The sequence below is a fragment of the Carica papaya genome, chromosome 2, assembly GCF_054855325.1.
Source record: "Carica papaya isolate Zhongbai chromosome 2, ASM5485532v1, whole genome shotgun sequence".
NCBI classification, from domain to species: Eukaryota; Viridiplantae; Streptophyta; class Magnoliopsida; order Brassicales; family Caricaceae; genus Carica; species Carica papaya.
The window spans coordinates 637,779-746,808 of record NC_142310.1 but is presented as its reverse complement, the minus strand read 5'-3'; the positions used below and the strand labels follow the sequence as shown (position 1 = coordinate 746,808).

Below are 109,030 nucleotides of genomic sequence, written 5' to 3'. Positions count from 1 at the left end.
GCACCAAAAGAAAAACATTATTTCTATTCATTTCTAAATTTTCACTTAGTATCATAAGTAAATTCTAAAATAATTTCTCATTCACCTTTATCTCTAACCAATCTATTCATGTCTTACATCTCCTCTACTCCATTACCCTTTTGATCTATCTCTTACTACTCATTGTCTGTAGCGCCCGGACCGAAAAAAAAAAAAAAAGCCACGTCAGCAGGCCTGGTCAGCAGTCCCGGCCAACCGGGACCTGCCACGTGGCAAAACCACGTCGTTCCAAAAAGGGCCACGTTGGCGATCCGCGTGGGCACGATCGGACGGTCCAGATCAAGCGTGCGATCGGACGACCCAGATTTAAACGCACGGACGGCCCAGATTCAATCAAAAATGGACGGCCCAGATTAAAACAAAATGGACGGCTGAGATCAAAAGGCAAGGGGTTATAAATAGAACCCCCACACCAGACCACAAACCCTAGCCGCCTGCCGCTCGCCGGAGAAGACGAACCAGAAGCCGGCCGCCGCCACCCGCCGCCGCACCGGAGGAACTTTCGACCGCCGATCGAGGTAAATTTCGTACCCCCGACTCGTTTTTCCACGCTGATTCCTCCTGTGGCCAAATCGGAGCCAAAATCCCGGCCAAACGGCCGGAATGCACGGCCGAAGCCCAGCGGCGCCGCCGCGCCCTTCTCGATTTTTGCCTCCGATGAGGCCCTTCCCGGCCTCCGTTTGATGCAATTTTTATATCACTGTGATCACCACTCTTTTCTCTACAGGTTGACCGGAGCCGAATCACGAAAACATGAACCTCGCCGGAGAGCCGCCGCACCCGAGAGCGCCGCCGCCGGTAAGCTCCATTTTTCCGTGATTTTTTGGCCCCCCGAGGGCCCTAGGGTTGTTTTCTCGCAGGGACCGATGCGAGTGTGGCCGAATTCGGCCGGAAACGGCCGAAAACAGCCAACCCGAGGCGAATCGCCGCTGCCAGCGGCGGCGCCGTCGCCGGAGCACGGCGGAGCCGCTGTGCCGGAGTTGCGATTAGGGCCGAAAGGGGCCCTGGGCCTAATTTGGGATTTTTTTTTGGAATACGTGCAGGTACCAGTAGTGCGTTTCAGTTCCCCGAGGAAAATTCAGGGAAAATTAGGGACAGCCTGCAAGCGCACTGTGAAGCCGTGTTCGGACCCCAAAACGAGTAAGGACCCCTCACCTTATTTCCTATCACGGTTTTAAAGTTCAATAAATGATAAAACGGTATTTCATGAATCAATGAATGTGTGAAATTGCTTAAGATCGCTAATGGAGCCCAAGTCTAGTGTATTTGTCGGTTAACTGTTATTTGGCCTGTTTTACAGTTTTAAATGTAGCATGAGGTTCGATGTTTTTATTTTATAGTTTTGTGTGCATGTTTTACTCTTTTATTGATTATGGATTAAATGACCGGGATATTGATGCTGTATGTTGTCTGTTTAGCATAAATTACTGTTTGCTTGCTTGTATGTGGATTAATGATGCTGACTGAGGAAAAAGAGAATGAACAATTATGTAAATGGATAATGGTATAATGTGGTCAGCCTGACTAGATATCCTGGGAGATGGTGGACGGACCGGGTCCGTAGGGAACCCTACCGGGATTGTGGTCTTCCATACCGGACGGGGTATGGGGACGGCCCGTTTCACCCTCATACCGGACAGGGTAATGAGGTCTATGGTTTGGCGCCCATACCGGACGGGGTATGGGGACGACCCTAGAATTTGATTTCAAGTGTTAAGGATTAACGGGTAGCGGGACCCCTATGGATCCCCATGGATACTAGTGGGCTGGTGAATTAGGAAAATATGTTGTGTAACGATTGAATTACGAAAAGTGTGATAGGTATTATGTTATACAGTTCATATATATGTTTCCATGATGATGATGATGTTATTGCTTTCGTATATTGTTTTATGAATTTCACCGAGGTAAGTAAATGGTAAATGTTTATTTATCGATAAAAGGATTTGTTGTAAATTATGCTCCATTGGTCTTTTTGTGTTTTCTACCCACCTTTACCTCCGTGACGGTGAGATATCGTGATGTCTTTACTGGGCTAGTGTAGCTCATTCCTTATTTAATCATTTCAGATCAAGAGGACATCGTTCCCGAGCCGATTCCGCAGGAGGACGACGAAGGGGACGCCTAAAGACTCCATAGTCACATTCGTAGTTTTTACTTTCAAGTTTCTCCTTTAGGTAGTTTAATCTTTTATATTTTGTGAACACGTTTCGGTTTCAGTGTAAGGGATGTTATTCAAATTTTTACTTCGCTTCTACATTTGATATTTATAATATAAATTCCATTTTGAATTTCCGGGGCTGCTACATTGTCTATCAATTTTATCACACCAATCATTTTTTATATAAAATAAACTTTTTATATCACCATATTTTTAAAAGTAAATGACAACTTATTAATTAAAAAATAAATAAATACAAAACCATAAGAGAAAGTCTGAAATCCAAAATAATGTGACATAATAAGCTAAAGTACAAGCTAATGAGTAAGCTAAGAATATGAAGAACAAACAACATGAAAGCTAAAATACAAACATCTTAAGATTTAGCAAAAATAAACAAACAAAATGCACACACACACACACACATTCTATGCCCTTTATTAAGGGAAACCCCATGAAAGGTATCCCCAACAATCCCAGGTATAAACATAGAATAGTATCAACATCGTCAAATACTAAAACAAACCTTCTATCATTTCTTGTGGTATGATATAACGGCCACAACTATAGAGTCATGAACAATGAATTTAAAGAGTAAAGCTTAAGTAGTCTAGAAAATAGCACAGATCTTCAACAGATATCACTCATGAAAATGAATCTAAAAGGAGATCCAAAGAGATTAAGGTTCACAAACAAAAACTAGAACTAGTACAAGTATCTTTTAAAAGAGCATAATAATTATGACAATGACACATCGAACAACTACAAAAATATTTATCCACTTATTATAACTAAGAGAGATCCAAACAATATGTAATTTGAATTGACAAGCACCAATTAGAAAAAAGAAAAAAAAGATGTCTAAGTTATATTGATCATCATCCTCCCTTTCTAAAAGGATAATTAATCCTTGTGGTTCCTCCATTAGTAATCTTAAATATATAATTGGTTTTCAAAAGATCAAATGTTCATGGATTGATTACTACCCTCCATATCATAGAAGTATTCTCATGAATACATCATTGGTCTTGAAACCTCCCCAAAAGTATGAGATACTCTCTATAAGAACTTTAGGTCTATCTCTTAAACTCTTCATCTTCAACTTTACATAACTTCAAAAGAATTATAACATAAAGATAAATTTGTTTTTTAATGCTTCAAGAAGTTAAATTCATTACAAATGAACTTGTTATTACTGGCAAACTTCTTTTTATTACAAAATATAATAAAGTCAAATTTTGTAATCGTAGATCATACTATCATTATCTCATTATTGCTATCAATTTGAGACCAAATCTTATGCCTTTTATGAGTTGCATGGTTCTTGTATTGCTATTCAAATATTTATAAAATCTATGGATGAACTAATCATTTTCGATTTTGTTAAATTTAGTAATGGTCATTTTTAAACCTCAAAACTCAATTCTCTTAGTTATTTATGAGTTTAAATTTCAATCACATTAACAAAAAGAGGTTATGTAAAAAATAAAATATAAAAAATCACACTGCAAATAAATATCATAAACGATATTAATGCATCAATATTCGGCAATAACAACAGTCTTAAACCAATCTCACACATGTTGCACACTATCTCCAAGAATCATATTCTAAAACCTCTTAGGTCTCCCAATACCCAAATATTGGAGCATCTCCTCATATTACTCTAAATATTTCAAATCTTAGTCTTCTAATAAAGTATAAATGTAATGATCAATACTAGTTGGTAATGATTAATGTTTGAATTTTCTTCACACTAGTTTTTCCTTATACTATTTATCACTCACCATCTTTCTCTTAAAAACCTGTTACATGTTCTTGCACAAGCAAAAAAAATATTATTTTTATCAAATACTTCATCCAAGATAATAATACGCTTTGAGAATTTCATTCTAACTATTTTCTTTTTACATGATCAAGCTCTTAGGAATATTCAACTCTAGATATCAACTTAAGATCTCTTTAGTAAATGGTCACGAATAATAAAACTAAGGGCTTTTTTTGTTGAAAGCTAAAAAAACACAAGAAAATGTCTCATAAGTAAAATTACTAAATATTTATATAAGTGTTTAATTTATTTATAATTTTTATTCTACATCATTTATGCATAATATATGAAATTTAAAAGCAGAAGTGAGAAACATAATAGAGTAGCATCAAATACGACAAGTCACTTCTAAACTTTGTTGATGATAGTGATTTTTTTTTTTGTCGTGAGTAAACAAAATAGTCGACAATATATAATAAGTAAACAAACTTTATATTATGTCTTAAAAATGTTTACATTCTTATCAATAGCAATTACGAAATTTTCAGTGTATAAATTACGGAAAAGATGTCACATTGTCCAAATTTAGCTACTTCTATGGAGAAGGACACACTCCAATTTATCCAAACTTAACTACTTTTATAATCTCTATCTACATAAATTTTTTTTTACTTTATAAGAAAATCAAAAACACTAATTTATAACTATAGGTAATAAAAATAAATATATGCATATGCAACACACACAAAAAAAGTATATGTAAATTAATAAGAGAAATTGTATATATTTAGAGGTGGCATGATTTTGTTTTTAGGTTTAGGTTTAAGCCGTAGGTTTATTTAGAGAGTTGGAGAAATGCCAATTAATTCATTATAATTTCCAAAACCCTTTTAAGGTTGTCCATGTTTTCCTCCAAACCACGCGAACTATCTATAAAATTAACAAAACAACAACAGTATCAATAAAAAGGAACAAAAACCAAAAGCTGTAAATTAAAGAACACCCACACATACATCAATATAGTCATCAGTCATGGCTGCAAACAAATCGTTAAGCATGTTCGTGTTCGCCACGGTTGTAACAATGGCATTAACGACTAATATGTGTGCAGGAGCAATTCCAGCTGATTGTATGGAAGAATGCATACCGACATGCTTGCAAGTGGAAGGCGCCACTCAGTCCGATTGTATGCCACCTTGCGAGCAAGTTTGCAAGCAAGTTCAAGCATCATATAATGATTAACCCTTCCAATTTTAATAGATTTGCAAATCAAATTCTCTTAATTTTTCTTCGTTTTCTATCAAAATTATGTTGTTGTAATTTATTCTTAGAGACTAAAGTATTTCTAATTCGTGCTTAGCTCAATTTGGCTCCTTTAAAAACGAGATTTCATTAATTCAAATTAGAATGTATTATCTTTATAAGACCTTTCTTACCTGAACTCTTCAACCTAGATTCTGCAATATTAGTAGATTGTTTTATAGAATCAAACTTGAAATAAATATAATTTTGCGGGTTTGATTTAAATATGCAGTTTTCGTCATGATTATTAATATATAAATAGTAAATCGAATAATTTCTTATCAACTTAAATTTTTGAAATAAGTGATCAAAATAACTAATCGGTACTAAATTGATTATGTATTTGATCTACGATAGGAGTCAAGCAGACTTGCTCCTTACGATTTCCGTTTTATGTGTTTTTATTTTTATTTTACTTGTAAATACGATTTGTGTTTTCATATATTTTTCTTTTTTCGTACGGAGTTTTGGTTTTTGTTCTCTTATCTTAGATGGAAGCTCGAATATGCTTCGGTTAGCTTTGTATATCTCATGGCACTTTGTGTTAAATAGTTGTATTTCTTAGGAAGATATATTTAATTATAATTTTATATCTATAGCAATTAATATAATTAGGTAAATTGATTTAAATTTAATCATTAAACTTTATGGCTATTTAATTTAAAATTCAAATAAAACTAAAACACTTGACAAAAAGTCAACTAATTATAATTAAAAATTATACTAAATTTAAAATTAATTAAAGATTTCTATTAACTGCTAATAAAAATAATATTAAAGATAAAAATTTTACAAAAATTTTAATTAAAATTTTTATCTAAGTTGTAATCAGTACTTAACAGAGAATAAAAATCTAGTGTTAATATATATAAATTTTAAATGTTCCTAAACTAATCTTACACAGATTAGTATAGCTTCAGTTGTGGCTAAGAGAATAAACCAAGTTTTAATAGGCGGTCACTAGATGAGCATTGTCATTGTTCAAAAACTTATATATTACAGAACTGAAACTTAACCATAACTGTGTTTGAACACTTTGATTGATCCCCAGCGTTTTGTTCTAAGTCGTAGGAAACATGGAGTTCCTCCTATAGATATCCAAAACCCTAGTTATCTCCATCAATGACAGCATTCACATCCATTGAAAGAAGACCAAAAAAACAAAAAAACAAAACATATTTTATAAGACAAGACTTCTATGGCTACCCACAAATCCATAGCCGTATTCATGCTTTTGATGATTACAGTGGCATATACAATCGACCTGTGTGCAGCTGCGTCTAAAGAATGTTTGCAGTCATGCATGCCTACGTGCATGAAAGTAAAAAGTGCAACTCGCAGAAAGTGTGAGCATCCTTGCAAACAAGTTTGCGATCAAATTGAACGATCCAAGAGAGGACGGGATGATTGGACGGATAGACCTAAACGATTGTATTCTTAATTATTGAGAAGGTGCATGCTGGTGATAGATTGGTACCTTTGACAGTCTTGTTTAAAGTGTTCTCGTATCTTAAAAATATTATTTAATCCAATTAAAAACCTTCTTAATATATAGTTTGCTATTATTATAACATTAACAATTTTAAAATTTAAAATTTAACCCATAAATAGACACAAGTTTAATAGTCCTGAATTCTTCTTCATTCTGAAAGAAATCCAAATGATTAAACCTCGAGTCTTATAAAATTAGCTATAATCGTCCCAAACTCTTTGATGGTTGTCCATGTTTTCCTCCAAATGACATAAAATGTTGTATATAAATTAGACGAACCTTGATTCTACCAAACCAACAACAAATCATATTACCTCGGAAAGAGAAAACCGAAAACATCAAGTAGCATTTTTCAATACATAATTCTCCATGGCTGCCAACAAATCTGTAGTCATCTTCATGCTTGTGATGGTTTTCATGGCATCCAACATCAACATTTGCACTGCTGCAACCGCCGACTGCGTGGATAAATGCATGCCAACATGCATGGAGGTCGAAGGTGCAACTCGTGAGAACTGTATTCCGGCTTGCGAGCAAGCCTGCGACGAATTTGAAAATCAATAGAGTTCGTTGATACTTAATACTAACAATTAAAGCCACTAAAATTTGAGGACCCGCTATGTTGGAGTCCTTGGCCTTCTTGTTTTTATAGTTTTGCTAAGATGAAATTGTAATCCTTCCAACCATGTATGTCCTTTTGGCGTGCATGAAAAATATTAATTAATTAATTTTCCAAACAATCTGGAAGCCATGAAAACCGAACATTTACCTCTATTCTTTACGACATATTCTTCTTATATTTTTTTCTAGTCTTTTCTTTTATACGTTAAGTCTAAAGAGAAGATATTATAGTTAATACGAAGGAGTTTCGAATTACCAATTTAAAATATTGTTTCTTCTAACATATTTCATCAATAAGAATTGATTTGCGGGTAATGTTCATAAATTGAATTTGTAATATCAATGGAAACATGTATATCTTTTGGGAGAAATATTATACCGAGGGAGATAAATATATATTAAAAAGAGAATATTGGATATCGATTATCAGTTATGGACAACTGTACCAACCAAAAGTTTAGGTAAATTTTAAGAGAAATCGAATTTGTCTTCGACTCCTTTAGGTTTGATAGAATTGATTAAGGAAAATAGAGAATCAACCATGGCAATGGAACAATTTTAAGCAGGAGAAAGAAATTATAGTTAGATACATATGGTGATTCTCTAATTGTTAAGGGTATTTTTGTAATTTTATATCTAAATTTCTATTAGACACATTATATATACTTGTCAAATTAAATAATAAAATAATTTATAAAAATAAAAAATAAACAAGATAATAATAGTAATTTAAAAAGAATTATGAAATACAGCTCACAGGGTAGCTTAGGCAAGTCCAATGAGCCTAAGAAAACATATATATATATATAGAGAAAGAAACAAAGAGAAAAGGAAACCCTCTTGAAAATAATAATATGCCAAAGATATCTAAATTCTTTGTATTAATATAAAGTTAAGTTAAATGTAGATTATAAATATAATAATTAAATTCTTTTAATTTTTTTTATATGGTTGTATATTAAATTTAATTATTTTTTATAAATTTAGAATTTTAAAAATTATATTAACATTTATGTATACTGATGTAATTCAAAATTTATAGTAATAATTATAAATTTAAAGAATTGAATCTTTCTATTAATCTCTCTTTTTTTTATTATCTTATTTTCAATAAAATATTACTTAAAATCACACTATTTTCAACATCATACATGTATTTACATGGGAAGATAAATATGTATATATGATTTTTTTTTACTAAAACATATTTAAAAAATATTTTACTCAATTTCTGTCTAATTTGATTCGAACTAGAATTTTTTGAATACAAACTGGATCAAGCCGAATGAAAATATTCTGATTTTAGGTATTGATTTCTTCCGTAATCGATTTAGATCTAATTTAACTTAGTTACAATCTGATGAATATCTCTATATATAGAAGTTTATCATGGTAAACAATTAATATCACTAATAGAATCATTACATGAATAAATACTTCCAAGGAATACTAGTTTTATTTTTTTATTTTTGGTTATATATATATATTGAGAGATACACATATTTATAGAGTGATAACAAAATAACTTTATAAATTTTTTGTTGAAATTTAAAATAAAACTATTTTTTTTTATTTTGACTGGAAATTTACAGAAAAGATGAAATATGAAATGGTGAACTTCTCCACGTAGTCGGGAGAGAATTATTGGATTTTGGGTTTTGGGTTTTCTCCTATGTGGAAAATTTTCAAATATTTTTTTAGCCTACTTATTTTTTGCTCATTAGGATTATTAGAGTGTTTTTTTAGTATACCACTTTAACCTTAAGAATTAATATAAAATAAAGTTTTCAGCCATCAAAATAAAGTAAACAAAAAAAAGTAAATTTTTGTTGAAAAAATTACATCCAACTTGTTTGGCTTCTTTTCACGATCAGACGGTGTTCTTTATTCGGGTCAAATTAAAATTTGGTGGGTATTTAGAAAACTCATTGTTCTTCATTTTGAATGGTGGATATCGATTTTCGTCGGTTGAATTTTTAGTACTTTCAGTTCGAAGTAACTGTTTACTTTTTTCTTCCCTGCACCGATCAGTTTGACTTTCTCCGACGATCGGACGGCCATTTGTGGTCTGATGAGGCTAAAATTTGCCGAGTATGTTTGGGATAATTGTTTTTTAATCTGAACGGTAAAGATCATATTTGAACAATCAGAACGCATCTGTTTCGCATGAACAGTATCTACTTTGATGATATTTCTCCACGCCCTTTTTTTTATTATTTGATAGATTTATTATTGATTATTTGTTTGAGAATTATAGTAGTTGCTTATTATTGTTATATATATTAATTTTTATAGTAGAACTTTTTATACTTATATCAGGAAAGTTCTCGTTATTTTTATCCTTCACATTAAAGGAATTTTATACGATAAATATTTTAGTGTTTTTGTTTGATTATTTTTTAGTATCTTATGACAGATTTCATTATATTTATTTTGGTTGAATATTTACTTAGCCTTCACTTTTCATAAATTCATTCAAATACTTACCAATAACATATATATATATTGTGATAACAAAATAATTTTATAAATTTTTTGTTGAAATTTTAAAATAAAACTAAAATTTTCTTATTTTGACTGGAAATTTAGAAACTATGAAATGAGAATTTTTTCAAACTGTAAATTTCAAAATTTTCAATCCAAAAATAAAAATAAATAAATGAATTCTAGTCGTCCCTGTCCTTGAGACTTATCCTAAAACCAACCTTCATCATCCCCAAATTAACCCTTTGAATATGGTTCTCCATATTTTTCTCAAAACCACACGAACCACGTCCTTCATCCTCTATAAAAACCCACAAACACCATCTTCTCCCAAATCACAACAGCAGAAGATTACAACAAATCAAGAGGAAACTCAACAAGCAAGCCGTACAATTTAATCAAGCTTTCATGGCTGCTAACAAATCCATCTTCTTCTTCATGGTTGCCATGGTTTTCATGGCGCATTATACCATTCATCTTGAAGTAGCAGCACGAGATGTGTGCTTGGATGCTTGCATGCCTGAATGCATGAAAATAGAAGGTGCAACTACAGAAGCTTGTATTGTTGCTTGCTCCGATGCTTGTGATCGGATCGAAGGAGATCCTACTGGAAATTCTTCATTGAATTGATGATTTATATATCTCTGCAACTCGCTGCATTAATCATGGTGTTCTTGTTTGAATCTTGTTTCAATGGTTTTCTCCGTTGATTACGTGCTGTTGTAACTATTAGCACTTTTTATGTTGAATAAAAATATTATATTTCTTTCATCTGATTCAGATCTTTCTTTAACCTGATCTATATCTTTCTGCATTTTCACCAGACTTTGATATATCAACAACGGCTTCCATCAGATTAAAGGTGGAAGATTAAACAAAAAAGGAAGAAGATTAAATTAAAATTTTCTCTTGGACAAGTCCAAGAAATTGTAGATTAAGTCTGAAAAAATAAGGTTTTGAAAGTCTAAATCAATCTTAGTTTCTATTTGATATGAACAATATTTAATATGAACAGATTTTACGACGATTTTTATCATTCGGTATAAAAAAAATATATTTTTTTAATAAATAATTTTAATTACTACAAAAAATTAATAAAAACCTAAATTATAATAAAAATTAGAAACTTCTTATAAAAAAATATTTCCCGAAACAAGATTTATTTTCGTCTTGTCGATGCATTGCAATAAGTGATCTTCCTTCGTTTGTCCTCTATAATTCCGAATAGAAACCCTTGCATATTAAATTTGGCTGATCTAGTAGAATATTAAAATTAATTTTCTTTATGACATGATGAGAAAAAGAATCGAGAATGGCAGTGAGGAGATGAATCGAGAACGACGGTTAAAACAAGGGAAAAAAGAAGAAGAAGAGAGAAAGTCAGAGGTGAAATTTTTTTTTCTTTTTTCTTCTTCAAGTTGGTCAAGCTTGCCTATACATATATGTATAGGTCTTGTATCATTTTGTACAAGCTCTTTGTTTTCTATAAAACCGAAGAATTGATATTTTTTTTGCTTTATTTTTTATAAAATTTCTTTTCATGATATTCATTATAGTTTATGTACTAATTTATTTTTCGACAAAAATAAATTTTACTTACAGATCATAAAAAGAACGAATGTTATTGAAATATAAATTTTAATATAATTAATAAGTCAATTTTTCGATCTAATACTTAATTATTTCAACTGTTTAAGAAAAATATTCGTTTCTCATCCAAAAAATATCATAACATTAATCTCACCAAAAATGAGAAATGCTATAATTATCAAAAGCACAGCAAGATGAGAAAACGAGTAGGCAAACTAATAAGAAGCTTTCGAGTTTCTGATAATTCTTGGACGCAAATGCACCAGCATCCGATTGATTGATTTGCTTGCAACCTTCTTCACAAGCGCCTTTACACCTGGTTTCAGTTGCTTCTTCAATTCCCAAGCACTTAGGCATGCAGTCCTTCATACACTCTGCACTGGCAGCTTGACATAGCTGGATGGTGTTTGCCATGAAAATGGCAGTGAAGATGAGCATGCCTAGGGTTTTCTTGGAAGCTGCCATACTTTTTTTTGTTTCCTGGTCTGCTGGACCTTTGAACAAGGTGGTGTTTGTGTTATAGCTGGAGAGAAAGTAATGACTTTATGTGTGGTTCGGAGAAAAACTTGGAACAGCCATGAAAAACGCTTGGACTCTTGGAGATTGTCTCATTAATTTGATTATACGTGTCTCTGCTCCAATTTTTTTATAAGTTATTTTAAAATAAAATCGGAATGCTCTACAAATTAAATACTACTAATAAGATTATTTACGCTTTCAAAAGTAAACTTTTCAAAGAAAAATTCGAGAAAACTTTTCGTAGGAAACTTTCAAAAGTAAATTTATGTACTAATATTTGGTAATATTAACTCTAAGTATTACTCTTTCATCCTTGTTTTAAATCTTTATCCTATTAATCATCATTTATTTAAATAGTTGATACATTTATTTTTTTACGAAATGTTATAAATTATTAGATTGTGCTCATATTATCTTCGTTTGAACGTTATTTTCTTATGTTATTAATATCTACACATCATCTATTAATGAATATATTGATTTCTATTAAAAAAAATCTTTGATTACTCCAATATTTGCTCATGTACTCTATAGACAAAATTTAGTTCATGAAATTCTACTCGTATTTTTTTATAAACCTATTACTTCAAACGTAACTCAAAAACCCTTAAAGAAGTCGTAGTTTAATTTAATATTAAATTATCATAACATTTAATAATAATAATTCACAATCATATCAAAATATCCGTGAACTCTATAATCGTATTGTGGATCGTTGCAAAAATTAGTATAACCCACGTACCTAACTCATTCACAAGCTTGTATAGTCCACTCGTCCACACCAAACACTACATCATTTAACTCTCAAGACTTTAATTGATGAAGAACATTATGATGTTATTTGTAAGCTTAATAGTTCTCTTTATGACTTGAAACAACCTCCATATATGCTTGGTTTTAGGGATCTTGTAGATTTCAATTTACTATGGCTTTAAGTTGTCAAAATGTAGATACATCATTATCTAAAAATTAGGAAAAAACTTATATCTAGCTGAACTTTGTCGGAGAACAAGTATTAGATTAATTATGTGTAATTAAATTTTAATTTTATTATTGACTCTTAATACCCTTTTGTCGAAAAGAATTTTAAACTTACTATTATGTTATTTTTCGATGAATATCGAAGTTTTTTTTTTATTATTTTCTGATGAATATTTAATATATGATAATAAAAAAAGTTATATGAAAATTAACATCGCAAAAATTATTTTCTTTAATACCCTAATCATATTAAGTTTCATCATGCCCGTATCTCTATATCAAAAAATAATTCTTATATGATTCAAAATTCGTACGTACCTACTAAATTTCATTTTTAATAAAAATACCATATAGAAAATGAATGAATTAAACAATATGTACATGCAAGTGTATATGCAGAAATACGTATAAGATTTACTAAGAATAAAGAATTTAATTGATTAATCGAGTATAAAAAATGACGACAACATCAGTAAAAATATAAGAAAACATTAAAGCACAAAAGGGTAGCAAGGATCAAGCAACACTATAGTTCTTCAACGTTTTTTGCCTTTACCGCCACTTATATTTTCCCAAACAGAGATCCAATCATCCTCAGAATGTAATCCTTTAACTTGATTGCAACCTTGCTCGCAAGCGAGTGAACACTTATCTTGAGTTGTACTTCCTACTTTCAAGCATGCAAGCACGCATTCTCCAATGCACTTTGCGCTTGCTGCCGAACAAAATTCGATGGTGTAAGCCATTACAAACATCCCAATTATTAACACGCCTACGGAGTTCTTGGTGGCCATTTGGGTGATGTTGCTTTAATTTTTTCTTTTGTTGGATGTTGTCTGTGATGATAAAGTTGGTTTTGGATATCTTTATAGAGGAAAAATCCTTAATTTTAGACAACGAATGTGTGTGGTTTGGAGTAAAAGATGGAGAAAACATGAACTTAAGAAATTTGGAGAGGTTCCAGATCTTTGATTATCTAAAGAAAGAAAATTCTTTTTTAAGGGTTAGTAGAAAAATTTGAGAGATTTCATATGTAGACGAAGTATCCAAAAGATCTGTAATATACCCTTCAATTAAAAGACATGAACAAAAGATTGATGGAGTTCTTTGCCAACTTTGTCAGCTAAAAGGGGTAAGTTACTGATTTACGCACATAAAAGAAGTTCACACCCACAAAATATTCATAACCTTTTCTTTTTCTCGATCGTACTATACATATCTATATGTATAGACAAGGTATATCTATTCACAGGACTGTTTAGTTATTTAATCAGCCCTTAATTAGTCGATAATAAGGGTGAGTTTTGAGCTTCTTCATAACCATTTTCATATTCTCGTTCAATATATATATATATATATACACACACACTGATGTTTTTGACTACTGTCTATTATATGAACTTGGAGACGCGGCGAGCGAAGAAGATGAGATTTCGGGCCAGGCCCAACATGCAAAGCCCATTAGAGTCCAAAGAAGTTATTCCCATGGCCCATTATTTGAGAGAATTTAATTTAAATATATATATTTCAAATACTTGTATTTAAAAGTATAATTATTTACGTATATTATTACTCATTAGTTATAAAATATTCATACGTATATATAATGTAAAAATGAGTAATGTTTATATGGTATCAATTCTATATATGTATGCATAATAAAATTTCTAATTAATGATTAATTAATTGTTAATGCATATTAAAACCATTAATGAAAATATTAGGTGAATTCAAATTCAACAAGTGTTGCATTATGATTGGCTAAATATCCAACCAATGGTAACATAAAAGGGAACAGGAACTTGTATATCCATATATATATATATATGTATATATGTTTATCTGTATATATCTATATGTATTAATGGAAAGCACTTTTCCCAACCTGTTCAATCTATCCTCTTCCTCGATGAGACCTTATCTCCACCCATTCTCCATGTGGGACTGCGACATTCATTGTGTCTGCAATTTGTTAAGATTAAGAAAACCTACAATTTTCGTACATTGTCGTATGAAATTTCAAATGATAGATACATTGTCTACCTATATGTATAGTTGATCACTGTAAAATGCAATAATACTTAAGAAAAAAGGATATTAAACCAGAAAAAAAAAAAAAAAAGAAGAAACAGCTAGAGCTAGTAATTTATTGCAAGGAAAGAGATGAGACATATATCCACTTGCATGCATGAATCTATACATGTATCAGACACTCACATATATATACAGACACAACTATATAAACCTTGTCTGCCCTTTGACACCTCCACACCCTCTCCCTCAACCTCCATCCCCCTCTCTCTCTCTCTCTCTCTCTCTCAAGTTCAAAAACACACCACAGATGAAGATGAGGATTAAGAGTAGTAGTAATTATCTCAAGATATGTTTGCAGAGGTGCAGAAAATTATACGCAGAAACCCTAAAGATGATTTCTAGTTTGCATCGAGAGAAGAGTATCCCTAAAGATGTGCCGAAAGGTCATCTAGCTGTATATGTAGGTGATGACAGGGAAAGGTTTATAATCAAGGTTACTATATTGCACCATCCTCTCTTTAAAGTTCTTCTTGATCAGGCTGAAGATGTGTACGAATTCGCCATTGGTTCGAAACTTTGGATTCCTTGCGACACAAGCGATTTCTTGAGTATTCTTCGTTGTGCCAACTCTCAACTTCGAAAATTTTCACTGTGTTTTTTATGATTTCATGGTTGTTGAAAAGGGTAAGTTTATGAACTTTTCATTGTACATTATCCATAAGAGAATGTAATTACTTTATTGCTTCAAGTTTTGAGTTAGTTTAAGCATATATGATATTATATAATATATCGAATTGATCATCTGAAAAATTTAAATTAGTAATATTCTAATACATTAACTCACATAAAGATCTATCGAGTTAATAACATAAGTCAAGTATAGATTCATCAAACGTTGTGTAGAGATTTATGATTATAATATTATTAGAATATAAATTGACAAAAAATAATTTAATCAATTATTTATATTATAATATAAGTCAAGAATTTATAAAAAAAATTACATAACTATGAAAATATAGCTAATTATATGAGCTCATTATAAGATTATTTTTTATGATATATATATTTAAATATATATATATGAAGAAATCATTGTATATCAGTTTTGGTTCCCCATTTCAATTAAACTTTGACCGATTACCACTTTTTTTTTATTTAAAAGGTTTGATCTTATGTTTAAAATAGATTAACTATTTTTTTTTTTTAAGAATTTATTCGAAAACGTATACTTAGTCCAACTACGAGAAGATAAAATTTGAAGTTTAAACGATTACTTAAATTTTAAATATATTGTTTCGATTCTGTCGTGAATTCATTTCACTCGAATTTTAATTTTCTTGAAATTGAATTATGTCATAACAAAACTAAGCATTTAATTTTAGATGAATTTCATAAAAATAACTCATTTGTTCTAAACATGTTCTTAAATTTATCTCCCTCAAAGTACTTCGCATTGTTCTTGTAGCCAATTCTCCGAACTTGGAGAAGACTATCGAAGTTAAATTCATCATAGAACAGTAATTTTAAGCGTAGAAAATTAGTTATAATCTTATGATTTCATATAGAACTTTTTAAGTAGAAAACCACACAAATTTCCGTCCAAATAGAACTTTTTAAGATGATCAAAATTCAAACCCAAGAAGCAATTTACTTGCTGATCAGAAAGTGCATCAGAAAATGGAGGAACCCAAATCTTTTACGTCCATGGAGTTTTCAAGTATCAGACGTTCGGGTAAATAAAACACGAGTCTACTGTCATCTCCACCCAATAAAAGCCAAATTGTTATTCACAAAGTTTCCTGGCAACCAAACAGTGAGAAACAGGTACCCATTTACAGTCCGGAAAGCTAGAGATCTGTCACGAAGCTAAACAGAAGATAGGGAAAGAAACAGTTTAGCCAAGAAGGGATTCGCTTTTTCAGGAATTCATGGTCGACAATGGCCATGGTGTCGACAAGTGGGCTCCTGATTCCCAACAGGATCTCCTCGTTCGCCATTTGAGGGGAGTCTGTGAGGGCTTTAGAGGAAGGAAAGCTCTGTGGTTTAGATGGTAAGAGTATATACAGGCAATGGTTGGTACGGTAAGTTGTTATTTTGGTCTAGTTTGTGAAGTTTATTTCAAACCTTTTTTTTTTGTATTTTTTAAAATATTTTTTGTTAATTAGATTTATAATTTTAACGAATTTTTTAATTAATTATACAACTTTCATTTTTTTAGGAAAAATATTTATTTTTTTCATTATATATATTTATATTGTTATTTTGTATAAAATATATGATATATTAAAAACCTAGCTAGTAAAACTACAAGATGAGATTATACATAATTAGATTATGTATTATAAGTTGGATTATGTTTTGGTGTATTTTTATTGGGAGGTTATTTATATTATATTATAATTAATATATTAATATATATGCATTACATGTATATATATATATATATATTTTTTTTTTTAAACTAAAAGAAAATTTTTGGAAACACATATCTACATTATAACTGGAGTACAAGTTGTACTCTTGAGTTCATAATACAAAAGAAATATTTAAAGAAAAAAAATAACAAAATGGAAAAGGAAAAGTTCAACTTAAAAACAAAGACGACATACAGTTTGCTTCATGAGTCTCTTTCCAGGTGCAAAGATCTGTATAGTAAATACAGCAAAGCTATATATATATATATATATAATATTTGTAAGCAATAAGTTTCTTAGGAGATGGGAAGAGGTGCCCCATTCCACTCCTTGAGACAATCCAGCAATGGATCGATCATCTTCCCTGCACACATCGCCGAGAAAACCTTGTCAAACTCTTCTCCCGGGGACCGGACCTTCTCGCCGGTGAGCAAACCAGTTCCCAGCTCCTCCCTCACAAACTTGTAAAGCGGGTATGACCTGCATTCCTTAATCCTGTTTGGAATTGCTGCATTTCCAGCCTCCACTTCTAGCCTGGTACCTTCCACTTCTTTAGGTAAAAGGGTCTTGAGCTCCTCCTCAAAAGCTCCGATCTTGTGGAAGATTGAGCTGCCGGAGTTCTTGTCTCTGTCGGCGTTGATCAGCGCATGATCGACCAGGACTTGTCGGAGCTTTTGCATTAATGGGTAGGTGGCGCTGCATGGATCATCAGCATATGCAAATAGGTACTCCCTGTCCACCACTTTGAGCAAGTCTTTTTCACAGAACCTTGATGGGTGAAGCTCGCCATTGTCCCCCATGAATAAGACTTTTCTAATCACTTGGCTCACTGAATTCTTCACTGTGTTCTTCAAGTTCTCCTCCAAGTGCCTTAAATCAATGGCTTGGCAGAGAGCAACTAAGAACGTTGTAGACATGAGTTTTAATATATCAACAGCTTCGGCTGTCTTCCTGGAGGAGATTAGTCCCAGAGAGTTCACATCTTGATTATGTTGCTCAGCACTCTGTACATGGGTAGTGACAGGGTTTGCAAGATATTGCAGTTCTGAGCAGTAAGAAGCCATGGCAATTTCTGCACCTTTGAATCCATAATCCAAACTGGGATTACGACTTGCAGAAAGATTTGATGGCAACCCATTGTTGTAAAAATCATTTACCAGCTCGGAGAACTGAGCAAACATGAGTTTTCCAATTGAAGCGATGGCCAACCGGGTGTTATCCATGGAAACTCCAATTGGGGTTCCTTGGAAATTTCCTCCATGTAAAGCTTTGTTTCTTGAGACATCAATCAAAGGGTTGTCATTGACAGAATTGATCTCTCTTTCAATCATCTTGGTTGCTGTTCTAATGACTTCAATCTGAGGGCCAAGCCATTGTGGGGAGGTTCTCAGAGCATACCTGTCTTGTTTAGGCTTCTGTAAAGGATCCAATTCGTGTAGCTTCTGAGCTGCTTTGACAAAAGAGCTTCCATCCAAAATATGCTCCATTATAGCAGCAGCTTCAATCTGACCAGGATGGTGTTTGAGTTTATGAGTAAGATGGTCTGTAAACTCAGGTTTCCCTTGCATGACTTCTGCAAAAATGGCTGATAAAACTTCTGAGAGAATCGCCAGAATGTTAGCATCAAAAAGCACGATTGAAGCCAACCCAGATCCAACAGCAGTGCCATTGACAAGAGCCAGTCCTTCCTTAGGCTGCAACTCGAAGAACCCACCATCGATTCCAGCAAGGTGAAAAGCTTCTGATGGGTTAAGAGCTTCTCCATTAGGACCAACGGCTTTGGAGTTTGGTCGGCCGGTCAAAAGTCCGGCGATGTAGGAGAGGGGAACAAGGTCACCGGAGGCAGTGATGGTGCCTCTGAGAGGTAAACAGGGAGTGATACTGTGGTTGAGAAATTTGGTTATGGATTCCAAGATCTCAAATCTGATTCCTGAATAGCCCTGCAACAGAGTGTTGATCCTCACCAGCATTGCTGCTCTTGTTGCTGATTTCGACAGTGTATGGCATGATTCTGTCCCATTCCCAAATATCCCAGCATTCAAAAACCTGCAATTCACCCAAAAAAAAATTTATGAACAATTTATTAATAATCTGTTCAAATATATTGGAATCATACATATATGTCTTGACGATGATGCATTTTCGGGTGGTAGGTACGAACTTTAACGAGACTATATATATATATATATAAATATATATAATAGGCCCATTGTGGAGGACCCAGTAAAGCCAGGAGACTCGCTAAGAAATCATTGTGTATATTGATTAGGTAAACGACAGAAGACTCATTCATCTTCTTTGTAGTTTCTTACCTCGTCAACAATTTCCTAATCATGATTAAGAAGTACATTACTTATAATAATTTCTTTAATTTTTTTTAATTAACCACTATGATTATTATATAATTTTTTTGTCTTTTCATCTTTATGACCCAATTTTTTTTTTTAATTTTTTTCGAAGTAATTTAATTATATTAAAAAAAACTAATTATTTTTTTAGTTAATTTTGTATATTTATTAATGGGTGTTTTTAATTAGTAGGTTTTAATGTTTAACTAATTAATCATTTGAAATTTTCAAACATATTTAGAATAATTGGTTGGTATATTTAGTCACTTGTGGGAAAAAAAAAATGAAATTAAGACTAATTAATTTCTCAATTTGTAATAATCAAAATCATCTATCAATTTCATGGGTGTATCTCATCTATTCAACTATACCTAATCATATTAAATAAAATTTTTACAACATATATGTAGTAGTTGCATATTATATATATATATATATATATATATATATATGGAGGTTGCCAAGTATCTTTTAGTGGTGGACCATGAACCAATCAGAAAATATTGGTGGTGCACTTTTTATTAATTGTTCTTCCCAAATCCACAATGCAAATTTATTATTTAAATTTAAAATTCATTAAAAAAATTACTCTATAATATTTATTTTAATTAATTTATGCTTCAATTTTTTAGAAAAAAAAAATTTGTATAATCTTATTCGAAATATTTGACTTAAATTATTTTATAATTTTTAATAAAAATTAATTACTCAAAATTTTACATATTTCTATCTCAAAAATAATGAATTTATATTTTTTCAAAAATTATTAAAATAAACTAGTTAATTTATTTATATGTAAACAAGAAATATACGTCCCCTTTCATACCTAACCATACATATGATCACTAACAATTCACCTACTTTCCTTTACATGAAATGTTTCATAAATATTTAAAAAAAAAAATACATATCTATAATTATATATATGTTTATATATATCATATACTCTTTTAATTATTACATAATTAATTACTCACTAATTATAAAATTATGATAATTACGTATGTTTATTAAAAATTTAAGTTTATCTAATAAAATTTTTATTTTTATTATTTTGGCATGTTCTTTCTTTGCCTTCAAATTATATTTGTCTCTAGTGTGACTTCATTTGAACGAAGGTTATGTTTTTATTGTGTTACAATTAATATTTGTGTCCTATAGTGTTATAATTTGTATGTATCTACGTGTATATATATGTGTGTGTGTGTATATATATATATATCAATAAATGTTTATAAATTTTACCAAAAATAAAATTTATTTACCTTATGAGTTCCTTTTGGAGGGCAGCTCCATTTTTGGTCCTCCTGTGTGACGTTGCACCAAAACCAGTGGTGACACCGTAGCTGTCAGTTCCATTGTTCATGCTGTTCATGACCCAGTCGCTGCTAGCCTTAACGCCGGCCCTCGACGCCTCCGACAGCTCCACCTTCACACCACCAACTGGATCCACCACCTGGCTTCCTCCGCCGGCTGCAACCGCCACCACCTGCGCGATCGTCAGCGTCTCACCCCCGAGTCTCACCACTGGTTTTCTCGACTCCTCAACCATACGCTTCACCTCGTCCAGGTGGCTCCCTTTCAGTGACTCCGCCGCCATGCCCCAGTTCAATGGGTCATGATGATTTGATGTGCAGAACTCGAACGAACCATTCCCATTGCAGCTCTCCATCGATGGATGATCACTCGAAAGAAACACAGATTAAAAAAGGACTGGTTTTGGTTTTGGTTTTGGTTTTGGTTGGTGACTGTTTGGCAGCCAAGAAAGTGTTTTTATAATATGCGTAGGACAAAAAAAAAAAAATCTTCTATATATAATGGGTGTAGTTATATCTGCTTAAAGGAAATTTTCTGGGTGGAAATTAATGGGAGTGAAAATTTCCTGGTGGTGAAGGGAAAATGAGGAGTTTAAATAGAATAAGGAGGGGGAGGGAGATGATGATTGATGACACTGTTGGGTTGGTGAGCCGATGGGTTAGTTGAGAACGTTAATTAGCCGTTGGATTATGGGGGATTTGAACGATTAGGATTTTGAAACGTGGCAAGCAATCGGCCAATCAGAGTGAAACTTTTCATCACTCAAGAGGGAGAAAGGAGGGGGGTTGGTGCAAGTAGCGGAGCATGCGAAAGAACACGTCATATCATTTTTCTATCTTACATTTGGCAATGAACGCACCCCTCTGCCTTCGTGGAACTTTGTTTTTTTTTTTTTTTTAATTTATAATTTTTTTACATGAATTTAAATGTAAAAATATTTTAATCAATTTTTACTTATTTTTTTCAAAAATTTTATATTTACTAATTAAATAATATATACACATTAATTATAATAAATAAAAATAATTTTAAAATAATAATACGTCATTCTTTTTAATATACATATTAAAAAAAAATCACAAAACACAAATAATATAATGATAGGTTGATACAATAATAAATTTCATTCATTTAACTCTATAAATAAAGTATATTATATAAATTATATATTAGAAATTAACGACTTACCCATTTAAAAATTTTGACCCTAAACATTTTTAAAAATACAAATCGGCTCGATTGCTTGTAAAATAAAAAATATATATATATCGTGTATTTAGTTAAGCAGTTGTTGATAATAATTTTTTCGTTTGAGAAGTTAAAATAAGATTATCACTTTAAATTTTTAAAATTGCCTTAATTAGCATCACGTAAGTATAAATAAGACAATTCTATTTTTATTTTATTTTATTTTTTTACTTTATACATATTGAAATATAAATTTTTGTCAAAAATTAGATGTATATTTAATTAATAAGTTTTGAAAAATCTCAAATCTCTAACTACTTGAATTTTGGAGGTGTAGGAATTCGTGGGGGAGCTAATCACTTTGATCCAAAGAAGATTTGGTTGCTTTCAACGTCAAGGATTTTTTTTCATAGAAAGCAAAGAGAAGGTATACCAAAAAGAGGTAGAGATAATTCCTTAACTTTTCCAAACTTTCGTGTCGGTAGGGTTATCCTAAATAAATTAAGTTACATTTCGGTAAATTTATAAAAAAAAATTTTTCGAAAAAAGATATTATACGCCGTTTTTTATTTTTCTTTAAAAAACTAATACTAAATTTAAAATGCAAGAGTGGGTAAGAGTCTGAAATCGAATCAGACCGAGATTGAAATAAGTAATTTTTCAAATTAAATGTTATATTAGAGAAAATAATGAATTATTGAAATAAAATAAAAATATATAATAATTATTTATTTAAATTTTTAATATACTAAGTATACAATTTATAAATTTTTTTATGTTTTAATTTAATTTTTTTTTTTTCAATTTTATAAAACTTCTATATATATATAATTGTAAAAAAAATATACACACATAATTAACTTATCCTACCAAACCCAACTAACTACTCTTCCACAATGCATATCATTACATGTGAAGAGCTTTAAAAGATAATAATAATTTGTTTAATTTATAATTACCAAAATTAGCATCATAATTATCCTACGTGTGAGTGTTTACATGTAATAAATTATTATTATTTTATTGGTTCTTAATTTTACTAATTATTTAGTGCTGGTTTTAATTAAATAATAATTAATAACTTTCTTCATGTAGTTGGTAAGATTCCGTGTCCAAAAAGTCCGGCCGGCCGGTCGGTCCATCAATTACTTCCAACCTTTTTTATTTTTACTACTTACATTTTAATGAATTCTTATTTTTTTAGTATAATTCTTTTTTTTTTTCGACATGTGTCTAATTCAACTAAATTAATATAACCGTTATAAAATTATATTTTACTTAAAAATATAATAAAATTATTAAAATTTAATTTAATTTGATCACTGTAGTTACATTAACATATTAATCAAATAAAATTTTTTAATTATACTAAATTAAATATTATAAATTAATCACTATTAATTTATAAAAAAATTGTGAAATGATGAGTTTTAAATATTTAGTGAAATTCGAACTTATAATTTCAAGTAGAATACATAAATTTTAATTAATGAATTATTATATTATTATTTTTTTGAGTTTATATATTCGATTGCATATTTTAATTTTTGGACTTATACTAATAAAAAGGTTTATTTTTAACAGTTTTTTAAATAATAATAACCTTATTTGAATGAATTAAAACCAAATTTAATTTAAAAAACATAAAATTAAGCACATTTTTGAATTTGATGAAATGAAATCCCAATATATTTTTTATGGTCATGTTGCTAATGGGTCTTAGTCCATATATATATATATATATATTATATATTTCTCATGTTGAGATTACAAATTATCCAAGAGGAAACTTCCTATATAATTAATATTTTTTAATTAACAAGAATTTGACTTGGTGTCCAATTAAAGTCTTTGAGTGGGTTAATTCACATCATATAATTTGACTCTGAAAATTAATATTATACATACACACACATATATATATATATATACATATATAAGTATTTAAAAATTATCATGTTGGTTTATCATGAGAATTACCATAACTATATAGATTTTTAACCTAACCTTCAAATATTATATATATATATATATATAGAGAGAGAGAGAGAGAGAGTTAGGTAATGTTGCTTAATATTGAGGAATTTTGACCGAGCAAAATTTAATATATATTTTACAGGCATATATACATGTATACATATACATATACATACATATATGTAGGACAAGTATATAAGAAATGAATATTTTGTTGATTTATTCAAATCCTAAATTAAAAATAAAGGGTTTTGTGAAGAGTAGACTAGTCACGCTCACCACCAACCGCATGCACTTCGGCTTTCTCGGGCTGGGTGGGTCGGTGGGTGACGGGTCGGGTAGGTGAAGGAATTAAGAGAATTTCACCTTATTTTCATCTAATTAAATTGATTAATCTACTAATTAATATATTCAATTTAGTTAATTTCGTAAAATAAAATAAAAAAAATAATTAGAATCTGATTTTACCCATTTGAATTAATTAATTAATTAATTATAATATATTAATATTTTATTGTCAACTTTTATTTTTTTAAAAAGAAAAAAAAAATCTTATTAGGTGTCTCACCAACCCCTCCAATAATATACATGCAAAGCAGTCTTCCAACAAAGTGTGTTGTGAAATCAAGCACTAAAAAACAATATGTATATACATACATACATATATATATATATATACATACATATATATATATATATATATATATGTGTGTTCATACATAAAGACAAGCAGCCAATTGAGCACCCATATTTAAATATCTATTTTTTATAATAGTAATTAGTTTTATTCGTAAATGTAGATACACGTAAAATTTTATATTTTTTTAATCTTTTATTTTTATTTTATAAATTATTTTTTTAAAATTAATTACATACACCTATACATATGTCAATATCTATATATATATCTACTTATGAGGAAACGGACTAGGTGGTAGATATAAATCTTATACAGTGCTTATACAGCTCTGGCCTTAAATAATAATAATAATTAATTAAAGTAATAAAATTTAAATGAATGATTTGGGAGTCATTAATATCCATTAATTGGTATTGGTCCGTACAGTCTTGGCTAATTTCCAACCACACTCGCTTGCCTCATGAATCACACAGTCCGTACAAATTAATTTTATTAATAATGACATATAATAATATTTACATTAAAAATACTATAATAAATGACATTAATTTTTTAATATAAAAATATAATAAATTTATTAAAATTAAATTTAATTTAATAATTACAGTTCTATCGATATATCAATCTGATATATTTTTTATATATAATTTTAAAATATTTATTAAAAAAAAAACACTTAATATTACTCTTTCAATTGTACGTTCTAATTTATTCTGATTTTCTAAAGAATATTCATTTATATTGAATTTTCGTATTCTCGATAGGATGAGATTTGATTGTCTCGATATTTATTTATTTTTTTATTTAGTTTGGTAAATTTAACACTATTTCTTAGGAGTACACATTCCCTTCAAATTATTTGGTATTAATTAAAATAAAAATATTTATTTTTAATGATATGTTTATTTAATTACATGTTTTTTTTTTGAAAAATATGATAAACATTTATTTTTGGGAATAAATTGGTTACGGTTCAAAATTTTTGGCCCGGACAATTTTAATGGATGTTTTTTGGGCCACTCATGTAACACCCCGTTTTTTTTTTTTAATATTGTACGATAAAGCACTCATACAACACAATACCGAATCCATATTATTCCAACCATGCACAAGAGAAATTTGTCCACCTTCCATGTTCCAAATCAATTGTACATACATCTTCACCTCTACAACACATAGTAATACAATATCAAACATTCCTAGATATTCAATATCCAGACTAAACCATTCTTTCAAACTACTTTAAATCACAACAAAACTTGTGCCCTATGGCACTACCGACGGGGCTCCGTTACCAGCCGTTCGGATCCCAATTCCGTCCTTACTCCACCTGTGAATGATGAGAAGTGAGTTCACATAACTCAATACGATAAAAATCAAGTTGTAAGTGTAATATGCAGTGACAAGAATTTCCAGAAATGTCTATATGCATTTATCCTACCCAACCCCAACAACTCATAACCCTCTCCCTACACTAATTATCAAGGTCCTATTCCAAGGAAATAGCACGGCCAAACAACCCCACCCACCCAACAATCATCCATTAACTCCCGTCACCAACATCGGCGACTCATACACTCTTCCCCCATCTCCCGACCTCACGAGACCACACACACACACACCTAACCACCTTCATTCCACGTCACCAATATCGGCGACTCATACCCATATCTCCACCTCTCGACCTAATAGGCCACGCACACACCCACACACCATTATTCCGCGTCACCAACATCGGCGACTCACACTCACTCCTCCACCTCTCGACCTAAAGAGGCCACACACACACACAAATACCATCGTCTCGCATCACCAACATCAGCGACTCATACTCACTCCTCCACCTCTCGACCTAAAGAGGCCACACACACACACAAATACCATCGTCTCGCGTCACCAACATCGGCGACTCATACTCACTCCTCCACCTCTCGACCTAAAGAGGCCACACACACACACAAATACCATCGTCTCGCGTCACCAACATCGGCGACTCATACTCACTCCTCCACCTCTCGACCTAAAGAGGCCACACACACACACAAATACCATCGTCTCGCGTCACCAACATCGGCGACTCATACTCACTCCTCCATCTCTCGACCTCGTTGGGCCACGCACACACACAAACATTTCCACCTCCCGTCACCACCATCCGTGACTCATGCACCCTTCTACCCCTCTCGGCCTTGCTAGGCCACACTCACATACATATCCCCTCCCTGCTCCACCAACATCGGCAACTCAACCCGCCCCTACCAACGGCCTCCAAATCTCCCCTCCCAAACCGCATGCTCCCATCTCCCCTTATACCATGCTAGTCCCAAGCGTTCTAACTTGCTAACTCCTACTGACCACATTACTCCCCTTCTCCCATCCAATCCCCCTTAAATCCTGTTTCCTAGTCCCCACTGCCGTACCTTCCAGCTCCCTTCCCTCTCCCACTGCCCCCTACCCGCTACCTCCCCCATCCTCCTGCCTCCTCCCGGTTCCTATACACTTTTGCCTACTTAGGGCGATTAACCTCTCCGCTTGCACCGTTTCACGCCACATACACGCCCTCACCACCGTGCATTTCGGGGAAACACATCACCGCCTATTAGCGGCTCCCTCCACATCCCCACCCACGCACACACCACGCACACACCACGCACACACCTCTTCTGTCCTCTCGAGTTTTTATCCCACCCGCGCCCCCTAGATTGTTCTCTCAGATCCTCCTCACTCTGTTCTACACGCACCACCCCCATCCTTCCCCACGGCTCCCCACACGCCTCCAACACCGCCATACTTTCCCTTCTTTCCCCGATCACCTCCGTGAGCGCGCGGGACAACCCCACGCTTACGGCCTACCTTCACTGCTCCACTCCGTCGCGCCATTGCCGACGCCGCAACCTGCAACAAAATTCTCTACACACACACACCACACCAAACAGCTCAAATTTTCACCGTACCTCCCGTTTCCATCTTCCTTCTTCCTGCCGGTCGCGTCGTCCGTCCACGGCCTCCTTCCCTCTCCCTTCTCGCTCCCCTCTGCCCCGACTCTCTCCTCTCTCCTTCTGGAACTTTCCTCTTCTTCTTCGTCTCCGTTGTCCTCCTTCCCTCCTTTTCTCTTTTTCTCTTTTTCCTTTTCTTTCTCTTTTTTTTTCTTTTCTCCTCTTTTTTCCTTCTCCCTTTCCCGACCTCCTTTTATACTCTGCCAGCCTACCCCAAAACGACGTCGTTTTCCTACATCCCAAAACGACGTCGTTTTCCTTTCTTTCAAAACGACGTCGTTTTTCCCCTCTCTAAAACGACGTCGTTTTTATTATTATTATTTTTTTTTTTCTATTCTTTCTACTTTCTAGTCCTTACAACTCATGCCCAAAACTATATTTTATTATTATTATTATTATTATTTTAAAATATATATTATATTAAATTTTTAGTTAAAAGAATTTAATAATTATAAAATATTTATTTTATTCAAATATTTCATAATTTATTAAAATTAATTTTAATTTAATCATTGTATCTTTACCGATATCTAATAAATTTTTATTATTTTTAAATTAAATATTATAAGCCGATGTCTCATAATACATCTACAAAATGATGAATTTTATATTTTTATTAATATTTAAATTTTTAAATTTTAAATAATGCAAAAATATTAAAAAATTATATTTAAATATTATGTTTTATCACTTATCTTATAGTCACTATTTTAGTCATTATATCGGAAAATTAGTACATATATATATATATATATATATATATATATATTTTTTTTTTTTTCACTCAAGAAAACGAGTTTACATATTTAAATAAAGTTTATATAATTTTTTTTTCTTTTTACGTGTTCTTTTTGGGATTGCAGCTTGTAAATAATGTGTATATGGCTTGAAGCTGCAAAGGAGACTGCTCCCACAATCTCAAATTCTGCAAAGAAGATTTTTCTAATTTCAGAAGATTAACATACTTGTCCTGTCAAATGCTATACAAAAAATTCAGAAGCAGTGACAGTCAAGTTCCAAGTTAACCACCCGTATGAACAACCAAACACAGCCTTACAGTAGTAAGCTAAAACCATGAGAGTGAGCTTGAGAAGTTATCTGGAAGCTGAGAGAATCCATTAGCAGTAACAGTTGTTCCTTTGAGCAAATGGGAATACCAGTATGCAGAGAGTCTAGGGTATCTCTTCAAATCAGGATCCTTGAAATCAACATAGAATAATCCGTAGCTTGCTTGATAACCACTCAACAACTCGTATAAATCCAAGAAGGACCACGAAAAGTACCCTTTTGTGTTTGATCCATTCCTGTTTTAACACATGAAACACAATTACATAATGTAATATAACCCATTATGAATGTAAAGATTCGGGCTTTCATATGTTCAAAGCAAATGTTGAGAAGGGTAACCCACTATGAATGTAAAGATTCAATTTTTTCAATGTTCAAAGCAAATGTTGAGAAGGGTATCGTTTGGAAGTTTGAAAGAAAAGAAAAGAAAAACTTGTTCTGTAAGAGTTTATAGTGAAGAAAAGAAATCCTTCAAAGGCATACCTAACAGCATCAAGCACAGCCCCAATATATGCATGCAAATACTCGACCCTCGTAGTATCTTCCAAAGATGAATTTCGCAATGTTACTTGACCTGCCAAAACTACCAGCCCAAGTGAGCAAATAATCAGAAAGGTAAAAAAAGATCAGATGCAGTGGGAGAGAGATAGAGAGAGAGATCCGACCATTTTCAACAATGTAAATAGTGGGGTTGCCATAAGTTTGCTTAAAGTACTCCAGAAGTGCTTCAAGGCCCCAAGGCATGGAAGGGAACTGATAAGAGAAAGCCATTTGTAAGGAAGAAAACCCAAAAGAGGAAAACCCAAGAGGAATATGTTTTATTATATAGAAGAACCCTATAAGGATATTCAAGTACTTATTTCTCACCTTACCAGATGAAGGATCATTATTTCCTGCCACAAGTTTGTAGGACCAGATTAGTTACACTTTCTTTCTTCAGATTTAATAAGAAATGTAAAAGATTATTTGATTCTGGCATAGACCTATTATCTTAAAATCACTGGAAAGAAAAGAAATCAGTAAGCTTGGCATGCTTCACAAGAGCTGAATCAAGACATGTTATAAAACAAACCTATAAGTTCTGCAGCCATGTCTGCATAGAAATCTCTTTCTTTCAGTTCCAAACTGCTGGATTTGTCTTTGATCTTCATTGTGGTGTAATGTATAACTCCGATGAAATCACAGGAGCCCTTAACATGTTCGGATTCAGTATGGTTGAAAGCCGGCATTCTTGAGCCCACAATTTTCTTCATTATGTCAGGATAATCACCAAAAAACAAGGGATGTAAAATCCTGAAATCAATGGGGGCATACACCTAGCTTAAATTAAATTTTAGTTCTTATTTAATCAAGTAGGAAGTAGAAATCCATCTCCAAAGAATTTATAAGGTTATATAAGAGCAAGATTGATTCAAATATGAAAATTATGATCCAATTCAACATTTTACGACCGCTGTAGTGTAATTAAGTAGGATATGAACTGAATAGGAATTAGACAAAACAGAATCTTAGTTTCAACTTACCAACCAATGGAGAAGTCAAGAACTCTTTCAGCTGCGATTTTGTCCTCTTTTGAATCTGTTAATGGAGAAACTCCATATGTGAATACGCTAATACCTACAAATCCTTGTTGCTTGGCCTGCATGAATAAATAATATTTGTTGATCCTACAATCATGGAAAGCTCCATATTTATTTCCTGAACTTATATAATATGTCTCTTCACTAGTTTGTGAATCAGAACAGCACAAAATTAGGATCGATGAAGTGGAGATAGGCAACCAGGCTTAATCATTTCAAGAGTTTTGGAGATATAACTTCTCTACAAGAACATGGGAGCCAAACCCTTTTGCTAGATTCAAGTATATATATACGTAGATATGTACATAAGGTTTAGAAACTACCTTGTATTGTTTCTCATACAGCCTTGCAGCTGAAGCATGTGCTAACAACATATTATGAGCTACAATGTATGGCTCAGATGAAGAGTTTCCCCCAGAGCAATTGGTCCCGAAGGGGGGTGAGCATCTCCTGGGTGGACAAACTCCTTCATCGTAACCTTCAAGAGCAAAGGCATTAGGTTCACTCAGAGTAGTCCAATACAAAACCCTGTCTCCAAATTCTTGAAAGCAGACATCAGCATAAGCTGTGAAGTCTTTCCTGCATTCTCATATATAGGGGATTTTAGTCACTTTCATTATTTTCTTTTGTGCCCAAGAAAGCATATAGCAAGTATAGAGAGAGGCAAAGTGAATTGACATAAGAGTAACAGTCATACACGATAGTTCGATTAAGCCAACCTCCATATTCATCTTCAAGAACCTGTGGAAGATCATAGTGATACAATGAAACATGTGGTTGAACTCCTGCTTGGGACAAGATAAGTTTTAACGACGAAGAATCAAATAGTATTTTCACCTGACTTTCTGATAAATAAACTCCCAGTCACAAGGGAAATTCAGAATCTTACCATGACTGATCAATTCGTTGATAAGGTTGTTGTAGTACTCCAAACCCTTTGGATTAACATACCCTCTTCCATCTGAAAGAAAGAATAAAGAATATAGTATCAACGAAAGAACATAACCTGCTGAGTTTTTTCACACATGTCAAGTTGACGCAAATCAGAAATTGACAAGCATATATACTTGGTATAAGCCTTGACCAGGAGATTGAAAACCTATATGCATCTAAGCCTATTCCCGCCATGAGTCGTACATCTTCCTGTAAAAACATATAAAGCAAAATAGAGATGAACCAACTCATACGAGATATGATGTAATCACATTTTCAAGATAGTCCCACATGAATTTAGCTTAATAAGCCAATTTTCAAAACTAATCACTGACAATATCACCCTGTGCTTACTTTGTATTTGTGATATTCATCACAGGCTACATCTCCGGTTCCTCCATGTCCATATCCTGAAATTTCGAGCTCAAGAAGATTAGATCAATCATACACCATTATAAGTATGTGTTTGTTTCAGCAAAATCTGAACAAATATACTGGAATACACTGAAGTTTTTTGGCTGAACTGATCAAAATGGCAACCAAAGAGGTTTCTTTGTTTTTCACCGGTCCATAAGAAGCGATCAAGCTTATAAGTTACATATATGGAGAGATAAATCTATTTATCTATCTCTTTCTCTTAATCCTCTTCACCTAGTTGGGACTTTCATTTCAAATCTTGATCGCTGCATGTGATTTTCAGCATACAAGTGACTTTTCACTGTTACATTAACTAAAACCACAAACTGAAGGCCTCAAGAAAAGTTTCAATTGTTATCAGAGATTTACAATTTATATCTACCAAAAAGAAAAAAAAAAGTCAAAGGCAGATGTGAGTAAAGAGGGAACTTACCAGCGTGAGCAAATGTATCCCAAATGCTAGGACTCCTCCCATCTTCATTAGCTGCACCTTCCACCTTCAGTATATCATAAGCACCATAAATAATCATCAATACCTTAGAGATTTCTTCATCTTCTACCTCCTATTCCAAAGTATTCTTTCATCTCTATCTTCTTATTAGGGCAACCCCGATAATCTAACTCCAAATAATGAGTTTTTAACCCAGAAAAATAATACCCTTTCAATCCCCACCTAAAAATCTCATAACTTCAAAAGAAAAATCATAACACATGCACCAGAACCAGAAAGAATCAATATCTGACATCGAGAACAAAGAGAACGTATTCAAGAGAGAGGGAGAGAGAGAGAGAGACATTAAACTGACCTGGTAAGCAGAAGTGCCAGAACCAAAAATGAAGCCAGAAGGGAAGTCATTTCTGCTAAATTTAGTAGCAGCAAGGACGCTGGATTGAAAGTTTAGCAGTGTCGTCACCAAGAAAAGGAGGATCAGCATGCTTGTTTGGGAGCTTAGTTTTGCTTTGTCAACGGAGAAAAGGAGGTGCTTCTCGTTTTTGTATGTGAATCTGCAGATGATGTCGTTGAGATTTGAGAGAGGGAAAAAATAAATAGATAATCTTTAAATATTGCTCTCCTTCTGCAAGTGAAAATCTTAATTGGTTTTCTAAAAATAAACTGTAAATAACAAGATGAAATAAGAATAGAACAGAAAAAGAAAAGATTGCTCTTATTTCTTGTTGTCATTTCCTTCTTCATGGTTGAATCTCCTTGGTACCAATGAATTAATTTTAAATAAATTACATACAAAATTTAAGAACAAAAAATTACAAAATATATTGTCAATATATAATTAATAATAACAGTAATAATTAATTTGTATAGAGGATTAACATAAATTATGTAAAATTTGAAGTGATTTTAGCAAAAATCAAAGTTAAATTTAAATTTAAAAGTTATGATATGTAATTTTTTAAGAAATATTTTGACTTTGATTAAAAATTTAACTCAAAATTTCAAAAGTGGTTTTCATTTAATATACAGTTTATGTTCTTTTTTTCAATGATAGAACTTTTAGGAACTATTTTAAATAAATATTATATGATTTTTGGTTAAAAATATTTTTAGTGAATAATTATTTTAATAATATATTTAAAACTTATAACATAAGTTACAGTCGCTTCAAATGTTTAGTAAAAAATTTGTAATTCTCCTAATCCGTAATATTTGGGTCCGAAATTTGATTCGGGATTAATTTTAACATTTCAAAATGAATAAAAAATTTGTTTTTAAAATTAATAAATTTTAATTTAATGTGAAATTTTGAAAAAAAAAATAAGTTATGGATGAAATTAAAAACAATTTTGAAAAAAAAAATAGTAAAAAATTGGGTTTGGATTGTGTTTTTGAAAGAAAAATCAAAAATTAAAAGTCAGAATAAAAAAAAAAAATTGGCCACGTAGGACTACGCAGTCAGTAGTCTCGATGAATCAGAGCGCGCCGTGTGACAAGACACGCTGACTCGGTGCCACACGGGAGGCCACACTGGCGATTCGCGTGCCCCGAAATCAGACGACCTAAAAGCGATCCTGCACACATGGACGGTCCGGATCTATTTTTTTCTTAGACACGATCGGACGATCGAGATCAAACATGATGAACGGCTCAGATTTATTTCCTCCTTAGGCACGATCAAATGCAATGAACGACTCATATTATATTGAGAGATACAAAAGACTAAACTCATCTACTTTTGCAGGGACATCATTTTTTGAAGATGCTGAATACTGGTTAGCTGAGATAGAGAAGGCTTTCATGACTCTTGGGATGATTCCTGAATAGAGAGTTATACTTGCCACCTACATGTTGGTGGGAGAGACAGGTCGCTTGTAGCAGCTCAAGCAAGCCACCTTGCTCATTCCAGTTACTTGGAAATAGTTCCTGATGGTCTTCAATGCATAGTACTTCCCAAAGTATCTCCGACATTTGAAAGAAATGAAGTTTGCACACCTAATCTAAGGTGATATGACTGTATCAGAATATACCCGAAAGTTCCTAGAGTTGGATTAGTATTCCCCTGAAAGCATGATGGATGAAGGCATAAAGGTAAGAAAGTTCAAGTGGGGTCTTTGTCATGAGATTAAACAATAGTTCAAACTCAGTACTTACTCAGTCGCTCTGGCCAAAGCACAGTTAGTGGAGAAGAATCTTCGCATTTTTTCTCCAGTAGTGAAGAACCTCAGGCTCCCGATTTCACACTGTAGATCAGCCCCCACTGTACCTGTTCAGCAAAACAAGAGACCTAGGTCATTAACTCAGGTTCCTCACCAGATTCCGGTAATAAGACGCGGTAGGACTTGTCAGCACTGTTGTAAGGATCATGGAGACCAATCCTGCTATCACCTCAACAATACCTGTCGTATATGTGGGAGTGTCAAGCACTACACGAGAGAGTACCCGAGAAATTAGAACCAAGCCAGACCTCTTATCTAGGGCAGATTTTACAACCTCACTTAGTAAGATGCAGAAGCCAACACAGACGTGATACAAGGTATATACACTATCTGTAGTCATCTTGTACATATTTTGATTGATACCGATGCCTCACATTCATTTGTCTCATATGCTTTTATACAAAACTTGAATGTATTACGTGAAAGACTTGATTCTGTGTTGTTTATGTCTACTCCCGGGAGTAGGATACTATTAGAAGATGTTATATACAGAGCTTGTATTATAAATATAACAAATAGAAAATTGAGTGTGGACCTAATAGAGATTGATACGGGGGACTTTAATGTACTTCTATTAATGAACTAGCTAGAGGCGTATCACGCCATCGTAAATTATTTTCACAAGAAGCTTGTATTCAACTCTCTTAATGAATAGTCATTTATAAATTAATAAAATTTTTAAACATTATTCCCTTATGATAATTTTTTTATTACAAAGTGTTTTAACTCGGTTGTTTTCTCTAACTAGGCAAACCTAAGAAAGAAATTTACATTCGAGATATTCCGGTAGTTCAAGACTTTTCAAATGTGTTTTTTGATGAACTACTCAGACTGCTAATTGGTAGAGAAGTTGAATTTACTATAGATCTTCATCCAGATACCAAGTCTATCTCGATTTTCCCTTACCACATTAGTCGTGTTGAGATGAAAGAGTTAAGGAAATAGATCAATGAATTGTACGATAGTGGATTCATCTGATATAGTGTGTCTCATTGGGGTGCTGGAGTCACATTTGTAAGGAAAGGGGTTGAGACAGGTTATGCATTGACTACAAGGGATTGAACACGGGCACAATCAAGAATAAGTACCCCCTCTCCAGGATCGATGACATTTTTGATCAATTGTAGGGTGCCCAGGTCTTCTCCAAAATAGATATGCATTCAGGTTACTATCAATTAAAAATCAGGGCAGAAGACATTCCTAAAACAGTTTTTCAAACTAGGTACGAACACTTTAAGTTCCTGATTATATCATTTGGACTAACCAACGCACCAACTATCTTTATGAATTTGATGAACAAGGTTTTCAGACAATTCTTGAATAAATTCGTCTTTATATTTATTGATGATATCCTACTCTATTCAAAAAGTATAAAGGAACACTTTCACCATCTGACTCAAGTTTTACAAGTTCTCAGAGAAAAAAAGTTACATGCAAAGTTGAGTAAGTTTGGGTTCTGCCTCGAATAGACTACCTTCTTATGGCACATCACATTAAGGGATAAAGTGCTAGTGAATCCCGAAAAAGTTGAGCCAGTATTTAGCTGGGAGAAATTGACCTCGGTCAAAGAGATTCGTAACTTTTTGTGAATGACAGGTTATTACCACAGGTTTGTAGAAGGATTTTTTAGTTTAGCTACTCATTTGATTCAGGTTACAAAGAAGAACATCAAGTTTAAGTGGAGTGAGAACTGTGAAATAAGTTTTTTAGAACTAAAGAAACGGTTGACTACTGCAACGGTATTGGCCTTGCCGAGTGGGACATGTGGATATACAGCTTATAGTGATGCCTCCTAATTGGGGCTGAATTGTGTTCCGATGCAGCATGAGAATGTCATAACCTATTAGTCTAGACAATTGAAGAGTCATAAGAAAAACTACCACATCTATAACTTAGAACTTGCCGCGATTATCAATGTCATGAAAACTTGGGATATGGCTGTCTTATTGAATATCCTGAGAAATGGTGGATGGATAAGGTACATATGGAACCTTACCATGAACGTTACCTTATACCGGAATAGGTACCGAGAGATAGTATTTTTGGCATTCATGCCAGACGGAGTATGGTGACAGCCTAATTCACCTTTATACCGGACGGGGTATTGAGGGATGATATTTTTGGCGCTCATACCAGACGAGATATGGAGACGGCTGGTTAGTTAACAAGTTTAGATATTAGGTTCATGTGTAATGGAACACCCCTATAAACCCCCAAGGATACCAGTAAGCAAAATAAAAAATGAAAAGTTATTATTTTTATTCACTTGAATATGATATCATAATGTTATTTGAGTTATTGTCTCTATAGATTGATTTTGAAAATCTCGCAATAGCAAATATGCAATAAATGGCTTTCATTATGACAAATGAATTTACTTAAATTAAGAGCTCTATTGGTTGTTTTTATAATTTTTATCAGCCTTCGATTCCTGTATCGGTGATGTAACAGCCCCGAAAATTTAAAATGAAATGTATATTAAAAATATCAAATGCGGAAGCGAAGTCAAAATTCGATTAACATCCCTTACACTAAAACAAAAAATGTGCTCATAAAATATAAAAGATCAAACTACCTAAAGGAGAAACTTGAAAGTAAAAGCTACGAATATGACTATGGAGTCTTTAGGCGTCCCCTTCGTCGTCCTCCTGCGGAACCGGCTCGGGAACGATGTCCTCTTGATTTGAGATGATTAAATAAGGAATGAGCTACACTAGCCCAGTAAAGACATCACGATATCTCACCGTCACGGAGGTAAAGGTGGGTAGAAAACACAAAAAGACCAATGGAGCATAATTTACAATAAATTCTTTTATCAATAATAAATCATTCATCATCCACTTACCTCGATGGAATCCATAAAATAGTATACGAAAGCAATAACATTATCATCATCATGAAATCATATATGAACTGTATAACATAATACTTATCAAGCCTTTTGTAATTCAATCGTTACACAATATATTTTTCCTCTTTTACCAGCCCACTAGTATCCATGGGGATCCATAGGGGTCCCGCTACCCGTTAACCCTTAACACTTGAAATCATATTCCAGGGCCGTCCCCATACCCCGTCCGGTATGGGCGCCAAAATAATAAACCTCATTACCCCGTCCGGTATGAGGGTGAAATGGGCTGTCCCCATACCCCGTCTGGTATGGGCGCTAAAACACATAAGATCTCCATACCCCGTCCGGTATGGGAGACCACAAACCCGGTAGGGTTCCCTACGGATCCAGTCCGTTCACCATCTCCCAGGATATCTAGTCAGGCTGACCACATTATACAATTACCCATTTACATGATCTATCATTCTCTTTTCCCTCAGTCAGCATTATCAATCCACATACAAATAAGCAAAACGGTAATTTATGCTAAACAGACAACATACAGCATCAATATCCCAGTCATTCAATCCATAATCAGTAAAACAGTAAAATATGCACACGAAACTATAAAATGAAAACATCAAACCTCATACTGCATTTAAAACTGTAAAACAGGCCAAATAACAGTTAACCGACAAACACACTAGACTCGGGCTCCATTAGCGACCTTAAGCAATTTCACACATTCGTTGATTCATGAAATATTGTTTTATCATTTATTGAACCTTAATACCGTGATAGGAAATAGGGTGAGGGGTCCTTACTCGTTTCGGGGTCCGAACACGGCTTCACAGTGCGCCTACAGGCTGTCCCTAATTTTCCCTGAATTTTTTCCGGGGAACTGAAACGCACTACTGGTACCTGCATGTGTTCCAAAAATCCCAAATTAGGCCCAGGGCCCCTTTTTTGGCCAATATCGTAATTCCGGCACGGCGGCGGCGATTCGCCTCGGTTTGGTCGTTTTCAGCCGTTTTCGGCTGAATTCGGCCACACTTGCATCGATTCTTGCGATTAAACAACCCTAGGGCCCTCGGGGGGCCAAAAAATTACGGAAAACCGAAGCTTACTGGCGGCGGTGCTCTCGGGTGCGGCGGCTCTCCGGTGAAGTTCGTGTTTTGGTGATTCAGCTCCGATCAACCTGTAGAGAAAAGAATGGTGATCACGGTGATATAAAAATTGCATTAAACGGAGGCCGGGAAGGGCTTCATCGGAGGCAAAAACAGAGGAGGGGCGCGGCGGCGCTGCTGGGTTTCGACCGTGTTTTCCGGCCGTTTGGCCAGGATTTTGGCTCCGATTTGGCCACAGGGGAAATCAGCATGGAAAAACAAGTCGGGGGTATGAAATTTACCTCGATCGGCGGTCAGAAATCTCCCCGGTGCGGCGACGGGTGGCAGCAGCCGGCTTCTGGTTCGTCTTCTCCGGCGAGGGCAGGCGGCTAGGGTTTTGTGGTCTAGTGTGAGGGTTCTATTTATACCCTTTTGCCTTTTGATCTCAGCCGTCCATTTTGATTTAATCTGGGCCGTCCGTTTTTGATTGAATCTGGGTCGTCCGTGCGATTGCATCTGGGCCGTCCGATCGCGCATACGCGGATCGCCAACGTGGCCCATCCCAGATCGACGTGGTCTTACCACGTGGCAGGTCCCGGTTGGCCAGGACTGCTGACTGGGTCTGCTGACGTGGCCTTTTTTTTTTTTCCTTCTTCAATTTTCCGGGCGCTACAGGTGAGTAGTATGATATTCTTATTAGGGTAATATAGCTCACCCCTCCTATTAACCATTTCATATCAAGATCTAGATTCTAATTAGCATGAGGGATGTGAATAGGTGTTCCTCCGAATCCTATCAAGAGTTAGTGGAGGTTAAATACCGCACAATATTTATTTACTATTTTCATATGTTATTACGTTTTTTATTTTATAAACCGATGTGAAATGAACATTTCTGTAACCCTGTTGGGTATGCTAATATATGTGTAAGGAATGTAAATTCTAACGTTTTTATACACTTTTGCATTTAAATTATAATTTTATTTTATCCAAAGTTCTGAGTCTTCACATAATCTGACCAATATAAATTTTTGTTTTATTTATCTACTTGATCAGAGTTGATATTTGGATGGATAATTAGATATTCTAATTTGACTTTTCTATTGTTATTTCTATTTATTCATGAATATTTTTTATATCTTTTATTTTTAACTATCTCTCGTCGTGTTCGTGAGGTAATTAAAATAGTTTTGAAAACATGTTTTAAAGATAAAGAAATAGAATATTAAATTAAATATTTGTACTATTTTAAAATATTTTAACTAGTCTATTTTAAAATAAAATACTAAATTTTGGCATCTAACATAAAAATTAAAATACAAATTTTTTTAAAAAATGTATACTTCAATCGCAAACAATAACTTCGATAATGGTCATCTCATAAGTTCAGAGTATACACATTAACACCATTAGTGAAACTGTCATAAGTTCAACGTCTATATAATACTTTCATTAATGGTATTAATATGTATTAACAATTAATAATTAAATTAATTTTTTTAAAACATTTATGGATTAAAATTGCAAAAAAAAAAATACAATAACCACTTAAATATTTAAAAATAGTGCAAAAAGGAATTTAATATTCTGACAAACAATGTAACAACCCAGAACTTGAAAAGAAATAAAATCATAAATTGAATGCGAAAATGAAATAATAAAGTTAGAGTTTATATTCCTTACACAATAATTTAGAATACTCAATAGGGATATGAGAATGACCATTCTAAAAGAACAAGCAAAAAATAAAGAAATAAATGAAAAAAAATTAGGTATCCTAGGACGATCTTCACTAGCTTTTGAAGGGAGTTCAGGTGGTGAAATATTCACAATTCCCTTATTGATCGAGATCTGCATCTTAGTCCTCTTGATCTGAAATGATTAATGAAAAGAGTGAGTTACACTAATCTAATAAGAATATCACGCTACTCACCAATACATAAATGAATGTTGGTAAAAATCATAAAAATAACTAATGAGACTCTTAATTTAAGTAAATTCATTTATCATAAATAAAATTATTTATTACATACTTATCGTAGTGAGATTTTTAGAACTGACATCTAGAGATAATAACTCAACAACATCATAATATCATATTCAAGTAAGTAAGAATAACATCTTTCTCTTTTTATCTTTCTATTGATATCCATGGGGGTCCATAGGGATATCTACACTACGCGTGAATCATTATTCAACATTGTCAACTAACCGGTCGTCTCTATAATACCCAAAATTAATTTTAAATATTTAAAATTAATGTATAAATTTTAATTTTTCAATTTATAAATTTCTATTTAATGTAAAAATTAGGAAAAATGGGTGGATGATGAAATTGAAAATAATTTAGGAGAAAGGGGTGAAAATTTAGGTTTTGATGGTATTTTTGAAAAAAAAAAATCAGAAACTAGATGTCAAAATGTAATTTAAGAAAAATGTATCACGTAGGACCACCCAGTCAGCAGCTCCGATAAACCAGAGCGCGTCGCGTGGCAAGGTACACTGACGCGGGAGGCCATGTTGGTGATCCACGTGTACGCGATTGGACGGTCCAAATTTGTTCCCACGCGCGTGGACGGTCCGGATCCGTTTCCTCTTTAGATGATATCGTAGGATCTAGATCAAATCGCGATGAAAGGTCCAGATTCACTTTATATTTAAACACAATCATACGGTCCAGATTAAATCGCGATGAATGGTGCAGATTCACTTCCTACTTAAACGCGATCGGATGGTCGAGATAAAATGCGATGGTCGGTCTAGATTAAAGGGAGATGGATAAAAATACCTTACTTTACACCGAACCCTAACCCTAGCCGCCAGCCCCCCACTGGAGAAGAAGAACCAGTCACCGAGAGAGAGAGAGAGAGATGACCACCGCCTGCCACCGTGCCGGACCACCTCCGACCACCAAAAGAGCTAAAAATTTTCTCATTCACTCGAAATTTAATTTTGAACACCTCTATGGCCAAATCAGAGAAAAAAGACCAGCGGATGAGCCAAAAACTACAGGTAAAGTCTAGCGGTGCTGCCGTGAAAAAAATAAAAAAACTGCCTCCGATGAGGTCCTTTAAGATTCTCATTTTGTGTAATTTTTCCACCATTATAATCACCATTCCTTTTTCTACAGGTTGATCAAAGCAAAACACCCAACCATGAAGGTGAGCTGGCGGAGTTGCCGGACCAGAAAACTCCACCGCTGGTAAGCTTCTATTTTTTGACTTTTTTGGGATAACCGATGCCCCTTAACGTATTTTCTCGCAAGAATGAGTACAAAATCAGTCAAAATCGGCTGAAACTTGCCAAAAACGGCCAGCCCGAGGCATTCCACGTTGTTAGAGTACGACAGTGCTGCCGTGCCAGAATTCTGAAATTGGTCGGAAAGAGTTTCTAACACCGATTTTAGATTTTTTTGGGTATTTTTAGATACTCGAAACGTGTTTTAATCTCCGAAAAAAATACTGGAAACCCGAGGACCGCCAGTAGGTGCAGCTGCAAGTTTAACATTTTAGACACCGATTCGAGTCAGAATCCCTCACCTTATTCCCTGTTATGGAATTGAAGTTTAATTATAAATAATATGGTATTTTGTGTAATTTAGAAATATCGATAATTAAATGTTACTAATAGAATCAGAACTGGTTATTTATTACTATTTGTCATGTTTAACTGATTGACTGATTTTGCAGTTTCGAATATATGATAATACACTGGAATTGGTATGATGATTCGATTGTATTTTTTTTATGCATGTATTGCTTGTTTTACGTTATTTACAGTAAATTGAGAAACTGAAAATTGAAAGTAAACGAAAAATTATTTGATTAAGTGAATGGATGAATAGTAGCTTTACTACATATCCTGAAAAATGGTGGACGGACCGGGTACATAGGGAATCCTACTGTGAACGTTGCCTCATACCGGACGGAGTATCAAGAATTGGTATTTTGGTGCTCATACCGAACGGGTTATGGGGATGACTCGTTTTACCCTTATAACGTACGAGGTATTGAGAGATAATATTTTTTGACGCTCATACCGGACGGAGTATGGGGATGACCCATTAGTTAAAAATATTGAATAAAGATTCACGCATAGTGTGGACATTCTTATGGACCCCATGGATACTAGTAGGCTAATAAAAGAGAAAGTTGTTGTTTCGACTTATTGAAAATGAAATTATAATATTATTTGTGTTATTGTCTTTATGAGTCAGTTTTGAAAATCTCACTACGGTAAGTATGTGGTAAATAATTTTATTTATGATAAATGAATTTACTTAAATTAAGAGTTCCATTAATTATTTATATGATTTCTACCAACCTTCATTTTTGCATCGATGAGTAGTATGACATTCTTACTAGGCTAATGTAGCTCAGTTTTTCATTAACCATGTCAGATCAAGAGAATCAAGATCCAGATTCTGATCCACAAGAGAGTAGCGAATAGGATACCTAATTGTTTACTTTCTATTTATATTCTTAATTTTTCGTAAATTTCTTTTAAAATGGTTATTCCCGTAGTCCTATTAGGTATTCTGAATTATTATGCAAGAAATATAGACCCTAACTTATTATTTCGTTTCTGTATTCAATTTATAATTTATTTCATTTCAAGTTTTCGAGCCATTACAGTCCCCATACTCCATCTGGTATGAGCGCTAAAAATATTATCCGTTAATACCTCGTCCGTTAAGGGTGAAACAGGTCGTCCCCGTACTCCATCCGGTATGAGCGCCAAAATACCAATCCTCGATACCTCGTCTGGTATAAGGTGACATTCACGGTGGGGTTCTCTATGTACCCGATCCGTTCACTATCTCTTATGTTATCCAGTAAGGCTACAATTCATTCATTCACTTAATTAAATAATTTTTCGTTTACATTTACCTTTCAGTTTCATAATTTAACTGTAAATCAACGAAAGACAAATAATACATGTATTAAAGAAACACAACTGAATTATTTTATCAATTTCAGTATATTATCATGCATTTAAAGCTGTAAAGTCAAACAACCGGTTAAACAGGATCAATAATAATAAATAATCGATTCTGACTCCATTAGTAACTTGTAATTAATTCTCGAAGTTTTTCAAATTATGCAAAATACCATATTATTATTAATTAAACTTCAATTCCATAACAGGGAATAAAACGAATGATTTTTATCCGAATCGATATCCAAAACATTGAACTTATTACTGTGTCTACTGGCAGTCCCTGAATTTTCTAAATTTTTCTGAAGAAATTAAAACACGCTTCACGTACCTAGAAATACCCAAAAAAATCGAAAAATCGGTTTTAAAAACCTTTTCTGGCCAATTTTAGAATTCTGGCACGGTGACACCGCCGTGCTCTGACAACAGCACTGCTGCCCGCAACGGTGGTTTGTTTTGGTCTGACCATTTTTTCCCAGTTTCAATCGGTTTTATACCCATCCCTGCGAGAATTTTTCGGTGCGGTGGCTCCACCGGCTCATCTTCACAGCTTGACGATTTTTCTTCGGTTTACCAGTAGAAAATAGAATGGCGAATACAATGGTAGAAAAATCGCATGAATCGGGAATCGAGAAGGGGCTCATCGAATGTGATTTTTTATTTTTTCTGCGGCGGCACCGCCGGGTTTTACCCATAATTTCTAACTCATCCACTGATCTTTTTTCTCTTATTTGGCCATGGGGGTATTCAAAATCAAATTCCGAGCGAATGAGAGAATTTTTACCTTTTTTGGCAATCAGATGTGGCTCTGCTGCAGTGGCGGGCAGAGGTCGGCTCCTTTCTTGTTCTTTTTTTCGGGCGGGGGGTTGGCTGCTAGGGTTTGGGTTTGGTGTGAAGTAAAATATTTATACCCATCTTTCTTAAATCTGAGCTGTTCATCGCCATCTGATTACGTTTAAAGAGGAAATGATTCTAGATCATTCATCATGATTTGATCTGAACCGTACGATCATATTTAAAGATGGAAAAAATCTGAACCGTTCACCACATTTAATCGTGACCGTCTGATTGCATCTGAGGAGGAAACGGATTCGGACCGTCCACGCACCCGAGAACGCATCCAGGTCATCCAATCGTGGGCACGCGGATTGCTAGTGTGGCCTCCCGCGTGGCACTAGTCAACGCGCCTTGTTACGCGACGCGCTCCAGTTTGTCGGGACTGCTAACTGGGCGGTCCTACGTGACATGTTTTTTCTTAATTGCGTTTTGACTTCCAGATTCTGATTTTTCTTTCGAAAATACCCCCTGAATCCAAAAATTCACAACTTTTTTTCAAAATTATTTTCAATTTTATCATCCACCTATTTTTTTTCTTAATTTTACATTAAATAAAAAGTTATAAATTTAAATTTTATATTTTTATATATTTTTTAATTTTAAAATTAATCTCATATCAAATTTCGAGTTCGAGTATTACAAACAACGTGAATGATTAAAAATTTTGGTCACAAATTCATTAATTTTGACCAATAACTTAATGTTCATGGTTAGGACACATGTATAATATTAAAAACCCAATATTTTAATGTTTCACGTGCATGTCACATTTATTTATTTATTTATTATAATAAAATAATTTATTTATAAGGATATTTTTTAAATATAAAACACAATTTATTTTATTCAAATATCTTGTTGTAGTAGGAGAATCAACAAATTTGGTGGATTGATAACACTAAAGTTCATATCACCTAATTATTTTATAAATACGTGTGCGATACAATTTTATTTTTTGTACTTTACGAAATCGAAATATTATTAAAACATTGAAAAATAGAGAAAACATCACTAATAACGACTGCATCTAATTCAAAAATATTCAACATGGTAATTATTATTATTATTTGAATTTTACGCGAGTCAAAGAAAATGGGTAATTATTATTTTTATTTAGAAGTAAATATTGAATATCAAATTTTAAATAAATTAAAAAATTTTATTTTAAAATGTGTGAAGTCAAACCTTATTTTAAAATATTAATTTAATTTTGTAAAAGCCAAGGAATCTTCTGCAAAGATTATTCCATAAATTATTTTAATTTTAATACACTTTACTTAAAATATGAATCATTTTTACTTTTCCAAAGCTGACAAATTTATTATGTCCATAATGTTATCAAAGTACCTTTAATAACTTTAAGCTTCTATTTATATTCTTATAAATATTTTTAATTTATTTAATACTATGTTTAAATATTTTTATATGTATAGTAATACTTACATATATGCACAAACTATAATATATAAATATATATATATATATGTGAAATAAATATGAAAGCAAAAGTTCTACACATAATTATTTTTAGGTGGCCAACTACTATTCTCTCATTGTCATAAATGGCATCTAAAGATTACAATCAAAGCCTTAATATTCTTTTCTTGTTGCCCAAAAGCAAAAATGTTCTTCAATAATTATATTAGAATATTAAGAAAGACAAAAATTTAATTTCTTTAGGTAATTAGTTGTTTGAAAAATAAATAAATAAATAAAACTATGTAATTTTTTTTTTTTCTAAAAATGTTGGATCATTGTAATTCTTACGATATATCAGTAAATTAACTATTGAATCAAATATTATACATCAGTTATTGTCATTTCATACATATAAAATTACAAATGTTATGTTTCTAATTAAATTCTAATTCGTAACTTTTAATTATAACACAAAGTTTTAACTATTTTGTCTCGAATTAGTAATCTTATAAAAATTTCATGAACATTTTGATTTTTAACATATTATAATGTATGATTACTAAATAGTATAATTTTTTTGAAATAATTTCAGTAAAAATTCTAAAACAATTGATTTAAAAGAAATTTAAAAAAAAAAAATCATCAAATTTTTATTACAATTTAACATTATTTTTTGGTTTTCTTGTTTAATAAGCTACATATACGCATATATACATATATGTATGTATATATGTTAATTATGATATAAAATGGATTGTGATCTCACATGATTATAAACAATAGATGCTTGCACATGTAAACATTTTAAACGATGTTTTGGTACTTCCCATTATGATTTCCATATACTACATCAATAGCCTTTTTCATATAATGATAAGGAATATTAAAAGTAAAAATAAGTTACTATATAGAACTTATAACAATCATACCGAATACATTATGTTTGTAATTTTATGAACGTATTATGAGTTCGGTACATAATATTTAATTTAATAAAATTAAAAATTTATTTTAATAATATATTTATAAAATTATTATAATCAATACGAGTTAAATTTTAAAAAATATATTATATTTATTAGTAAAATAATTACTCTGCAGTATATAATTTTTTTTAAAATAATTACAATATATTAACTAATATAACATATTTTTTTTTTATAAAAAAATATTATACATATAAAAATCAAATTAAAATACATTATGGGTCAATTTTTTATTTATATAATTTTTTTAATTTTTAATTAGCTACAAATGTGTGATTGTGCTATTCTTATCTATTTAAATATCTAAATAATTATAAATTTTAAAATTATATGTTATATAAACTTTTGATAGTATGACTATATTGTTAATTTTATTTTTTATTATTAATTTTTTAACAAATATATTTATTTATTACTAATAATGGTATTATAAATTTAATTTAGTAATGAAATTAACTAAAACTTTGACTTTATTTATTTATTTGGAAGTGGGATTTGGTAAACAAACATATATTTAATACCTTTTATAGAAAAAGTATAAAGGCAGGGGTATTTTAGACATTTCGAAAAGAGCAGTAAAGGCTGTGATATAACTGCGTACCTCGGTTTGTGAGAGGAGCACAGTGCGCACTGTTTTTTTGAAGCAAAATAGGAAACCAACGTGTCTTCTTGTTTTGGCGGTTTCTTAAATCACATTCGTTACGTTTCTAACTAGTCTCCTTCCTAGACCTTTTCATCAAAATCTTCTTCTTTAATACATGATTTTCTCTTCAATACATTTTCTTTTCCATTTCACTGTTTCAGATTGCCATTTATTTTCTTTTTCTTATTCTTGGAGCTGAATTCAGAGATGGGATTCTTGGGCAGTTTTCTGGGTATCGTAGGTTTTGCTATCGGAATCCCCATTGGACTCTTTCTTGGTTTCTTGCTATTTGTTTACTCCAAGCCCAACCACGTGAAGGTAACAGTAAATACTCATCATCTGTTCTTATTCTGTTGGCTTTTGATGTTTTCTTTTATAGATTTTGATCAGTGATGTGTTTTACGACATGGGTATGTTTGAAAAAGAAGAAAAATTGCTCATTTACAAGTTTTCTTCTTTTTTGGTTTCAACGTTTAATCAGTAAATCACGTGGTGGTTGCTTGTTTGGTGATTTGAGATTTGGAGAACTGGGTCTCGTAAATTTTTGGGGGAACAATTAATTGTTTGATCTGCAATTTATTGCTCCATGCATGTTGCATCGGGTACTATTTCATTAGAGTTGAAGGTCTGACATTTGATTTTTAGCGTGTTGCTGAGCCATATTTAAGCAGTCTGAGAAATATAAAATGGTGTTTTATTGCTTTTCTAATGGTCAATAATTGTGGTCAATAATGCTTATCCAAATCTATGATTCTATTGTCTCTGTCTACATCTATGATAAAGAATTGTGGAACATGGAGCTTGATCATTCATGGAAAACCTTCTCATATAATGGTGTAAATATAGAAATCAGAGTCATCTTCTTAAATGGTTAGTTAACCTTGATTCTAAATCTTATTTGATCCATTAAAAGCTGCTCTTGGCGAGAAATTGTTTTATTTGTGTTCTACATAAATACAGAATAGATAGTGAAGTGCTGTACAGTCTACATAGATGCAGGCCTTCGAATGATAATTCGATGGTGTCTAGAAATATGAAATCCATGCTCTTGAAACTAAATTTATTGAAAAAAAAAGTTCTTGTTTCAACCTTTTGTTTCTCTACATAACGCAGGATCCAGCTCATAAGTCACTTGATGAGTTTGATGCCGATGCTTTGCTTGATCTTCTACCTGACATTCCACTATGGGTGAAGAACCCAGATTATGAACGGGTAAGGACTGCAGATAGTTACGTTCACTGCGATTTCAAATTTATCGATTAGTTCTTCAGACCTTATATTTCTTTATATAATCTAAGGTCACTTTGTTGATTGTGCCTTTGCATTTTTGCGCAGGTGGATTGGTTGAACAGATTTCTGTCTGATATGTGGCCTTATATTGATAAGGTAATCTCATTGATTTTAATATTTTAGTCTCCATGATGATTAATGAAGCTTGAGTTTTTTCTTTCTAATTTATAGGCAATTAGTTGCACAATCCGAAACATGGCACAACCTATATTCGCAGAGTACATCGGGAAGTTTCAGATAGAATCTATTGATTTCGATGTTGTTAGTCTTGGAACTCTTCCTCCGGTAATTCAAGGTAAGTGCTCAAAGGATTATAAATCTGGATAAAAAAAGCTACATTTAGCCTTTTTGTTTTGCCACTCATTATGTCTGGATCCATTTCTCAAAGCCAGTAATATCAATCTCACTGTCCTTATTGTTTCATCGAAGTTCCAATTTTGCTAATTAAACAATGTATTTTGAAGGTATGAAAATCTATGAGACCAATGAAAAGGAGCTAGTGATGGAACCAGCAATTAGGTGGGCAGGCAATCCCAACATAGTTTTGGTGTTAAAGTTATTGTCTTTACGGATTACAATTCAGGTCAGAAAAAGAAAAAGGATCAAATTTGAGACACAAGAAATTTTAGTTTTTTGTGTTTCTTTGGGAAGACTGATTGTGTTTCTTCCCAGCTAGTGGATTTGCAAATATTTGCTGCACCGAGGATCGCATTAAAACCTCTTGTACCTACATTTCCTTGTTTTGCAAGCATCATAGTATCATTGATGGAGAAGGTAAACAAAGTTCCCTATGGACTAAATGGTATAATTGTTGCTTGCATTTTGTATTTAAGTCGATGAAATTGATTACCTTTGTCCTGATCATTTCTGCTAATTATTTTTATTCAGCCACATGTTGACTTTGGAACAAAAGTACTTGGAGGAGACCTCATGTCCATACCTGGTCTTTATCAATTTGTTCAGGTGCTGAACTGATGATCCTCTTATTATGGGTAGGAGCTGGGTTTTATGTAGATGTTTGAATTTGGATGACAGTTGGATATCGTGTTAACCAATTTCACATGCCAACATGTCCATATTGCTCATGTCTGTACAGAAAACGATAAAAAAGCAAGTCGCAAACCTCTACCTGTGGCCTCAAACTCTTGAAATACCCATCCTTGACTCTTCAGCGTAAGCTATACTAGACTGTTCTATTTATCAAATTTTTAGAACCTGCTAACTTGAGCTGACCGCTCTTCTTATTATTTCTTTAGAGTGGCCATAAAGAAGCCTGTGGGATTACTGCATGTAAAGGTTGTTCGTGCGCTTAAACTGTTAAAGAAGGATTTCCTGGGAACTTCTGATCCTTATGTCAAACTCAGCCTGACTGGAGAGAGGCTGCCAGCGAAGAAAACCACCATAAAAAAGAGGAACCTGAATCCTGAATGGAATGAAAATTTCAAGCTTATTGTGAAGGATCCCCAATCGCAAGTCCTTCAATTACAAGTCTATGACTGGGACAAGGTTTCACTCTTATCCACTTTTTAAGTTTTTGGACCAGAAGAAAGATAGATTTGAAGTTGTATTGCTATTGTTGTTTGTCATATTTTCAGGTTGGTCAACACGACCCTTTGGGAATGCAGTTAGTTCCCCTGAAAAAGCTTACAGCTGGCGAGACAAAGGAGTTTACTCTTGATTTGCTCAAGAATTCAAGTATGAGTGATTCTCAAGAAAAGAAGCAACGAGGGCAGCTTATGGTTGAGCTCGCATATGTCCCCTTCAAAGAAGACAGCATTAAAGCTATTGAACTTATGGATGGATATGGGAGGAGGGAAAGTGGAATTGACAGATCATCTGACGAGGAGGTTTTAAGTGGAGCAGGTCTGTTGTCCGTGATGGTCGTAGGAGCTGAGGATGTGGAGGGGGAAAGTCATAACAATCCCTATGCTCTAGTCCTTTTTAGAGGAGAAAAGAAGAAAACAAAGGTAAAATTCCTACTTGAATAACTAATTATTCTGTTATCTTTCCATTGTATGAACATATGGTACATGTTTATGTACATAAGAGTGTTGTATCTTTGATTCAAATTGTGCTCAGAAAAAGATCTCCGAAAGTAGTCTATGTCGTGCACATGTAGGCTTGTAGCATATCAAATAAGGCCATTGTGGTTGTAAATGCTTTTGCTTGTCTGGTGGTTCATGTTCAATTTGGATTAATCAGATGATCAGGAAAACTCGTGACCCACGTTGGAACGAAGAATTCCAGTTCACACTTGAGAAACCTCCTTTGAACGAGAAGATATGTTTTCAAGTTATTAGCAAGCGGAGAGCCTTTATTTTTCGATCAAAGGTATTATCCTTAGTGTTTTTCTTGTCTTCTGTTCGTATCTTTGTAAGCAACTCTTCAAATTGCTTTCGTTTATATAGGAATCATTGGGACATGTGGAAATAAACCTCAATGATGTTGTGCGCAATGGACGGATCAACCAGAAATACAATCTTATCAACTCAAAAAACGGGATGATACATGTGGAGATGCAGTGGACAATGGTTTGAGGTAGAATGGCTGTGTTGTGTTTGTGAGAATTATACATATATGATACATACAGGATTTTGAGAAACTATTATACAGCAGGAAATTTACTTGAAGATTTACTAGATAGCAAAAGAAGAAAAAAGGGAAGAAAAAGCTGAATGTAAATTTGAAGTGATAATGTATTTTTACCCAGTGTGGTTGAAAAATATTCTTGTTTTTTTTTTACTGTTTGGCTGTAAATGAAATTTGTGAGTGAATAGATTCAAATCATTTTGTTTGATCAATAGAATCTTACTTAATTTGTTCCTCTGCAAATGTTGAGATGTATGTAGATTTGCAATGAGGATAATCAGAAACTAAGAATGTGTTTTGCTGTATGAGAATAATTGAAGAAAAGAAATAGAATGAATACATATATATATGTATATCTGTCAATGATGTGTATTATATTATGGGACAAAATACTAAATTGATCTCCTTATTATTTTAAGATATTTAGATCAGTTCTTTCATTTTCTTTTCACAACTTTAATTTCTGTAGTTTCAAAAGCTTTCTAGTTTAGTCTCCTATGTAATGTATATTGGTATTGATAGTAGAAGTATAAAACTAAACATAATCTAAAAATAAAACTAAACATTTTCTTTTTCATGTTGCCAAAACAAAAGGAAACACAATGCCGCCACCACAAGCTTCCTATGGTCACTGGGTCGCCATCCAGAGGCTGGATGCCTAAAAATTTAACCTTCAAACCTGATAAGCGCGAAAGTGTCGATTTTTCTTACTTTGCTCCTTGCCTAAGACCCTGCTCTGCCTTAAACCTAAAAAAGATGCGCGCTTTCATGGATTTATAGCCCTGCCATAATTTCAGCACCAAAGTTTAGTTCAATCCCCCATATGTTCCTGCTCTTCTTCTTCTAATCTCTTAATTTGTGCTACAGCGGCAACTTCTCTGAAGTTCAGTTATTTGATTATTCCTCGAAGCTAAATTCCTGAATCTACTTTCTTTACTTGCCAAATTCTTGCCGCCAGCCACCCTGGATCATTTAGCTTTGAATAATTCAATTAGAGCTTCCCTCGCCAGTTGGAGTTTCTTCATGCATCATAGAAGCTGATGGTTCACCTTGATAAAGAAAGGTAATCTGTGATAATACAGCCATGCACCACCTGAGTACACGTTCCCACAAGCACCCATCTCTTCCAAGAGGAGAATTTGTTAGGGGGAGGGATGTTAGCTGTTTGATCTGAACTTTATTACTGTGTGTTTGTATTTCATTAGAGTAGAATAGGTCTGACATTTGAGTCTGAACCATATTTAAGGAGTCTGAGAAATGTGAAATGAGGTTTTATTGCCTTAAAATGAAAAGTTTTCATCTTCAATGATGTGTTAGTGTTTTATATTTTGGTAAACGAACATAAAACTCATATTATTCTATGGATTCATGAATTCTATCATATTCTATTTCGTTCGCTTCAAGCTACTTACGTTCATACTGGCTTAAGATTTGAACTATCTAGAATGCTAATCGAACAATTTTCAAAACCACACTCTACAAATATAATTTTTTTTTGCCTAAATTCATATAGAGATGGATATGAAAAGAGGGAGGAGAATCCTAATGGTGAAATGACAGGGTTTTTCATGGCTTAAACTATGAAAGTCATGAGCAGTAGCTCTCTTCAATGTTCCTTAACAATAACAAGCAACATTAGCATTATACTCCATGGAAGTGGACATCTTTGTGTATCAAAAGTCAAGGGTATCCATCAATCTAACTATGACTTCTTCTCACCAAAAGAATCGACATGTAAAGCTTTTGGTGCAATAATTGGTGAGTGTAGTTGTCGTGCAGCCTCTAGAGCAAGATTATATGCTGCGGACGAGTCATCTGAAAATAAACAAGCAAAACTAATGGCCTTTCAACTATATCTACTCTGTATCATAGAAGATGGAAATTCTCTACAATTTTACTCTTTACAATTTGACGGACATTGAGCTTCTATGTAGCAGATAGGAAGCCGATAAAAACAAAAATCTGTAATGGATTGTAACATGCACTTTATCCGGCAATGTCAAGACCACGGTGTGCTAGATTATGCAGGGAACCTCTTCCTGGCCACAAGGTGATAATGATTGTAGGCAACGGTTGGTAGCAGGAAGTGATCTCTTCCTATTCACCAGAAAGAATAGCAAATAAGACAAGGAAAAAGAAACACTAACCATAAGCTCTAATCTGGTCTAACCTTTGGACTTCAACCCTAAAGACAAGCAAACTATATGTAAACTTGAGCGAAGAAGCATGATTAATAATAAAGAAAACAAATAAGAACACCTCAATCAGCATTTCACAAAAGTAATAATCCGACTCGCAAAGCAAAATAATGGAAAAAATAAGTCCAACCACCAAAGATTTTAATTGTGACATCTAATGCACCAAGCATGGTTCATATGGAAAACTGCAGAGGTAACTCGAGTATAACTAAATCCGCTAGACTATCAGTAGTCACCATCACACTCTGATCATTCAAAGTTCATAACAATTACCATGAATAGAGATGTCTACGAGAAGTCTCCTGCATTTGAATTGGAGATCTCTATATTTGGAACATCACTACAGGATTTAGAATACTAGTTGATTCTTCGTACAAAATCCTCATCTTTTCTTGAAACCATATTTCTTACGCTCGTAAAATAGATCAGTCTTTGCACTTCCTAGATTAACAATTTTAGGACAACCATCCCTATCTTTCTCTTGCTGCGTACACTCTTTGCAGTAGTAGGCATCAGAAATTCCCACTCCTCCACAGATAACACACCGGCCCTGGAATGATCCATAGTTGCATTCATCACAAACCCGCACAAGTGTGCAAGGACGCACATAGGAATCACAGATGACACACTTTCCATCACATTTCTCACAAAGTCGTCCTATGGCAATGCCTGGCTGCTTCCGGCACATGATCAAATCGGGATGATGTTTGGCCATTCTTTCTGCAGCAAGCTCCTAGACTCTGTTTACAGTCTGACCAGCAGACATACATCCAAGCAAAGAAAAGTGTCAGACTTCTTTAACATGCCTTCAAATCTTACGGATGAAAAATTCTAGATCAGGGGATAGCAATTAAATACTTTGACAGAAACAAATGCAGAAGTTGTAATGACTAAAATAAGTATTAGGTATATCCGCAACAGGATTTTCATAAGAAACCATCTGCAGGAATTTCATATTCACACATATCCTATTGAATCTAAGTTGTGTTTGAGCTATTTGGCTTCTTCATTGTTGGTCAAAACCTACATGCTCCTGAAAATTTCTGGCCGTAACTGCCTTAGACATGAAACTAAGGGAAGATTGAAGTTCTTAAAAGGTTTAAGCTACATCCCTGACTTTTTAGTTTTTTAAAGAAAAACAAACGTATTTAAAGAATTGGAAAAGGGAAGATTGAAGTTCATTGTTGGTCAAAACTTACATGCTCCTGAAAATTTCTGACCGTAACTGCCTTAGACACGAAACTAAGGGAAGATTGAAGTTCTTAAAATGTTTAAGCTACATCCCTGACTTCTTATTGTTTTAAAGAAAAACAAACGTATTTAAAGAATTGGAAAAGGGGAAAAAATTGAACTCCATATGACCTTCTGATTTCTGAATGATGCGAAAGTAGGCAAAATCAACTGGAAACTTTCAGTCTTTTTCTCTTTTTTGCATATAAAGAAACCTACTCCCGCTTATTTCCATGTTTAGATTATACTACGAAGTTTTTCGAGGCTCTAGGGCTCCAAAATACCAATATTCACAAATGGCATCCTATCTAGATAAACCTTGACCTATTTTCTCACTATTCACAGTAAACAAACAACAATTCAAATGGAAGAAACATTAGATAAATCCTTAACTCAGCTTAACAAGAGAAACCGATAACTCCAACAGAGTATAAAATGCAAAATTAAGAGGACTGGATATATACATACATATATATATATATAACGAGAAAGACGGATGGATTAGTAGTTTTACCAGTGAAAGAAAAGAGCAATAGGACAACAGAAAACGATCCTTTAGAGAAAGGGCACTCTAAATTTCTAGCTTTTACAGAGACCCCCTCGAACCTGTTCTGAAGACGGAGCGACAGAGAAGACGAAAAGTCCAGAGAATTCGAGCACTGCGTACTCACTCCTCTTTAAGGAGGAGATAAAAACAAAAACTAAAACAAAATAAATAAAAATAAAAATAAAAATATTATTTTATTTTAAAAAATATTTTTATGATAAGCAGAACATTTTCAATTTCAACAAGCAGTAAAAAAAAAAAAATTTAAATTTTTAAAGTCATTAATTTCATTTAATCACTAATTAATATTTAAAAACTAAAAATGTGTTTTGTGTTTAAGAGTAATTTTTAAGACTTATTTGGAATAACTAAATTATATTTTAATTAATAAAATATTATAAATTTTTTAAATAAAATTACATTAATTTAGTGGTTATTCTTGAACACCCATAAAGTTATATTCTTGAACGTGCATGACGATTTCTTAATTATTATTTTTTTTAAAATTTTATCTCACTTTATATTTAAAAAAAAAAGATTGTATAAAATTTTATGATGGGTCGGATTAGATTGTATGAAATATATACAAATATTATAATTAGTTGGGCTTGGCCTTTTTATTTGAAAGCCACATCTTTACTTGTACATACTCCCTACTTCTTTAGCCCAACCCACTCCCAAATACTAGCTAAAGAATAATATTATATATATATATATGTATGTATCTCTATATACATTTTGTCTATAGAACAATTTATCTCCTTGAATTGATATTCTTTTTATCACATTATATGTACATGATGAACTTTGTTGGTGGGTATTAACAATTTTAAGGATTTCACAGTTTGAATTAAAATTTTTGAACTTGTAAGATCTTATTCATCACTTAAATTATTCTTTAAATGGTATATATTCACCCATGGTTAATTAATTAATTTAATAATTAAATTAATTTTTTAAAATAAATTGTAAAAAAAATGTTAAATATATTCCTTTTTGTGGGTTAATTTTTGATTTATTTATAATATATATTATATATATGATTATCTTGATCTTACTCCACTAACAGTCAAGAATATTAACATTTTCTTATTAACCCAATTGAGATTCGGTGACTAATTATTAATTAACACCACCTTCTTAATTATTAATTTTTCTTGTTTTAAATTTTAATTTAATTGGAAATTCTCTTGGTTTTGGTTTCCTTGGAATATCACTTTATAATTTGAGAAAAAAATAATAATTTATTCTTTATTAATATTACTTAATTTAAAAACAATTAACCATGCATTAAACTTTGTCAAAAATCAATATATACTTATTAAAATTGCCATGATCTTTATTCGCTAATATGTTATTAGAGGTACAGTAATCAAATTGTGAATATATTATATTTTAGACGGAATAAATATGTGAAGATCCGGAACTTTAAAAAAAATGAATTTATAATTAAAATACGGAAGCGAATAATAGAGTTAGAGTTTACATTCCGTACACAATAGTTTATAATGACAAATATGGTTATGAGAATGTTATTTTTAAAAGTCAAACGGTAATTAAAGAAAATCGAATAAATAAATATCATAGAATAACATTCACTAGTACTTGAAGGGAGTTCGGGTAGTAAATTACTTACAACTCTCTTGTTGATTGAGATCTAAATCTTGATTTTCTTGATTTGAAATAATTAATGAAATGGTATTCTACACTACCCTAGTAAAAATATCACATTAATCACATATACGAAAAATTGAATATTGGTAAAAATAAAAAAAATAAAAAACAAATAGAGCCCTTAATTTGATGTAAATTTATTTAATATAAAGTAAGTCATTTATTCCGTACTTACGTAACAAGTTTTTTCAAAAATAACTTATGAATATCCATATTCACACTACTTTTTACTTTCACGCAAAAGATAACAAGAGACGATAATTTTTCATTCTTACCTGCTTACTAGTATCCCTGAAGGTCCATAGGGATGTCTCCCTATTCATGAATCAAATATCCAATTTAAACAATTAACCGGTCGTCCCTATACCCTGTCCAGTAATGGGTGCCAAACATTCAATCGTCTCGATACCCCGTCCGGTATGAGGGTGAACTATGTCTCTCAAATCTTTCTGTTAAGGAACTTCTCAACCCCGTTGGACTGAGATAACGTTTACAATAAGGTTTCCTATGTACTGGGTCCGTCCGCTCTTTCCCTGGGTACCCAGTAAGTTTTTTACATAGAGATTCCTATCAATAAAACAACCAACCACGTAAATCACTATCTCATATTATATTTACAGATCAATTAAACTACTTTCATGTTGATAGTATATAGTCGAATAAACCAGATAAATTGATAAGGCTATATAAAATATAAATTTAGAACATGCACTATATAATAACAAACAAATAGAGCAGTATAAGAAAATAAATAAGAAATCGGGACAATTATGAACTAACAGTTCCGGTTCCAATAGTGACTTGTAATTATTTTTAGAGTTCTATAATTTTTCATAAAAACACGAAATTATGCAACATTAAGTCTCAATTTACTGTAACGAGGAATAGGGTGAGGAATCTTTACATAAATCGGTGTTTCGAGACGTTGCACTGCCTGTTACACCTCCTAACGAATATTAGATTTCCTGAATTTTTCATGTGAAATCCAAAACATTTGTCACGTACCTAAAAATACCCCAAAACTCTTTACGGTCGATTTTGGGATTCCGGCACCGTCGTACTTCAGTGCTGGCTTTGCCATCCACGATGGTGGTTCGCTTCGGTCTAGCCAGTTTTGGCTGGTTTTACACATACCCCTACAGAAAAACACGTTAGGGGCTTTGGTTGGCTGAAAAATACCAAAAACACAGAACCTACCAGCAAGAGATCACCAGGTGCGACGGCACTGCTAATTCTTCTTCGCAGTTGGAGTTCTTTGTTCGGCTAACCTGTACATAAAAGAACAGTGAGCACAATGATCAAAAAATCACATGAAATAGGAAACGGGAAGGGGCTCATCGGAGAGATTTTTAGATTTTGACCGTGGTGGCTCCGTCGGACTTTGTCTGTAATTTTCGGCTCACCCACTGTCCCTCTTTCTTCGATTTAGTCATTGGGATGCTCGGAATCGAATTCCGAATGGGTAAGGAGAATTTTTACCTTTTTTGGCGGCCAACGGTGGCTCCGTTGCAGCGACGGTTGGCAGTTGGCCTCCTTCTTCAGTGTCTGGTTCTTCTTCTCCGTCGAGGCTGGCGATTAGGGTTTGGGCACCCATGCGACGCGAAAGTATTTATACCTATTCCGCGTTGATCTGAACCGTTCATCGCGATTGATCTCGTCTGTTCGATCGCGCTTGATGAGGAAACGAATCTAGACAGTCCATCACGATTGATCTCAGCAGTTTGATCGTGTCTAAAAGAAAAACGAATCCGAACTGTCCACGCGCACAAGATCGATCTTAGGTTGTCTGATCGCGGGGCATGCGAATTGCTTGCGTGGCACCGATGTCAGCGTGCCTTGCCACACAGCGTGCTCCGATTCTTCAGGACTGCTGACTGGGCAGTTCTACATGACTGAACTTTTTCTATTTGTACTTTGACCTCATGTTTCTAATTTTTTTGTTAAAAACACCCACCAAATCCAAATTTTTACATTTTTTTTTAAATTACTTTCAATTATATTACTATCTATTTTTTAATAATTTAATAAAATTGAATAAAATTAATTTATAAAAAAATTATTTATTTTAAAATTTTAAATAAAATTTTAGGACTGGATATTACAAAATATTAGTGATTAATTTTGTTTATTTAAAATAATTAAAATCTCAAAATTTTAAATTACCTTTTTATTTTAAAAAAAAGTTAAGTATGAGTATATTTTGGGTTACATTGATTAGAGAGAGAAAAAAAAAATAGTAAAGAAGAGGAATGAGTAGTAGTCATGATGAGTTAATAGTATTTTATTGTTGTAGTGGCACTAAGGTTAATCACTACTACCTAAGTAGTGGGTGGCAAACACCTCCATAAGCTCATATTATATATATATATATGTGTGTGTGTGTGTGTATGTATAAAAACAAAAACAAAAGGGTTTTGATCAGCTTTGTGGGTTGACTTCCCCCCATAAAAAGTGTCCCAAATTTTAGAATAATTGAAGAGAATCCTATCCCCAATTTTCTTTCTTTCTTGTGTTTTAGAGAGAGAAAGAGAGAGGGGATTCTTTTTTGGTGGTAATGGATCTTCACTCATTGCAAACCCTAACACCTCTGTACACACACACATATATATATATATATGTGTGTATATATATAACAAGTTGTGTGTGTGTGTGTGTGTGTGGGTGTGGGTGTATGTGCTCTCAAAAGGAGGAATGAGATGAAGAGAGAAAAAAAAAAGAGAGAAAAAAAAAGAGAGAAAAAAAAGGGAATCACTAATGGCTTTGGTTCCTTGTTGATGGTGTTATGTGGGGAGAGAGGAATAAAACTTTTGCATGATCTCTAAAAAGATGGGGGGATTTTTCCCTTCTTTCTTTTAAAAGGTTGTCTTTTTAAGGTGACTTATAAAATTAAAGTGGGAATTTACAACTCCACTCATCTCCTCTTTCTTTCTCTTTCTCATGAATATCATGTTAAGTGTATAGTAATCTTTCATGTGCAATGTTTTTTTTTTTTTTATGGGTGCACGTAGATACATATGCACATATATATAGATGTACGAAATACTATTAAAATAGTTATTTCTATAATTTATTAACATCTTTAAATTCTATTTACATTTACAACAATCATATTATTTAAATATATATAAAAGGTTATAAATTTAAATCATTTTTAATTAGTGAAATATATGATATTATTGTGTGTGCGTATATATATATATATATATATAATTATTAGGATAGTTGAGTGTCTAACTACTATGGGCATCATTTTATTTTATTTTATTATAAATATATGCTTCCTTGAAATGAAGAAAAATTCTCTTAAAATGGCCATACATGGTACATTATAAAATAAAGTTTTTTCATCATGTAAATATGCCAATTTGTACTATGGACACATAATGGGTTTTGGTTGGTCCCAACTACAACAAGTACTAATTTCTATTGGAGCACTTGGAATTATTTTGATCATTATATGAAATATATGCTTAAGAATCCTCTCTTTTTTCTCACACCTCCACTCAATTTAAACCTAATTTTACATGTACAAACAATTTATTTTACTTTAAAAGATAAATTTACTAAAAGTTAAGAACTTGGATATCTTCATAAAGAAACATTAAAACCCATGTAAAGAATATTTAATCATTTCATTTTTAATACATTGAATTAGCTCAATCTCAATGCACGTTGAAGATTTCTATAGGGCACAATTTGTTTTGACTATATATTAAATATATATATATATATATATGTATAGTTAAATGCCAAAAATCTTTTGGGTGGACCAATGCTCTTATTTTATGGCATTAGAAACAAGGTTGAAAAATACACTCGTACCCATGTAGCAATATATATATATATATATATATATATGTGCATGTATGTGTGTGTGTGTGTGTGTATAAGTTGAAACACAATGGTGTAAAGTTGAACAATTTTTTGGAGATGGGTGTGAGAAAGAGGCTATAAAAAGTTCAACATTGCAATAAATAAACACATAGAGCTCGCAAATCAACAATGCCATACGATAATTATACATACGACCACTTCCATGAAATTATTTTTTTTATATAAAAATAATTTATTCTTTTTATTTAATAAATTATATGAATCATATTAATTTTGAGGTTTTATAATTAGATAATATAATATATTTTTTTTATTTCGATACTTGTGTAAACTTTGCATGCTTTCAAACATATAAATATATATATATATACAATTTGTATTATTCAACTTTTTAAATATATAATTAATTAATTAAACTTGAAATTTTGAAATATTTTTTTAATCATTCAAATAATATAATCTAATAATTTTAATCTTTTTCATTAGTAAATCAAAAATTAAATATTTAAAATAAATAAAAAATATTTTAAACCAAATTGTAATAAAAAATTAAAAATTAAATTACAATAAATGTTAAACTTTAAAAAAAAAAAAATTATTTGTGAAAAATATGTTGGTAAAATAAAATATAAAATGGTTGAATTAAAAATTTATATATATTTAAATGGGATATTATAGTGAAGATAGAAAATGGGAAAATACAAATAAGAAGAAAAAAAAAAAAGACATGCGATGAGATGATTTAAATGAAAAGTCAACAGCGTTGACCCACAAACCCAACGGCATGATGAATGATGATGCGTTGCACGTGCGGCATACATCATTCCATGCGTCCGCTAATTATATTTACTATTAATTAAAAGCGTGGTAAAAATACTTTTTAATTATTTTAAATTCAAATTTATATATATTTTTTATATTAAAATCTAAAAAAAATTATTGTGAGACAATATTAAAAGTACATACCTCAAAATTTGAAATTTTATGTTTCTATACCTCACATTTTAAAAAAAATATAATTCGAAATATATAAATAAAAATAATTAAAAAATTTATATATAATTTTTATTATATAATTTAAAAGTTAACATTTTTATATTCTATTTTAAAATTACGAGTTTGAATTTTATTGATAATATAAATTTTTTTATTTTTTGATATATTATAAAATAATATTGAATGGTTTATAATATTTAATTGAATAAAATTAATAATTTAATTTATTATAATATTGCTATAAATGTAATAATTAATTTAATTTTTTAATAAATTATAATATATTTAAATAAAAACAATAATTTGTAAAATAATTATAATAAATTAAAATATATATATATATTTACTATTAAAGAATATAAAAAACCCACTATATATTTTGACTCGTGCCTCCTAATGATTGATGCTCATATGGTGGATGCGCACCCACTCATCATAATTTAATGGAACAAATTTTTTATTTTATTAATAATAAAATTTGAAATAATTATAATAAATTAAAAAATTATTAAAAAAAGTGATTTTTTTTTTAATAAAATGGATTTTTTAATTTAGCTAAAATATTTGTTGTAATTTGCTACTATATTAAATTATGGAAAAATATTATTTTTTAATTAATTTATTATAATTATTTCAAATTTTATTATTAATAAAATAAAAAATGAATAGTACAAATTGCTTAATTAAATTACTATGAACTATTGCTTTATATCTTCTATAAAGTGGCATGATACACTAAACCCAATTTGTTATTACTTTATTTACATTGTCAAAAAAGTAAGTCTTTTTTAAATATATATATATATATATGTAATATATAGATTCACACACACACACACACACACACACACACAAAGGGTAGAATTGTGGGGACAGGAGGCAATGTATTACATACACACACACACACACAATTAATTTTATCTTATTATAGTTAAATTTATGTAATTTTTCTATCATTTCACATAAAAATGTTATTTTTAAATTATTTATATTCAATAAATTTTTTCATAAAGTACATGAAAATTCAAGACTAACAACTTAAATTTTAAAAATTAAAAAAAAAAAATCATACCACATATATAATAGAATCACTAAAATTTATCTTACTTTGATCACTACAATTTTATTAATACATTAATTGAAACAACATGAAACTAGAAGGAAAATAAATTTATAAATTTAATGCATAATTGTATAATAACGTTAGAGTTTACATTCCTTACACATAAATTTAAATGTTCAAAAGAGTTACGGAAATGTTTATTTCATAACGGTACATAAAAAAAATGAAATAAACATACGAAAATAATAAATAAATATTGTGGGGAGGTTAATCTTTACTAACTCTTGATGGGGTCTGAAGGACAACTACTCACAGCCCTCTTGCTGATTAGGATATGAGTTTTGATCTAAAATGGTTAATAGGGGTAAAAAATATATAAAATAACTAATGAAGTTTTTAATTTAAGTAAATTCATTTATCATAAGAAAAATAATTTATTACATACTTACGATTATGAGATTTCTAAAATCAACCTATAAAGATAATAACTTAAATGATATTATGATCTTTTATATAAGTGAGCAAGAATAATAACTTTCTATTTTTTATCTGTTTACTAGTACCACTGGGGGTCTATAGGAATATTCTCCTACGCGTGAACTCAATATATGAACTTATCGATTATCCAGTCATCTTCATACCCCGTCCGGTATGAGTACCAAAATATCATCTCTCGATATTTCGTCTGATATGAGGGTGAACCGAGCTGTTCCCATACCTTGTTCAGTATGAACGCCAAAAATATAATCTCTCAATAACCCGTCTGGTATGAGGTGACGTTCATGATAGAGTTTCTTATATACCCGATCCGTCCACCATCTCCCAGAATATCTAGTAAGACAACCATTTATTAATTCATATCATCAAACAATTTCTCATATGTATATTAATATCATGTTTCACAATCAACCGTAAATTACGCAAAACAAACGATATATGTATTAAGAAAACACAACTGAATCATTTAATTATTTCAATATATTATCATGTATTTAAAGCTGTACGAGCAAGTAATCAGTTAAACATGACAAATAAACAAGTAACCAGTTTCGGTTATATTAGTGACCTGTAATTATTTTTAAATTTCACAGAATACCATATTATTGGTTTTTAAGTTTTAATTCCATAACAAGAAATAGGGTGAGAGATTCTTATCCGAATCGGTATTCGAAACACTGTACTTTCTACTGCGCCTCTTGACAATCCTCGAATTTTTTGAATTTTCTTGCGGAGATTAAACATACTCCACATATCTAAAAAATACTCCAAAAATTTAAAATCGGTGTTAAAACTTCATTCCATCCAATTTTGAAATTCTGGCACAATGGTAGTTTGTCTCGGCCTGACTGTTTTTGGATGGTTTAGGCTAGTTTCGACCGATTTTACACATATTTCTGCGAAAAAAATACGTTAGGGAGTCTTAGTTGGTAAAAAAAAAATCAGAAAACTGAAACGTACCGGTGGTGGGGTTTACGGGTGTAGTAGCTCCGCCGGCTCTCCTTCCCGACTGCGATTCGTTCTTCGATCAACCTACAGAAAACATAATTGTAGAAAAATTGCACAAAACGAAAAATTGAGAAGGGGCTCATCGGAGGAGGTTGCTTCGATATGGGTATAGAGGTGCTTGGAATCAAATTCCGAGTGGGTAGGAGAATTATTACTTTTTTTGGCAGTCGGAGGTGGCTCCAATGCGGCAGCAGTCAATGGTCGGCGACTGGCTTCCTTCTCCGGCATCTGGTTCTTCTTCTCCAGTGGGGGGGCTGGCGACTAGGGTTCAGATTTTGTGTGATGCGAAATATTTTTACCCATCCCGTGTTAGTCTGGACCATTCATCGTGATTGATCTCGTCTGTCTGATTGCACCTAAGGAAGAAACGAATATGGATCATTTATCGCATTTGATCTTGATCGTTTGATCGCGCCTAAAGGAGAAACGAATCTAAACCGTTCAATCGCGTTTAAGGGGTAAATGGATCTGGACCGTCCATGCGCACGAGATCGATCTTGGACCGTCCGATTGCGGGACATGCGGATTACAAGCGTGGCTTCCAGCGTGGTGCCAACGTCAGCGCGCTTGGTCATGCGGTGCGCTTCGGTTCGTCGAGACTACTGACTGGGCGGTCCTACGTGACCAAACTTTCTCTAATTATACTTTGACCTCATTGTTTTAATTTTTCTTTCAAAAACATCCTCCAAACTCAAATTTTAACATTTCTTCCCAAAATTATTTTTAATTTCGTCCCTAATTCGTTTTTTTCTAAAAAAATCAATCAAATTAAAATAAAATAATTTTTTTTAATTATTATATATATATTTATAATCCGTAAATATCATTTTAGACTAATTTTTGAGATCGGGTGTTATATTAATAAAGTAAATCATTAGTTATACTGAATTAAATATTATAAATTACCTACTGTTAAGTTTGTAATATATATATATATATATATATAAATTATTAATTTTATATTCTCAGTGATATTCAAATGAAATATAATAATTTTAACAGTTACAAGACAGTACTATTGATAAAGAATAGTGTTTTCGTTGTACTAATCGTGTGATTCCTGTAAGTAAATTAATTTTGACTTATAAAGTTTCTTATATCTTATCCACAATAAAGAAGAAAATTATGTGTTGGGTTGGATTACGAAACCTTGGCATTAGAATAATATTCCTTACACAATAAATATTTCGCTTTAATGTTTACTTCTATTCAATTCCGACTTTTAACGAATGAAAAAATCTCAACCAAACTATATGCCAAAAATGTAATTTTCATCATATCTAATCCAAATAAAGTAATTATAACACTAAAAAAATAATATTTTATTTTATTTTTCTTCAAATTTAACATTTAAAATTATAAAATTTGATGATTTTAGCTACTCTCAAATAATTAAATAAAAATTTAATATTAATTTTAACGACGCATTAAAAAAATTTTGAGAATTTTTTAAAAATTAATTTACATGAGATGCATAATATTTTTTTATTAAAAAATTGAGTAAAAATTTTAATATATTATAATTATTTCAATTAAAAAAATAATATATTTATTAAAATTTAACATGACTTTTTTTTTTTTTTTTTTGAAAAAGAATAATCAAAACGTGCTTTTAATTATTATTGTATATATTTATTGATCTGTCCCTTTTACTTTTGTTACAACACACTAACACCAGCCAAGGTCAAAATACTCTCTCAATCTCTTCTCTTTCTCTGTGTAATGGCGGCCAAGAAGACAGACGGAGACTTATCTTTATCCTCAGTCGGCTTATACGTGACTCAGTCTCTCCTTCTGACATTTTAAGCTCCATTAAAACTCACCACCTTACTCCTCTCTGTTTTATCATTTTTCTCTTGGTGTTTTTCCCTGCTTTTAGTTCTACTTCTCTGCTATTCCTCCAATCCTCCATTAAATATCTCTCTTTCTCGCTCTTTCCGCCTTGGTTTTCGTGTCTATTTCTGCTTTTTTTAAAGACCCATTACCTCCCTCATTCCAAAGAAAAGAGAAAGGGGTGGTACTAGGGTAGAGAAACCCAGAAGCTCGTTTCAAGAATCAAGATCTGACTTTTTGTTCTTGAGTTTTGTTTGGTTTGTATTAATCTTGTTTTTTGTTTTCATTTTGTTCTTTAAGTGAGAAGAAAAATGGGAAGCAAATGGAGGAAAGCAAAGCTTGCTTTGAGTAAAAATCTTTGTGTTTATGTGCCAAGAACTCGTGAGGATTCCCCACCTCCTGGGGAATCTACAGAGAGATTGTCTGATGTTGCTTTGCTATCTCCTGGCAATTGGGACATGGCTACCTCTCAGCCCATGACACCAACTCCGTCTTCTCATGGTTTAAGGTTGTCTAGAAGCAGCAGCAGATCATCCAAGGTTTGTGTCTCTTGTTCTTTAGTACTTGTTGCTTTGAAAACTTTTGGTGTTAATTTCATTTTTCTTTTACTCAGTTTTGATGGTTTGAGCTGTTATTTGCTTGTTTATTAAAGGGAGAAATGAAGGAAATAAGCTACTAAGATTTGGTTTTCCTCCTCTCTTGTTGAACTTTTTTTCTTTTAGTTTCGTGCTTAGTAGAAAGTTTCTTGTGTTGGGTTGATGAGAAAATGGAATTTTCCATTCTTGTTATTTTACTGGTCATTTATCCTGTAATAATGGGCTCTGAAATCTTTGTTTGGTCGCTGAGAAAATGGGTTGCTTTGTTTGACTGGGGTAAAGATTTCTGTTAGTTGATGGGTTGAGTAGAGATTTGTGTTATTCTTTTTTGTGGGGTTTTTTTTTTTTTGAGCAATTTCATAACTTATAATCTTTCACTTTTCAAGCGCAGAAATTTTCTTGAAGAACATAGAAGTAATTTCCTGTTTCATATACTGCGGACTTGTTATCTGTTTAACATTCTTGCCCAAAAAACTTACTCTGGAGAATTTATAATTTGTAATTTATTTTCTTGAGAAAACTTATAAACTTTCTTGGTGTTCTTTGCTATCATGTTCTCTTATTTCATGAGATTTTTTTTCCTGATTATGACTTTGTTGTTTATTGTTTATGTCGAAAATAGGCCTTTCTGTTTGTTTTTCTTCAGATTTTTTGTATGTATTTTTTGACAAATTCAGTTTTGGATTTAATATATTTTGTTTTTAAGAAAAAAGGATTTTCTAAGTCAATAATTTTTCAAGGCCGTTCTTTGATCCACTTATATTTTATCACTTAGTAAGACATATCATATGCTTTAATGAGTTAAGTAATTGATGTTTTGCCTGTCTTCTTTCTCTTCTTTCTGGTTGTGGGGTTTGATGTACAGTCCCTTTAGTGGCCATTTTCAATTGTCTTACCAGCAAAAGATGGCTACAGGATTTCTCCTTTCCTTTTCCTCCACCTCTTAGAGGAAAGAAAAGTAACTTGTGTGTGATTGGCCTCAACTCTTTACTCTTTAAGTTTTTGCAAACTTTCTAATAAGAAATGCTTAAAGCAAGCTATGATTTTTCCCTTTCTGTGTTAGATGGGTTTTGCATTTGAAAGCAGCCCTTGTTCATCTGTCTCACTGTATATTCCTCTTGATAACCTTTCAAAAGTGATTCTTTGAATTTTTCATTTTCCTTTCCCTTTCGACTTTATTTACTACTGTGCTCTTCTGTTGTTGGATATCTAAGCTTGACTACTTTTCTTAGCCTATTGGACAACTTAGTTTCTCATTGCTTTTCCCCAAGCTATCCAAAACTACACCTGGGTATGCTTTCTATCAAGATAAAACTTCATGGGTCCTAAAATGTTATTTCGCTACATGTGCTGCAAAAAGCAGAAGGTTTACTCGCCTTTAGTAAAAAGGGTGACTTGGGTTTATACATGTTGTAGTACAAATGGAACTTGAATTTGAGATTATGTTCAAGTTAAAGATGTATATTGTATAGGACAATTTTCAAACATGCTTTTTCTATGTTTTTAGAAAGCTAAGCTTGCAAAAACTCCAGATATTCGTCTTCGTTTTTCAATTGTTGCATGTGTATGCCCTTATAGAACTTATGGTTGTTGTTACATATATGGATAAATATTTTCATGCTTAAAGATATATTCGTGGATGAAATTTGGATGTAAATTTCTTGCAATGAAGATCAATTTTCTTAACTGCCAACTTGCATTGATGGAAACTACCTATTTAAATCAAACGCATCATGTTAGGTGAATACTGTACCTGATGTTCGTATTTGTCGTTATAGAGAGTGAGAGAAAAGACCGTTGCATGCTACTTATGAAAAGTTGTGGTTAGTGTTTGAACTTATGTTCGATATTTTTGTTATTTTTGGTTTTTATGTACCGGCAGTGGATCTTCATGGTTGTGTTTGCGTTAGCATATATTTCTTTTGATTAAAAATGCTCCTCATCATTCTCAATCTTTCAGCTAAAATTTTTTATTTTTAATATCAATTGTGTATTTATGCTTCTTTTTTTTTTTGCCTTTTTTCGTTTGTCAGCAAACCTGCTCGATTTGTTTGACCAAAATGAAAGAGGGAGGAGGTCATGCTATTTTCACAGCAGAGTGTTCACATTCCTTTCACTTTCAGTGCATTGCTTCAAATGTGAAACATGGTAACCAAATATGTCCAGTTTGCAGAGCAAAATGGAAAGAAGTTCCTATGCAAGGTCCTATCTTAGATCCTCTCCCTGGGAGGACATCGATCAACCCAGCGGGTTGGCCTCAAAATGATGCATTAATGACTGTGGTCCGTAGGTTACCTCCCCCTCGACGAGATTTTAATCGACGTCACATTGTTCCCCTGCTTCAGACTCCTGAGCCAAGTGTATTCAATGATGATGAATCTTTAGATCACCAAGCTGCAGTAGCCGAGAAGATCTCTTTCAGTGACAATGTTACAGATGACAGTTCTTTTAGAACAATAGAAATCAAGACATATCCAGAAGTTTCAGCAGTGTCGCGAACCAAATCTTATGATAACTTCACAGTTTTGGTCCATCTCAAAGCTGGTGCCATAGTTAGAGGACCCAATCTAACCAGAAGTCATGCTAGTTTGTCACACCCTTCTCAAACTCCTCGTGCCCCTGTCGACCTAGTCACAGTGCTTGACATCAGTGGTAGTATGGCAGGAACTAAGCTTGCATTGCTTAAGCGAGCAATGGGCTTTGTAATTCAGAACCTCGGCTCCAATGATAGGCTTTCTGTTATTGCTTTCTCTTCGACAGCTCGACGTCTTTTTGCCCTGCGCAGAATGTCTGATGTGGGAAGGCAGCAGGCACTCCAAGCTGTCAACTCATTGGTTGCCAGTGGTGGAACCAACATTGCAGAAGGTCTGAAGAAAGGTGCTAAGGTAATGGAAGAGAGAAGAGAAAAGAATCCTGTTGCCAGTATAATTCTTTTGTCTGATGGACAGGACACTTATACCGTTAATGGTATAGGGGGTAACCTGCCTCAACCAAATTACAAGTTGCTCCTCCCTTTGTCCATCCACAATGGTGATAGCACAGGGTTTCAGATTCCAGTCCATGCTTTTGGTTTTGGTGCAGACCATGATTCTTCGTCAATGCATTCGATTTCAGAGATTTCCGGGGGGACGTTCTCCTTCATCGAAACAGAAACTGTGATCCAGGATGCATTTGCACAGTGCATTGGAGGTCTTCTAAGTGTTGTGGTGCAGGAGCTGCAGGTAGGAGTTGAATGCATGCACCCGAGTCTTCTGCTTGGTTCGGTAAAAGCCGGAAGTTATCCAAGCCGGGTCATAGATAATGGACGTGCAGGATTTATTGATGTTGGAGATTTATATGCTGAAGAAGAGAGGGATTTTTTAGTATCAATTAATGTCCCAGTTGAATCTTCCAGAAGTGAGACACCATTGCTGAAGGTGAGATGTGTTTACAAGGATCCCCTAACCAAAGAAATGGAAACTATGGAGAGCGATGTACTTAGGATTGAAAGACCAGAACTGGCTGGCAAAGAAGTAGTGTCAATTGAAGTTGACAGGCAATGTAACAGACTTCAAGCTGCAGAGGCGATGGCACAGGCAAGAGCCACTGCTGAGCAGGGAGATTTAGCTACTGCTGTTTCTATCCTTGAAAATTTTCGACTAGCATTGTCAAGCACTGTGTCAGCTAAATCTCATGACCGGCTCTGCATTGCACTAGATGCCGAACTCAAGGAAATACAAGAGCGAATGGCTAGCAGGCATGTGTATGAGGTATCTGGAAGGGCATATATTCTTTCAGGATTGAGCTCCCATTCCTGGCAGCGAGCAACAGCAAGAGGTGACTCCACTGATGGCTCCAGTCTTGTTCAGTCTTACCAGACCCCATTGATGACTGAGATGCTTCATCAATCTCAGGCTAGCTTACTGAGCTGTCCATCAACTCAGAGGCTTATCCAGCCATTATGGTTACTTAATTCACAACTGAGTCCAAGATAATCATCACGGAAAACTTTTTTCCGGTACATTTTCCAAAGAGAGGGGGAGTAGATTGGATAGGTATAAGAGTGTTTTTTGGGGATGTTGTGAGTTTTGCTCAGGCATAAGGATATGTTGTGAGTTTAACTCTCCTATTTTCCAAAGGGTTTTTTTTTGGGATGTTGTAAATGAAGAATAAAAACTTGGGGAAAGGGCAAAAAGATATATTGGGGTTGGATAAAAGTGAAGGGAAACTGGGTAGGTCTAAAGCATTTTGGTTTCTTTAGTTGTTTTTTGTCGTTGGGGCGATGTACATAAGGAGAAATGGGTTTTTCTTTTCTCTAGGAGACAACAACTGGGTATAAAGTTTGTAATTTGGAAATGGTCGGGGTGGTGATCTCTTCACATAATATAATATTTTATGAGCTACCTCTCAATTATTGTTGCAGTCTCTTCCTCTATCATTAAAGAAACAGAGGATTTGTGAGTTCAGTCAGTGTGTTTCTTCGTGGGAGTCTTAACAACATTGCCATGATCTTACTAAAGGTTCTTCCTGGGGCTCTGTTCTGTTGCAAATTGAAAATGGATCGGCAATCGCAATTCTGAAACTTGTGCTCCCCAGCATGATCAAAGCTGTTCATGGCATTCACAATTTCTTCAAAAATAAGTTTACAAAGATCACAACTTTCTAACAAATACATCATGTTGCATATTGGTATTTAAATTATGGTGTTCGGGTTTTTGAAAAAAGAAAAACAATAGCTATAAAGTTTTTTTAAAAATATTTTAACAATTTTTAATTATTTATGGACAATTTATGTTAAACAACAAGAAATAAACCAAACAACTATTCACTTTTTTTTAGAAAAAAAAAAAAACTCAAAAATTTTATAAACTTCAAGCGTTGAAAGAAAGAGGCCAAACCAAAATGCCCCTTAATTATGCTTTAGAAATTTCCCCAGCTCAGTGATTCTTATCCCATCACATTAATTTAACAGTAAAAGGTTAACAAAAGATTGCTAATAATTGTGGATAATGAAGTGACTTTTTGATAAACAATGGGCAAAATGTAAACATAATTCTCATGAATGTAAGAGAATATCTCTGCATGGTGTGTATTGAATAGTTTCAATAAACCTTTAACACTAAAATAATCATATTAAGCTTCACATCAGAGAAGACGAGCACAGGAGAAAAAAGGGAATCCAAAGAGAATTTGATGTGATATTACCGCGTGGAGTGTAGATAAAAGTGTTAACAAAAGAACATTAGGTGCAGCAAATCATGGAGATGAAGTTTTAAGTTTCAAGAAAATATTTGGTTTCCTTACCATTATAAACCTCATTTCCCTGGAATTGTCTGCAGCAGAATTTTCCAGGTCCCCTTGACTTCATACAACTAGACATGGACGCACCTCCACAGTCAGACGTCTCACTGTCATCAGCACCACCACCACCACCATCTCTCCAATCTGATGTGCCACCGCCATCAGAACCACTGCCCCAGCCACCAGCCCCGTCAGGTGGAGGATCTGGAGGTGTCCTAGAGTCATGGTATGCAGTCTATTTGCACCTTTTTCATGCTATCTGCAATATCATATGATGTAACTAATCTCTTTTTCACCATTTTCAGCTTGTGGTTTATCTGTTGCTGTGGCTTGTTTGCTAGATGCTGTACATCTGCAGTCCCACCTACACCTCCACCCCCAGAGTGATATCTTCTACTATATCTGTGCCCAAGCAAAAGTTGTTACGCTTCTCCTTCCCCATCTCATTTTCTTCCCCCATTCTTCATTTTACTTTTGTTCCTCAATTGTGTGGTTTTTACATCATGTAAAATAGAAGAAGAATGTACTTCGCCTTAAATGTTAATTGCTTCCAAGTTATATACTCCAAGTTTCCAATTAAAGTAACAAATGCAACGTTGTAGAGAAATCACACTCCATAAAAGAATAACTTTATTAGGTTGAGAAGAGAAGAAGCATGTACTAAATATGATGAAGGCCTAACAACGTGATATAGTTACAGAGACTACTTGCAAGAGTTATTCTGCGAGAAAACAAACTCTTGGAATTTCTAGCAAGCTCCTGTAATGTCTGACGGTAGACAAAAAGAGACTTGACAGCAACAGGAGAACTAATCAGACTTGCCTTCATTTGGCCTAGGAATCTTTTTGTACTCATAGTTACTTATATCCACCTTTTGTTGCAAAGCCTACAAACATAGGAATGGATGAATACAAACACAAATGACTTGAATTATTTGAATTTCTGAGACAAAATCTACATACCTTTAGCTCCTCCTCTAGCGAAATCTTTTTTGGCTTATATGCTTCTATAGGTCCTGTTCTTGACAGTGCTTTTCTTGTCTCAATTATCTCCCACTCTTGTTCATCTTTGACCTTTGCAATATCCTTGCTGAACTACAAAATATCATCACAATGCATAGCTTGAGACAAACAATATGAGGAAATTATTATTGAAACAGACGAAGATTATAGTTGTTCAAATAAGTAGCTAAGAATGTTATGAGATTATAGTCAATATGATCATGTTTCTTTTCTACTCTGTTTATTGAACACGTAGACAGAGAAGAATGCTAATAGCACGCAGCACAGTCTAATCACCTAAGATTCTACTATATCAAGTTTATAGGCAAGCAGGTTAAACTGGAAACCACGTTCAGTTCCACTTTGTCCTTTCCACCAATTTTTTGCTCCTTCAGTGGATTGGCAAGCTCACCAATATGCATCTCTTTTTTTTTTTGAAAGAATCACCAATATGCATCTCTTGTAAGATGAAAATAAGAGTTGGTGCTTTTTCTGGTAAGACTAAGACAAAAAGAAGCTGAAGTGTTTGAACAAGTGTTTGAATCAAGAGTGTTGGGTAGCCAAGAGAATGAATAAATGAACCGAACCAATGTGGTGGAGACGTCAGCTCCAAGCTACCTCAGTGGGATGCCTAGCTTTAACTAGGGGCTACTTTCCGAATTCATTGACTAAGAAAAATGATAGATACAAATGACCAAGACAGAGACAGATTGTCACGAAAACTAAAATTTAATTCCAACACCAGCATGAAAAAAGTATTATTTCCTTGATTGTCTGTGCAATTAAATTGTCAAAGATTTGATGTACATTTCACTGTCTAGTGAGAAACAAGAGAAAAGGCAATCTTGACATTGTACAAGATTCAAATTCCCTAGAGGAAACTTGATCAGTTCACCAGTTGATCTTGGACAAAGGTCACTGCTACTATAGAGACATACCTAGTAAAAAATGGAGCATGAGCTCCCTTATTGACAGCTTTGACATTGGAAAATACTAGGAATTTTGTCTGGCAACAGAAAAGAAGAATCTGGATGGTTTAAATTTTTGCCTTTAGATTTATTGACTAAAACTGAATAATATCCACAAGTACTTCCTCTTACAAGCTATAGGTAAAATTTGGCCTTTGATCTAGTCTCTTCCATCAATGATCTTCTCAATATTACACAAACTTCTACCTCCACTAGAAAACAAGAAAAGGTAAAAATTGATTGACTATCTGTCTGCAACAGTACAGGACTCCTGACACCAATAAAACATTTTGTTATAATAAGATGTTGTGCTATATCTCAGTCTCATGCTCAAAGAACATTATTGAATCTCCAATTAATAGATACATGAAGTCAAAGATTTAACTGATGTGTCATCAAGAAAATAAAGATATCAATTTTAGATGCAACAATGAACTGATATAATAACAAATGCAATTATGCAAATAAGATTCTTGAACTAGCCTGCCTTGCAATAGATGGCCAAGACCAAGTGCCCCTAACACAGTGAGTGAAATCATTGGAAGACCATATCTGACAAATGGATGCTTCCTACCCCATCGTTTCAATGACAGAGCAGAACCTCGAGTTTTAGAAGTGGTCTCAGCAAGATTATTAGTTTTCTGAGGCTGAACCATCCCTTCTTTTATGGTTGCCATATCAAGATAACATGTAGGAGAACCTGCAAGATAATAATTATATCCCTGCTAAGTCCATGATAATGCCACCCTTATCAATGCTGCAAGTCAGGATAACTTGATAACAGAATAAGCATGCTGGACAAACTTTAACCTAATGAAAATCAGGATTTATTATATACAAAGGAACCAGAGAGCTACAAAACTGAAGAAGTTGCAAATTAATTAAAATTGTAATGCTGATTACGGTAAGAGTTCAACCAATCTCCCATTTAAAATTTCTATTAATTTTAACAAGATATCATTTTTTTTCTCTTTTATCTTCATTTACTGTGTCTACCTTCTTTCCTCTCTCCCTCTCTTCCTCTCCCTAATCCTGCTTATTCTCTGCCCAGCAAATCCTGCTCTGGTGCAAGTCATTCCCCCAGGCAGAGGGTCATTTGTAACCAAAGAATCGAAATCATTATGAAGAAAATTTACCTAAAATCATCTGAACAAAGGAAATATCTGGGAGACATTTTATCAATTACTTTGTACGCATTGTTATATGCTCCCGTATTTTACATGTAAGGACTTCTTTAACTGTTCAGCTAAAAGCAAACGTACTCAGTGTAAATCAAGAACAAACCATAATTATCATACAATTAGGAAACGAAACAGGAAAAGCGGTAGAAGTTCGGAGTAGGTACTAGTGTCTGTAGAAGTACCCGGTACACAGACGTAAAAGGCGTCGTTTTATCTCAACAAAGAACTCTGTCTTCCCTCTGATACTTCTCTATGTTATCCTCTCTGCAATACTTCAATCTCCTCTGAATTCTCTTTCTACGTTCTAAAATTTTATCCACATATCACATACCCCCAACAAATCTTTATTTAAGGAGTATTTGGCGGACTTTTTACGATCTGGGCGGAGGTGGAAAAGACTAAAAATTACGATTTTAATTGCTACATTGAAAATATACTATAAAATCTGATATACAATCATTTCCAGCTCAATTTATAGCCAAGAGAACCCATGAACGAGAACAATTGAGAGAGAAATAGAATTCATAATCTTCTGAATACACCATACTGTATTACTCAAGTCAAGCCCCATATAGTTTAGAACATAACAAGACCTTAAAAAATTCGCGGATGTATAGACATATATGTATAACATATACATTCGTATTAAAAATTACATACAGTTGTGTACTCCGTCCATGTTAATACGAGTTTGAGTATCATGAGATAGGTGTTCGAAACTTACCTTGATCTCTGCTTGGATTAGGAACCAGAGATTTGTACGCAAAAGGATAAAAAAAATTGAAATTTGATTCAATGGAGAAATACAAGCTTGCTGATTTTCTAGGGTTTGCTGATCAGCGACATGCACATAATAAAATTCTCTATGGAGACGATGATTCTGTAAACCGGGCCGGGTTGGTTTGCGCTCCATGCAACAACCTAACCCGCCAAATTATGGGCTTCGGATGGGCTTGGATTTGGGCTTTTGTCCGAATTCATTTAACGGTTTTTTTAATTATTATTTTACGTAATTAACTTGTAATATAATAATTATTTAATAAAAATAAAATATGATTATGGAAATAATTCATTACAATCTTATTTACTCTGCTTAGTTTAATTGTAAAAGAGGTCAGTATAGATTTATTATTAGCTAAATATAATCAATCAAATATTTTTATTGTATTAAATTGAAAATGTATTTTAATATACTTATACATTACAATAATATAAAATAATTACAATAAATAATATAATTGCACGTTGATAATTAAATTACCACATAAAAATTACTAAATTCATATAAATATTTAAATAATTCTATTAATAAATCTAAAATTTTCATGAATTTTTTTATGAATAATTTATTTTAGACCAAAAAATATTTGATAAACCTACTCTTATAACAATATAGATTGTTACTCCTCAAAAATATTTATAGTAGGTAAGTTGTCTCGTGTTAAAAATTTGTGATAGAAGAAACTATGACGGAGTGATTTTTATAAGTATCTACAGTAGAGAAACTTGCAAGGAATTATACCTTTAGGAAGCATGGCCAAAAATAATTTTTATACTATACTAACTTCAACACTTGAATTAGATGTACGAAGTATGGGTTAAATTAGATAACGAAGAGTGTAATATTCACGTCATTCCTAAACCTTATTGTTGTTGGCATCGATATGTAGATCGGGTTTGTCTTTACCCCAATACGATTCACTAATTTTTCAATATTGTTGATAAAGCGGAGGAACCTCACAAAACTTATGCAACATACCAGATAGCATAAGAGATGGAGATAAAGTCGGAACAAAAACACAAAAAAAATGAGACAAAATATAAGTTAAAATTAAATAACGAAGTGTGGTATTCACATTTTTTTAAAGAGAGACGCAATATCAAAAAAGTGTTATAGTCGAACCCTGAACCTTAGTATTATTTGGGTATTGACGTGTAGAATGGGTCTGTCTTTATTTCCCATCCAATTAACCAATTCTTCCACATTGTTGCTAAGCAGAGGAACCTCACAAAACTGATGCAACAAACCAGATAGATAGCATAAGAGATGAAGATGAAGTTGGAGCAAAAAGGCAAAAAACCGAGACTATTGTATCACAATCTAATATCTAAAAATAATACTTACAACATTAACTAAAACCACCAATAAGTAGAGGCCTAGTAACTAGCTTTCATAATTCAAGATCAAGATTCATTCTTTCGACTCACCACTATGATTTTCACCTTTATTCATGTCTGGTGCTGTTGATTCTGGTAAAGGTGAAGTTGCTTTGGCATCACAGGGCTGGGAGGTTTCGGGATTTGACTTGGACTTCAGCTTAAAACCAAGTTTCTTTGAGAAAATGTTCCAAGACCTTTTGGTCTTCACTAGCTTCTCAAGATCTTGCTTCATGCTCAAGCATTCCTCCTCGAGCTTCGAAACCCGGATCCTCATGTCATCAACTACTACAGCGCGATCATTTGTTGTATCCTCTTGAAGCTGCATTTCATTTCTGGCGAGTGCAAGACTGCCACTTGGGTTTTGGGAGTTGTTGAGGTTGTCAGAAACAAAGAACCAACCAGCAATGGATGTTCGGAGACGAAGCTGCTCGAAGAACAGAACTTGGACAATGACTCTGAGCGGTAGCCTCTCATTTTGTGCTGCATGGGTGCTGGCTTCCAAGGATAGTTTTTGGCAGTTCATGAGCCGGCAGAGTTGCTCCCTCTCAGAGTTTGTTAACCGTGGATGGGCCTGAAATTGAGAAAGGATTAGAATCTTTCAAGAAAGATTTATAAGAAAACTAGGCTGCTTTAGCAACTACCCTTGAAAAAGATGACTTCCAAACCAAATATCAACTAGAACTCATTCAACAATAACGCAAGATGGTCTGTAGAAGTATGGTGAGACTTGAAATTCAATCCTCAAGCATCTGGTTTTTCCATCCAGAATTATTACTATAATAAAGCAAGAAACAGAAAGAACAAATTAAACAGATGGAGCGAGGCTATATTTAACAGGTATTTATTGGCTGCTAAAGCTAATTTCCTTGAAATCATTCCCAGAAGCAAACAAGATTATCAACCAAGGGCAATGAAGATAAAGCTATCTGCAAAGACTGTCAGTGTCTGCTACTTAGAAGAGGAACTTTCAATTACTCAGCATATCGTATGTAACACAGGCGCATTGCCAATTGCCAAAAGAATTATTGACTCCAGATAATTGAGAAACCAAAGCATAGAAAACCAAATTCTTCAACGAATATTTTTATAAGTATAAATGTTACCTTTAGAAATATATCAATTGCGCGGTAAATTCCATCATCTAATGTCCTGGCATAATCAGGAAAAACCTCACCCAGTGACTGAAATTTCGGTAGCTTCAAGTTGACATCAGGCGCTACCTCAGCTAGATATCCATCTATCAAATTAGCCACCATTGTCATTGGAGTAAGTGAATGTGAACCTCGCATCAATTGCCCCTCCTCAACTATATAATTTGAAGTAAAATCCATTGCATCACGGTCCACGAGCATGAAATGATCGAGTATCCGTTGAACACAGTCAACATCATAAAGAGTTTCTGTTGAATATCCCATATTTGGTATTAGAAGATCCTCTAGTGCAGCTTGATCCAGCTGGGCTCCTATCCGTCTCTCTAATTTCTCCCGGCATGCTGAACTAGCATGTAAAATCATGGCTGTTCGTAGAAGTCTAACCAAGAACTTGGTTTGTGTGACACCTTTTTGATCCGGTAGTAACTCTACTATTTCTTCAAGGAGATTTTTTTGATCTCCATCAGATGTGGCAGATATAGTTGATCCAGGGGTAGCAGAGACTCCATTCTGGAAGTTTGATTGCCTGCCCAATAAAGGAAGATGCTTATTTGAATAGTGAATAACAGAGCCAGCAATTTTCTCTGGCTTCATGCCTCCTGATTCAAGAGCCACCATCAACCTCTTAAAGAAAGGTAATCTGAGAAATGAAACATCTTCAAACCACCAATCTTCACTCGCAGGAGATGGCTTGGTAGTTGTGCAAATTCCATTCCACAATACAATACCTTCTGAATTCTTTGCAGGATTGCCTATAGGCCAACTGAACAAATTTGGATCTGCACAAGCTTTCATGGCTAAGGAATTGATGCATCTTGAAACGATATGAAGCTCCTCTGCATGAGGTAGAACCTCTTCACAGGTTTCAAGAGCTTTAATCGAGTCTGTCCAGTTTCCTAAAACATCGTAGAGAAAATTTTCTGTTTGTAGTATGAGATTTCCCTCTCCATATTCTTCAGTCATTTCAAGGTACTCTGCAGCACACCTGAGACTGACTACATTTGCTGCTGTGAGCTCTATTCTTACACCATAACAGAATTTAGCTACAAGTAAGAAAGTTTTAGCTCCACCAGGTATGTCATGAAGTTGCAGGGTGCACTTTTTTCCATCTTCATTAGAAAGCTCTCCAATAAGAGTTTCTAATATCGCACTTCTGGACAGCAGCGGAAACTAATAAACATACCCCGGGGGGTAAGGAGAACCTGGTAAGTAAGGCTTCAAAAACGGGAAAAAGAACAAGAACAAGAAGAAATAACTAAGCAGAACACAAGAAACATCTACAACAATTCTACAACGCAAGAAGAGGAGATAAGTTTATCCGCCAATAAAGCAGGATGAGACAGAGGAAGGCCACATAAATAAAGCACAATTAGAAAATTAAGTACAAAAGCAACATTATTACTTCACTTTGTCAGAAAAGCCAATTCAAAAAGCAGTTTCCCTTTCTTGGAGAAGTGCATTGTTGGAACTGGGTTGGAACACCAAGTGGCTCTAGATTCAGGGGTTCCCGCTATAGCCGAACACAAGGGAAAGATCATTTCTAGGGATACTAACAAGATCATTTTATCAGGCAATGGGGATACTCAACATTCCATTAGTTATGTATCAACGTTCCAACAAAAATACTTATATGCATCAAACCCCCCAAGTTCGGGGGTAAATGCATTAAAAAATGACAAATTTTAGGGGACGGTGCCGCTACAGTTCTTTGTATGATAAATCAGCAAGCAGAAAAAAAAGGATTGGCATAGTAAGATAAAACCTTGTGGAAATGGAAGGTCATTTCTCCGACTTCAACAATGAAATCACTTGGAAGTCCAGTTGAACAAAGCCTGCAGAAGAATACATATCAGCATCTAAGATGATATACAAGCACATAAAGAGAGACAAAATACAATGTCTTAAATGACAGTTGGAAATTGAAGGGCAGAAAGAGAGTTCACTTTAATACGTTTGAACATCATTGTTCAAAACAATAAGTAGAAGAATGCATTCTTAGGACAACACATTAATATATTTCTTGAAATTTCCAGATGTCTTCTCCTTCATTCTTTTAGTTTCTAACGGTTAAGACAAGTTAGAATCACCTCAATGGGTTTATTCAATTGTCCTATGTTATTTGTATTACACCAATAAGATCTTGTGTTCCTAATAAATCTTATATTTAAATTTCAAGGTGGTATTGGAGCATTCACTTATAACCAATAGAAAAGAGGAAAAAATAGGCATAAGAAGCGAAATGTACTGATTAGAAGCCAGTCAGTTCACAATTCTAACTATAAAATCAGGATAAAAGACTGCCATGACTGGTAAAAACAGGACCTTAACATAAGAAGAAACGTAACCAAATACCTTAAAACTCAATTTACCCCATAAATGCCATGACTAAGTACCACAACTAAGGAACTCCTTAAACCACAGTAGTTTACATAAACTTCTATAATTCAAGAAGTGGTCAAGAGGAAATTACACCACATAAAATAAAAAAAGACTCCATATATGGATTCCATCATTCAATTCCACAAAGTGGATCAGAGTAAATTAGTGCATATTGAAAAAAAAAAAGAAGTTTTTTCTTCTTTTTTTCAGGTTTGAGAGTTGGGTATTCTGAAGCTGAAATTCACATGTGTATGTAACCACTTTATATTTTCAAAGTGAAATTATATAGCTTCTTGCCTCTGTAGTTTCTTTAGCAGAAGTATTGCCACCACTTGCATGAATTTCCACTTTAAAAAAAAAATGTTCTCCTCCATATTGTCCATGTCTATCTTATCGAACTTCCTCTGTTTCTTTTCTTCTCCCTAAATCCTTAAACTCATAAGTAACCATCTCTTCTCTTCACTCCATAATCCTCAGTGACAGGTTTCTTAATTTTCATCATACGGTTTTCAACAGTTAGTACCAACCCAGCATCATCATTATGGAAAAACTAAGCTCCCAAACAATACGTACCAGTTGATCAGCTATATATCCTTGCAAACAGAAGCTAAAGAAGTAAATTATTTAGAGCTTACTAGAAAAATATACGCGTTGTTTCTATTAGCGATGATAACAAAGTGAAAACTTCACAGAGAACATAAATACAGACGGATGATCTTATTCGTCCTAATCATATACAAACACTGCCTGATCTTTCTATCAAAATCTTAAACAAACAGAATAATCATAATACAAAACCCGCAAATATAACCCGATGCATTACAATCCACAAAATGAAACAAAAAACAAACCCATTTAACAAATTCCGATATCATCATAAGCCTACATTCTAAAATCAACATGAGAACACATCAAAATCAGGATCAAGGACGTAAGGTAATGAAAAATGAAAAGAAAAATGAAGAACCGGGATGAAACTCACCAGGTATGACCATCGAGGAGAAACACTTCAGATTTGGATCCTAGCTTCATGCACGCCATGTCTCACCCAAGAAAAGTGTATAACTACACTTTCTGGGCAATCATGGAAAAAGATATAAATCAATAGAAATGACGAGGATGAAGAGAAAAAGAAAGAGAGATATAGATAGATATAATATGCAAGGCAATTGGCTTTTCTGTTTTCCCCCTTCGGGTGCAAAACCTTTTCGGCTTTTGGTTACAGAGTGAGACTGAGAGAGAGAGAGAGAGAGAGAAGAGAGAAGAATGGAGGTGGAGATGGTCCCGAGTCTTAAGGGGTAAATCTAGGAACTAATTCAGTTCCTACTGTTACAAGAAAACAAATTAAGGCAGCGTTTGGTTTTCCTTCTGGAATTATTATTATTATTATTATCATGGTTTTAACGTTGGACCTTTTATAGTATTCAACTGTATGTTATAATTATAATATATGCGTATTAAAAGCTTCTGTAAATACATATATATATATATATATAATACATGCATATATGATTCTTGGAATTCCCTTTTTAGTGGATTTAATATTCTTCCATTTCTATTCCATTTCAGTATGTCCATCCTTCATCTTCTGTAGCATGCAAATATTTTAAGATATATACACATTGTTGTTGTGTGTGTGTGTGTGTATATATATATATATATATCTATATGTATGCGTGATATATAAAATTTTATATCATATACTGTAAATCTCGCAATAGATCACTGCAGCCCAACTAACGTCTATTTTGGGCCAACGCTTAACCAAACAATAGGCTCAATTCATTTGTCTCTATAACGTCTGGAACCGGGTCAAGTCCTCTCTCAGTCCTCGCAGCTTTCTGTCAAACTGTGCGAGGAGACGCCGAAGCACGGGCAGCAAAAAATGGAAGCCATGATCAGAGATAGACTAACCCTAGCTCTTTCGATCCTCGCTCTTCTCTCACTCCTCGCTACGTCCTCCTCTTCTAAGGAGCTACAAATCGTAAATGCCGAACGCAGAGTAAGCTCTTAACCTTGGCTCTTTATTCCACATCCTCCCTCATTTCCACAATTTCTCTTCTCATCTTGCATATACACAACAATTTGGAAGGAGGAGATGAAAATATGATTAATCAAGGTCCTAATTGTGTTGCTCGGAGATCGTGTGTGATTTTGAAATGCTTCGGTGTCAGTTTCTGGTGTGTGGATCTGTTGCTGTTACTAGTTTTTGGTTCAAACTGTCTCCGTTAGTGTGATAAGAACTTAATTGGTCATCATTGTTGAGTGTAGGGTGCTAGAGGAAGCTGTTGTTGATTTCTCTCTCTCTCTCGGCGTGATATGTATGGGATTGTGAGGGTAACATCAGTTAATATGTGATGTTAATCTTAGTGGATAAACAATGGGCTGAGATCCATCACAAGTTTAATGTGAGGCAGGTTTTAATTAAGTAGGACTGTAATCTATGAATGTGCTTCTGGAGAAGTTAGATAAGAATGATAAATATAACATCTGATTTTTACCAAGTTCGAAATGGGTTGTGTCAATCATTCACGAATCATAAGTATGAGATATTGAGAATCTTGTTATTGATCCTAAACACCCCCTTTCAAGATTAAGAAAATATATCGAGAGCATTTTATAAGGAAGTAAGAAACTACATTAAAAAAAATGAAAATGCTGTACTGTAATTGAAATTTTAGAGAAAACGTTAATCCTCTTTTTTCAAAAACCATGACAAGAGGTGGAAACAAATTAATCTACCGACTAGCAGCTTGAACTTGGTTTGTTCCCAAGCTAAATCATGGTTCATTTTAATTCGCAAATTGGTTTATAACATAAATTTGAATAGCCGAGTCCAAAGCCCTCTGGCCAGATAAGAAACATTCAATTACGTATATTGCATGCATTGCCTTTCACCCTATTATTAGTATCGCTTTACTTCTTAAATTCTCCTTAAAATCTTTCTACTGAATCTAACTTTGCATATAACTGGTGCAGATTGACTTGAGCTCACACATTGTTAAAGTCTTCTTGACTTTGAAGGTATTATCATTTTGATGCTTCTATAATTTGATTTCAGACTCAGTAAGTGCAGTTTTTTTTAATCATTAGAACTGCCATTTTTTTTTTCACAACTGAAGAAACAAGAATATGCATCATTCTTTCATATTGTCTGCTAGGATATTGATCTAATGAACAATATTCTTGCTTCGGAATATTTGAGGATTATGTGTTAGTTATGAGTTTAAAGTCCATGAATTAATGAGTTTCTTCTATCAAACCCTCTTCTGGGTTGCAAGTCTTGATCCTTTTTCCTGGATACCCATTTACTGACTGAGATTTAAGCTTAACAGTTAACAAAAGATTCCAACATTTTCTTTCTCAAAGTTACTTGGATTGTTGAGTTTCTTGTTTGAATATCGTTCTTCAATTATATTACATGGCCTGATTTGAGTACCTTGGTGATTGGATTCAGATGTTTGTGGTTGCTCGGTCACTGAGTCCTTATGATCTGGACCAGACTACGTTTATATCTAAATATAAATATATATATATATATGTTACACATAAATTTTCAGATGTAGATGTAAATGTGTATAAAATATACATGCACATGCCTAAGTATTGTGTATATTTTGATGAGTAGTTTTTCCTTCTCTCTTCATATGAGGAACTTCAACTCTCTTTTTAGGTTGAGAATATTGGGGCAGGTACTGCTTCAGAAATCCTTCTTGCTTTTCCACCTGCCCAAGTTGATCATTTAGCAATGATCCAAGCATTGGCAACTACAGGAAAGAGGAAGAAGAAAACCTATGTGCCACTTGATGTTAAACCAACAGAGCAACCTGATGCACCAAATGGAACTAAGTACTTCACAATTTCCTTGGTGAACCCATTAAGCTCGGGAGAAAGCATGACAGTCGAGGTGGTCTATTTATTGACACATTATCTGGAACCTTTCCCGGCAGAAATAAGTCAGTCAGAACCTCAGTTGGTATATCATCGTGATAGTTCTATAGTCTTGTCCCCATATCACATTAAGCAGCAAATAACTTATTTTAAGACACCCAGTACAAAGGTGGAATCATTCACAAAAGTGGACCCTACTAACCGGGCAGGTAATGAACTAAAATATGGGCCTTACGAGGATCAACCTCCCTATTCATATTCCCCAATTATTATTCATTTCGAAAACAACAACCCTTTTGCGGTTGTGGAGGACCTTGTACGTGAAATCGAAATATCTCACTGGGGCAACCTACAAGTAACGGAACATTACAAATTGGCTCATGCTGGCGCTCGTCACAAGGGCGTCTTTTCAAGGTATATATGACTGCCTCCTGATCGAGTTACCTTTTTGTTTTTAGTCCTTTACAATCTCTGGATATTTCCATATATCTTCTTGATTTATATGTTTATCTAATTTTTCCAGCTCATGAATTGTTCATGTGGAAAGATTTGGAATGCTCTTGAATGATCTACCAGAAAATAAAAGTGTAGACTTATATTTTCCATGTGATAAATAAGTTCACGAGGATCCTAATTAGTTATATTATAAATATAAAACTAGTATTGTTTAGTTTCTTGGAGTTTAGAAGGCTACATTTGTATTTTCTTGAAGAGGTAGCCTTCTAAATTATACTTGACAGTGCAAATATGGGATTCTGAGATAAAACAAAAAATTTGCTATCTTATTTATGTGCAAATGTTAGTAGTTCAGCTGAGTCAATGAAATTGTTTATTTAAAAGAATCATTGAGATTGCAATAGCCCATGCATGATTTTTGAAGTGCAGCATAAGTGAGAAGTTCAGCCATGTACTGCACCATGCGGATTTCTTTTCCAAATCAATGTTACATGAAAACATTTCTAGCAGGGTACGACAAGTATATGTTGTTTAACACAGACATGCATGTGAATGTGCAGTAAATGTTTATTATTGTAGACACCCTTAGGATGATGCATTTTCATATTTGAAAACTAGAGCACCCAAAATTTGACAGTGTGTGAATAATATAAATTCCTCTCCAAATTGGGGGTCGATTAACTGGATCTCCAGAGATTGCTGTTGTTTACTATGAGGCAACAAGGTCAAAACTTAACCAAGTAACTTGTTGTCTTTATTACATAAAATTATTGAATAGATAAGTTTATTTTCTGTGAACATTCATATTTTGAAGTTTCTTGTTTCACAGGGTCGAATATCAATCTAGGCAATCTTTTAGTGGTGCATCCTCCTTCAAACGCCTGCTGGCTGTACTGCCCCCTAGAGTGCACTCTGTTTACTACCGGGATGAAATAGGGAATGTCTCGTCATCACATTTACGTACAGACTCCCGGAAGGTAATTATCATTTGTTTTTTAGATATCTACTCAATTTAGCTGCTATGGTCCTATAAAATTTGGAATTTGAGCTAGGTTACTGAACATGTGGTAGAACATAGGTCAGTTTTCCAATGAGCATTTGGCATTGGGCTACAGATCTTACCACAAGGAGATGGCTAAAGGCGTGGAAAGGGGCCAATAGAGATTAAAGGGGTCAGGTTTTTTCCCCTTGGCCACATTTTGGTCATTTGGAAAGAAATATGAGAGTTTTTTAGGGTACTGACTCGAATTTTTATAAATTCAAATATCCTTGGTTCTAGACCCAAGGTTTTTTTATTGAGGGTCATCCTCTTTATTCTTGTGAGGATCTTGGGGATCTAATAAATAGTTTACTTGATATGTAAATTTTATATACAGGTTGCATCCCCTTAGTGCTTGTGAGTAGACATTTTTCCTTTAAAAAAAAAGGAGATGGCTAAAGGCTTGTCATTGTTTTGAAGTGAACACTCAAAAAGGTTTGCTATTATGCGTGAACTTTTTTCACTCGGTCCTATATCCTTCTTTCACCAATGCAAATTTGGAATCAATGGAACTGCAGAAAAAAAATTTCGGATATTTTGTTTAAATTATGCTTTTTTTTTTTTGCTCAGTTAAGTTTCACTCCAATAGCATGTTTTGGCTAAAATTACACTTTCTTACATTTTCATTGGCAGAAAGGTTTCTCAGGTAAATAAGATAAACAGATGTCTGCGTCATGCTTGCTAGATGTTGTTTCCATTACCTTGTTTATCAATTCATGTCATTTTTTTTCCGTCTGCAGTCTGAACTTGAAATTGAGCCACGTTATCCATTATTTGGAGGTTGGAAAGCCACTTTTGTGATTGGATATGGTCTACCATTGCAAGATTTCCTGTTTGAGTCACCTGATGGCAGGCGTTACCTCAACTTCACCTTCGGGTGTCCGCTTGTGGAAATGGTTGTAGACAAGTTAACTGTCAAAGTGAGTTTAGATCAATCATTCTGCATTCCTGTTACTATGTGTTCATTTCTTGTTAGAAATTGCTAATATTTCTATACTTCAGATTGTGCTTCCAGAAGGATCAAAAGACCCTTCTGCTGTGGTTCCTTATCCAGTGGAGCAACATCTAGAGGTAATTGTTTCTAAAATGAAAAATTTTCTACATATGCATACTGTCTCACATGCAACCGCACACTCGGTAAGTACAAATACACATGCGGCTATACATGCATGTTATTCTGGAGCACATAGGTCCCTCTGATGCTATTATGGAGTTACTTTATGCATATAATTGTTGTGACATAATTTAAGTATTCATTTTATTGAGCATCGATTTTTTTTTCTGATAAAAATTCCCTGCCCCTTCTCTAGTATTTCGTTATCTGTGTGATATTTAAACTGATACACCTTTCTTGGTTTCTCAGACCAAATATTCTTATCTGGATGTTGTTGGAAGAACCGTGGTGGTCTTGGAGAAGAGAAATGTGGTTCCTGCGCACAATTCACCTTTCCAGGTTATTTTCCCTCCTGCATTTATTGTGTCTACCCTTCACCCATTGACTGATTGATAAAACACACGGATTTATTTCTATTAATCTTATAGAAAGGCACTTTGGTTCCCAGTTGGATATGTAATTGATGAACTTTTGAATAGAACACTTTGATTCCCCCTTAAAATCACAAATTTGGATGTGGGAAGGAAATTTAGGAATCAAGATAATGTGATTCTTCAGCTTGTCTCAATTGAATTATGGCATATGACGAGCTAGATTCGTGCTTACCTCCTACCAGCACGACTTAGCGGCTTGTGTAGACATTTTCAATTTTCTAGAACATGATCATACTGGTTTTAGTATTTTGCATCTTTCCAGTGATGGCTGATTACAAGCAGATTCTATTCGTTCATTTATTATCTTCCCATATCAATGATCATAAGTTTTCAACCTTCTTCCTGTTTTTCTTTATCTCTTTATTGCTTCCCGAAGTGCTCTATAAAATGATGGAGCCAAGGGCTATCATTGAGTTCACATAGTCACTACTTAATCTTTGACGGGACCATTCTTCAGTTAGGTTATGTCATGCTCCTTACTTCTTATTATCTGATGCTTCTTTCTTTTAGGGTAGACGGGAAGGGAGGGCTGCTTTGATTGTGGTATTATCTTAAATTCCTTGTGGTTATTGACTTCAGAGCTTCTCTTTCTCTGTTGGCAGGTCTACTACACTTTCAACCCAATCTTCATGCTTGCAGAGCCGTTAATGTTGATATCAGCATTTTTCTGTTTCTTCTTGGTTTGTGTCGCATATCTGCACGTTGACCTTTCTATACGCAAGTCATAAGACCGTGCGGCATTTGTCAGAGGTAAAATTATATGTTTGTTAACATACAGAAACACCATACAGAGCGGGAGCCAATACTTGCGGGATACCATTCTGGGATCTTTTATCAAATTTTGAGCTATCCAATGCAAGTTAGTAGTTTTAGAATTGCTTGCTCATGTTTTCCCACCTGGAAACTTTATCCTTCTGGACCCCTGCATCCATATGAGAAATATAAGAATTTGAAAGTACTTGACTATGAGCATGACTATTTTATATCGCCGAAAGCATACTCGCAGAAACCCTATTTCGTTATGTTGATGGTAGGTATCTAACAAATTTTATTTGTATCCTTATTTCCCGCTGACCAGAATGCAAAGTTTGCAGGCTGAATACCGATTCTATCTCGCACAGGTAACGTTCTGTGTTTTTCCTTATTGTCATTGGTATCTTCTTCTGAAGTCATTTCATATACACACACACACACATATATATATATATGATGATGTTGGATTTCTGAACACCTACAAAAAAGATAATCTGTGGGTGATCCTCGGGTTTTCAAAATGATATCATTTGAGTTGGTGGGACTGGAATCAAATTGCTGCAATGCCAACATTTTGCATCTCTTTGTTCATCATGCTGGGGGTTCTTTTTTCATCATGTTTTTTGTCGCTATTACTAATCAAAAGTGATTTTTTAAATCTTCAATACAATTTCTAGGTGTCTTATATATATGCATACACGTATTTTGGTTGAAAAATATATATATATATATATATATAAAGGACAAAGTACCATAGTCAAATAGTGACTTATTTCTAAAGTAAACCATCTTATCAATCAGTTTAATATAAATCTATGGGTAACTATAATCAAATATAATTAATGTGAATAATTATGTACCTAACACCCATATTTTTAAAAAGGCTATATAAATAATAGATTATATTTTTTTTAATTTAAATTTTAGTATAATTTTTCATAACAAAAATTAAGGTTTGAACTTGATCCATGCATAAGCAACCTACTGAAACTGTCTCCTATAATGCTAATATATTTATATCATACGTAATATGAATGTATTTCCAAATCTCTTACTTCCTTGGAATGAATGTCTGTGTTTGCTCATGATATTACTTACACACACACCCACATATATATAACACACACCCACATATATATATATATATGTGTGTGTGTGTGTGTGTGTGTATACATCTTGTGTGTTGAAAATTGATGTTTGTAAATGGAGTGCACACAGCAGTCATGAATGTGTAATAATGAAATGGAACTGTCCGAACTCCAAACCAACTAAATTGAAAACAGTAGTGGACTAAACACATCAATCAAGAAGTCTTGGCATGGGTCTTCTTCAATCTTTATCACATTAATATCTCTATGTAAGGATAATAAATTGACTTTTTAATAAAAAAAAAATCATATATTTTACTATATAAGTCACACTCCCATATATACATGTACATATACACATACATATTGATGATTACCCAAAGTCTTGATGAAGAAATACAAAATGGGATTCTTAATTGATTTACAAATAAATTTGTTTATTAAGTGAATGAATTCAATTATATTTTACATGGAAATATATAGCTTCATCAAATACAAATCAAAATACATTTAATCGAAATAGGGTCTATAATTTTTTATCAAGTATAATTTAGTTTGGTAATATATTGATGAGATTACACGGTGATTGAGTTAAAGTAAATTTTAGTAAATTTATTATATTTACGAGTAAATTGAATATTTTATGATACTTAAATTTATTTAGTTAAAGTAATTAAAATTAGTTAGAATTTTATTTAATTATATTATATTATATTTTATATATATATATAGTTGGTCTAAAAAAATACACGAACATATCTAGCTTTATCAAATACAAATCAAAATGTATTTAATTAAAATAGGGTCTATAATTTTTTATCTAGATAGCCGGATAATTTAATTCAATAGTATATAAATGAGATTACAATAAGTAAATTTTAATAAATTTATTATATTTATAAATAAAGAATATATTTTACAACAATTGAATTCATCTAGTTAAAATAATTAGAATGAGTTAGAAGAGAATGCATTATCATTTCCTATATTGTCCAATTATAAATATATATGTCGTTGCTTATATAAAAAAGAACACTTACTTATACAACTAAAAGAATAATAAAATATATCATGACAAAATCTTTGAGCCTTCGAAGCGAAGTTGATATAGAAGAGAAATACCTAAAAATAGTGTGTGTATTTTTTTTTTTTTCATAGACGAAAATTATTTGTTTGTTTGTTTGTTTGTTGACCTTTTGTTTGAAAAAAAAAAATTTTGAAAGAAACCAACTGTATAATATGGTAATTCAAAGAGAGAATTGGCAATTGGATTGCCACCCATCAAATTATAAGCACCCAAAAATAAGAACAAGTTTCTGTTTTCAAAAACCAGAATTCTGAGGGAGAATTTTAAACAGCATTTTCCCCTTGAAAAAAAAAATCAAGAGGAACTGGTTTTTCCTCCATTTGATTCTCTGACTCCCGCTGGTGGGATCAGAGGATCATCTTCGTCTTCTTCCTTTTTCTATTGTAATATCATTAAATATATATATATATATATATATTATACAGGCATTATAGTGTGTAGAGTTTCCTCTGTACAAAAAGAAGAAAAGAACAGAGGAGTTCTCATGGGGTTATGATAATTTTTTTTTTAGAGACAAAAAAGAGAAAGAGGTTTGGCGTTTAAGGGTATTTTGTGAGATATTCTGAGATGGGTATCTCACAGATTGATGGTAAAATGGAGGGATGGTTATATACCATTCGTCAAAATCGGTTTAGGCTGCAATTCTCGCGCAAAAGGTACTTTGTTCTTCAAGACAACTGCCTCAAAACCTACAAATCAGCACCCGTTTCTGGCAACGAGGTACCTTTTTTATTCCAATACGTTTTCCTTTCTCTTCTTGTTTTTTTTTTTTTTTCTTTCCCTCTCTCTCTTTTTCTTGTGCATGATCCTTTTCATGGGTGTTTGTTGGATTATGGGATTGTTTGCTTGGGTTTTGATTACTTCTTGAATAATCAATATTGCAGAATGAGATGTGTAAATGTATTCTGTTTCGGTTTAGTCATTTGGATATGTGTTTATTGTGTTATTTTTAACCCTCATTAAAGATATTTGTATCTCTAAATTTTTTATACGAGCAGTCAGAAACTGATGATCAGATACACACAAATACATATGTGAATTGCTCTGAATAAAATTTGGAGCCAATTGTTGTCATGTTTTGTTTCTTGTCTTCAATTTTTAGAAACTGTTATAATATTTCTTCCTCTTTTGTGGTCCAACTTGATATTTAATAACCTGTATTCTTGTATGGGAATGATATTGCGTATATATTGCCACAAACTTACTTTTGTTCATATATAGTGATTGATGATTGAAGCCTGCCATGTTGACTCACTTGTATTTATTGGCTTTTAAAGAACAGCCAGCAATTTTTGAGCTTCTTTTGTCCCTAATCTTTTAATGGCAGGGTTGTGAAGTTGATTCAACGATTATAGGCTGAAATCATCAAATACCTTTTTATTTACCTCAATCCACTCATTTAACTAAATTAATGTTCTACTTGGATGATAATGTCGCAATAAGCTCTTGTTACGTGATGGCAATGAGCATTCACTGTAGAATTTTGTTCTATTTATTTAACCAAAAGCTTTCTTTGCTCAGGAACCGGATAGAAGTGCAACTTTAGACACTTTCATTCGGGTGACAGACAATGGAAGGGAGAGCATTCACAGAAAAGTATGAACATCATATCCCATATTTACTTTTCAAAAGAAGAGATGTATTGTCATGTCTACATATTTTTTCACTTCATTTCAGTGTCTAATGATCGTTCACAACTTGCAGGTATTCTTTATTTTCACTCTATATAATACTTCAAATCATTGTGATCAGCTTAAGGTACAGTTGCATATGTGTCTATATATCTATATACACACACATATACACAAGTAGATGCATAGACAGACCCATATACACATAAATATTCCTAATATGCTGGTGGCTTATTGTGACAAATTACTTGTTTGACAGTTGGGAGCAACTAGCCCAGAGGAAGCAGCAAGGTGGATTAGGTGCTTGCAGGAGGCTGTGTTAAAGGTTCCACATTTTTTCAACTAACAAGCTACCTGAATAGGATTTCTTTGCCAAAGCCTCATATTACAGTATGTTTTTCAGGAGTCTCCATGTCCAGAAAACAATTATGTGGCTTGCTCCAAAGGATGGCCAATAAGGTGTGATGCTAAGTTTTCAATTCTGTGAAAGTGAATTAACTTAGATTTCTTGTCTTCCATTATGTTCTTTGAATGTTAAACGAAAATTTAGTAGTCCAAGAAAGTGGTCTTTTTATTTAGTAGAAGATTAAAAGAGAAGTCTTCTGTTCATCTTATTCAGTCTGTTGCCTTTCTGTCGTGGGATGTCTCAAAATGTTCGTCCACTTTGAAATACCAAAGTTGTGCTTTTGTTCATTTTGCAATAGGTTTCTGAATCAGATCCTGTATTACTATTTGTAGTGCCTGCATTCAGTTTAGCCTTGTCAAATTTTCTTTTTGGGAATGTTGAAATCATTGTTTGGAGGATTGAACTCTTGATTGTGGATCAAGAAGACCCAATAATGTTTATTTTGCTGTAATACCTTTCAAATCTTTTGAAAGAATAGTGAATGTGTTTTAATTTATAGTCGATCAACTTAACATAGCCACAGATTTGTTTTTCTTTTTTCTTTTCTTTTTTCCTTTTTCAAATTCTTTATTGGTTTTTCAAATTTTCTGAGACTCTCTTATATATATCAAGTTTTATTTCAATAGATTGAGTGTATCGAAGAGGACAGGACGTAAAAACTCTGTAGATTGGACTGCATTTTCGTCTGTTCATACTGAAACAGTGACATCTGATGTTGTTGCACCATCACCTTGGAAGATCTTTGGTTGTCAGAATGGTATGTCTTATGGTAGTTAGATTCCAAGTGGCCAAAGAAATAAATTGTTTGAATATTTATTGCTACTTGTGTAGGACTCAGACTATTCAAAGAAGCAAAAGACTTGGATTCTTACGGAAGGGTATGTTGCTGCTTTGAATTGCCAAAACTTAATCTTGTACTTTGACTTAACCTTCTGAAAAGTTTTGCTACGCCTCAGCACTGGGATAATCATCCAGCAATAATGGCTGTCGGTGTGGTTGATGGAACTTCGGAGGCCATTTTCCGTATTCTGATGTCTTTTGGTGCCTCAAGATCAGAGTAAGATTGCTAGAATGATTTCTTAAGCATAGCAGCTTATTAGTTGCTGGAATCCATCTATTTGTGGGAGACTAAGTTGTACATCAAGATCTAATATAACACTAGATTTTATCATACTTTCATAGGAGTAGCTCAAACAAATAAGCCCAGTGGCTAGTGAATCTAGCTAGCATAGGAATCTGTATTTTGTAACCCCTTGCCAAATCTTGGCTGTAGTTTCTGTTCAATCAGAAACAAATTCAAGGTTACTCATATTAGTATACTTCTCATTTTTCTCCCTAATAATTGATTATTCTCATTCCCGTCGAATTAACATGTCTTGCAGATGGGACTTCTGTGTCTATCGTGGCACCGTAGTCGAGCACCTTGATGGTCATACAGACATCATTCATACACAGTTATACAGTGATTGGCTACCTTGGTCAGATTCTTGGTCAATCTATACATAACTCGATCACACTATATGCGGTCGCTAATGTCTACATCTTTTATACAGGGGGATGAAACGAAGAGATTTAGTATTGCGACGCTATTGGAGACGAGAGGATGATGGCACATATGGTAATCATATTTTCAAGTGAATTTCAAGTTTATTATGTAGTTCTAGCTTTGAGAATAGAGTACTTGACCTTAACATCCTTTATCTGGTTTTGATACAGTGGTGCTATACCATTCTGTCTTCCACAAGAAGTGTAAACCACAAAAAGGCTACGTCCGTGCTTGCCTTAAAAGTAATGTATGCTTTGGATTAAGACTTTCAAATGTTCATATAAATTTGCTCATTTCATTTCTGGGTGTTTCCAATTTTGATTTTATCTTTGCCAAATTTTCAGGTGGTGGATATGTTGTAACCCCTGTGAACCAAGGGAAACAGTCAATTGTAAGACACATGCTGTCCATTGATTGGGGATTCTGGAAACTTCAACTTCGTCCTTCAGCAGCAAGAGCCATAACCATTCGTATGCTTGAGAGAATTGCTGGTAACCATCATCTACTCGAAGAACTATTGTGCTTTTTCTTCCATATTCAAAATATTTCATATGAATGCAAACATCAATGTTTTCATAATTTGCAGCAATAAGGGAAATGTTTAAAGCCAAACAAGGAAGTTCTTTTTCTGAAGATGTACCCAGAGAGTTGAAGAGAGAGATTGGATTGAACCTAGCTGAAAAAAATGACACCAAGTCTGAAGCCGTATTCCCAGAAGAGACCTGGAAGAAGGACAATGATACTTTGGTTGAAGATGAGATTGAGAGACTCACTTCTGGGCGTATGAGTTTAATGGATCTGAATGATGCTTCTGATGAATTTTTTGATGTTCCTGAAGCAAATGAAACAATAGATTATGATCATTATGAAAATGAATGGAACTCTTCTTCTGAATTAAGCCCAGAATTGCACCCTCAGGTACTCACCACCACTGAGATTCAACTCTTACTTTCTTGGAATCCGTTTATTATACTATTATATCTTTATTTTTAGCCACTAAATGAATAGTTCTGATGGTGATCAGATGAACAACTAGGTAGTAGTACTATATTCTGTAAATACCAAGGCAAACAGAGAAAGAACAGAAAATTTCTTCTGTAGATTTTGGCTTCTCTCTTATTTTCTGCCTGAGTCTAGGATCACAAGCATGAGTAGCTTGTATTTTCTCTCATTTTCTGCCGAACTACCTTAGTTTTCAGATCTCCAAGGTTCGGCAGTGAGATTTTAGTGTACTAATGCTAGTTTTTATGTTATGGTGGTGAAAAGGTGCACCATGTAGTTAAGCCAGGGATATCATCAGCTGTTACCTTCGTGAAGAAATTGCATGAGCTTGCAGGTCAGCATAGATAAAGTTGTCAAAATTCTTAGAATGAACTCAACTCTTGATTCAATTGCTTGGATATTTTGATTTCGTTAATGAATAGCCAAAATTTTGTCTTTATGCTGCAGTGCAAAAGAAGGGTTATGTAGATCTTCAAGAGGTGAATAGGGAAGAAAAAGCAAGATATTTCTACGGAGCCACTCTTCAGAAAGACCATACCTCTACTGTACCTTGCAGTTGGGCTGCTGCTGATCCTTCTACATTTTTGATACGCGAAAAGAACTATTTGAAGGATCATGAAAAGGTAATTTCTATGCTCGAACTATTTCTCGAGATAAATCAATGTTATGAAACCATGACTGAAAACTATCGCATCACATCTCCATTTCTGTTGATTTGTGAATAAGTAAAAGGTTGCATCTTAAAGATGCAAGCTATGGAATTTGTAGATGAATTACAATCTTCATGGCTTCAGAAGATTGCCAATGCATTTGATATATCAATTTGTCAATTATCTGTAATATACATGTCTAGTTTTACTAATATTGCATTTGGGTTCAAATTTATCTCGTTCTATTCCTCAACTGTAAATATTTAACATGTAGAATTTAGTTCTAGTTTACATATTTCATACATAATTAATCCAACTTCACTCATATCTTCAATTCCACATAACAAGATCTATTTTCTTTTCAACAGGTCAAGGCCAAAAGCACCTTGATGCAGATGGTTGGAGCGGACTGGATAAGGTCTGACAACCGAGAGGATGACCTTGGTGGTCGTCCAAACAGTATAGTTCAGGTTTGCTTTATCATCTATCCTGTGTCATTTTGGACGAATTAGACCTTTTCCGGAAATCTATTTGACTGAAAAAGCAGCTTTCTTGGCATTATGCAGGAATTTGCAGCAGAAGGTGGACCAGAATTCTTCTTTGTTGTTAATATCCAGGTGAGTTTGATCAAAACAAATTTATTTGATGTTATCAAGAACCAGATTTCATAACATATATGCCCGTGTATCAGGTTCCAGGGACAACCATGTATACTCTAGCAATGTATTATATGTTGGAAACTCCTTTGGAAGACAGTCCCTTGCTCCACAGCTTTGTAAATGGTGATGATGCTTATCGCAACTCAAGATTCAAGCTCATACCGTACATTTCTAAGGTTAGAAACAGTTCTGGGCATGATAACTTTTTGCTCAAGTTAGGTTTTCATGCATGCATTTTACATATTGGTACACTTGCAATGTCTTTTTTACGTAGGGATCATGGATAGTTAAGCAGAGTGTCGGGAAGAAAGCATGCTTGGTGGGTCAGGCACTCGAAGCACACTATTTTCATGGCAAGAATTACTTGGAGGTATATCTTGATATGTAAAATTTAGTAGAAATTTATGCATAATTGATTTAACCCTACTTATATCTTCAATTCTATGATAATATATTCGTACTCATGTCTCGTAAAAAAATGAATTACAAAAACATTTAATTGGAATTAGACGTGAAATTTGTTTTATTTGTATTATATTCTTATGTATATTCCATAAAAATTGAAATTTGAAATTAAATTCAATCTAACTTTTTAGGTTGACATTGATGTCGGATCTTCAACCGTGGCAAGGGGAGTAGCTAATCTTGTTCTTGGATACCTAAACAATTTGGTAATGGAAATGGCATTTGTGATCCAAGTAAGAGTACTATATATCTATCTCTTTCTATATATTTAATATTGCGTAAACTAAAATGGTAAGTAAGACATTTTCTCTTATTTTCTCTCGTTATGCAGGGTAACACTCAAGAAGAACTTCCCGAAATCCTTCTCGGAACATGTAGACTTAGTTATCTTGATGCATCGAAATCGGTCCGGAAAAAATAATGATTTTCTCGCAGAAAATTTTCTTATTTATGAGACAAGCAGGTCAAGGTCCGGAGCAGAATGAAGAAACATAAAAGGGAACGGACTTTTCTTTTTGCAACTAACCGGTGTATAGTTGATCGTTTCTTTCTCTTTTTTTTTCCCCTTCAATTCAATCGAAAAACCAAAATTAACAGCAATATATAGTGCAATTTATTCGTTTTTTGGCGGAAAATTAACTTGTAATGTTCTCCGGTATAGTTTCTTCATTATTATCCATTGTAATTGTTGAGAATTGTATAACCTATAAGCACAGTTAAAAACATATAAAATTTTAAGTAAAGCTATAATAATATCTTAACACCAATAAATTCATATCATTTCTTTTTTCCTAATGAATTTTTCATGGGTCAAATTATTCTAACAAATTTTAATTTTTAAGTTCATTTTAATTTATTATATATTATAGAATAGTGTGTGTGTGTGTGTGTGTATATATATATATATATAGATATCTTTCTTACTGTGCTTAAAACTGTTTTTGGTTGGTCATGACACTTACTCTATGGCCAAGGATTCAGAAATAAATTATAAAATTTATAGCTTAAATGGGCCTAAAGTCCAAAGGAGGCCCAACCCAAATGTCTCATTATTACTATTGCTATTACATATATTATTCCTATCAAGATTGATCCATTATTTTAGGAAAATTAATATAATAAAAATTTTAACAAAGCTGAGAATTGAATCAATAACTTATGAAAATGAAATTGAACCACCCAAAAATTGATGGATGGTTCCCAAAATAAAATAACCCATATGCAACAATACATTTACATATACTCCATTAATATGACTTGTGGGCATCCTAATCTTTCAATTTTCTTAATAAATTTTACATTAATTTGTAAAACCACCATTAAAAAATTTATCACAAATCATAATTTATATCCATAGAAAAATCATTACATTTATAAACGGTACACAAGGTATTCATTTATTAGATACACCAAATGGTAATAACAGTTTTATATGTTTGGTCCGTTGAATTATTTATCATGTCAATCCCACGGCGGGGGAGCTAGTCAAAATAAAAAAAACTCACATTTATTGGGTTTATAAATAATCATATTCGAATTTACCATGTCAAAATGACACTACCACTGAGTTATACCTTTTCTCATATCAATAAATAGAACTGACTAATCCTAAAGTAAAGGGTCGATAAATTTATAACAACTATTCTCGAATAACTTGAAATCAGGTTTCTCTTTCGCACTGTTACGAATATGAAATGAAAATAATAAAAAAAGTTAGATTGAACGGAATTAATAAGATAGATATATAGGAATTATTGTAGCAATAATTAAAAATTATATGTGTGTGTGTGTGTGTGAAGGAGAAGATAAAACAAAATAAGATATGATGGGTAGGGAAGAAAAAAAATAAATTGGAATTGTGGTGGGAAATGTCCAAAAAGAATAATTGGGGAAGCCATAAATTTGGTGGGGAAGCATGCTTGATGGAGGGAGAGGGAGAGGGAGAAAAAAACTCCCCCTCCCCGGCCAATTGCTTTTTAAAGCCGCGTGGGATGCCACTCCATTTTCAACATTTCATTCATTTATTTCTCTCAATCCCACTAAATTTCCAAAACCATCCCCCCCAAAAAAAAGGGTAAAATTGTCATTTTACATACATCATTACGATATATATATATATACATATATATTTATATATTTATTTATATCTTTGCATATCAATGAATGAATCATAAAAATACTTAATTTGAATTTCACATTAAACAATTTTAGATTTTTTTTTTTTTATGTATTTGTATTTAGAATTTCTCTCTCCCAAATTTTGTTTGTATTTGCATATGTCAGAAAAGTATTTGTATATGAAAAGACATAAATGTGAATTTGACCAAAGGCTATTTTTTTTTTTTCAAAAGAATATTGATGCATCCAATACAATACGTACCTAAATTTCTAACCATTCTATAATTACTCTATTAAAAAAAATAAGTTTAATGAGCAAAAAAAAAAAAAACACCCTTTTATATACTTTAAAAAATTAAATATTTCTCTTAACCTTTTATTTTACTATTTATTTTTTTTTAAATACATCGTGTCATATATTAATTTTATCTTAAATAAAAATTAAAATATAAACATCTATCTTAAATTAAATTAAAATTCATATAATCGTAAAATCAAAAATTAGTTACATAAGATTTGATTTTAATATTAACTCTAAAAATTATGAGATATAATGGAGTTTAATTACACGGGTTAAAGTGGTATTTTTCAAAATATTTACAAAAAAATCCGAAGCTTATTAATTTAAGTAAAATCTCAAAATTACCCTTTTCAAAACCATTGCAAATCACATACTCCATGGATAAAATCGTAATTTTGCTACACATTTATTAAAAAAAAAAAAATCAAAACCCACGTCGCGTCAATTGATTATGGCGAGGAGTGGGCACGTGGCTACAATTTTCATCCATCATTAAATCTTTAATTGCTCGATTAAAGTTTATTAAAGATGTTTGTTGTTTTTTTGAATGTAAATTTTGGCTCACTTAATATATATATATATATATATATATGTATATATATGTGTGTATGTATGTATAGCTAACATGTAAGCATCACCCTCACTATCCCTTGTTCCCGGCGCCTGTAACGGCAGTCACTATATTTTAATTTTCACATGTGACCATCACCGTATATGTACATATATATATTTATATTTATATATATATATATATATATGTATATATATGTTTTCAAAAACATTGTTGTTTATTTTTGAAGTTACTCAAAGAAATCCAAGCGATTTTGACCCAAAAGTGTAGAGATTCAAAGTTTTGATTTTTGTCTAAAATAAAATTAACATATATTATGATATATTAAAATAATTATTTTAAGAAAAAATAATAAAATAAATATAAATTCCACGTGGCACCAGCACATGGTACTATTGATTTTATATGTATATGTATACATATATATATAAATCCATGTTACATGACAGGATGTCACAGATGGACAAATTATTGTTACCCATTATAATTGTAAAATACAATAATAATATACACAATAAAACAAGTGTTAATAATTTAACATACATATAAAGATAGGATCGTATTAAGATATAATTATATACACCTCCGATTTTGAAAAAGAGAGTTTGATTTTTAGTTTCTTTAAATATGAAATCTATTACGTTTTATTTGTCCCGAGCTAATTGTGGGATTGATTTTTTAAAAATTGCAAAATGTATATATATAACGGGTCAAATTCAGACGAATTTTAAAATTTTAAACTTGAATCCATCTCGACCCTCCTCTCTATTTCACCAATCCCCTTTTTGTCCCAACCATTATAGCATGTTACCTAAGACATAAAGAGTGTAATAACTTGTCACCGGCAATTTATTCAGATTCCAAACTTACCGTTCTTATTCGAACTCATATTTTAATTAAAAAAAAAAACTATATCGGATCAAATTTGAAAGAGTCATATGAAGTGGATTATGGTATAACATGTTATCTCTAACTGTTCTCCTAAGAATAAATTTAATAATCTCTTATCAATTATTCTTTAACCAAATATTTAGTACTTACATACATTTTTATAAAGATGAAAATTCAAAGGTGGATTATGCATCTATGTTAGGAGGTTGTATAGTTAATTACACGCAAGTGTCACTTGAGTTTTAAAGAATTTTACTAACAAATTCAGTCATCTCTTAATTTTAGACTAAGTTGTAATATGTAAAATATACATTCCTATTATTATTTTATAACGACAAAGATTTTAAAGATAATAACTTTTTAACTATGTAAAAATCAATTTTTTGCGTTAATTGACCATATGTTTTAATTTTAAAATTTATTTAAATTAATTTTTTCTATTATATTAAATAGAACAAAGTTTAGCGACTCAAATATCACAATAAGGGACTCGATAGGTATCTTTTTACTATCAACTAATCGAGACAAAAAAAAAATGTGGATTTCGAACTTCACAACAAGGGACTTAAAGGATTTTGCTGTTGGCAAATTGAGCAAAGAAAAAAGAGGTGTAGTTAATGGTAGTTGGGTAAATTATATATGAGTTTAGTGGAAAGTCAAAGGGCATTTGAGCATTTGTAAATGCTTCTTTTGTAAAGTCGAATCTAGGATTTTAGGTGGTAATTCATTTAGGTTTGAGGTTTATGCTTGTTTTTTGGTGGTAGTATTAAAAAAGACGAAGAGATAAGTAACAGAATATCGATAGGTATATATTTTCTATTTTGGTCAATGAGCTGTGAAGAAAATCAGGAGGTTCAATGAAAATCATATATTTAAGGCAATGTAAACTAATATTTTAGGTCTTATCTTAGCTACCATCATATGCTTAAGGCTTCGCTAATCCACTAATCCTTATAAGCCTCTAATTGTTACTGTCAATTGCATAAAGAAATAAGCTCAAAAAGATCACGTGTTGATTTAAAATAGGAAGGAAGGCTTTAAAGTTCAAATGAAGTTTCTTTAGGTCCTTATATTATAGAAACTCCTCAAGAAATTCATGGTGAATATATAAAACTTTTCGTTCTTTTATTCTCTCTTTAATTTTCTTGTTGAAGATATTTTGATTAGTAGATGGAACTAGATTTTTAGTTTAGTTTGTGAAAAATTTGTAACGAAATTATTGTACTGTGTCTGTTATTTGTTATCCATGAAAATTTGAATATGTCTAGTAATGTGTTTGTTGGATAACTTTATATGTGTATATATTATTAAGTGGTTGTTCTTTTGGCATATGTAAATAATTCTCTCAATAACCTTAAAGTGGGCAACGACATTAATGGTAGCAGCATCAGTTAATGAAAAAAGATTAATGGAGATGAAGATGGAAAAAGTGTGATATGAGAAGTTGATGATGGGATAAACTCTTTTTTTTTTTAATTTTCCAAACAAGACTTTAGCAAAATTTGTATTTTTTGTTTTACCTAAACTTTTATGAGCACTTGGCTTCCATAAATTAAAACAATTCAGTTTGTCTTCACTTGTAATTTTTGGTTGGACTCTCCTCATAATCAATGTTTTCTCTTGATTTGGTTGATGGAAGCAAAACATCTAAAAGGCTTCACCTTTTCAACTTGAATACTTAAATATGAAGATTATCGGCTTTGAAAAAGCATTTCATATAACCAAAAGGCTCTTGAACTTGACATATAGAATTCTATAGGTACAAGAGACTCTATTAGCATTTGGATGGATACATTAATTCCTTCATTCTCCAATTTATAATTTTCCCCACCCTCAAATCCCCTTCTCATCTAGGTTAGCCAACCTCTTCATCACACCTTACAAAAACTTGAAACTCTTTCCTTATCCTTCAATAATGTCTGATTATTCTTGAAACATTAATCCGTTCCTCCATTTCTTTCCTAGATGCCTTATAATATAAACTTGATACATGACCCAAATTCATTACCCATTAATATCTTAATTAGTTCTTCCTTTTCCTCACCACGACATCGAGACAAAATGTTATGATTAGAGGGCTCTATTGAAATCTAACATTTTACTTAGGCATAAGTTTTTTTATTTTGTCATGTATGGTTTCTAATCCTTCATATGTAAGATGTGTGAAATTGATACTGACTCGCACGAACATCTTTCTTTTGGAATGTCCCTTCATCAAACTACTTCGGTTTCAATCGCTATAAGGAATCAAAATAAAATACTTGTATTAGAAGTCTATTACTGCATGTGTTACTTATTTTACTTAATTAATCACATTCAAGTGAATCTGGCCATCAACTATGGAATCATATCTTTCTCTAGCATCAACAATGACATATTTGTTATACTATTGGCATAACAAAAAAGTACATGATGAAATTACGGTTCAAGCTACATCAAGTATTTCCACACTCAATGATTTTGATTTGTGCATACAGTACCTATTATTTAAACTATTAGAGCATTTCAATTGTGTGACACAACTCATAAATATTGAATATTTTGCTCTTACCTTTGGCATTCCCACTAATGACAAAATCCTTATTGTTTTGCATTCTAACAAAATTTCAAACGTTCGAGCTCTTTCTTTGGATCTGAACATCGAACTGCATTCATCATATGGTTGCTCTTATCGAATGCTTCTATTTTGCCATTAATCAAATGGAAATTCTAGGTCAACATCGTATATATGTCTTGTGAATTAGACCTTCAAACTAAGCTTCTCAAACCATACTCGTTAGGCTCACCCAATCTTCCAATCCAATCTATAATAGTTGTTTCACACCTCGACCCATCTTTTGTATACATAGTCTTGTACAAAATCTGAAAAGAACGCAGTGGCCTAAAACATACTAGAATGGGCCCCCATTATGTATCACGTGGCCAACTCTTCTCCTCAACCCGCTTCAAAATTAGAAAAGCTATAATATCATTTAGTATGGAAAAAAAAATGCAAACAGGTGAAATAAATAAATAGACAACAAAGTAGCTAATAAATATCGATATAAATTTATTAATGTTTTATCAACAACTATTTCAAAATATTTACACAACTTTTCATATTATTAAATATTAATTACATTGTACATAAAAAAAATTATAAAATATTTTAAAATATACACTTAATATATTTATGAGCCACGTCCAAAAAATTTAATAAATAAAATTAAAGCAATATATACTAGTTTTCATTAAAAAATTATTATTAAGTTTTTATTTTACAAATAAAAATAAGTTTCTTTTTAAATAAATATTCGTATTATAACTTTAAAAAATAATTTTACTTATTTTTCTATTATTTTGTGAGGTGTAAATAATAAAAGGAAGTTAAAAATTAAATGTCAACGGTCGAAAATTAGAAAAACCGTTACAGAAGCGGAGTTCACGAGTCAAAAATAAACGCACCGACGCGTTTTGTTCGATAAAATTCTCCGTTTGGGCATGAGATTCTGTGTCCAGCTTACTTTAACGGTGCCCTTGCGTACCCGGTAAAGCAACCGGGTGTCAGCCTCCTCTGACCTGCTACACCCGGTTAACCTGTCGGTGCTTTCCCCTGTCGGCACCGACACGCCAGATTTATTCCCGGTAATTTTCATCCAACGCCAGCACTTATTGGGATCCGTGCAGATTTTTAGTAATCGGGTTATGATTCGCTGCTTCCAATATTACTTTTTTTTTTTTTTAATTTTGAAAGTTCTTCGTATTTGTCGAATCTCAAATAATTTATGTAAATATTTTAATTTATAACTAAATAAAAATATGTTGTATAAATATTTAACTATAATTAACTCTAAGTAAAATTTATTCAAATTGCAAAAATTTGAAACAAACTTATATAGTTTAATCTTTTTATTATTTAATGATCAAATTTATATTACGAATTACAGTAAATTTATATAATTTCTATATTTATAAATATTTTTTAAAAATAATTTATCAATAAACATTCGTATATAAAACAATAACTAAAATATTCATCAATATTTTAAACCTATATTAAAAAATATTATTTTTTATAACCAATTGGTTACTTTTATTAATTTTCTTAATAAAAGTATTAATCACTCATTAGATTGAAATATTATATTGTAATTACTAAAAAATTAAGACTAATCAAGTTTACTAACTCCCCAAAGAAGAAAAAATATCCCTTTTAATTTAAAATAAGAGTAGTTGAGTAAATATTTTATTTTATTTGTTGGGTAGAAATTATTATATTTACCCGTAAGTATAAAATATAGTACAATATGACTCAAACACACAATTTATTACTACGTGAAAGTAGAAATTAATATATTTATCAATAGATAATATATAAGCATCAATCATAATACAATAAAAATAATATTTAAATAATAACGATGATGATATATTATGACTTAAATAAATAAATTTTTTAAATATATATATATATATATTGATATATTCATCAACAAATAATATATAAATAAATATTCTTACACACCACATGCACTAATTTTACCAAATTGAAATATTTTAAAAATAAGCAACAAAATTCCACTTTTGTCAATTTGATCAAATTTTGAAGTCAATTATATTAAAAAATGAAATAATTTAAAAAAAAATTATGTAATTAATATAGGCTAAATTGGTTGATGCTCCAACGTGATCAATCACATGACTACTAATTAAAAATTAAAACATAAAATAATGTTTTTATACACCAAATAATTAACCATTTTTATAATATATGGTTTAAATGCTTATTGTATTTTATGTTAATTTAGTAATTAAAGTAAAGTAGTAAACTTATAATTTAAACAATATGTATTGTATACATATATATATATGTGTGTGTGTGATTATGAGGTGTGGGAGCCAAAGATGGCCGAGTTTCCGTAGGTGGTGATGCGTGCACGTGACTTGAAACCAAAAGAAAAGGGACATGTCTTAGGTCATTAAATTCAAATTAAAAGAGAACTATACATTCCTCTTTACGTATATGTATATATATTATGTATTTGTATACATAATCATATACTATGTACACCCATAAATGCTAATAAGAAATTACCCACAAAAATATTATAATTGTATATTTAATGCGTGTATATATATGTTGTTTAATATTGTATCTATGTGTATATATTATGTATTGGTGTACATAATGCATATACTATGTATACCCATAAATGCTAATACGAAATTACCCACAAAAACATTATAATTGTATATTTAATGCGTGTATATATATGTTGCTTAATATTGTATATATGTGTATATATTATGTATTGGTGTACATAATGCATGTACTATGTATACCCATAAATGCTAATAAGAAATTACCCACAAAAACATTATAATTGTATATTTAATGCACATTGTAATTGTATATTTAATGCGTGTATATATATATGTTGTTTAATATTGTATATATGTGTATATATTATGTATTGGTGTACATAATATATATACCATGTATACCCATAAATGCCAATACGAAATTACCCACAAAAACATTATAATTGTATATTTAATGCACATTGTAATTGTATATTTAATGCGTGTATATATATATGTTGTTTAATATTGTATATATGTGTATATATTATGTATTGGTGTACATAATATATATACCATGTATACCCATAAATGCCAATACGAAATTACCCACAAAAACATTATAATTGTATATTTAATGCGTGTATATATATATATGTTGCTTAATATTGTATATATTATGTATTGGTGTACATAATGCATGTACTAAGTATACCCATAAATACCAATACGAAATTACCCACAAAAACATTATAATTGTATATTTAATGGGTGTATATATATGTTGCTTAATATTGTATATATGTGTATATATTATGTATTGGTGTACATAATATATATACCATGTATACCCATAAATGCCAGTACGAAATTACCCACAAAAATATTATAATTGTATATTTAATGCTTATACATATATGTTGTATATAAAATATGGGGTAAGTATTACCACATCAAAAAATAATAATTATTAATTTAATTATTCTCTAGTTTATGTATTTTTAACTTTATATTTGACTAATATGGTTAAACGAATATAAATATTTCCATCACATATAATTAATTTAATTATTTATATGAGTCAATTTTAAAACAAAACTTAATAAACAATTCAAAAGATTTATTATTATATGCTAAATATTATCAATGCAAACATCTATTATTATAATTTTCAAAATATTAGCAAATTTTTTGTTAAAAAATTCACAATTCTATTAAAAAAAAAATCGTGAATTTAAATAATTTTAGGAGATTAAGAATTAAATTATAATAATTGTAATTATTATAACTTAATTATTGTGCGACGAATAATTCAGAAATTAAAATTATAAACTTTATCGGAAATATTAAGTTTTAATTAATTTTAAAAATTATTGAAATATAAATAGTATTGTACTTATAAGCACATGCATTGTCTGTGCTACCTTATAGTATAAATATTTTTAAAAAATAATTAGAACATGAATTATAACTCTCCATTATATATATATATATATATAGTAGAAAAGATAATATATTTAAAAAAATTTTACAGTTCTTAACACACATCCAATCATATAATGTCAGTTTTTATGCTGCATATATATATATATATATATATATATACATATACACACACACACATACATAAATCCTATCAAATTGTTCCTGGCATTAAGAAATTTTACAGTACTGATTCAAATGATTAATCCCAGTGGTTATTATTTTAAATTGATTTTAACTTTTACTTTTTGTCCAAAGACAGATTCCAAACTCATTTACCACATCAAATTCAGTTAATTAAATTAACATTCCCAACATTTAATACTATTTATCAATAATTAAAAAAAAATGCTCTTCTAATTTCGAATATAATTATAAAATTATTTTAATTTACTTTTTGAATTACTACTTTATCGATTAACTATTTAAAAAGTTACTAATTTTTATGTTACATCAAATAATTTTATCTTCACTTACATTTATATATATACATATATATATATATATACACACATGCCCACAAATATCAAATGGGTTTTGATCAAGACATAGTAATTATCAGATTGATTTTGATTAAGACCATATTAACCTAATTTTGCACACACACTAATTGTTAATAATTATAAAAAAAAATCCACAGAAAATAGCATAATTAGAGATTAAGCCACGATCTTAATAAAAAATTAATGTATTTATAATACTAAACAAGTTTTAACATATGATTATTCTCTCTTCTTTTTTTTTTTTTTTAAATATATATTAATTTTTGGAATTTAGTATAATTATAAATCATCCATAACCTTTTGGGGCCCACGCGAACTCTTCAGATCACATTTTGTCCCCAAACAAGATTTGTACGGTCGTGGGTTAATGGGACCCGGGGGCCCACGTGAACCCCAGCACATGATCTAAGCCCTCTAATAATCTCATTCCTTTGACCTTTGACCTTTGACCTTTGACCTCTCCTCAATGAGTTTAATCAGGGGCCTTTTCGTCCAAAGAAATCGGCACGGACGACGTGGCTGCAGAAGACAGGTCGGAGCAGAATAAGAATAACGAGCACGCGAGCAGGGAATCCTCAACGGATCCCGAGGCAATGTCACGTGACCGGCGGGTCCCACTGTGCAATTTTTTTTTACTCTCTCTCTCTCTCTCTCCTCTCTCCAGCGAGTGCAGTAACGCTTTCACTTAGCTGGAAGCAGGCAGGTTTTGGGTGGGCTCCACCGTAACATGGTGAATCCGTGGCAGCCACGTTGGCACAACGTGTGAGGAACCCGACGGGCGACGTGCGACTTTTGGGTCCCACCCGGAACATGGGCTCTTACTTGCTCGCACGCACGACGCACATGCTTACATTCCCGCACATTGCGCGGGTTCTGCCACGTCATCACTCTCGTTTAAAATTACTATTATACCCAAACCGGATAAGCGAACAAAGTCAACTCGTGGAGGGTAAATTCGTCAAAGTGAAAATATCAGGAAGGTTACCCAGTTCTTTCCTTAATCTGCTCCTTAGAATATACGAGACAACCAACCATGTTATACAAAACACAATTAAATTAATTGTTAATTAACATGGTTAACTTAATTATAATTATATTAGTTTTTA

At 32.7% G+C, this 109,030-nt stretch overlaps 10 protein-coding genes and 2 long non-coding RNA genes across 16 annotated transcripts; 7 read left to right on the top strand and 5 right to left on the bottom strand.

Moving 5' to 3' along the window:
- Positions 1–15,304: 15,304 nt before the first annotated feature.
- Positions 15,305–15,655, top strand: LOC148268640 (auxin-induced protein 15A-like). The gene has a single exon (XM_088212340.1). The coding sequence runs from the start codon at positions 15,305–15,307 to the stop codon at positions 15,653–15,655; it is 351 nt and encodes a 116-aa protein (XP_088068466.1).
- Positions 15,656–17,466: 1,811 nt separating this feature from the next.
- On the bottom strand, positions 17,467–21,651 carry PAL3 (phenyl alanine ammonia-lyase 3). Its single transcript, XM_088212440.1, has 2 exons — positions 21,022–21,651; positions 17,467–19,454 (listed from the first exon to the last, which is right to left on the bottom strand). The coding sequence occupies exons 1-2, from the start codon at positions 21,426–21,428 to the stop codon at positions 17,705–17,707; spliced, it is 2,157 nt and encodes a 718-aa protein (XP_088068566.1). The 5' UTR covers positions 21,429–21,651; the 3' UTR covers positions 17,467–17,704.
- A 7,109-nt stretch (positions 21,652–28,760) lies between these two features.
- Positions 28,761–33,051, bottom strand: LOC110825771 (beta-glucosidase 11-like). 2 transcript variants are annotated; one of them, XM_022056268.2, is made up of 13 exons: positions 32,679–33,051; positions 32,306–32,369; positions 31,810–31,865; positions 31,590–31,665; positions 31,412–31,483; positions 31,220–31,307; positions 30,846–31,101; positions 30,466–30,581; positions 30,015–30,235; positions 29,810–29,835; positions 29,608–29,695; positions 29,426–29,525; positions 28,761–29,178 (listed from the first exon to the last, which is right to left on the bottom strand). In XM_022056268.2, the coding sequence occupies exons 1-13, from the start codon at positions 32,805–32,807 to the stop codon at positions 28,941–28,943; spliced, it is 1,530 nt and encodes a 509-aa protein (XP_021911960.2). In that variant the 5' UTR covers positions 32,808–33,051; the 3' UTR covers positions 28,761–28,940. The 2 variants fall into 2 exon arrangements, with proteins under 2 accessions (XP_021911960.2, XP_021911961.2); XM_022056269.2 differs by having other exon boundaries at positions 29,426–29,516; positions 32,679–33,048.
- Positions 33,052–47,294: 14,243 nt separating this feature from the next.
- SYTC (Calcium-dependent lipid-binding (CaLB domain) family protein) lies at positions 47,295–51,396 on the top strand. Of its 2 annotated transcripts, none has more exons than XM_088212437.1 (12): positions 47,295–47,618; positions 48,414–48,512; positions 48,636–48,686; positions 48,762–48,885; positions 49,055–49,173; positions 49,263–49,364; positions 49,479–49,553; positions 49,687–49,763; positions 49,847–50,096; positions 50,186–50,557; positions 50,793–50,921; positions 50,999–51,396. In XM_088212437.1, the coding sequence occupies exons 1-12, from the start codon at positions 47,508–47,510 to the stop codon at positions 51,125–51,127; spliced, it is 1,638 nt and encodes a 545-aa protein (XP_088068563.1). In that variant the 5' UTR covers positions 47,295–47,507; the 3' UTR covers positions 51,128–51,396. The 2 variants fall into 2 exon arrangements, with proteins under 2 accessions (XP_088068563.1, XP_088068564.1); XM_088212438.1 differs by lacking the exon at positions 47,295–47,618 and adding an exon at positions 47,692–48,170.
- Positions 51,397–53,497: 2,101 nt separating this feature from the next.
- LOC110825768 (PHD finger-like domain-containing protein 5A) lies at positions 53,498–55,281 on the bottom strand. The gene is made up of 2 exons (XM_022056266.2): positions 55,122–55,281; positions 53,498–54,128 (listed from the first exon to the last, which is right to left on the bottom strand). Exon 2 carries the CDS (start codon positions 54,090–54,092, stop codon positions 53,760–53,762), a length of 333 nt encoding a protein of 110 aa, XP_021911958.1. The 5' UTR covers positions 54,093–54,128; positions 55,122–55,281; the 3' UTR covers positions 53,498–53,759.
- Positions 55,282–65,894: 10,613 nt separating this feature from the next.
- Positions 65,895–71,046, top strand: LOC110814582 (E3 ubiquitin-protein ligase WAV3-like). Its single transcript, XM_022042079.2, has 2 exons — positions 65,895–66,599; positions 68,690–71,046. The coding sequence occupies exons 1-2, from the start codon at positions 66,372–66,374 to the stop codon at positions 70,628–70,630; spliced, it is 2,169 nt and encodes a 722-aa protein (XP_021897771.2). The 5' UTR covers positions 65,895–66,371; the 3' UTR covers positions 70,631–71,046.
- A 445-nt stretch (positions 71,047–71,491) lies between these two features.
- On the top strand, positions 71,492–72,480 carry LOC148268639 (uncharacterized). Its single transcript, XR_015816759.1, has 2 exons — positions 71,492–72,162; positions 72,242–72,480. It is a non-coding gene; the product is annotated as an uncharacterized LOC148268639 (long non-coding RNA).
- A 69-nt stretch (positions 72,481–72,549) lies between these two features.
- LOC148268638 (cytochrome C oxidase assembly protein) lies at positions 72,550–75,969 on the bottom strand. Of its 2 annotated transcripts, XM_088212436.1 has the most exons (5): positions 75,811–75,958; positions 75,269–75,464; positions 74,389–74,605; positions 72,899–73,025; positions 72,550–72,822 (listed from the first exon to the last, which is right to left on the bottom strand). In XM_088212436.1, the coding sequence occupies exons 3-5, from the start codon at positions 74,580–74,582 to the stop codon at positions 72,745–72,747; spliced, it is 399 nt and encodes a 132-aa protein (XP_088068562.1). In that variant the 5' UTR covers positions 74,583–74,605; positions 75,269–75,464; positions 75,811–75,958; the 3' UTR covers positions 72,550–72,744. The 2 variants fall into 2 exon arrangements, with proteins under 2 accessions (XP_088068562.1, XP_088068561.1); XM_088212435.1 differs by lacking the exon at positions 75,269–75,464 and having other exon boundaries at positions 75,811–75,969.
- Positions 75,970–76,917: 948 nt separating this feature from the next.
- Positions 76,918–82,141, bottom strand: LOC110814555 (BTB/POZ domain-containing protein At5g03250-like). Of its 2 annotated transcripts, XM_088212432.1 has the most exons (5): positions 81,759–82,141; positions 80,160–80,229; positions 78,350–79,567; positions 77,295–77,817; positions 76,919–77,100 (listed from the first exon to the last, which is right to left on the bottom strand). In XM_088212432.1, the coding sequence occupies exons 1-5, from the start codon at positions 81,815–81,817 to the stop codon at positions 77,093–77,095; spliced, it is 1,878 nt and encodes a 625-aa protein (XP_088068558.1). In that variant the 5' UTR covers positions 81,818–82,141; the 3' UTR covers positions 76,919–77,092. The 2 variants fall into 2 exon arrangements, with proteins under 2 accessions (XP_088068557.1, XP_088068558.1); XM_088212431.1 differs by having other exon boundaries at positions 76,918–77,817.
- A 413-nt stretch (positions 82,142–82,554) lies between these two features.
- LOC148268636 (Ribophorin I) lies at positions 82,555–88,854 on the top strand. The gene is made up of 8 exons (XM_088212433.1): positions 82,555–82,778; positions 83,756–83,800; positions 84,450–85,081; positions 85,953–86,100; positions 86,903–87,082; positions 87,165–87,233; positions 87,526–87,615; positions 88,313–88,854. The coding sequence occupies exons 1-8, from the start codon at positions 82,662–82,664 to the stop codon at positions 88,436–88,438; spliced, it is 1,407 nt and encodes a 468-aa protein (XP_088068559.1). The 5' UTR covers positions 82,555–82,661; the 3' UTR covers positions 88,439–88,854.
- LOC148268637 (uncharacterized) lies at positions 82,785–83,288 on the top strand. Its single transcript, XR_015816758.1, has 2 exons — positions 82,785–82,956; positions 83,048–83,288. It is a non-coding gene; the product is annotated as an uncharacterized LOC148268637 (long non-coding RNA).
- A 1,873-nt stretch (positions 88,855–90,727) lies between the features above and the next one.
- On the top strand, positions 90,728–97,772 carry LOC110820449 (Pleckstrin homology (PH) and lipid-binding START domains-containing protein). The gene is made up of 21 exons (XM_088212430.1): positions 90,728–91,358; positions 92,160–92,234; positions 92,343–92,396; positions 92,529–92,594; positions 92,673–92,728; positions 93,302–93,432; positions 93,507–93,553; positions 93,632–93,732; positions 94,058–94,153; positions 94,229–94,293; positions 94,392–94,463; positions 94,566–94,712; positions 94,808–95,139; positions 95,488–95,557; positions 95,671–95,846; positions 96,242–96,343; positions 96,440–96,490; positions 96,565–96,708; positions 96,807–96,902; positions 97,129–97,230; positions 97,329–97,772. Exons 1-21 carry the CDS (start codon positions 91,206–91,208, stop codon positions 97,416–97,418), a joined length of 2,226 nt encoding a protein of 741 aa, XP_088068556.1. The 5' UTR covers positions 90,728–91,205; the 3' UTR covers positions 97,419–97,772.
- Positions 97,773–109,030: the final 11,258 nt, after the last annotated feature.

Excerpts from the sequence above, each read along its gene's own strand:
- LOC148268640 (XM_088212340.1), top strand. The coding sequence starts at position 15,305 with ATGAGGATTAAGAGTAGTAGTAATTATCTCAAGATATGTTTGCAGAGG.
- LOC148268638 (XM_088212435.1), bottom strand. The coding sequence starts at position 74,582 with ATGGCAACCATAAAAGAAGGGATGGTTCAGCCTCAGAAAACTAATAAT. Across the intron at positions 73,026-74,388 it reads GGCCATCTATTGCAAGGCAG|CAAGGATATTGCAAAGGTCA; the intron begins GCTAGTTCAAGA and ends TTTGTAGTTCAG. Across the intron at positions 72,823-72,898 it reads CGCTAGAGGAGGAGCTAAAG|GCTTTGCAACAAAAGGTGGA; the intron begins GTATGTAGATTT and ends CTATGTTTGTAG.
- LOC148268636 (XM_088212433.1), top strand. The coding sequence starts at position 82,662 with ATGGAAGCCATGATCAGAGATAGACTAACCCTAGCTCTTTCGATCCTC. Across the intron at positions 82,779-83,755 it reads TCGTAAATGCCGAACGCAGA|ATTGACTTGAGCTCACACAT; the intron begins GTAAGCTCTTAA and ends TAACTGGTGCAG. Across the intron at positions 87,234-87,525 it reads CAGTGGAGCAACATCTAGAG|ACCAAATATTCTTATCTGGA; the intron begins GTAATTGTTTCT and ends TTGGTTTCTCAG.
- SYTC (XM_088212437.1), top strand. The coding sequence starts at position 47,508 with ATGGGATTCTTGGGCAGTTTTCTGGGTATCGTAGGTTTTGCTATCGGA. Across the intron at positions 49,365-49,478 it reads TAGTATCATTGATGGAGAAG|CCACATGTTGACTTTGGAAC; the intron begins GTAAACAAAGTT and ends ATTTTTATTCAG. Across the intron at positions 49,764-49,846 it reads CCCATCCTTGACTCTTCAGC|AGTGGCCATAAAGAAGCCTG; the intron begins GTAAGCTATACT and ends TTATTTCTTTAG.
- LOC110814582 (XM_022042079.2), top strand. The coding sequence starts at position 66,372 with ATGGGAAGCAAATGGAGGAAAGCAAAGCTTGCTTTGAGTAAAAATCTT. Across the intron at positions 66,600-68,689 it reads GCAGCAGCAGATCATCCAAG|CAAACCTGCTCGATTTGTTT; the intron begins GTTTGTGTCTCT and ends TTCGTTTGTCAG.
- LOC110825768 (XM_022056266.2), bottom strand. The coding sequence starts at position 54,092 with ATGGCCAAACATCATCCCGATTTGATCATGTGCCGGAAGCAGCCAGGC.
- PAL3 (XM_088212440.1), bottom strand. The coding sequence starts at position 21,428 with ATGGAGAGCTGCAATGGGAATGGTTCGTTCGAGTTCTGCACATCAAAT. Across the intron at positions 19,455-21,021 it reads CTCCAAAAGGAACTCATAAG|GTTTTTGAATGCTGGGATAT; the intron begins GTAAATAAATTT and ends GGTGAATTGCAG.
- LOC110820449 (XM_088212430.1), top strand. The coding sequence starts at position 91,206 with ATGGGTATCTCACAGATTGATGGTAAAATGGAGGGATGGTTATATACC. Across the intron at positions 94,294-94,391 it reads AGAGGATGATGGCACATATG|TGGTGCTATACCATTCTGTC; the intron begins GTAATCATATTT and ends GTTTTGATACAG. Across the intron at positions 94,713-94,807 it reads TATGCTTGAGAGAATTGCTG|CAATAAGGGAAATGTTTAAA; the intron begins GTAACCATCATC and ends CATAATTTGCAG.
- LOC110814555 (XM_088212431.1), bottom strand. The coding sequence starts at position 81,817 with ATGGCGTGCATGAAGCTAGGATCCAAATCTGAAGTGTTTCTCCTCGAT. Across the intron at positions 80,230-81,758 it reads CTCCTCGATGGTCATACCTG|GCTTTGTTCAACTGGACTTC; the intron begins GTGAGTTTCATC and ends ATTCTTCTGCAG. Across the intron at positions 79,568-80,159 it reads TGACCTTCCATTTCCACAAG|TTTCCGCTGCTGTCCAGAAG; the intron begins GTTTTATCTTAC and ends TATGTTTATTAG.
- LOC110825771 (XM_022056268.2), bottom strand. The coding sequence starts at position 32,807 with ATGCTGATCCTCCTTTTCTTGGTGACGACACTGCTAAACTTTCAATCC. Across the intron at positions 32,370-32,678 it reads CTGGCACTTCTGCTTACCAG|GTGGAAGGTGCAGCTAATGA; the intron begins GTCAGTTTAATG and ends GATATACTGAAG. Across the intron at positions 31,102-31,219 it reads TGGCTTAATCGAACTATCGT|GAAAGACTTCACAGCTTATG; the intron begins GTATGACTGTTA and ends ATGAGAATGCAG.